Raw genomic sequence first — 132,251 nt, forward strand, 5'->3', positions numbered from 1 at the left:
GGTATTATTGCTAGACTATGTTCTGGGGACCCCCCCGTGTTTGAATCCCGCCACGGCAGCTGGTGGAATTTGAATTCAATAAAAATGATCTGGAATTAAGATCATGAAAAACATTGTCGATTGTCGGAAAAACCCATCTAATTCACTAATGTCCTTTAGGGAAGGAGATCTGTCGTCCTTACCTGGTCTGACCTACATGTGACTCCAGAGCCACAGCAATGTGGTTGACTCTTAACTGCCCTCTGAAATGGCCTAGCAAGCCACTCAATTGTATCAGCTCACTACCATTTCTCAAGGGCAACTAGGGATGGGCAATAAATGCTGGCCAGCCAGCGATGACAATGTCCATGAATGAATGAATAAAGTTATTTGTAATGACAACTCTGGTTGCTCAAGAATTTATAATGGGAAAATATAAAATAAGCTCAATATAGGGCAGATGTATTGCTATCAGAAACCGCAATGTATTGTGCCTGTTTTTCAACAACGCATAGAGGACAGGCAGGCCGATAACACAGTGGCATTTCAGAAATGGAGTTGTGTGGAGAAGAGGGAAAACTGGGTGCCTGCTCAATATTATCAGAAGATGATTCCAGGTCTATGGATGGCATTGGTGTGCTGCTGCATGGAGATGAGAAAGAGCAGGTAGATAAGAACATAAGAACTAGGGGGCTATCTGACCCCTCGAGCCTGCTCCGTCACTCAATAAGATCATGGCTGATCTTTTCATGGACTCAGCTCCACTTACCCGTCCGCTCACCATAACCCTTAATTCTTTTACTGTTCAAAAATTAATCTATCCGTGTCTTAAAAACATTCAATGCGGTAGCCTCAACTGCTTCACCAGACAGGGAATTCCACAGATTCACAACGGTTTGGGTGAAGAAGTTCCTCCTCAACTCAGTCCTAAATTTCCCCCCCTTTATTTTGAGGCCATGCCCCCGAGTCTTAGTTTCACCCGCCAGTGGAAAGAACCTCCCTGCTTCTATCTTATCTATTCCCTTCATAATTATATATGTTTCTATAAGATCAGCCCTCATTCTTCTGAATTCCAATGAGTATAAGAACATAAGAACATAAGAAATAGGAGCAGGAGTAGGCCATCTAGCCCCTCGAGCCTGCCCTGCCATTCAATAAGATCATGGCTGATCTGAAGTGGATCAGTTCCACTTACCCGCCTGATCCCTATAACCCCTAATTCCCTTACCGATCAGGAATCCATCTATCCGTGATTTAAACATATTCAACGAGGTAGCCTCCACCACTTCAGTGGGCAGAGAATTCCAGAGATTCACCACCCTCTGAGAGAAGAAGTTCCTCCTCAACTCTGTCCTAAACTGACCCCCCTTTATTTTGAGGCTGTGCCCTCTAGTTCTAGCTTCCTTTCTAAGTGGAAAGAATCTCTCCACCTCTACCCTATCCAGCCCCTTCATTATCTGATAGGTCTCTATAAGATCCCCCCTCAGCCTTCTAAATTCCAACGAGTACAAACCCAATCTGCTCAGTCTCTCCTCATAATCAACACCCCTCATCTCTGGTATCAACCTGGTGAACCTTCTCTGCATTCCCTCCAAGGCCAATATATCCTTCTGCAAATAAGGGGACCAATACTGCACACAGTATTCCAGCTGCGGTCTCACCAATGCCCTGTACAGATGCAGCAAGACATCTCTGCTTTTATATTCTATCCCCCTTGCGATATAGGCCAACATCCCATTTGCCTTCTTGATCACCTGTTGCACCTGCAGACTGGGTTTTTGCGTCTCATGCACAAGGACCCCCAGATCCCTTTGCACAGTAGCATGTTGTAGTTTTTTTCCATTTAGATAATAATCCAATTTGCTATTATTTCCTCCAAAGTGAATAACCTCGCATTTGTCAACGTTATACTCCATCTGCCAGATCCTCGCCCACTCACTCAGCCTGTCCAAATCTCTCTGCAGATCTTCTCCGTCCTCCACACGATTCACTTTTCCACTTATCTTTGTGTCATCTGCAAACTTTGTTACCCTACACTCAGTCCCCTCCTCCAGATCATCTATATAAATGGTAAATAGTTGAGGCCCCAGTATACTCCCAGTCTACTCAGTCTCTCCTCATAAGCCAACTCTCTCAACTCCGGAAGCAACCTAGTGAATCTCCTCTGCACCCCCTCCAATGCCAGTATATCCTTTCTCAAGTAAGTGGAACTCATGACGTTGGAAGCACGGAAACAGCAGCAACATTTTCATTGACATAGCATCATTAACACAGCAAAAAGTCACAAGGTGCTTCACAGGAGCATTACAAAGCAAAGCATTCTTACAAAATAGCACATATGGGATTCTGAGGAGACATGATAGGGTGGATAATGTAAGGATGTTTTTTCTTATGTGATAAACTAGAGCAAGGGGCACAACTTAAAAATAAAGCACCTTAAAGACAGAGACAAGCAGAACTTATTTCTCATGAATCTTTGAAACTCACTTCCCCAGAGAGTAGTGAATGCAGGATTTTATTGAGACATGCAGCAGATTTAAGGGGCCAAATAGTCTATTCTGCTCCTAGTTTACATATTTGCTATGATTTTATGTATGCACATTGCGCTGCCAAGTAGGGTGGTGGAGGCAGACACGCTGACATCGTTTAAGACTTACCTGGATAGTCACATGAGCAGCCTGGGAATGGAGGGATACAAACGAATGGTCTAGTTGGACCAAGGAGCAGCACAGGCTTGGAGGGCCGAAGGGCCTGTTTCCTGCGCTGTACTGTTCTTTGTTATTTGTTATTTGTTCTTTGTTCTATTGCAGAGGTTTGAACACACTTGGGAATTGAACATTTCAGGGTACTTAAGCTTGAGTTTTAAGTTTAAGTTTATTTATTGGTGTCACATTAACACCGCAATGAAGTTACTGTGAAAATCCCCTTGTCGCCACACTCTGGTGCCTGTTCGGGTACACTGAGGGAGAATTTAGCATGACCAATGCATGACCAATGCTAACCACTGTGCCATCGTGTTGCCCTTTAGAACAGATAGGCAAAATGGGACAGGAAGAGATGTCGCCCTGAACCACCGTTTACTCTAGGCCTGCTCTTGCCTCGAGACTCACTACGTTCTGTTTCTAAGGCCATGCTACACTCTAACATTCACAGCCATATCTGAGGTAGAGCGAATGCCAGATCAAGTGATGGTGATTCTTCATCGGATGTCCAGTAAAGATTAAACCCTTCTTCACGAAGGGGTTGACCTTTACTTACGACTCTGAGCAATAGAGGGGCTAACGATAAGTCAAGGGAAAATACAGTGGCCAATGAGAGCAAGTTTATTAGTTAGGATAGCCAGGGACACAGTAAAGGGAGAAAAAAGATGTTTGGTTACATTTATTTTAGTGCATGAGGCTTAACAGATAAGGTGGATGAGCTCAGAGCAAGATTGGCTCTGGGGACTGGGATATTATCGCCATAACACAGTAGCACAGTGGTTAGCACTGCTGCTTCACAGCTCCTGGGTCCGATTCCCGGCTTGGGTCACTATCTGTGTGGAGTTTGCACATTCTCCTCGTGTCTGCGTGGGTTTCCTCCGGGTGCTCCGGTTTCCTCCCACAGTCCAAAGATGTGCGGGTTAGGTTGATTGGCCATGCTAAAATTGCCCTTAGTGTCCTGAGATGTGTAGATTAGTGGGTAAATATGTAGGGATATGGGGGTAGGGCCTGGGTGGGATTGTGGTCGGTGCAGACTCGATGGGCAGAATGGCCTCTTTCTGTGCTGTAGGGTTTCTATGATTCTATGTTTCTAGGATTCTATGAACAGAAACATGGCTGAGAGAAGGGCAGGCCTGGCAGCTCAATATTCCAGCATACAGATGCTACAGGCGTTACAGCAGTACAGATAAGCGAGGAGGGGGGCGTTGCCATTTTGATAAAGGAGGGCATAAGTACAGTCCTTAGAGACGATTCTTGGGGGTTCATCAAATGAGGCCATTTTGATAGAACGTAGAAACAAGAAAGGGATGACCACTCTGATGGGACTGTATAATAGACCCCCTAATAGCCAACGGGAACTAGAGCAACAGATGGGTAGGGAGATTGCAGATAGTTGTAAGATTAATAGGGTAGTATGAGTGGGAAATTTTAATTTGTCCAGTATTGACTGGGCCACCCTGAGTGCAAAGGGCCTGGATGAGGTAACATTTGTTAAATGTGTCCAAGAAAGTTTCCTGAATCAATACATAGAGGGCGCTACTTGGGAGGGTGCAACACTGGACCTTCACTTAGGAAACGAGGTAGGGCAAGTGACTGAAGTGTCAGTCAGGGAGCACTTTGGGTCCAGTGACCAGAACACTAATAGTTTTATAATAGTCATGGAAAAAGATAGGACGGGTCCACAGGTTAAGGTCCTAAACTGGAACAGGGCCAATTTTGGGGGCATTAGGCAGGATCTAGTGGAGGTCGATTGGCTGAGTCTGTTTGCAGGGAAAGGAATGACTGGCAATTGGGAGTTTTTAGAAGTGTGGTATCAGGAGTCCAGGGGCAATATATTTCTGTTAGGATGAAGGGAAAGGTTGGCAAGTTTAGGGATCCCTGGCTGACGAGGGACATTGAGGCTCTGGTCAGGAAAAAAGAAGGAAGCATACATTGGGTTTCGGCAATTGGGGACAAGTGAATCCCTCGATGAGTCTAAAAAGTGTAAGAATACACTTATGAGGGAAATCAGGAGGGCAAAAAGAGGATATGAGATGGATCTGATATGTAAGGTTAAAGAAAATCCCAAGAGGTTCTATACCGATATTAAGAGTAAAAGGGTGGCTAGAGAGAGAATAGGTCCCCTTAAAGAGCAGCATGGCCGTCTGTGGGTGGAGCCACAGGAGATGGGTGAGATTTTTAATGAATATTTCTCCTCGGTGTTTACTGCAGAGAACATCATGGGTGGTAAAGAATTAAGGGAAACAAGTGGTGATTCTTGGGCCACATGCATATTACTAGGGAGGAGGTATCTGCAGCCTTAAAGCACATTAAGGTGGATAAAACCCCTCGGCCTGATCAAATGCATCCTCGGATCTTGTGGGAGGCTAGGGAAGAAATTGCAAAGGCCCTTACAGAGATATTTACTTCATCTCATTCCACTAGCGAAGTTCCGGAAGACTGGAGGGTGGCTAATGTTGTTCCATTGTTTAAAAAGGGTAGCAAAGACAAGCCAGGGAATTATAGGCCGTTGAGCCTGACATCAGTGGTGAATAAGTTATTGGAGGGGATTCTGAGGAATAGGATCTACCAACATTTGGATAGTCAAGGTCTGATTAGGGATAGTCAGCATGGCTTTGTGCGTGGATAGCTTTTTGAAGGGGTAACCAAGAGGATGGATGAGAGTAGGGCAATAGATGTTGTTTATATGGACTTTAGCAAGGCCTTTGACAAGATCCCTCATGGCAGGCTAGTCTGGAAGGTTAGGTTGCATGGGATCCAGGGAAAGCTAGGAAATTGGATTCAAAATTGGCTCCGTGGAAGGAAGCAGATGTCCAAAGGTCAAAGGTTGTTTCTCAGACCGGAGGCCTGTGACTAGTGGTTTGCCTCATGGGTCAGTGTTGGAACCCTTGTTATTTGTTATTTACATAAATGATTTGGATGTGAATGTACAAGGCATGTTTATTAATTTGCGGATGATACTAAGTTAGGAGGTATTGTTGATAGCAAAGAAGGTTATCAAAAATTACAGGGGATCTTGATCAGTTAGGGAAGTGAGCCAAGGGTTGACAAATGGATTTCAATACAGATAAATGTGAGGTGTTGCATTTTGGAAAGTCAAACCATGTTAGGACTTTGACAGTGAATTGTAGGACCCTGGGGAGTGTTGAGGAACGGAGGGACTTAGGAGTACAAGTACATAGTTCATTGAAAGTGGTGTCACAGATAGACAGAGTGGTGAAGAAGGTGTTTAACATACTGGCCTTCACCAGTCAGGGTATTGAGTATAGGACTTGGGACATTATGTTATAGTTGTATAAGCCGTTGGTGAGGCCCCATTTGGGAGTATTGTGTACAGTTTTAGTCACCCTGTCATAGAAAAGACATTGATAAACTGAAAAGCGTGCAGAGAAGATTAATGAGGATGTTGCCAGGACTAGTGGGCCTGAGTTATTGGGAGCGGTTGGCCAGGCAAGGCCTTAACAAGGCTTTATTCCTTGGAATGTAGGAGAATGAGGGGTGATCTTATTGTGGTGTATAAAATCATGAGGGGCATAGATAGGATGAACGCACATAGTCTTTTTTCCCAAGGAAGGGGAATTGAAAACTAGACGGCATGGATTTGAGGTGAAAGGGGAAAGGTTTAAAAGGGACCCAAGGGACAACTTCTTCATGCAGAGGGTGGTGTGTAGATGGAATGAGGTGCCAGAGAAAGTGGTTGAGGCAGGTTCAATAGCAACTTTTAAAAAGCATTTGGGTAAGTACATGGATGGGAAAAGAATAGAAGGAAGTGGGCCAAACGTGAGCAATTGGGACTAGCTGGGAGAGTACATGGTTGGCATGGACCAGTTGGGCCGAAGGCGCTGTTTCTGTGCTGGATTGCTCTGTGACTCTATGACTCTATGGGACTGCACTGGCCCGCCAGATGGCAGTTCTTGGGTATGTGAAAGTGGAAAGGTGCTCAGATGTGAGGATTTCCATATCCTCCAAACTGCAACAAGACTGCTGGGGCATCCAAGGCCTTAACAAGGACATCCATCTTGGTAAATATCACTGGCGGGGCGGGAGTTGGCCCTTCAGTATCTAATTATGGATCACCTACCAGCCCTCTCATAGGCAGGGGGTGGGGTAAAAGTTCTCCCCATGGCAACAGTATGCACTGTACATGTTTGAGATCAATCAAGGGAGAAGATCCCACATCTGGTGAGGTATTGGATACTCTGACTGGAGGAATATATCAGTAATATATCAGAAAATGTGTTTTCAGATTAGTCAACTGTTCGAGAAGCGTTTCATAACCTCTCGAAGAGAGGCTGGATCTCATTATCCTTTAACCAGTAACCAGTGTCGTGTGAGAGAAGAATGCTGAATGCGTAAGCAGCTTTTATGACTTTCCATTGAGGGGAATTTGACCGCGACTTGATCAGCAGTAATAAAGCAATAAGGGAATGAAGCAAAGGTTGGGGCAACAAGGTGACGAGTGCTGACACCCACTTCCCTCCCAACATTCAGATTCAGGTTGCGTCCAAGGCGATAACAGTAACAGGCGGTCGAGGCTGAGGATTTGGGTTCAGTGACCGGGGGGGGGGCGGTTGATTCTTCAGCCACGGAGCTGCAGGGAGAACCTTCGGTGCTGGCGAGGCAATGGATTCACGCCTCACGTTTTCTGTCCCTCACAAGGTGCTGTTCTTTCTGTTGACAGTCCTCCAGTTAAGTGGTGCTGCCGGGGAATGGTGCTCCATGAGTCGAGGTGAGCTGTACTTTTCACATAGTGCGCACAGCTGTTCTGTTTGTGAGTTATTTGTACTAAAAGGTTATGTCTCTCTCTCTCCCTTTAGTTTGCTGTGTTTCAGAAAGACATCTACGTGTGGAGGAGAATAACCCAGTGAATTTTGTCATCAGTAATATAACGATAAGCGAACCTCCTGTTCGAATACAGAACCCGGCTGCTACGCCTGATGTTGCTGTTGTCGGAAAGACACTGCAGCTCACAAAATCAATTGATTTTGAGGTAATTATCTGACAAAAAAATAATTTGTTTAGTTGCAACTGTTCCTGACCCTGAGTGCAAAGATGCAGAGCTCAAACCCCAATCCAGACATCCCAGTCAGACAAAAGCTCCAGACAGTCCCATAGAGTCAGGGGTCCAAACAGTCTGAGAGAGACAGCAGCTCCAGACAGTCTCGGGGAGTCAGGAGCTCCAGACAGTCCCCGGAGAGACGGAGGTTCCAGACAGTCCCAGGGAGACGGGGGCTTCAGGCAATAACTGGGGAGACGGGGTCTCCAGACAACCCCCGGAGAGACGGAGACTTCAGACAATCCTGGGGAGATGGGGTATCCAGACAATCTTGGGGAGTCGGGGTCTCCAGACAGTCCCCGGGGAGATGGGGGCTCGAGACAGTCCCAAAGATATGGGGGCTCGAGACAGTCCCTGGGGAAACAGGAGCTCCAGACTGTCCCCGCGGAGACGGGAGCTCCAGACAGGTCCCCGGGGAGATAGGGGTTCCAGCCAGTCCCGGGGAGACGGGAACTCCAGACAGTCCCCGGGCAGATGGGGGCTCCAGACAGTGCTGGTGAGTGAATTCTGGACTGGTACTCAAAGGGCTACCTATATCACCTGACGACTGACCCCCCCCTCCCCCACCCAACCCCCCCCCCCCCCCCCCCCCGCCCCCCGGCCCCCCCTGGGTATGGTTCCACCAGTACTGATGTGGAGGTGCCGGCGTTGGACTGGGGAAAGCACAGTAAGAAGTCTCACAACACCAGATTAAAGTCCCACAGGTTTATTTGGTAGCACAAGCTTTCAGAGAGCTGCTGGCAGGAGTGTTCCCTTCCTGTTGGGGAACACTTCAGCGGTCACGGGCATTCAGCCTCTGATCTTCGGGTAAGCGTTCTCCAAGGCGGCCTTCACGACACACGACAGCGCAGAGTCACTGAGCAGAAACTGATAGCCAAGTTCCGCACACATGAGGACGGCCTCAACCGGGATCTTGGGTTCATGTCACACTATCAGTAACCCCCACGACTTGCCTGGGCTTGCAAAATCTCACTAACTGTCCTGGCTGGAGACAATACACATCTCTTTAACCTGTGCTTAACCCTCTCTCCGCTCACATTGTCTGTACCTTTAAGACTTGATTACCTGTAAAGACTCGCATTCCAACCATTATCTTGTAAATTGAGTCTGTATCTATACATGCCCTGTTTGTGAACAGAACTCCCACTCACCTGATGAAGGAGCAGTGCTCCGAAAGCTTGTGCTACCAAATAAAGCTGTTGGATTTTAACCTGGTGTTGTGAGACTTCTTACTCCACCAGCACTGCCAGACGTTCCCGATGGCATTGCATATCAATAATGTGAAGGCGACGGCTAGTTGAATGTCACAGTTATGGGGCAGAATTCTCCCGAGCCTCTGCTGGCGGGTTCGATCACAGGCCTCGGGGGAAAACATGGCGGGAGGCCCCGAAATGTTGGCATGAATTTACAGCGGATTTACCATCGGTATCCATCATGGTGGGTCGGAAAACCTGCCAGCAGCCGGCCGAAAACTAATTTGCATCCGGTTAATAGGATGCAGGTGAAGGCCCAACTGGAATCTTCCAAGTATGCCTGATTTTCATAGAAACGTAGAAAATAGGAGGAGGCCATTTGGCCCTTCGTGCTCACTCTGCCATTCATTATGGTCATGGCTGATCATGCAACTCAATAGCTTGATTCCGCCTTCCCCCCCCATATCCTTTGATCCCCTTCATCTCAAATGCCATATCTAACTGCTTCCTGAAAACATTCAATGTTTTGACCTCAACTACTATCTGTGGTAGCGAATTCCACAGGCTGACCACTCTCTGGGTGAAGAAATCTCTGCTCAACTTTGTCCTAAACAGTCTATCCTGTATCCTCAGACTGTGACCCCTGATTCTGGACAGCCCTACCATCAGGAACATCGTTTTTGCACCAACCCTGTCGAGTCCCTTTAGAATTTTTAAAGGATTCTATGAGATCCCCCTCATTTTTCTGAACTTCATGACACAGACAAGAAAACATGACAACGTGAAACATGTTTGGAGCAAATTGGCATTCAGATGTTGGGACTCTCCTGAGCAATGCCCAGGGTTTGCCTCCTGAGTTCAGGATGGAGGCAGATGGAAATCCCAGACCCTGGAAAACCATAGCAGTAGGTTAGGGAATGGGTGGATCTTCCAGATTCCGAAGGGAATCCACCCACCAGCATCAGAATGCTCCTTGAAGATCCATCTTCATTTTTAGGAGGTCCATCTTCTTTCTCCAATATGGATCAGTGATATTGAGCATCTTTGCAATATGGCTTCCAGATATGGGGCGGATTACACGTCATCAGGCTTGCCCTGCCATGGAATATGGCACAAAACACCCAGGTGCTTAATTAATGAGGTTGATGCCGGAAGGATTGGCGTGTTTTCCCAACAGCCTCAGCGGAGGGAAACACCTCTGCTCCTGCCAAGGGACTTATAGAATCATAGAATCCCAACAGTGCAGAAGGAAGTCATTCAGCCCATTGAATCTGCACTGACAACAATCCCATCCAGGTCCTATCCCCATAACTCCACATATTTACTCTGCTAACCCCTGACACTAAGGGGCAATTTAGCATGGCCAATCCACCTAACCCACACATCTTTGGACCGTGGGAGGAAACCGGAGCACCCGGAGGAAACCCACGCAGACACGGGAAGAACATGCAAACTCCATACAGACAGTCATCCAAAGCCGGAATTGAACCCGAGTCCCTGATGCTATGAGGCAGCAGTGCTAACCACTGTGCCACCATGCCACCCATGGTCTTAGCCCCCATGGATTATAGCCAGATGTGACCTGAGATTCAGATCCTTTTAATTAAAAGTATCACAAGGAGGAAAATTGAACTCCAAGTCTCTCAACTAATGTCTAGGTTTAAGAGTACATTGTTCACGCATAGGGCCCAATGAGCTGCCCGTCTCTGCCAGTGGTCAGTGGTTGATGCCAAGGAATTTGAGGATGTTTCTGTTGGAACAGGAGGAGATTGGGGTGGTGTGACAGAGAAATTTAAAATAGTACTGAGATAGAACGGAGTCGAGAGAAACAGATTCTTTCCAGCGATTGAGAGCTCTACAATGGATAGACATAAGTATGAAATTCAATGCAAGACATTTAAGGAAATATGCTGCCCAGGAAATGTTGACCCCTTGATGTTTCCCAATCTCCCAATGTGGCAGCCAGTGAACACATCCCTTCCTCAGTATTGGATATGTTGGATGCGAGAGTGCAGAAACATTTAATAACATGAACAACAGGAGGAGGTGGAGGCCATATAGTCCCTCAAGACAGCGATGCCATTCACTAAGATCATGGTTGTTCTTCTACCTCGACTTTACTCCTGCCCTATCGCCATGTTCCTTCGTTCCCTTAGTGCCCAAAAATCTATCAACCTCTTTCATATACTCATGACTGAGAATCCACATCTCTCTGGATAGCGAATGCCAAAGATTCATAAATCTCAGTAAAGAAATCTTTCCTCCGCTCAGTCCCATATTTAGTGAATGGGCAAAACTGTGGCAACTGGATTTCAATGCTGGCAAATTAGTCATCCACTTTGGACCTAAAAAGGATAAAACAGAGTACTTCATAAATGGTGAAAAGCTAGGTACAATGGAGGTCCAGAGACTTGGTACATATAGATCATTAAATTGTCATGAACATACTCGAAAGCACTAATGGAATGTTGCCCGCTATATTGAGGGGACTGGAATAGAAGTGGGGAGATATCCTGCTTCAACAATACAAAGCCCTGATTGGACCACACCTCCAGAACTGTGAGCACATTAGGAAGGATATGTTGGCTTTGGAAGGGTTTCAATGTAGATTTAAGACCATGATAGTGGACTCTAGGGCTTTAATTAGAAGGAAACATTACAAAACCTTTGCTGATTTAGAAGGCTCAGGGATGATTTTATCAAGATAGACTAATGAGAAACTATGTCCAAAGATGTGCGCGTTAGGTTGATTGGCCATGCTAAATTGCCCCTTGGTGTCAGGGGGATTAGCTAGGGTCTGGGTGGTTGGTGCAGACTTGATGGGCCAAGTGGCTCCTTCTGCACTGTAGGATTCGATGGTTCTTTGATAACGGCAAAACATTGGAATCTGAAACAAAAACAGAAAATGCTATAAAAGCTGAACATGCCCGGCAGCATCTGTGGAGAGAGAATAGAGCCAACGTTTTGAGTCTGGATGACGCTTTGTCAGAGCTGAAGACAAGGAAATTAGGGTGGGATTTATACAGTGAGGGTGGAGGGGGCATTGTAATTGAAAGGGATGGCATAGACAAAAGGACAAAGGGAGTGTAAATGCTGATGATAAAGGCTAGGAATGGTGTTGATAGCATCCATTAAGAGATTGGAATGTGTAAATGGCAGAACAAAGGTGTAGTATGTAGGAATGTGACAGATGGCCCTAGTGGGGTGGGGAGGGGGGGTGGGGGGTGGAGGGGTTGGTGAAACAAGATGGAAAGTGAGATTTTTAGAAGCGGAAAAATAAAAATAAGAATATAAAATAATAAAAATGGCTTAACGAGATGAAAAGAAGAATTGGAATAAAATAAGACAAATAGAAATGGAGTGGAGGTGAAGGAGAGGGTTCATGCTCTGAAATTCTTGAACTCAATGTTCAGTCCGGAAGGTTGTAAAGTGCCCAATCGGAAGATGAGCTTCTGTTCCTCCAGTTTGCGTTGGGTTTCACTGCAACATTGCAAGTGTCCAAGGACAGACACGTGGACAGGAGAGCAGGGGGGTGCGTTGAAATGGCAAGCGACAGGAAGGGTCTGGGCCCTGCTTGCGGACAGACCCAAAGTATTCTGCAAAGCAGGTCACCCAGTCTGCGTTTGGTCTCTCCGAAGTCGAGTAGACTGCATTGGGAGCAGCGAATGCAATAGACCAGATTAAAGAAGGTGCACATATAGTGTTGCTTGACCTGAAAAGAGTGTTTGGGCCCTGGGATGGTGAGCAGGGAGGAGATGAAGGGGCAAATGTTGCACCTTCTGTGATTGCACAGGATGAGGTGTTGGGTGTGATTGAGAAGTGGACCAAATTGTCCCGAGGGGACAGTCCCTGTGGAAAGCTCACAGGGGGAGTGAGGGGAAGATGTGTTTGGTGCTGACATCATGCTGGAGTTGGTGGAAATGGCGGACAATGATCCTTTGAATGTGGAGGCTGGTGGGGTGAAAGCTGAGGACAAGGGCGGGCCCTATCCTGGTTCTGGGAGGGAGGGCAGGGGGTGAGAGCAGTGGCCCGAGGGTTGGGTTGGATGCGGTGAAGACCCCTATCATCCACGATTAAGGAAGAAGGAAGACATATCAGCAGTGCCACTTAGGAAAGTGGCATCACTGGAACAGATGCAGAAGAGGCGAAGGAACTGAGAGAAAAGGATGGGACCCTTACAGGATGTAGGCTGTGAAGAGCTGTGGTCAAGGTAGCTGTGGGAGCCGGTGGGCTTGTGATGGATACTGGTGGATAGTCTATCACCAGAAATGGAGACAAAGAGGTCAAGGAAGGGAAAAGAAGTTTCAGGATCTTATTAATTAATTTTTATGACTTGATAATCTTATTTATATTTTTCCACTTCTAAAAATCTTGATTTCCGTCTTGTTTCACCCCCTCCCTCCCCCCACCAAACTAGGGCCGTCTGCCACATGCCTGCACTCTGCACCCTTGATCTGCTATTTGCACATTCCAATCTCTTAATAGACGCTATCAACACTCCAGGTGTTGTTATACCAAGGCTGTGTCATAGCAGCCAAACTTCCTTACTCTTTTACACCAATGACCTTGTAATAAGGGCTAACATTCTCTTAACTTTCTTAGCGGACAATTTTTTAACAAGAAAATTAAGGTTTGGCACATTCTCGACCAGCATCAAACTTGCTCAATACAGCAGGGGATGGGGGTTTTGACTGGCCACAAGGACACCTTTGAATTACCCTTTCCCACGTAGCAACCTTTTCTGATGCCTTCCTGAGATGCCCCCACCCTCCCGACTCCCCCAATGCCTCATCACTCTTCCACTGAAAATGGTTACCTTTCGAAGGTCTAGGCAACATGTTTCAGAATGTGAGGTGTTGAACTAGCCATGCTGGGCCTTGTATTTCAGTATCAGACACAAGTAGACCAATGAGCATTGGGAAGGATTTGCACAATGTTACAGAGCGAGTACTGATGGTAGCATGGTTCCCTCTACTTCCGCTTCTTGGTTGACCAAAGACAGGTGTGCTTTTGAAAGGAAAGATGTATTTTAATCCCGAGTAACGTTCTTTTTCTTCACGTCCTTGCCCATAGCCAGCACCCACCCCCCTCACACACACACATAAAGATGATGATTACCAAAGAGGTAATATTCTCTTAGATCTTAATATTCACTGCTGTGCTTCAGCTGAGATGAAGTCGTACGTCACAGGCCTTTTGGGTTTTGGGAAATAGAATCTGGAGGTTGATGAAGATGGATTTGCAGTGATTTACTGCTTCATCCAGTCAAGTTGCAGTCAAAAACCTGAAAACTTGGCTTGATTTTTCAAATGCATAGATAACCTGAATTCTGATGGATCTTAGGCTAACTCTTGTTCCTTTGTTGGTCGATATCTTTCTGCCCTCTGCTCTCAAAAATACATTATATTGAATATCCTCATCTGAAAACCTGTTCCGCGATTCTCCCATCCCGACCCGCAACTTTTCTGGCGGGTCGGGGTGGGGTATGTGTGTCGCCGGCCTTGTTCCGGGATTTGCCCGTGCGCCAGGAACGCATGCGCATTGTCCCAGAGCCAGAGAACAGTCACAGGCCAGACCACGCTGGAAATCGACGGGTTGGCAGGTAAGTACTTTGAATCGGTTTTTAATATGTTTTAAATGTATTTTACATTTCATCATCGGGAACTTACCGGTCCCGATTGAATCTCCCACCCCGCCAGGAGTACTTCATTCCAATGGTGTTTAGAGTAGCTCCCCACGTTCAGGGAACCAGTGGGAGACCCCGCCGGAATGAAGGGGGGGGGCATTCGGGGCCCCCAAGGGGTTGGGCGGTGGGGTGTGGTGCCCCCTGGGCATGGGCACCCTGGCAGTGTCAGCCTGTGCCCTCTGGCACTGCCCAAGGGGCAAAGTGCCCATGCCCGGTGGCAACTTGGCATTGCCCATTGGGCATTGGGTATTGCCAAGGGGGCGGGGCCTATTGTGGGCTGGGCCTAGGGGTGATCAGTGGGGGTGGGGGGGTCCTGCTGCCGCTCTGCATGGGGATTGGTCTGGGCTGGAGGGAGGGCAGCGATTTGGGCAGGCTGGGGGGGGGGGGGGGGGGGGCCGGGGGCAGGTGGTGGTCTGCCAGGGAGGGCCTGCCTCCCAGGGGGGTCAACACGGTGTTGGGGGGGAGCTCTGCTGGGGTGAGGGTGTGGAGGGATCGCCACTGCTGGGAGGGTGGGTGGATATCGGGGCGCTCCAGGGCTGGAAGAGTCGGGGCTGGCCCGGGAATTGTTGTGGGGGCTGTGAGTGGACCATGGGGGGGCTGGAGGGGCAGCGCTGCGGGGGTCCCGGGCTGGCCAGCGATCGAGCTGGCCAGCAAATGGGGAGCCTGGCAGATCGGGGCCACTGCACATGCGCAGAGTTCCAGAACTGTCAGACTCCGGCGTGAATAGGCCCCGCCCACCGGGGCTTTTAATGATATTCACGACTGGGACCTCTGCAGTGCACAGAGTGCGGAGATTTGAGTGAGAAGTTGAACTGAAAAAACAGTCGGGATTTAGACCAGTTTTCCCGCCAATTCAGTGCTTTTGCGAGAATCCATAGTATCTGTTTTCCATTGTCCTCACAAATAACCACTGACAACTTGCCTATTGTCAAACAACACACTCCCAGTTTCACCTATTGACATATCGGTTTGTCAGAATAGGGTTTACTCACATTTATTCTTGGGAATTCCACTCCAAAGCTGCAACGTCTTCGAGGAGTATTGTGAACTCGCTTAGTTAATTATTTGGATAAGGGCAGTCGTTAACCATGGGAAAGTGTTTGTGCATTTTAGAGACTTCTCAATGAGATGTCCCAAGCATTCATTTGCATTTTAATGTCATGTCCAGACATGGGAGCTAGTTCCAGGTCCTTTTGTGGTTTCATGCATGTTATCAGAAAAGAAAAGATCACCTGACCTCACAACCTGATTTTTTTTTGAAGTGACTATTCTCCAATTTGTTTTAAGGTAAAATATTAATTTGTAATTTATGCTCCATAAGTCTATGCTGAGTGGCCGAATTTTTGCAAATATTCCAAAGCTATGCTCTTGAATTTACACTCTCTCTGTGAAAACAATCCTCTCAAAATGCCATCCAGTGTGTTAGTAACCACTTTCTTTTGTAATTATATATAAAGTTAAGAATGATAGAATAATGCTATTTGTAGTTTGACATTGATGTGTGCCATGTTGTCTAACAGACTGTGCCAAGTCCTGTGATGATAGTCACATTAGAATGTGGAAGTGCACGGGTAAGTGAATCGATTTCATCAGCTATTGAAACTCTGCTTGAATTGTGTACAAAATTAAAACACTCTGCGGTCACCCAGACCAATAATCAATAATCAATATTGGTGCTTGTGCCAGCTCTTTGAATGAGTTATCCAATATGACCCTCTCCTGCTCTTTACCCACAGCCTGGCAAGTATTTATCCTTCTCAAGTATGTATTTAATTCTCTGACATAGAAACTAGAAGCAGGAGTAGGCCATTTGGCTCTTCGAGTCTGCTCCATCGTTCATTTTGATCATGTCTGATCATCCAAAGATGTGCGGGTTAGGTTGATTGGCTATGCTAAAATTGCCCCTTAGTGTCCTGAGATGCGTAGGTTAGAGGGATTAGCGGTAAATATGTAGGGATATGGGGGTAGGGCCTGGGTGGGATTGTGGTCGGTGCAGACTCGATGGGCCAAAATGGCCTCTTTCTGCACTGTAGGGTTTCTATGATTCTATGATCTAATTCAGTACTCTGATCCCGCTATTCCCCATATCCCTCAATCCCTATAGCCCCAAGAGCTATATCTAATTTCTTGAAATCAGGCAACATTTTGGCCTCAACCACTTTCTGTGGTAGTGAATTCCACACATTCACCCCCACTCTGGGCGAAGAAATTTATCCTCACCTCAGTTCGAAAAGATTTACCTTTTATCCTCAAACTAGTTCTGGGCCCCCCCACCATTGGGAATATTCTTTCTGAATCTACTGAGTCTAATCCTGTCAGAATTTCTTAAGTTCCTATGAGATCCCCTCTCACTCTTCTAAACTCCAGTGAATATAATCCTAGGCGAATAGTCTCTCCTCATATGACAGACCTGCCATCCCAGGAATCAGCCTGGTAAACCTTCGCTATATTCCCTCGATAGCAAGAACATCCTTCCTCAGATAAGGACACCAGAACTGCACACAATACTCCAGGTGTGGCCTCACCAACGCCCTACACAACTGCAGCAAAACATCCCTATCCCTATACTCAAATCCTCTCGCCATGAAGGCCAACATACCATTTGCCTTCTGTACTGCCTGCTGTACCTGCGCGCTTACTTTCAGCGACTGATGCACGAGGACACCAAGGCCTCGCTGTGTATCCACCTCTCTCAATTTACATCCATTCAGATAATAATCTATCTTCCTATTATTGCTACCAAAGTGGATAACCTCACATTTATCCACATTATACTGCATCTGCCATGCATATGCCCACATACTCAGCCTGTCCAGATCACACTGAGCATCTCTGCATCCTCCTCACAGCTCACCCTCCCACCCAACTTTGTATCATCTGAAAATTTGGAGATAATATATTCAGTTCCCTCTTCCAAATCATTAATATATGTGAACAGTTGGGGTCCTAGCACAGATCCCTGCGGTACCCCACTAGTCACTGACTGCCAATCAGAAAAAGACCCATTTATGCCAACTCTTTGCTTCCTACCTGTTAACCAGCTTTCTATCCATCTCAAGACATCGCCTACAAGCCCATGTGGGATTGTCTGTCAATAGTTACAATCGAATCTGCTTCCATTGCCCTTTCAGGCAACGTGTTCCAGCTCACTGTGTAAGAATGTTCCCTCATGCTGCATCTGGTTCATCTTAATTCTGTGCCGTCTGGTTACAGCCAGTTTTGCCACCGGACCTAATTTCTCCATATTTATCTGATCTAGATAGCTCATAATTTTGAACAGCTCTGCGATGTTCCTCTTATTTAGTTTCTCCAATCTCTACACATAACGAAAGCTTCTCATCCACGTTAAATCTTAGAGTCATAGAGGTTTACAGCATGGAAACAGGCCCTTCGGCCCAACTTGTCCATGCCGCCCTTTTTTTAAACCCCTAAGCTAGTCCCAATTGTCCTCATTTGGCCCATATCCCTCTATACCCATCTTACCCATGTAATTGTCTAAATGCTTTTTAAAAGACAAAATTGTACCCACCTCAACTACTACCTCTGGCAGCTTGTTCCAGACACTCGCCATCCTCTGTGTGAAACAATTGCCCCTCTGGACCTTTTTGTATCTCTCCTCTCTCACCTTAAACCTATGCCCTCTAGTTTTAGACTCCCTTACCATTGGGAAAAGATATTGACTGTCTCGCTGATCTGTGCCCCTCATTATTTTATAGACATCTATAAGATCACCCCTCAGCCTTCTACGCTCCAGAGAAAAAGTCCCAGTCTATCCAGCCTCTCCATCAAGTCCCAGTAGCATCCTAGTAAATCTCTTCTGCACTCTTTCCAGTTTAATAATATCCTTCCTATAATAGGGTGACCAGAACTGTATACAGTATTCCAAGTGTGGCCGTACCAATGTCTTGTACAACTTCAACAAGACGTCCTAATTCAATGTTCTGACCAATGAAACCAAGCATGCCAAATGTCTTCTTCACCACTCTGTCCACCTGTGACTCCGCTTTCAACGAGCTATGAACCTGGACCCCTAGATCTCTTTGTTCTGCAATTCTCCCCAACGCCCTACCATTAACTGAGTAAGTCCTGCCCTGGTTCAATCTACCAAAATGCATCACCTCGCATTTATCTAAATTAAACTCCATTTGTCATTTGTCAGCCCACTGGCCCAATTGATCAAGATCCTGTTGCAATCCGAGATAACCTTCTTCACTGTCCACTATGCCACCAATCTTGGTGTCATCTGTAAACTTACTAACCATGCCTCCTATATTCTCATCCAAATCATTAATATAAATGACAAATAACAGTGGATCCAGCACTGAACCCTGAGGCACACCACTGGTTACAGGCCTCCAGTTTGAAAAACAACCTTCTCCAGCCACCCTCTGGTTCTGTCATCAAGCCAATTTTGTATCCATTTAGCTACCCTGGATCCCGTGAGATTTAACCTTGTGCAACAACCTACCATGCGGTACCTTATCAAAGTCCATGTAGACAACATCAACTGCACTGCCTTTATCTACCTTCTTGGTTATCCCTTCAAAAAACTCAATCAAATTTGTGAGACATGATTTTCCACTCACAAAGCCATGCTGACTGTCCCTAATCAGTTCTTGCATCTCTAAATGCTTGTAGATCCTATCTCTCAAAATACCTCTAAATGCCTGTAGATCCTGTCTCTCAAAGTCTTCTCTGCATCCTCTTCCAGTCTTGATGTGGAAATGCCAGCGTTGGACTGGGGTGGGCACAGTAAGAAGTCTCACAACACCAGGTTAAAGTCCGACAGGTTTATTTGGTATCACGAGCTTTCAGAGCACTGCTCCTTCATCATCCTTCACCTGATGAAGGAGCAGCGCTCCAAAAGCTCGTGATACCAAATAAACCTGTCGGACTTTAACCTGGTGTTGTGAGACTACTTACTGTTTTCAAGTCTTGTCATCCTTCCCAAAACGTGCTATCCAGAACTGAACACATAACTCCAGCTCAGGGTGAACCAGAGATTTCTAAAGTTCAGCACCTTTTCCTTGTTTTTGTGCTCTAAGCCCCTCTTTACAAAGCCAAAGGTCCCGCCCTTTTTTTTACTAGCCTTCTTTACTTGTCTTGCCCCTTGTATGATTTATGTAAATATCTCCTCAGCCTCTCTTCTTCTTTAAGGCCAATCCGGAATGATGTACGTTGCACATGAACATCTGGGTTACAAACTTTAATTATCCAGTTAATGCCAATCATTTCAAAGATTATTATTGACAAGACACATATTGATTGCCAAAGCGTTTGTTTGACTGATGAGATTTTATAATCCGTTCTCATTTATAGGAAACTCTGGACCTAACTATCGAGATCGTCAACGTTAATGACAATCTTGCCACGTTCCCAGACAAAGTATTGAATTTAAACATTGGTGAGGTAAGATGAATATTTCCTTGTTCTTCCTATCAAGATGTATCACTTCACACTTCTTTGCATTAAATCAAATCTCCCATGTGTCTGTTCCACCGGTCTTTCACTAGCCTTCCAACAGGTCACTATACTCCCAAGATTTGTGTCAAATTTTGAAATTGAGCCTTGCACAGTCTAGTTAATTAATATATACATAAGAAATGGTGGCCTAATACTGCTTCTAGAGATCCCCACTGCATATATTCCTCCAGTCCAGATAACATCCAATTCACCACGACTCTGATTCCGATCGCTAAGATTCCGACTCGGATTCTGATCGATTTCATAGCTTTGCTGCCACTGTACCTGTTATTCCATGGGCTTCAACTTCGCTGACAAGACTTTTATAAAGCACTTTAACAAACACTTATGAAAGTTCATGTACACTACATCAACTGCCTTAGCCATAGTGACTGCCACCAGTTTGTATGGCAGGACACTAGGGAAAGGTCCAGTCCCATGGGGAACCACGGGAAGGGTCCAGTCCCACGGGGAACCACAGGAAGGGTCCAGTCCCATGGGGAACCACGGGAAGGGTCGAGCCCCATGGGGAACCAGGGGAAGGTTCAGTCCCACAAGGAACCAAGGGAAGGTTCAGTTCCACAGGGAACCAGGGGTAGGCCCAGACCCACAGGGAAGCAGGGGAAGGGCCCAGTCCCACGGGGAACCACAAGAAGGGCCCAGACCCACGGGGAACCACAGGAAGGGCCCAGTCCGACAGGACACCTGAACAAGGGGCCCCAGGGAAACAGGGGGACCTATAGATCCACAGTGCATCTGTGGATGCATTTCCAGTCCAGATAACATCTGGGGGGAAGGTCCCATTATCCCAGGACACCAGAGGGGAGGGTTCAATTCCATGAGAAAGAGGGGAATGGCCCAGTCCCTCAGGGCCACACCCCAGATCCTCAGGACTGGCAGTCACATTGAGGAACGCAATGAATCCAAAAGTCTGACCAGGCGATTCAAACCTGAATTTGAAAAGCCTGCAGGTTTTGGGAAGCTTAAAAGCTGAGGATGGAGGAATGACGGCTGGAAATTTCCCATCCCGCCTGCCAGGGGAATCTTAGTGGGCAGGGCTGAAAACTGAGCGGACCACTTAAAGGTACGATGAGCTCAGGTGGGAATTTCTGGTCTTCAGGTGCGCGCGGCCAAAAAATCCTGTCACAGTTTAGTTTTTAAGGAAATGAATGAATTTGTGTGAGTGATTGTGTGGTATGTCTCGATTTTATCACAATGAGTGAGCATGGCTCCAGGAACATGTGGAAAGCTCTAAGATCACCATATTGTGTAAGGCATGGGAAAAGAGGACTGAATATATCACCCATGATCAAGCTGAATGGCAGAACTGACCCGATGGGCAGAATGGCCTCCTCCCGTTCCCATGTGGCAGACTTGAGCTGTTGAATGGTCTCTTCCTGTTCCTGTGTTCATAGAATCATAGAATCCCTACAGTACAGAAGGAGGCCATTCAGCCCACCGAGTCTGGACCGACCACAATCATATCCAGGCCCTATTCCCATAACCCCACACATTTACTCTGCTAATCCCCCTGACGCTAGGGTCGATGTAGCACGGCCAATCAACCTAACCCAGACATCTTTGGACTGTGGGAGGAAACCGAAGCACCCGGAGGAAACCCACGCAGACACGGGGAGAATGTGCAAACTCCACACAGACCAGTGACCCAAGCTGGGTCTCTGGCGCTGTGAGGTTCCACAGTGAACTTACCAGAGGGGATTACTTTTACTCGAGGTAAATTATCTCTTTGTTATTTATGCATCAACTTATTACTCCTTGTTTTCTCTTTTTCCTGAAGTTATTCCCTGTGAATAAAACGTGGAGAACAGAGAAGGCAAATGATCCTGATGGGGGCCAAATCTATTACAGTCTGGATCCAAACACAGTAAGTGTTGAATCCCAGCTCAGAGGACACCTCTGTTCACCACAATATAGCACTGTACCCATCTCTGAACTACATTAATCGATATAATACTGTGCTTTCTGCAGAATGGAGCAGACTACTTCCGCTTAAAGACCAGAAATACACCAGAGATTATTCTCAATAAGACAATCGATTATGAAATGACCAAGAAATTGCAGCTGATTTTATATGCCACGGTGAGATTCTGATGCACACCTCTGTTTATGGAGGATTTGTGAGATCTGAAGTAGCCTATACGATTGGAATTTGTGCATTACAATGTCTCAGTGTCCAGCCCTATCACCACTAAGTCAAAGGTTCGCAACTTCAAGCACCACTCCAGAGGTTTGAGCACACAATCCATTGATGCTCCCCATACATCCGAGTGCAAAAATGTGAGAGGGCAGTACTGAGGGAGTGCTGCACTGTCAGAGGGTCAGTGATGAGGGAGTGCTGCACTGTCAGAGGGTCAGTGATGAGGGAGTGCTGCACTGTCAGAGGGTCAGTGCTGATGGAGTGCTGCACTGTCAGAGGGTCAGTGATGAGGGAGTGCTGCACTGTCAGAGGGTCAGTGATGAGGGAGTGCTGCACTGTCAGAGGGTCAGTGATGAGGGAGTGCTGCACTGTCAGAGGGTCAGTACTGAGGGAGTGCTGCACTGTCAGAGGGTCAGTGTTGAGGGAGTGTTGCACTGTCAGAGGGGCAGTACTGAGGGAGCGCTGCACTGTCAGAGGGTCAGTACTGAGGGAGCGCTGCACTGTCAGAGGGGCAGTACTAAGGGAGTGTTGCACTGTCAGAGGGGCAGTACTGAGGGAGCGCTGCACTGTCAGAGGGGCAGTACTGAGGGAGTGCTGCACTGTGAGAGGGTCAGTACTGAGGGAGTGCTGCACTGTGAGAGGGTCAGTGCTGAGGGAGCACTGCACTGTCAGAGAGGCAGCAATGAGGGAGTGCTGCACTGTCAGAGGGTCAGTACTGAAGGAGCGCTGCACTGTCAGAGAGGCAGCAATGAGGGAGTGCTGCACTGTCAGAGGGTCAGTACTGAAGGAGCGCTGCACTGTCAGAGGGTCAGTACTGAGGGAGTGCTGCACTGTCAGCAGGTCAGCGCTGCATGATCAGAGGGTCAGTACTGAGGGAGTGCTGCACTGTCAAAGAGGCAGTATTGAGGGAGCGCTGCACTGTCAGAGGGTCAGTATTGAGGGAGCGCTGCACTGTCAGAGGGTCAGTGCTGAGGGAGTGCTGCACTGTCAGAGGGTCAGTATTGAGGGAGCGCTGCACTGTCAGAGGGTCAGTGCTGAGGGAGTGCTGCACTGTCAGAGGGTCAGTGCTGAGGGAGTGCTGCACTGTCAGAGGGTCAGTATTGAGGGAGCGCTGCACTGTCAGAGGGTCAGTGCTGAGGGAGCGCTGCACTGTCAGAGGGTCAGTGCTGAGGGAGTGCTGCACTGTCAGAGGGTCAGTACTGAGGGAGTGCTGCACTGTCAGAGGGTCAGTGCTGAGGGAGTGCTGCACTGTCAGAGGGTCAGTACTGAGGGAGTGCTGCACTGTCAGAGGGACAGTGCTGAGGGAGTGCTGCACTGTCAGAGGGTCAGTGCTGCACCAATCAAGGTGGGACAGTACAGAAGGAATGCTGCATTGCAGGAGGGTCCGTGAAGCATGCAAACTATCCCGTCACAATTCCACACATTATAACAGCGGTTACAATTCAGAAGTATTTCATTGGTTGTTAGGTAATAAATGTTGTAAAATTCCTTGAAGATTCTCTCTGTCCACACGCTGTATGTACATGTTTCTCTCAATTTTCCTGATCTCCCCTCATTCCCTCCCTCAGCTCACCTTTTCCGGGAGACCCGCTTCCTGTTCATTCGATCCTATTCCTCGTAAACTGCTGATCACCCAGCTCCCCCTCCCCGGCCCCCATGGTAACCAATATTGTAAATAATCCTCTTCCTTTGGGGAGTGTCCATCTCTCTTTCAAATCTGTCATCATCACCCATCTCCTTAGAAAAACAGATATTCCACTGACAACCTCTCAAAAATCCTTGAATGTATTTTTGTCTCTAAAATCCAATCCCATCTTTCCCCCCAACTCCATGTTTAGACCCCCATGATCATGTTTCTGCCCTGCCTCATTGCCAAAACAGTTCTTACCAAAGTCACAGCTGGCATTCCAGGTGACTGTGACAAAGGTAAACTCTTCCTCCTTCTCACTCTTGACCTCTCTGCAGCCAGAAAATTGTCCTCCAACGCCTCTTCGATATCATCCAGCTGGCCGGCATTCCTCTCACCTGGTTCCATTCTTATATATTTAATTGTAACCGGCGAATCACTCGTAATTCCTCTGACGTTCCCAGGGATCTTATTCTGGGCCCCCTTCTATTTCTCATTCGCCTTCTGCTCCTTATTGACATTGTTCAAAAGCAAGGCGTTAGTTTTCACATACACACACACTGACCTCACACAGCTCTCTCCCTCAGCCAGCTTTTTATTTATTCTTTCATGGGATGCGGGCATCTCCAGGTGGGCCAGCATTTGTTCCCCATCCCTGAGGGCATTTAAGAGTCAACCACAGTTCTGTGGGACTGGAGTCACAAGTAGGCCAGACCAGGTAAGGACGGCAGATTTCCTTCCCTCAAGAACATTAGTGAGCCAGATGGGTTTTTACAACAATCAACAAAAATTTCATGGTTACCAGTCGACTTTTAATTCCAGGCTTTTACTGAATTCTAATTTCACCATCTGCTGTGGTGGGACTCGAACCTGGGTCCCCAGAGGATTACCCTGAGCCCCTGGATTAGTAGCCCAGTGATAATACTACTATTCCACTGTCTCCTGCTCTAAACTTTTTCACCATTCCGAATTTATCAGACTGTTTATCCGATGTTCTGTGGGAGAGTCGGTGCAGACTCGATGGGCCAAATGGCCTCCTTCTGCACTGTCGGGATCCTATGATTCTAAATAAATCCCGTTCTTCCATCACTCCTACGCTCACGCACCTGACTTCATGTTAAAATTCTCACCCTCGTTTTCAGATATCTCCATCACCTCCCTTCTCCATAATTTTGTAGAATCTTCCAAGCCCAAAACCCTCCAAATATCATAAGAACATAAGAACTAGGAGCAGGAGTAGGCCATCTGGCCCCTCGAGCCTGCTCCGCCATTCAATAAGATCACGGCTGATCTTTTTGTGGACTCAGCTCCACTTACCCACCCACTCACCATAACCCTTAATTCCTTTACTGTTCAAAAGTCTATCTATCTTTGCCTTAAAAACATTCAATGAGGTAGCCTCAACTGCTTCACTGGGCAGGGAATTCCACAGATTCACAACCTTTTGGGTGAAGAAGTTCCTCCTCAACTCAGTCCTAAATCTCCTCCCCCTTATTTTGAGGCCATGCCCCCTAGTTCTAGTTTCACTTGCCAGTGGAAATAACTTTCTTGCTTCTATCTTATATATTCCCTTCATAATCTTATATGTTTCTATAAGATCTCCCCTCATTCTTCTGAATTCCAATGAGTATAGCCCCAGTCTACTCAGTCTCTCCTCATAAGCCAACCCTCTCAACTCCGGAATCAACCTAGTGAATCGCCTCTGCACCCCCTCCAGTGCCAGTATATCCTTTTTCAAGTAAAGAGACCAAAGCTGTACACAGTACTCCAGGTGTGGCCTCACCAGCACCTTATACAGCTGCAACATAACCTCACTGTTTTTAAACTCCATCCCTTTAGCAATGAAGGACAAAATTCCATTTGCCTTCTTAATTACCTGCTGCACCTGCAAACCAACTTTTTGCGATTCATGCACAAGGACACCCAGGTCCCTCTGTACAGCAGCATGCTGCAATTTTTTACCATTTAAATTATAGTCCATTTTGCTGTTGTTGCTACCAAAATGGATGACCTCACATTTACCAACATTGTACTCCATCTGCCAGACTCTTGCCCATTCACCTAAACTATCTATATCCCTTTGCAGACGTTCAGTGTCCTCTGCACATTTTGCTGTACCACTCATCTTAGTGTCATCTGTGAACTTGGACACACTACGCTCGGTCCCCAACTCCAAATCATCTATGTTAAACAGTCACCTAATTCTGGCCTTTTGAATATCCCTGATTTGAATTGCTCAACTATTGGTGTCCATGCCTTCAGTTGCCTTGACAACTGAATACCCTCCCCTCTCTAACTGGCTTTCTCCCTTTAAGACATTCGTTAAAACATATTCCTTTCATAAAGCTCCTGCCTTGGGATGTTTCGTTATGTGAAAGGGGCTGCATAAATGCAAGTTGTTGTTGATGTTGCAAAGCGGTAGTTGTAAAATGCAGGTCTCTCTATCTTCTCACTCCGCAAGGATATTCCAAATGATCCCAGTCGGACCGATAACCTGACCATTAACATCAGTGTCCAGGATGAAGATAACAAGCCTCCGGTGTTTGAACCCTGCTCTCCCTTCATCAACCCCAATGCAAGCATCTGCCTCGACGCAGCCTACCTGGGAAATATCATCCAACACAAGATTGAGGTAGCATTCTGTCACTCGGGACTTTCTGAGCTGCAATCTCTAGCTCACCCTTTTCACAACTCATTAATTTCCCTTTACTTTTGCAGACTGGCCCATTGCAACTGAGTCCTCAGCAGGTTCATGCTGTTGATGGTGATAAAGGGATCAATGCAGAGATTCGATACACGATAATAGGTGGTGAGTTCGCTGGAAGGGTCCCATCATCATTTGTGTTATGGATTTAGAATCATAGAATCCCTACAGTGCACAAGAGGCCATTCGGCCCATCGAGTCTGCACCGGCCACAATCCCACCCAGGCCCTATCCCCATAACCCCATGCATTTACCCTAGCTAGTCCCCCTGACACTAAGGAGCAATTTAGCACTGCCAATCCACCTAACCCGCACATCTTTGGACTGTGGGAGGAAACCGGAGCACCCGGAGGAAACCCACGCAAACATGGGGAGAATGTGCAAACTCCACACAGACAGTGACCCGAGGCGGGAATCGAACCCGGGTCCCTGACACTATGAGGCAACAGTGCTGACCGCTGTGCCGCTGCAGGAAAAGGGAGACCAAGGGGTGTGTGGACACAAATATTTAGAGAGAACAGGGCAAGTTGACAAGGCTTTTTAAAAAGGATATGGAATTCTTGGAGGCGATTCTCCCATCGTGACCCGCAACCTTTCTGGCGGGTCAGGCTGGGAGATGCGCGTCGCCGGCCTTTTTTCGGGGTTTGTGCATGCACTGGGAGGGCATGTGCATCTCCCAGAGCTGGAGAACAGTCAGAGGCCAGACCACGCTGGAAACCGGCGGGAAGACAAGGAAATAATTTGAATCTTTTTTTAATGTAGTTTAAATATGTTTAGCAGTTCATTATCGGGAACTTGCTGCTCCCGATTGAATCTCCCACTCCGCCAGGCGTACTTCATTCCAGCGGGGTTTAGAGTAGCTCCCCACATTCGAGGAACTAGCGGGAGACCCCGCTGGAATGAAGGGGGGGCAATCAGGGCCGCTCAGGGGGTCGGGCAGTGGAGGGTGCCCCCTGGGCATGGGCACTGTGGTGGACCTCAGTTGTGCCTTTGTCCTATATGGACCACCGTTGTGTGTGTTTGTCATACCTGGACACACCCCCTTCCAGTTTGGTTCCTCCCCTCAGCACCTAGTTTAAAGGTGGCTGTCTCCTCCCCCTTGTTCAGTCCAGGTCGGTTATTTGTTGGGATCTGCTCCTGATTCTGTTGTGAATAAAAGCCTACACTTGTATTGGCACACCGGTAGTCTTTCGCCTCATTGATAGCGCATCAGGCACCCTGGCAGTGCCAGCCTATGCCCTCTGGCATTGCCCAAGGGGCAAAGTGCCCATGTCCAGGGGCACCTTGGCACTGGCCAATGGGCATCGGGCAGTGCCAAAGGGGCAGGGCCTATTGTGGGCAGGGCCTAGGGGCAATCGGTGGGGGTGGGGGGTCCCGCTGCCACTCTGCAGACAGGATCGGTCTGGGGTGGAGGGACGGCAGCGATCGGGGCAGGCTGGGGGGGGGGGGGGGGGGGGGGTCTGCCGGAGGGGGGCCTGCCTCCCAGGGGTGGGGGGGGGGGGGGAGGTCTGACCTCGGTGGGGTGGGGGGGGGGGGACGGGGGGGAAGGGAGGGGCTGTCGGGATGAGGTGGGTGGGGGAATCGCCACTGCTGGATGCAGTGGGCTGGTCATCGGGACGCTCCAGAGCGGGAGGGGTGGGGATCCGGGTTGGCCTGTGAATTGTTGTGGGGGCCAGGATCGGGCCGTGGGGGTTGCTGGAGGGGCAGCACTGCGGGAGCCCCAGGCTGGCCAGCGAACGAGTGGGCCAGCAAGCGGGGAGACTGACAGATCGGGGCCGCTGTGCATGCGCAGAGTTCCTGAACTGTCAGACTCCAGCTCGAATAGGCCCCACCCCCTGGGGTTTAATGAGATTCACCTCTGCAGTGCACAGAGTGCGGAGATTCGAGTGTGAAGTTGAAGTGAGAAAACAGTCGTGATCTAGAACAGTTTTCACACCAATTCAGCAGTTTTGGGAGAATCGCTCCCCCTTATCTTTATTCATACAATGTACCTTCTCTTCACCTACGCTAGCTATGACTGTAACACTACATTCTGCACCATCTCCTTTCCTTCTCTATATACAGTATGCTTTGTCTGCTTTATCGCGTGGAAGAAACAATACTTTTCATTGTATATAAATACATGGGACAATAATAAATCGAATCAAATCAAAATCAAGGATAAGATGGCAAACCTTTGCAAAACATTGGTGAGACCTCAGCTGGAGTATTGGAATCTAATACCCTCCTCCCGAGGGGTGTTTGTAGGTGGCGAGGGGTCACCATTGGGTGGGCAGGTGGCAGGTGGGGTCCCCAATGCCGTCCTGCCTCTGCCACAATAAGTCAGTTGGCGAAGGCATGTGGTCAGTCCACCGCTGATTGAGACCCTTGACTGGGCCATTAATGCCCGCTTTTAAGAGTCTCATTCTGCCACTGCAGTTCTTCTGTGCCAACCTGCAGTAACCCAAAATGTTAACCCTGTCATATATATGGGGGGATCTCTCATTGTCAGGCACTCAGTGCCTGATGGGGGGGGGTCCCGATATCAGAAAGGTGGTGGTGGTGGGGGAGTGAGAGCCACCTCCCCTTCCCCAACCCCATCCGCCCCACCCACGCCTTTGCTCTTGCCTTTGCTGCTGAACCCTGTCCTCCCTCTCCTGTGACCCCCACACTACGACCCTGGCCATCCACATTGAATACCAGCCATTTTGTGTCCAATTCTGGACACCACACTATAAAAAAGATATTAAGGCCTTTGAAAGGGAGCAGAGGAAATTTACTGGAATGTTCCAGGAATGAACTGTTTGTTTTTTTTGGACGGCACAGAAAATGCCATCCAGGATTCTATTCTATTCTATTCTATTCTATTCTATTCTATTCTATTCTATTCTATTCTATTCTATTCTTTTCTAATCTAATCAATTCCATTCTATTCTATTCTAGGTTTCAGTTACATGAAGAGACACGAGTCATTGAGTCAAAGAATCATAGATGTTAATACATCACAATGTTACGACCCCTGTAGAGACCGATAATGTGTAAAAAGAACTTAAAACTTCCAGATAATTCCTTAAAAAGTCAAGACAATAAATTTTCATGTTTTAAGAATTTTACTGTAACAAATGACTAAAAGCTCTAGTAACTAAACACCATTTTTATGTAGGCAATGTATATTTTAAACTACAGAAAGAAACATTCCCTTTTTATACTTATTACACATCCAGTCCAGTAACGGGCAACTGCAGTATCTTCTCTCTGCGGATTACGTGAACCATGTTATTTCTCTCCCTCGCTTTCTTCTGCCCAAAAACTTAGAATCCACAAGTATATTTATTGTTAATGCAGCTGCCCTTGCTTTTTGTTTCCAGGTATGAGAGCTTCACACCTTATCAACAATCCCTTGATGAGCGGGACTTCTGAATAGCCCCATGACTCCCTTTTATTTTTACCTAAAATTAAATCCAACTCAATAGCCTGAAACCCACCTTTCCCCTATATCCTTTGATTCTCTTCGTCCCAAGAATTGTGTCTAACTCCTTCTTGAAAACATACAATACTTTGACTTCAATCGCTTCCTGTGGTAGCAAATTCCATAGGCTCACCACTTTCTGGGTGAAGAGATTTGTCCTAATCTCAGTCCTAAAAGGTTTTTCTGTATCCTTTGACTATGATCCCTGGTTCTGGACACCCCGACCATTGGGAACATCCTTCCTCCATCTACTCTGTCTAGTCCTGTTAGAATTTTATAAGTTTCTATGAGATGTAGGATTCTATGAGATCCCCTCATCATTCTTCTAAACTCCAGCGAATATAATCCTTACCGATTCAATGTCTCCTCATACATCAGTCTTCCAATCCCAGGAATCAATCTGATAAACTTCCTCTGCACTCCCTGCATTTCCCTCTTTGGAATGGAGGAAGCCAAGGAAATGAAAGGATGAGTAACTGCTTTGAAGAACTGGCAATGAATTTCCTGAACCCTGCCTTTGCTACTTCTAGTTACTACTTTGCTAACCCAATGCACTCTCGCTGACCTTTCATTTTCCACTCTCTGTAAACTTGAGGCTATCCAAACATCTGCTCCCCATATTTTAACTCTCACCAAGTCCCGTTCACTCATCACCCTTGCAGCCACTGACCTAAATTTGTTCCTGGTTCCAGTGCCGTGCATTCATTAAAAAATTTATGTCCTTGTTTTCAAATCCTACTATGGCTCCCTATCTCTGTAACCCTTCCTAACCCTACAACCCTCTGAAATCTTTACACTCCCCTAATTCTGGCCTCTTGAAATTCCCTAGTTTTAACCTCCCCACATTGGTGACCATACCTTCAGCTGCCTGGGTCTTAAGCTCAGAAATTCCCTCCATTGATCTCTCAACCTCATCTTTCTCTTCCTTTAAGATTCTCTTCTAAGTCTACCACTTTGATCACCTCTCCAAATATCTCTTTACATGGCTTAGTATCATATAATTTGCTCTGTAATGCCCCTGTGAAGTGCCTTGGGAATTTCATTATGTTACAGGCACCACATAAATGTAAGTTGCTGTTCTGGGACCTCTTCTAACTTTCATTAAGGAAAAGAGCCCCAGTTTCATTTGTCTCTCCTCATAACTAACTCCTATCATCTCTGGGTCATCTGGACTAACTTCTTTCACAGCCTCACCAAGCCTTTGTACCTTTCCTAAAGTACAGTGCCAGAAACTGACAATATTCTTTATGTGGCCTAACCAGTGGTTTAACTGTTGCTGCTGCATTCTGTTCCCATCTTTATATAAACTTAGCATCCCATCCACTTTGTCTTCTGGGCCTTGTCACTTTTAAAGGTTTGTTGACCAGTTTTGCCCAGTGGTGTTTATTCTTTTGCTATTCTCCCAGCTTTCCATAGGTCGGTTATGGTTGGACATTTTGTTTGCCATGTCTGTTCCTCTCTGCCAAACAGGACTTCAATTCCAGAAGTTCTGTGCCCTTGGACTTGGTGTTGTCTAATATTGGATGACAAAGTGTTGTTGAACAAATTGTCTGTAAACTTCGATTTCACTTGCTCATTTTCATTTTATAGGGGATCCCGAGAAAGCTTTTAAAATTGATACAAACACTGGAGTTATAACGATGGTTAAAGCTGTAACAAGCTCAAATACAATTGTACTAATAGTCATGGTATGTAAACCACCTCTTATGTTTTCAAGTTCAAAGAGCATTTTTCTCTGATTACTAAATTTGCAATACTATCACTCATGAAGTCATTTTCACAATTTATGAAGACACACTCTATACTTTCACAGAATCATAAAATTCATACAGTGCAGAAAGAGGCCATTCCAGCAAGAATCCCACCCATGCCCTATGCCCATAACACCAACTATTTATCCTGCTAGTCTCCCTGAAACTAAGGGTCAATTTTAGCATGGTCAATCAACCTAACCCCCACATCTTTGGACTGTGGGAGGAAACCGGAGCATCCGGAGGAAACCCACGCAGACACAGGCAGAACGTGCAGACTACACACAGACAGTGACCCGAGGCCGGATTTGAACCCGGGTCCCTGGAGCTGTGAGGCAGCAGTGCTAACCACTGTGCCTTTGATAGGAATGTTCAGAACCTTAGACTAACTTTCCCAGCTGCTCTTTTGCTATGAGAATTGCATTTTAGTCTATTTATTGGATGCGAAGGATTCACGGCATGATATTGACAAACACAGTAGTTGTGGTGTCGTGGTAATCTGGTGAAATTCCACTCGTGGTAATCAACCAATCCCCCTCGAATTGAAAACATGGAATTCTGACTGCTTCCCTGGATTTTCCAGCTGATGGGCGTATATGAGCCATGGTACATTTCGGGAAGCCCTATTCCCACCACTGAGCCTTGCTTAATGGGACAAATTGGGTATCCCTTTTCAAGGGCAGTTAGGGATGGGCAATAAATACTGACCTAATCAGTGATGCTCATTTTGCCAAAATTGAAAAAAAGTTCAATGGACCTAAAATCGGGAAGTGTCAATCTCTACACCCAGTTCTTGATCTTCATTCCTATTGAGCACTGGATGCAAAACTGTCCCTAATATCTCTTTGAAATAGCAAATATGAACAACTGTGCTGGAGAAGAAAATACCTACTGGTCTATCCAGCCAGATATTTGTGATGTCTTGGTTATTAGGATTCAAATACTCCCGACCTAACAGATCCACTTGAGAAAGGTGAAGAAAAGGGGAAAATATGCTGGCCAATTACTGGAGAAAAATCCAGAAAACCCTTCTTCAACCCCTGGATGAAACTCATCTTGGCAATCACAATAAACCTGAAGAGTGCCATCAGCCTGAAGAGACCTAACTGACATGGGAGGCCACTCAAACCCCAAGAAACCCCCACTGATTCCATGAGAACCCATTAACCCTAAGAGGCTGCACTGGCCCTGAGAGACCTCACCGACCCTGAAAGATCGCACTGACCCCAAGACACCCCATTTACCCCAAGAAACTGCACTGACCCCAACAGACCACACTGACATCGAGACACTCCATTTATCTCAAGAGATCCCACTGACCCTTAGAGATCCCACTGACCCTAAGCGATCCCACTGACCCTAAGCAATCCCATTGATTCTAAGAGATCCCGTTGATCCATAGGGATCCCATTGACCATAAGAGATCTCATTGACCCCAAGAAATTCCACTGACCTTCTGAAACCTCACTGACCCTGGCAGAATACAATGCTGAGTGTAACTGTCTATGATTATAATCACCTGATTTTATTCCATAGGCTCACCAGGAAAATGATCACTATAAATTCAGCACCACCACTGTCACTCTCAAAGTTTTGGGTAGAAGCAAATATCCACCAAAATTTACAAAGGAAATCTATAATGGAATTATACAAGAACACTCGGAACCTAAAAGTATTGTCTTAGGACAAAGTACCAGTACAAGACCTCTAGAAATTCAGGCTGAGGATAATGACTTTCCTGATGTAAGTAAAATTAAGCAGTGGGTTTGTTTGGGGAACACACATAAAATTCTTCATGTAATTAATCAGCACAATCTAACACAGTGAATCTCAGAAATACTGACCATTCCTGTGATACAACTCTCTGTTCATTAATACTCCTCCCAGTTCATTACCCCAATCTGTTCATTCAACACTCCCTCTCTGTTCATTCCCGCTCTATGTTCATCAAAACTCATCCTTGTTCATCAATACCCCCTCTATGTTGATCAAACTCTTCCAGTTCATCAATACCCCTCTCTGTTCATAATACCCACCCCAGTTCATTCAATACCCTTCTCTGTTCATCAATATCCCTCTCTGTTCATCAAAACTCCCTCTCTGTTCATCAATATTAAAGATGTGGAGATGCCGGCGTTGGACTGGGGTGAACACAGTAAGAGTTTTAACAATACCAGGTTAAAGTCCAACAGGTTTATTTGGTAGCAAACACCATTAGCTTTCGGAGTGCTGCTCCTTCGTCAGATGGAGTGGAAATGTGCTCTCAAACAGGGCACAGAGACACAGAAATCAAGTTACAGAATACTGATTAGAATGCGAATCCCTACAACCAGCCAGATCTTAAAGATACAGACAATGTGGGTGGAGGGAGCATTAAGCACAGGTTAAAGAGATGTGTATTGTCTCCAGACAGGACAGCCTGCAAGTCCAGGAGGCAAGCTGTGGGGGTTACTGATAATGACATAAATCCAACATCCCAGTTTAGGCCGTCCTCATGTGTGCGGAACTTGGCTATCAGTTTCTGCTCAGCGACTGTGCGCTGTCGTGTGTCGTGAAGGCCGCCTTGGAGAACGCTTACCTGAAGATCAGAGACTGAATGCCCGTGACTGCTGAAGTGCTCCCCCACACGAAGAGGTCTTGCCTGGTGATTGTCGAGCAGTGTTCATTCATCCGTTGTCGTAGTGTCTGCTTGGTTTCCCCAATGTACCATGCCTTGGGACATCCTTTCCTGCAGCGTATCAGGGAGACAACGTTGGCCGAGTTGCAAGAGTAGGTACTGTGTACCTGGTAGATGGTGTTCTCACGTGAGATGATGGCATCCGTGTCGATGATCCGGCACGTCTTGCAGAGGTTGCTGTGGCAGGGTTGTGTGGTGTCGTGGTCACTGTTCTCCTGAAGGCTGGGTAGTTTGCTGCGGACAATGGTCTGTTTGAGATTGCGCGGTTGTTTGAAGGCAAGAAGTGGGGGTGTGGGGATGGCCTTGACGAGATGTTCGTCTTCATCAATGAGCGTCGATGACTCGACTCATCGATCAACAGTTCCAACGCGCCACAGCTAAAAACCGCACCGACCTCCTCAGAAGAAAAACACGGGACACGGTGGACAGAGTACCCTTCGTCGACCAGTACTTCCCCGGAGCGGAGAAGCTATGGCATCTCCTCCAGAGCCTTCAACATGTCATTGATGAAGACGAACATCTCGTCAAGGCCATCCCCACACCCCCACTTCTTCCCTTCAAACAACCGCGCAACCTCAAACAGACCATTGTCCGCAGCAAACTACCCAGCCTTCAGGAGAACAGTGACCATGACACCACACAACCCTGCCACAGCAACCTCTGCAAGACGTGCCGGATCATCGACACGGATGCCATCATCTCACGTGAGAACACCATCCACCAGGTACACGGTACCTACTCTTGCAACTCGGCCAACGTTGTCTACCTGATACGCTGCAGGAAAGGATGTCCCGAGGCATGGTACATTGGGGAAACCATGCAGACGCTACGACAACGGATCAATGAACACCGCTCGACAATCACCGGGTAAGACTGTTCTCTTCGTGTGGGGGATCACTTCAGCAGTCACGGGCATTCAGCCTCTGATCTTCAGGTAAGCGTTCTCCAAGGCGGCCTTCACGACACACGACAGCGCAGAGTCGCTGAGCAGAAACTGATAGCCAAGTTCCGCACACATGAGGTCTGCCTAAACTGGGATGTTGGACTTATGTCACATTATCAGTAACCCCCACAGCTTGCCTCCTGGACTTGCAGGCTGTCCTGTCTGGAGGCAATACACATCTCTTTAACCTGTGCTTAACGCTCCCTCCACCCACATTGTCTGTATCTTTAAGATCTGGCTGGTTGTAGGGATTCGCATTCTAATCAGTATTCTGTAACTTGATTTCTGTGTCTCTGTGCCCTGTTTGAGAGCACATTTCCACTCCATCTGACAAAGGAGCAGCGCTCCGAAAGCTAATGGTGTTTGCTACCAAATAAACCTGTTGGACTTTAACCTGGTGTTGTTAAAACTCTTACTGCCATCAATACTCAACCCAGTTCATAAATACCTCACTGTTAATCAATGCCCCCTCACTGTTCATTAATACTCATCCCCAGTTCAATACCCCTCTCTGTTCATTCAATGCCCCTATTTGCTAATCAATACCCCCTCTCTGTTCATCAATACTCATCCCAGTTCTTCAATACCCATTCTCTGTTCATCAGTACCCTTTTCCATTAATCAGTATCCTCTCTCAGTTTATCAATGCACCTCTCTGTTCATCAATATCTCCTTTCTGTTCATCAATACCCCCACCCTGTTTTTATATTCTCTTGTTGTTCATCAACACTCCCTCTCTACTAATTCAAACCTCTCTCTAATATCAATACCCCCTCTGTTTTGTTGTTGCTTTCTGTTCCAGGGTATCATTGTTTTTTCCATTGATCCTTATCTTCTTCACACTCCTAATCCTGACACTATTCCCAATAATATTCCTAATCCTATATCCCCCATTGGCAAGTAAAGTTGATAATTAATCAGGGATGGATTATGATTGGCTATGTACGTTGACTTGTGGAAGTTTCGAATCTGAAATAACTTACATTATTTATCTTGTTTAATAATCATTTCTATTTTTCAGAAAATTAACCCTTCAATAGAATATAAAATTATTCCAAGTGATCGTTTCACTATAAACAGGGATGGATTTATCTTTAATAAGATTGAACTCCCAATTGGGGTCAGGATGTATGAGCTAACGGTAAGTCTGATAACCCTCCATTTAAAGTCATACTGCAGTACATAATTGTTGGCCATTAATCTAGCCAAGATCTTTGATCAGTGCAGAAACCAATAGGTGACTGAAGGTGGCTCATCTTTCCATTCCCAGTGTGGATTGGGGCAGGTGTGGATCACACTATTGGCCGGGGGAGGGGGGGTGGGGGGGTGGGAGGGGGGGGGGGCTGAAATAGCAGCCAGCAGGGTCCCTACTGGAGATCGCCCATGTTTGATTTTGAGTGAAGACCACTTCAGCTGAGATGCTTTGCCTGGTTATGGGGAATCAATGTTTAATTTTTAGACTCACACTTCCCCGCATTGAACAAACGATAGATGCAACTGCTCCTGATGCCATACGACACCTCAGGACAGAGTGGGCAAAGGAAACACTTAGTCAAGGCCCAACTTTGTTTCCATTCACTTAGAAAAACATTTCACTCAAAGTCCACAGCGCAGGCTGGAGAGTGGAACAAAGATGAGGGAGATTTGTGTGGGTAGCGGGGGGGAGGGTAGACTGAGGGAGTCTGCTAGTCTTTAGTGCAATGAAAGAGTTGGAAGTAGGAGACAGTATGATGGTTGTACAAGGGTTACTGGCAACTTGGACAGATGCCTTCAAACAGGCAACTCGGTCTTCTGGCAGCATTATAACCTGCCAATCACACAGTGCTGTGTAATGTTTGCAGACTGGGAGTGGGGTGGTTCCAAGTAATCTGCTGGCATTGTCATTAGTTAGGCAGTGATTGCTGGGAGTCTGATTGCCCTTGAGATAAAGGAGATTCCATCAACACAAAATGGAGTTTGTCATCTTTCACTTGCTGTAGACTTCAGCGAGAGGCACAGGGCACAGGGCACCCTCTCAGGCAACCTGAAAGCTCCCCTCTTTCTCCTCATCTCTGCACCACCTCCTCCATCCCCTTCCTGCCACCTCCTCCTTCCTCCTACTCTTACCCGTACCACATCCTCCTTACCTCTTCCCCTCCTCCCCCTTCTCTCTTTGCCTCCGTGCTCCCTCCCCCTCCTCCACCTCAACAAAATTAGATTCAAACTTTATCACTGTTTAGGCTTCAGCTGAAGCTGTGTTCTGGGTTAGACACCACACAGTCAAGGCCTTGGGAAAAACACAAAGGAGATTTACCAGGAATGTGGGATTTCGGTTATGTGGACAGAATATAGGAGTTGGGATCATTCTTCAGAGTAAAATCGCAGGGAGCATAGAAACCGACCATAAAAGCTTCTATAAGTATGTGAAGAGAAAAAGATTAGTAAAGACAGTGGCTGGGGAAATTATAATGGGGAACAAAGAAATGGGAAAATAATTGAACACGTACTTTGGTTCTGTCTTCACAATGCAGGGCACAGATAACCTTCCAGAAATGGTAGGGAACCAAGGGCCTAGTGAGAGGATGGAGTTGAAGGAAGTCAGAATTAGTAAGAAAATGGTGCTGGGGAAATTAATAGTGTTAAAAACTGACAAATAAACAGGGCCTGATAATCTACATCACAGAGTATTAAGTGGTCCTGGAAATATCAGATGCATTAGTGGTCATCTTCCAAAATTCTATACACTCTGGAGCAGTTCCTACAGATTGGAGCGTGGCAAATGTAACCCCACTATTTTTTTTATTAATTCATGGGACATGGGTGTCACTGGCTGGCCAGCATTTATTGCCCATCCCTAGTTGCCTGAGGGCAGTTGAAAGTCAACCACATTGCTGTGGCTCTGGAGTCACATGTAGGCCAGACCAGGTAAGGACAGCAGATTTCCTTCTTGAAATTACATTAGTGAACCAGAAGGGTTTTTCCGACAATCGACAATGGTTTCATGGTCATCAGTGGATTCTTAATACTAGATTTTTTTTATTGAGTTCAAATTCCACCATCTGCCATGGCGGGATTCGAACCTGGAGGAAGAGGAAAAAGGGAAAATTACAGACCAGATAACCTGACATCAGTAGAGGGGAAGATGCTAGAGTCTATTATAAAAGACGTGGTAACAGAACATTTGGAAAACATTTATAGGATTGGACAAAGCCAGCATGGGTTCTGGAAAGGCAAACCATGCTTAACAAATCTACTGGAGTTTTATGAGGATGTAATTACTGGAGCTGATGAGGAAGAGCCAGGGCTTGTGATGTATTTAGACTTTCAGAAGGCTTTTGATAAGGTTCCTCATAAGAGGTTAGTGGGCAAAATTAAAGCACATATGATAGAGAGTGATGTACTGGCATGGATCGAGAATTAGTTCATGGACAAGAAACAGAGAATGGGAATAAATGGATCTTTTTCTGAGTGGCAGGCAGTGACTAATGGGAAACCACAGGCATCAGTGCTTGGGCCCCACCTGTTCACGATATATATAAATGACCTGGATGAGGGAACCAAATGTAACATTTCCAAATTTGCTGACAACACAAAACTGAGCGGAATTGAGAGTTGTGAGGAGGATGCAAAGCGCCATCATGGTGATTTTGACAAGTTGAGTTAATGGGCAAACACATGGCGGATGCAGTTTAATGCGGCTAAATGTGAAGTTATACTTCAGTGTGAAAAATAGACAGGAAGAGTATTATGTAAATGGTGATATATTGAGAAATGTGGGTGTACAGAGGGATCTGGCGTCCTTGTACACCAATCAGTGAAAGTGGAGAGGCAGGTATAGCAAGCAATCAGGAAAGTATATTGTATATGTTGGCCTTCATTGCAAGAGGGTTTGAGTTCAGCAGTCAAGGTGTCTTACTGCAGTTATACAGAGCCTTGGTGAGACCACACCTGGAGTATTGCGTGCAGTTCAGGTTTCCCTATCTAAGAAAGGATCTGCTTACCATAGAGGGAGTGTAGCAGAGGTTTACTAGGCTGATATTGGGGTTGGCAAGACTATCCTATGAGGAGAGTTTGATTCAACTGGACCTGTATTCACTGGAGTTTAGAAAGGTGAGAGGAGATCTGATTGAAACGTATAAAATTCCAACAGGGCTGGACAGACTAGGTGCTGGGAGGATATTTTCCCTGGTTGGGGAATCTAGAACCAGGGGACACAGTCTTAGCATACGCCACGGGGTAAACAATTTAGAACTGAAATGAGGAACATTTTTCTTCATTCCAAGGGTAATAAACCTATGAAATTCTCTACCACAGAAGACTGCGGAGGTGAAGTCATTGAATATATTCAAGAAAGAGATAGGTTTTTTTAGACTATAATTGCATCAAAGAGCTTAGGGAGAAAATGGGAATATGGCATTGAGGTCAAGAACCAGCTGTGATCATATTGAATGGCAAAGCAAGTTCAAAGGGCCGAATGGCCTACTCCTGCTCCGAGTTTCTTAGACTTTGTTCAGGGCATTATTTCAAAATTTGCAGATGATACAAAGATTGGAAATGTAAACTTTGATGAGGATAGTCTTGAACTTCAAAAGGATGAAGACATATTGGTGGATTAGGCAGACAAGTGAGGTTCAATGCAGAGAAGTGTGTTGGCAGACAGAATATGGAGAGACACTCTAAAATAAAAGGAGAAACTCTTAAGGAGGTGCAGGAACAGAGGGACCTTTGTGTATGTGTACATCAGTCATTGAAAATGGCAAGGCATGTTGAGAGAGGAGATAATAAAGCAATGGTATCTTAGACTTTATTAATAGGGGCAAGAGTAAGGAGGGTCATGTTGACCTTGTATAACTCACTACTTAGGCCTCATCTGGAGTACTGCATCCAGTTCCGGACAACATATTTGAGGAAGGATGTGAAGGCATTGAGAAAAGCATAGGGGAGATTCACAAGAATAATTCCAGAGATATAAAACTATAGTTATGAGGATATATTAGAGCGGTTGAGACTGTTTTCCTTGGAGAAAAGAAGGCTGAGGCGAGCCTTGATAGAGCTATTCATGATCAGAAGGACGTATTTTACACAGAGGGTGGTGGGGGCCTGGAATGCACTACCAGGCAAGGTAGTGGAGGCGGTCACACTGGGAACGTTTAAGACTTATCTAGATAGCCACATGAATGGAGTGGGAATGGAGGGATACAAAAGAATGGTCTAGTTTGGACCAGGGAGCGGCGCGGGCTTGGAGGGCCAAAGGGCCTGTTCCTGTGCTGTAATGTTCTTTGTTCTTTTGTATCCTGAGAGATATGGTCAGGGCAAATGGTGCGAAACTGTCTCCACTCAAGAGAGCATCAAGAACCAGGGGGCACAGATTCAAATTAATTGGCAACATGAATAAAAACGATGTGAGAAATTTATTTTCATCCAGAGGGTGTTTGGAGTCTGGAATGAACTTCCTGAGAGGGTGGTGGAGGCAGGTTCGTTCGAGGTATTCAAAAGGAATTGGATTGTTATTTGGAGATAAGGTTGGGAATGGGACTAGGTGGATTGTTCTTTCAGAGAGCCAGTGCAGAACTCAATGGGCCAAGTGGTCTCCTTCTGTAGAGTTTCAATGAATAATATAGATGTTCACTATTATGCTCACATCACTTGAAAAAAATATTAGAAACTATGAACTCCAATGTTAAAAAAATGTCATTAGATCACCTGTTAATCTTAGATTCAAACAAATATAAGTCTAGTCTCTGAAAACTGTCCTCATATTTTAACCCTTTTAACTCCTGCAATACTGGTAAACCTGCCCTGCAACCCCTCCAAGGCCATTATATCCTTCCTGAAGTGTGCTGTCCAGAATTGAACACAGTTAGAGATGGGGATCAAACCAGAACAATGCACAATTGTAGAATCAGTTCCACCCCTTTGTATTCCATCCCTTCGAGATGAAGGGTAAGAATCCATTTTCGTTTTCAATTATTTTTTGGACTTGTCCACTAATTTTTATTGATTCCTGTACACAGATCCTCCAATCCCTCTGCTCCTCCCTAGTTCTTATCTTTACACCATTTAGAAAGTACTCCAATCAATCTTTCCTGCACCCAGATTGGATGACTTCCCATTTCCCCACATTTGAACTCCATCTGCCACAGTTTCACCAGTCACATATATATCCCTCTGCAACATCCTGATCCCACCTACACCAGTTACTGCACCTTCTAAATTAGTGTCATGATCATGTATCATGTTATACTGTTCAGTGAAGTTGAGTTTATTTCCTGATTAGTTGCAGTTTATCACAGCAAAAACATTATCCATTTCACCTGATAAGTAGAAGGATAACCTCTCTCTTTATAGTGCTAATGTGTGATCTCTACCTGCTGTATTTGGACAGGTAACAGCGACAGACGTCAAAACTGGAGAATCTGCAAACACAAAAGTCAAAGTGCGAGTGGTCAGCAGTAACGGTAAAAGTGTTTTGTTATATATAGATAGCTGGTGTATTATATTGAAGTGGATTCATCTGAAAGGGCTGTACAATTGTGTAATGGGACTGCTTTCACCCTCAGTTTTCCCTGCGACATTAGTTACAGATATGATTTGAACATTTAAAATCTTTAATACTTCTTCAGCAGGCTGCCGCTGTGACAGGACACACCTATTACTGAGGGTGACTTAATGAGTTTATATTCCTGGGGAGGATCCTCATCTGCTGGGTGTGACCATAAGACGATCAGACGTAGGGGCAGAAGTAAGCCATTTGGCCCTTCGAGTCTGCTCCCCTTCTCAATGGCTTCTCTTTTATTCATTTGTGGGACATGGGCGCTGCTGGCTGCCCAGCATTTATTGCCCATCCCTAGCTGCCCTTGGAAGGCAGTTGAGAGTCAACCACATTGCTGTGGACCTGGGCTCACGTGTAGACCAGACCAAGTAAGAACGGCAGATTTCCTTCCCCTAAAGGACATTACTGAACCAGATGGGTTTTTCCGACAATCGTTTCGCGGTCATCAGTAGATTCCTAACTCCAGATATTTTTTATTGAATTCAAATTCCAATATCTGCCACGGCGGGATTCGAACCCAGGTCCCCAGAACATTAGCTGAGTTTCTAGATTAATAGTCTTGTGATAACACCACTAGGCCAATCGCCTCCCCTGATCTGATATGATAATCCTCAACTCCAATTTCCCACTTTAGCCCCAAAAACCTTGATTCCCTTACGGATTAAAAATCTCTGTACCTCAGCTTTGAACATCAATGATATGAGTGAGTACAGGGAATTGTAGCCCAGTGAGCATCGATATTAGGAAAAGAATAGTGGAATTACTACGAAAGGAGAGAATAGAAGAACAGCTAAAAACAAAAATATGCAATAATAAATATTTAACATGGATTTCAAAATTGAAAATATTATGTGAACAACCTTATTGAATTCTTTTAAGGAGGTAATAGATGCAATGATAATACGGTAGATCTAATTTATCTGATAGAAGGTGGGAAGTAGTGTTCAACAAGGATCAGTGCTGGGACACTGCTGCTCCCAATTTACATTAATAATTTGGACTTTAGAATGAAAAACACAATTCCTAAATTTACAGATGACAACAAATTGGGGTGGATTGTTGGTGGATAGTCAATACTGTGAAGTACTGCAACAGATTACAGGAGGACATTAATAAACCTGCAGAATGGGCAAATAACTGGCAAATGAAGTTTGCTCGAGATACGTCGCGGGAGTACATTTTGTTAGGGAGAATAGGGAAGTCACTGTTCCATGGAAGGTGGGGTAAAGGTACAAAGAAATCTTGAAATTCAAATACACCAATCACTAAAGGTTCAGCCACAGGTTAGCGAGATCATAAAATAGGTCAAATCATGGGATAGAATTGAAAAATAGCAAAGTTATGCACAACCTGAATTGGGCTTGGCTTAGACCACACTTTGTGTAGTTCTAGTCACCATATTATACAAAGGCAGTGGGAGAGATAAGATTTACAAGAATCATGCAAGGACATCTCCAAAGATGTGCGGGTTAGGTTGATTGGTCATGCTAAATTGACCCTAGTGTCAGGGGGATTAGCAGAGTAAACATGTGGGGTTACAAGAATAGGGCTTGGGTGGAATTATGATCGGTACAGACTCGATTCTATATATATTCCAGGAAAGGATGAACAGATTGGGTCTCTTCCCTCTCACAAAATGAAAGCTGAGGACTGATCTAATAGAGGGTTTGAAAATCCTGAAATCTTTTAATCGAGTGGATACAGAGCTTGAGCTTTCACTTCCGGATCAGGAATGCAGAGTCGGGAGAATTCCCAGCTCCACAAACCAAATTTCTGAAAAACAGCTCCAGAAGTTCACATTTTCATTCTGGGGCAAGGATGTAATGGGAGCCATGCCCTCTGACCCCAGAAACATTTAAGAGGCCTCACAGGGGCTATCGGGTTCTTGGCAAACTGTTGGCCGAGGTAATCTGGCACTTTGTCCCAGCTGCACAAACATCCCAAAATCAGCCCTCCAGCCCTCACCCCCTCATCACCCATGCGCTCCCCATGCCCCATTCATTCAGACCCATGCCACCTCATGAGTCCACCCACATCCTATGACCCCCTCATACCCTCCACATCGATCTATGTCCTCCATCCAGCCCCATGGCCCCTCATACTTTCCATGACAATCTTTGCCCCCACACTCTCTACTGGCTCTTCAAAGATCCTTTGCCAACCTGTGCCCATAAACTACCCCATGGACCTTTATTCCAACCTATGCCCCTCCACGCATCCTCCTCTTTGTAGCTGCATTCCAACCTATGCCCTATCCACCTTCTCTCCTATGGCCCTTCATAACTCCTATACTAGCATGACAACTCATGCCCTCCACCTGCCATCCTTTGCCCTTACATCCTCCATGTCAACTCACCCAGTGTCAAACATTGGCAGACCTCAGAACCCAAGCTGAGAAGAAATAAAATAAAGTTCCAAGTGTCTATTAATGAATTCACTATTTAGGGAGTGCAGAGGAGATTCACTGGATTGATTCCGGAGTTGAGAGGGTTGGCTTATGAGGAGAGACTGAGTAGACTCATTGGAATTCAGAAGAATGGTGGGGTGGAGGGGGGTGAGGGGTGGGAGGGGAATGATCTTATAGAAACATGTAAGATTATGAAGGGAATAGATAATATAGAAGCAGGGAGGTTGGGTGGGTAAAACTAGAACTAGGAGGCATGGCCTCAAAATAAGGGAGCAGATTTAGGACTAAGTTGAGGAAGAACTTCTGCACCCAAAGCATTGTGAATCTGTGGAATTCCCTGCCCAGTAAAGCAATTGAGGCTACCTCATTGAATGTTTTTAAGGCAAAGTTAGATAGATTTTTGAACAGTAATGAAATTAAGGGTTATGGTGATTGGGTGGGTAAGTGGAGCTGGGTCCATGAAAAGATCAGCCATGATCTTAGTGAATGACGAAGCAGCCTCGAGGGGCCAGCTGGCCTCCTCCTGCTCCTAGTTCTTATGTTCTTATGTTATGTTCTTATTAAAAAGATACACTTCCATTGATAAAAGAAACTAATTCACTACAGTTAAATTCCTTCAACTACCTACTCCTTTTCACAACAAGCATTTTTATTCTTAATTCCAGTTCAAAGACTTTATAAAGAGTTGGAGCTGTCAATCAAACAGAACCGACTGGCACCCTACTGTGATCACAATAGTTTGTGAAAACAGTCATGCAGTACTAATCCTATAATGATAATCCCCAAGTCTATGTCAGAAAGTGAAATAGCAAGCACTTTTTAACAAGAACTAGGAGCAGGAGTAGGCCAGCTGGCCCCTCGAGCCTGCTCTGCCATTCAATAAGATCATGGCTGATCTTTTCGTGGACTCAGCTCCACTTTCCCGCCCACTCACCATAACCCTTAATTCCTTTACTGTTCAAAAATATATCTATCCTTGCCTTAAAAACATTCAATGAGGTAGCCTCAACTGCTTCACTGGGCAGGGAATTCCACAGATTCACAACCCTTTGTGTGAAGAAGTTCCTCCTCAACTCAGTCCTAAATCTGCTTCCCCTTATTTTGAGGCTATGCCCCCTAGTTCTAGTTTCACCCGCCAGTGGAAACAACTTCCCTACTTCTCTCTTATCTATTCCCTTCATAATCCTATATGTTTCTATAAAATCTCCCCTCATTCTTCTGAATTCCAATGCGTATAGCCCCAGTCTACTCAGTCTCTCCTTATGAGCCAACCCTCTCAACTCCGGAATCAACCTAGTGAATCTCCTCTGTACCCCCTCCAGTGCCAGTATATCCTTTCTCAAATAAGGAGACCAAAACTGTACACAGTACTCTAGGTGTGACCTCACCAGCACCTTATACAGCTGCAACATAACCTCGCTGTTTTTAAACTCCATCCCTCTAGCAATGAGGCAATTTTCTCAAATACTTAAAGGGAAAGAGATTTAAATGCCTTGAAAGTATGACTGCTCCCTTGACAGTATCCTTGACAGTTCCAATGAGATTATCTACTTTTTACAACATTCATGTATATTTTTAACTGTTCCAAAGGGCACTTGAGCTCTCCCAAAGATGCTCTGGAACCATATCCAAAAGACCATACCTCTCCAAAAGGGTACCCTACCTCCCTGAAGAACTCAGCTAACTTTATACTTTTTGCTGATACGTCTAAGATGCGCAAGTTGTGTTTTAGATATCCCACTAATGGAAATGGCACAGTGGTTAGCACTGCTGTCTCACAGCACCAGGGACCCAGGTTCAATTCCTGCCTTTGGTGATTATCTATGTGGGGTTTGCACGTTCTCCCCGTGTCTGCGTGGGTTTCCTTCGGGTGCTCTGGTTTCCTCCCACAGTCCAAAAATTAGGTGGATTGGCCAGGCTAAAATTGTCCCTTCGTGTCCAAAAATGCATAGGTTAGGGGGCAAATGCATGGGGTTGCAGGATAGGGCCTGGGTAAGATGCACGATCGGAGAATCGATGCAGACTTGATGGACCGAATGGTCTCCTTCTGCACTGTAGGGATTTTATAATATCAGAAATGACAGAAGGCTACACTTTACCATGTGCAGTTGTTTCTGTCAGCTACAGATGTGCAAAATACAACCTGCCCTGTTTCTAGGTAACTTGGTTAAAGTCCAACAGGTTTATTTGGTAGCAAATGCAATTAGCTTTCGGAGCGCTGCTCCTTCGTCAGATGGAGTGGATATCTGCAGATATCCACTCCATCTGACGAAAGAGCAGCGCTCCGAAAGCTAATGACATTTGCTACCAAATAAACCTGTTGGACTTTAACCTGGTGTTGTTAAAACTCTTACTGTGTTTATCCCAATCCAACGCCGGCATCTCCACATCATAGGTAACTGGGAACAGTGGATGCATGGGAACATTATCACAACTTCCCCACACCACTGCAACTTGAAAATATATTTACAGAGGTTACATCAAAATCAGGTGTGGAAAGAAATTGTCCAGACAAGGTACACTGTCCATTGCCTTCAGAAATGTTATTGTGCATCTAGAGTTAGTTAAAGGATACTCAGTGATCTTCCAGTCATGAGGTGAGACTAGTGGCTAGTTGTCTCATTTGCAAAGTTTTAAAGTTTATTTATTAGTCACAAGTAGGCTTTCATTAATACTGCAATGAAGTTACTGTGAAAATCCCCTAGTCGCCACACTCCAGCCCCTGTTCGGGTACACTGAGGGAGAATTTAGCATGGCACATGGCACCAGCACATCTTTCAGACTGTGGGAGGAAACCGGAGCATCCGGAGGAAACCCACGCAGACATGGGAGAATGTGCAGACTCCACATAGTGACCCATGCCGGGAATTGAACCTGGGTCCCTGGCGCTGTGAGGCAGCAGTGCTAACCACTGTGCCACAGTGTCACCCTAGTGATGTCATGCTGCTGTACCTTAAAGGTGTCTTACTTCGATGGCTGTGAAGTACTTTGATACATCTGGTGCTCATGAAAGGTGCTATTTAAATGCAAGTCTTTCTTTTTGCACTCTTGAAAGGTTTTTCTGCCTGTCAGCTTTGTTGGCCTTGTTGCCCTGCTGTGTCCTCGCCTTGTTGATCCCGGTGTGTTTCACATAGCTCAGGAAGACTGTCCACGGGCTTTTTGGGGGGAATTCCTGGGTTATTTCAATGAATTGCCTGACAGCTTTGCGGGTTTTCCCCATTCACCCCCTAACCAGGAGAGTCTTGGTGAGGGGAGACCGGAACTCAAGCTCAGAATCCCAGGCTGGCGCTCAGTGGGATTCTTGTACTTTCCTCTCACACCCCCCGCCCCCCCACCGCCTACCCCCACCCCCTCCCCCTCCCCCCCGACTTCCCCCTCCCACCCTTTCCATCCAGTCCCACCTCCATCAGCTTATTGATTACGGAGGCCCATAAAATTCTGCACCTATAGAACTAAATCCTCACTTCCAGCTGGGAGAAAGGTGGTGACGGCCTAGAAAATGGAATTCACACCCACCCTGTCAAACAGTTCAGCTATCTGAGAATCCATCCATTTTTTTCCTCTGAGGGAAGGACACAAAGTTATGAAAAAAACAATCTCCCTGTTTCCTTGTGAAACTTCTAGGGAATGAACATCATAATGCAACCAAGCAGTAGAACGAAAAGAGGCTTTAAACATCGTCCCTGAGCTCAGAATGCACGAAGAAAGAAAGCTGTTTCAGATCATTTAAATGATAATCCATAAATTTTCAGATAATTTGATATTTTTTGATGTGTACAATGTCAAACCCTGTTTAACGTCATCAGGATTATGGAGAGACTTGCCCCATCTATCTTCTTCATTCTACTGTGATTAATCAAATATTGAACACTGAGGGAGGTACACCATGGTGACACAGTGGTTAGCACTGCTGCCTCAGAGCGCCAGGGACCCGGGTTCGATTCCCAGCCTTGGGTCACTGTCAGTGCAGAGTTTGCACATTCTCCCCATGACTGCATGAGTTTCCTCCGGGTGCTCCGGTTTCCTCCCATAGTCCAAAAGACGTGCTGGTTAGGTGCATTGGCCATGCTAGATTCTCCCTCAGTGTTACCCGAACAGGCGCCGGAGTGTGGCGACAAGGGGATTTTCACAGCAACTTCACTGCAGTGTTAATGTAAGACTACTTGTGACACTAAAAAATAAACTTAAACTAGGTGGGAAGTGTGTCATGCGTTCCAGTTTTAGCTTCAGAAGACAGAACAGTTCTGATGTCTTTAGGCTTCCTATCCATGTATATCTATTCTCAAGTGCCTAATCTTAATATTTGAACCCATAACATGCATGTCCAGTCCTTGAAGAGTGATTGGAGTTTATATCATTACAACACAAAATGATGGTCAAACAGCTTGGCAGCAAGATTATGCAGAGGTACTGCATGGTGAACAGCCTTAGGTTGTGCTCCATGGCATTCTGTTTAGACCTCAGCGAAACTGCAGCTTCAAGGAGTGTTGGGAACTGTGCTGTACCGACTGCACAGTGAAGCTCTCAATGCTCACTGCTGGGATTGTGTTTGTTCAAATAAAGAGCTGGCAAGCGGACAGATCCCTCGTGTTGAGGTTGCAATGCAGAGCCTGTCAATTCAGTCTGAGAATGGATTAGCTCCATCAGGAAAGGCGGGCGACCCAGTGTGAACGAGAGTCAATCAAAAAAAACCCAAATATGAACTTCCGAAAAATCGGGCCAGAGAAGGTTGTGATGGAAGGAGCTTTGGAAAAGCGCGCAAAAAGCAGCTACAGCGACACCCATCCCGGGTATCAAATGAGAAGGAAGGTCAATGGGATCTTGTCAGAATGTGCACAAATCTTCCCACTTTGAATTGGGATGCCAGCTGACCTACTATTCGATTTTGAAATGTTTACACGGCACACGGCCTGATGGTTTCCTGATTCAGGAATGTCTGAACCTGACAAGCAAGCCATAAAGATTCACCAAACAATTGAGGACGAAGGACTACACAGACTGAACACACCAGGATTAACAGCAGAGGAGCTAAAAGATCCCAGAATATATGGACTACCTTGGAAGAGTGGTTCAGAATCAGGTTAAACTTCCATATTGATCGCTTTTATCGCAAGGGGATTGGTGTGCAGGAATAAGGAAGCCTTGCAGATGTTGTATAGAGCCTGCTGGAATGAAACTTCCTTTGCTGTGAACTGGTGGACGCACATTGCCAGTGGCCGCAAAGGTGGCTATTAATTGAGGGCCAGTCCTGGTTCTCTTTCCCTCCAAGGAGCTCTTTCTCTTCTGCAAGGAGAGAAAGCAGAGAGTGGATTGTGACGCTGGACTATGAAGCACGGTATTAGGTGATTAAATTGAGGGTGGGTGTATGTGTTGTCTGCTCAGATGGGGATGGGAGGAGGTGACTAGACAGAGAGAGACAGAGGAATAAGTGGAGCTGTAAGGTCTGCAGTTCTGAGGAGCACCATGCAGGAGAATGCTGGGAAAGTCAGAGTGTGGTGTTGGTGTTCTGCTGCTCACATATCCACCCTTCTGAGTTCCCATCTCCGGGTTGGAGGGAACACAATCTCGGTGCTGAGTCCCTCAGATCTGCTTGGTCTGTGAGACTGTCCTCTTCCACCTGTCCTTGGAAAACAACATTTCACTGCAGTTCCTTGAAGCAGTAGCTCCAGTTAAAGAGAGAGAGAGATGGAGAGAACGATCTGGGGCAAGGGGTGGAGAAACAACCCTCTCTTTTCCATTCCCATGGTTGCTCCACCTCCGGAATCAACGGATGGTTGAGCCATTCCGACCCCTTTAATTAGAAATCCTTTCATTGACAGGTCTATGTTATCGGCTCTTCCTTGCAGTTCTGATGAGGAATAAGCAACACCAACACTGAAAACTCCAGAAAAAGCCAACTTCAATGACAGTTCCCGACTCACTATCACTACCAACCTCATCCGCAACAAACGGCTCTCTTTAAATAAAATTCTATCCCTAGTGTGGGACTGGAGTCACATGTAGTTCAGGCTGGTTCGAAGAGCGACAGCATTCCCTCCCCTTGAAGGGTATTGGTGAACCATTTGGGTTTTTGCAATAGTCCAACATATTTCATGGTGACTTTTGCCAGCGCACAAATCACCAGGGATTTATTACATTCGTTTTTACCTGTTGCTCTGGTTGGTCTTTGAACTCCCCAACCTTTGTAGCAGCCAACGTTAACCCTCCAATAATTTGCTGTGTTATGCTTTTGCTGGATGTGGTTTTAATTCGCTTGGGATTAATGATTTACAAAGGAAACAAGGCACAACGTGACAAGTAGAATGATGATCATTGTCTTCACTGCAGCAGTGAGACAGGTTGGAGCCCATCCAAAAAGCGGAGAGGAAGAGTAGGTGGAGATTTGAAATCTCTCTACTTCTCTATCTGCCAAGCAAATAAACCATTGTTAATTTTTAATCTCCGATTGACATTCATTTGTTCACCAGTCTAAACCGCTCTGGGGAAAGGCCAAGTTTATGAAGCTAAGTTGGAGATCAGCCATGGTTGGAGTGTTCTGTTCTGGAGACTAAGACGGGAAGGGAAGCCGGGATGACTCCAGTAGGAGAGCAGGGTGGCTGAACACATGAGATCTTGTTATGTTCAGCTCATTAATGATGCAAATATGAGGAGAATGATGAATCTTGTGGCAGCGTGGGCACGAAGTTGCTGACCCCATCATTACCTCATAGATTCCAATGCCTGGGTGCCATATTTAAGTGGCAACCAGTCACTCTTCCACCCTTCTCCTCAACTCTGCAATGCCACCGAGTCCTGCCTCGGGTTATCCCTTCCCTGTGCCCAGTCTTGGCACAGCATGTGCTACAGGAAGCTGATATCTCTGTGACTGTGTGAAAGGAAAGTGTCTGCTGACCTCAGAGTCCAGGAAGAAGCTTACCTTGCCCAGTGCATACCATTTATGTACAAGTCATTCACCGCTGTGACCTGGAATTATATCACCGTTCATTCATTTGTCGCTGGGTCAAAATCCTAGCATTCCCTCCCTGACAGCACTGTGGGTGTACCTGCACCACAGGGACTGTAGCGATTCAAGAAGTGGATGGTAGACTGTAGCGATTCAAGAAGGCAGCTCACCACCACCTGCTGAAGGGCAACTAGGGATGGACAATAAATGCTGGCCCAGCCAGCGACATCCACATCCCGTAAATTAATCATAAAAAACAAGGTCAGGTTCCCAGTAATCATGGAATCTCGTGCATGCATCCACATTGGGGAGTTGGGGTAGGATAGTTTCCCAGAATTCCCCTGCTCTGATCTACCTCTGAAATAGTACCAGTGGGTGGATGGTGGGGGGCCAGTGACAGGGGGGTCTATACCAGGCTTAAGTCTCAGCATTGGGGTTCATATCATAGAATCATACAATGCAGCAGAGGCCCTTCAGCCCATCAAGTCCTCACTGACACACTAGAAACACCTGAACTTCCACCTAATCCCATCTGCCAGCACTTGGCCCATAGCCCTGAATGTTATGATGTGCCAAGTGCTCACCCAGATACTATTTAAAGGATGTGAGGCAACCCGCCTCTACCACCCTCCCAGGCAGTGCATTCCAGACCGTCACCACTCTCTGGGTAAGAAAGTTTTTCCTCACATCCCCCCTAAACCTCCTGCCCCTAACCTTGAACCTATGTCCCCTCGTGACAGACTCTTCAAGTAAGGCAAACAGCTGCTCCTTATCCACTCTGTCATGTCCCTCGTGATCTGGTACACCTCGATCAGGTCACCACCTCAGTCTTCTCTGATCCAATGAAAACAACCCAAGCCTACCAACCTCTCTTCATAACTTAAATATTCCATCCCAGATAGCATTCTGGTGAATCTCCTCTGCAGTGCAATCACATCCTTCCTATAATGTGGCGACCAGAACTGCATGCAGTACTCTAGCTGTGGCCTCACCAAAGTTCTATACAACTCCAACATGACTTCCCTGCTTTTGTAATCTATGCCTCAATTGATAAAGGCAAAGTGTCGCATATGCCTTTTTCATAACCCTATTAACATGCCCTTCCACCTTCAGAGTTCTGTGGACAAATATGCCAAGGTCCCTTTGTTCCACAGAACTTCCTAGTGTCCTACCATTCAATGAGTACTTTCTTGTCAAATTACTACTTCCAATGTATATCACCTCACACATTTCAGGGTTAAATTCCACCTGCCACTTATCTGTCCATTTGACTATTCCGTCTATATCTTCTTCTAGCCCAAGACGGGCGGCACGGTAGCACAGTGGTTAGCACTGATGCTTCACAGTTCCAGGGACCTGGGTTTGATTCCCAGCTTGGGTCACTGTCTGTGTGGAGTTTGCACATTCTCTTCGTGTCTGCGTGGGTTTCCTCCAGGTGCTCCGGTTTCCTCCCACAGTCCAAAGATGTGTGGGTTAGGTTGATTGGCCATGCTAAAAATTGCCCTTAGTGTCCTGAGATGCGTAGGTTAGAGGGATTAGTGGGTAGATATGTAGGGATATGGGCGTAGGGCCTGGGTGGGATTGTGGTCGGTGCAGGCTCGATGGGCCAAATGGCCTCTTTCTGTACTGTAGGGTTCCTATGATTCTATGATTTCTAAGACACTCTGCCTCACTGTTAACCACCCATCCAATCTTTGTGTCATCCACGAACTTACTAATTCTACCCCCCACATTGTCATCTATGTCATTGACATAAATGATGAATAAAAGGGTGCCCAACACAGATCCCGATGGGACCCCACTGGACACTGGCTTCCAGTCACTAAAGCGGCTTTCTGTCTTCACCCTCTGTCTCCCACAATTGAGCCAATTTTGAATCCACTTTATCAAATCATCCTGTATCCCATGTGGAGACTCCTACAGTCCAGTATGTTTCAAATTACCGGGCACATCATCAACATTACCTGGATCCCCTTTCTAGGATCAAGACAAAGAGTCCCCAGATCAGACAGTCCCCTTATTATGCACGTCATGTGGATGGAATAAAAGTTTCACCCTTATAAAGGCAGTTCAGAAATTCCAAGGAATAGCAGAATTCCAAAGTGACAATTCTGTTGTTCCTTCTTGTGGTCCTCCCTGGTACAGTTACAGTGAGAGCTGGTTAGGGTCCCTCATGGTCATTATAAATTGCAAACTATTATCCATACTTTCACTGTTCTAACTGACTAATTTTTAATTCAGCACCGACCACTACAACAACCACAACACTAAGAACTGGACCAACTAAACCATCGACTAAGCCTGCAGGGACAGGGTCAACCACCACTGAGGCAAAGACTCCAACAAAGACAGGTAGGTACTGCAACAGGTACACAAACTGGCATCAGCCACTAACCTGGACATTAACAAAGGAAGAATGCCCTCATTGTTTAAAAAAACAGTTCACCTCTTGCCAGCGATTTCATCATCTCTGTAATCTCCTCCTGTCCAACCACCCGGGCGGCACGGTAGCACAGTGGTTAGGGCGGCACGGTAGCACAGTGGTTAGCACTGCTGCTTCACAGCTCCAGGGTCCCAGGTTCGATTCCCGGCTCGGGTCACTGTCTGTGTGGAGTTTGCACACTCTCCTCGTGTCTGCGTGGGTTTCCTCCGGGCGCTCCGGTTTCCTCCCACAGTCCAAAGATGTGCGGGTTAGGTTGATTGGCCAGGTTAAAAAAAAAAATTGCCCCTTAGAGTCCTGGGATGCGTAGGTTAGAGGGATTAGCGGGTAAAACATGTGGGGGTAGGGCCTGGGTGGGATTGTGGTCGGTGCAGACTCGATGGGCCGAATGGCCTCCTTCTGCTCTGTAGGGTTTCGATGGTTTGTTTCTATGGAGATCTCAGCACTCCTCCAATATTGCCCTCCTTAAATCTCTCCACCTCTATTTTTCTCTCCTCCTTGAAGACACACATTAAGATTTACCTCTTTGACAACCTATTCCTGTCCTACCAGCCCCTTATGTGGCTCAGCATCAATTGCTGTTTTTCTCCAGTGAGATGTTGCATTACTTTAAATGTGCTATATAAATGCAAGTTGTTGTTGTTATTTTGAGATTGACGTCAAGGTTTTGTGTGACGTTGAGTTTGGATTTTGTGTAATATTTTGACATTTACCATGCTCTGGGCTGTTGGAGCAAGACAAACACCTGCTCTGATACAGAGAGAGAGGTCATTAGCAGGGTCTTGAGTAGAAACCATCCTTCAAATGGCTAGACATCAGTGGATTATTGATTGGTCTGATAGCTTTCTGTTCAATGACGTTTTTTTTCCTGACTGTTAAATATGAGCTCATTTTTAAATCAGCGCCAACAACAGTGAAAACAAAACAATCCATGGGATAGGAACACCAAAGCCACCGACTAAACCTCCCGGGACTGGGCCAGCCATCACTGGGGCATCAACCCCATCAAAAGCTCCTCCAGGGCCCTCAGGATCCACAACAGCAAAGGCTCCCATGCCTGGGAATGGGCACACTGCACGTAGGTTGGTAGGGCCTAACAATGCAACCATCCACACAACTAAACTCTCCAATAGTCACAGCTAACCAGCCACCAAACCTCGCTTACTGAATTAATGACTAGGTGGTCTTTAATTGGCCACTTAAGGGCCCCAATTATCGGTGGCGTGGCTTTCCAGAACTTCCTTCAAGTGAAGGTGGGAAGGCATCTGGCATCGATCTCAATGCCAGCACGCCAGATTCTCAAGCCCAACCCCCTCCTTCCTTGCCTCCTGTGGGGGCAGAGTATTTCAGCTGTTGTTGCGACTGTGACGACTCTCTGCAAGAATAATTCACTTAGTATCACTCCCCTGCCGAGTCGCCTGTAGTCCTGCAAATATTTTCCCTTCAGATAATGTCTCTTTTAAAAGCCATGATTGACTCTGTCTCCACCACAATCTCAGGCAATGCATTCTACATCCTAACCACTGGCTGCATTAAAAGTGCTTCCTTGTGTGGCCATTACAGTCATTTGTCAATCATCTTAAATCAGTTGTCCTCAGGTTCATAGAGTCATAGAATCCCTGCGGTGCAGAAGGAGGCCATTCAGCCCATTGAGGCTGCACCGACAACAATCCCACCCAGGCCCTATCCCCGTAACCCCATGTATTTACCCTAGCTAATCCCCCGACACTAAGGGTCAATTGAGCATGGCAAATCAACCTAACCTGTACATTTTTGGACTGTGGGAGGAAACCGGAGCACCCAGAGGAAGCCCACGCAGACACAGGGAGAATGTGCAAACTCCACACAGACAGTGACCCGAGGCCGGAATCTAACCCGGGTCCCTGGCGCTGTGGGGCAGCAGTGCTAGCCACTGTGCCACCGTGCCATCCAATGACAATGGAAACAGTTTCTCTCTATCCAATCTGTCTGGGCCCCTCATGATCCTTCCAACACACGCCAGTGGCAGGTGGTAAGAGCTGGAGAGACTCCAGGTCAGCCACGCCCTCAAGATGTTGCCTCGGCAACAGGCTCGTAACCTGTTCCAGGAAAAATCTAGCTATGCAAACAGATGTATATTTGCCTTGTGCACCACTAGGTGTGGGAAGTGAAAAGAACTATCCTAACTTCCTTGCTTTTGCATTCTATGTCCCTACTTATATAAAGTCCAGGACCTGTATGTTTTTAAGTGTCTTCTCAACCTTCCCTGCCATACTCAATTATTTGTACACAAAACCCCTGGGTCAGTCTGCACTCTCTTTAGAATTATATCCTCTATTTAATATTGTCTCTCCCCATTCTTCCCACCAACACCAATCATTTCATACTTCCCTGCATTAAATTTCATCTACCACTTCTCTGTCCCCTCCACGAACCTATCCATGTCCTTTTGAAGGTTAACACAATCCGCTCACAGTTTACAATACTTCCTTTGTGTAGCTAAACCAACAGAGATGATAATTGTTCATTTTAAATGCAATATTGATAGACTTTGTTCTCCAAAGATTGAAGGGATTGGGGCAAAGTGGGTATACATGGAGTCAGGTCACAAATCAGCCATGCTCTCGTTGAGTGGCAGAACAAGCTGAAAGGCCTTCCCTGGTATCAATGTTGCGATGACGGGTAATGCTGAGAATATGGACAGCTTTGCACAAGGCGGTGGTTGATGAAATGACCACTGCATCTTTGAAACAAATACTGAATAGGTTTTTGAAATAGAGAAAGGGGTAAAGCAGGGCAGTGGAGTTAGTTTGGAATTGATGCAGAGCTTTGGTGAAAAGGGATTGATGTAAGGGGATGGTGTGAAGATGCGGCAGTGGGGTTAGTTTGGGATTGATACAGGGGAATGGTGTGAAGGTGGGACAGTGGGGATAGTTTGGGATTGATACAGGGGAATGGTGTGAATGTTGGGACAGTGGGGTTAGTTTGGGATTGATACAAGGGAATGGTGTGAAGGTGTGGCAGTGAGGTTAGTTTGGGATTGATACAGGGGAATGGTGTGAAGGTGTGGCTGTGAGGTTAGTTTGGGATTGATACAGGGGAATAGTTTGAAGGTGCGACAGTGGGGTTAGTTTGGGATTGATACAGGGGAATGGTGTGAAGGTGTGGCAGTGAGGTTAGTTTGGGATTGATACAGGGGAATGGTGTGAAGGTGGGACAGCGGGGTTAGTTTGGGATTGATACAGGGGAATAGTTTGAAGGTGCGACAGTGGGGTTAGTTTGGGATTGATACAGGGGAATGGTGTGAAGGTGGGACAGCGGGGTTAGTTTGGGATTGATACAGGGGAATAGTTTGAAGGTGCGACAGTGGGGTTAGTTTGGGATTGATACAGGGGAATAGTTTGAAGGTGCGACAGTGGGGTTAGTTTGGGATTGATACAGGGGAATAGTTTGAAGGTGCGACAGTGGGGTTAGTTTGGGATTGATACAGGGGAATGGTGTGAAGGTGGGACAGCGGGGTTAGTTTGGGATTGATACAGGGGAATAGTTTGAAGGTGCGACAGTGGGGTTAGTTTGGGATTGATACAGGGGAATGGTGTGAAGGTGGGACAGCGGGGTTAGTTTGGGATTGATACAGGGGAATGGTGTGAAGGTGGGACAGCGGGGTTAGTTTGGGATTGATACAGGGGAATAGTTTGAAGGTGCGACAGTGGGGTTAGTTTGGGATTGATACAGGGGGATGGTGTGAAGTTGGGACAGTGGGGTTAGTTTGGGATTGATACAAGGGAATGGTGTGAAGGTGGGACAGCAGGGATAGTTTGGGATTGATACAGGGGAATAGTTTGAAGGTGGGACAGTGGGGTTAGTTTGGGATTGATACAGGGGAATAGTTTGAAGGTGCGACAGTGGGGTTAGTTTGGGATTGATACAGGGGAATGGTGTGAAGGTGGGACAGCGGGGTTAGTTTGGGATTGATACAGGGGAATAGTTTGAAGGTGGGACAGCGGGGTTAGTTTGGGATTGATACAAGGGAATGGTGTGAAGGTGGGACAGCGGGGTTAGTTTGGGATTGATACAGGGGAATAGTTTGAAGGTGCGACAGTGGGGTTAGTTTGGGATTGATACAGGGGAATGGTGTGAAGGTGGGACAGCGGGGTTAGTTTGGGATTGATACAGGGGAATAGTTTGAAGGTGCGACAGTGGGGTTAGTTTGGGATTGATACAGGGGAATGGTGTGAAGGTGTGGCAGTGAGGTTAGTTTGGGATTGATACAGGGGAATAGTTTGAAGGTGCGACAGTGGGGTTAGTTTGGGATTGATACAGGGGAATAGTTTGAAGGTGCGACAGTGGGCTTAGTTTGGGATTGATACAGGGGAATGGTGTGAAGGTGGGACAGCGGGGTTAGTTTGGGATTGATACAGGGGAATAGTTTGAAGGTGCGACAGTGGGGTTAGTTTGGGATTGATACAGGGGAATGGTGTGAAGGTGGGACAGCGGGGTTAGTTTGGGTTTGATACAGGGGAATGGTGTGAAGGTGGGACAGCGGGGTTAGTTTGGGATTGATACAGGGGAATAGTTTGAAGGTGCGACAGTGGGGTTAGTTTGGGATTGATACAGGGGGATGGTGTGAAGTTGGGACAGTGGGGTTAGTTTGGGATTGATACAAGGGAATGGTGTGAAGGTGGGACAGCAGGGTTAGTTTGGGATTGATACAGGGGAATAGTTTGAAGGTGGGACAGTGGGGTTAGTTTGGGATTGATACAGGGGAATAGTTTGAAGGTGTGACAGTGGGGTTAGTTTGGGATTGATACAGGGGAATGGTGTGAAGGTGGGACAGCGGGGTTAGTTTGGGATTGATACAAGGGAATGGTGTGAAGGTGGGACAGCGGGGTTAGTTTGGGATTGATACAGGGGAATAGTTTGAAGGTGCGACAGTGGGGTTAGTTTGGGATTGATACAGGGGGATGGTGTGAAGTTGGGACAGTGGGGTTAGTTTGGGATTGATACAAGGGAATGGTGTGAAGGTGGGACAGCAGGGTTAGTTTGGGATTGATACAAGGGAATGGTGTGAAGGTGGGACAGCGGGGTTAGTTTGGGATTGATACAGGGAAATGGTGCGAAGGTGGGACACAGCGGGGTTAGTTTAGGATTGTTTTGGCAATGTGTAGGCAATCACAATGGATTGAATGGCCTGCCCTTTGCTCTAATCATTCATGGTTCTATGGAGAGTCAGGGCTTCAGAGTAGATTGGGTGGAGAAGATTTGGAAAGAGCCCCTGCAATAATGGTACTGATCTTGAAGGTGAATCTATGGGTGAAATCTCTGTTTCGAAGTGGAGGTGAGTGTAGACTGGATGACGATGGGTTTGTGGAGATAATTGATTATGGAAAGATTGAGCCTAGAATTTGTGCCAATCCATAGGATATTGCTGGAATTGGTGGATTTGAGTGTGGAGAGTGAAACATGGTGATGTTTGATGTGTCCAGATGCCCCAATTAATGCTTTGTGCCAATTACCTTGAGTCTGCCCCACCATTTCTTCTCAGGGCAGCTTGAGCAACTAACTATTTTGACCTTGCCCTTTGCCAGCATTGCCAAGCTCCTGCGATAATAAACACATCAAATGTAGCACACTCCCGAAACCTGAACCCTAGTCACACCGCTCCAGCTGAAGAGCGAACTCTGGCAGAATGGACTGAATGAGCTTCCTTGGTGCAATCGTTGCTTCATAACTTCATCAAATTACTAGCAGTAAACAGACAATCAGAGGACAGTAAAAATCCACCCGTGTGTCTATGGTTACAGAATGCAATCATGCGATAGACTTGCTTATCATATTTGCGTGTGCTGGGCAAATTGCAGGCACATTATGAACGCCAAGATAATAAAGTTTGTACCATCTGACCTGGTAGCTCCTCAGTATTGGATCCTGTCAGACCTTCTGCCCATTGCTGAGACTGAAGTCCATTTGTGATTTGATTTGATTTATTATGAGTCACATGTATTAACACACAGTGAAAAGTATTATTTTCTGCGCACTATGCAAAGCATACCGTTCATAGAGAAGGAAAGGAGAGAGTGCAGAATGTGGTGTTACAGTCATAGCTAGGGTGCAGAGAAAGATCAACTTAATGCGAGGTAGGTCCATTCAAAAGTCTGGCGGCAGCAGGGAAGAAGCTGTTCTTGAGCCGGTTGGTACGTGACCTCAGACTTTTGTATCTTTTTCCTGAAGAAGGAAGGTGGGAGAGAGAATGTCCAGGGTGCGTGAGGTCCTTAATTATGCTGGCTGATTTTCCGAGGCAGTGGAAAGTGCAACACTTTCTCACAGCTCCACCTGTCAATAAAGAAGTATTCCCATTTCTGTTACACCTTTCTCAATCCCAATCTCACAAAGCATTTTGCACCACCTGTGACTACAGGAGTTTCAAAGTTATTTCTGATCTAAAAGGCATCCTCAGTGCTGACCTTCTGACAGTGCAGAGCTCCCTCAGTACTGACCCTCTGACAGTGCAGCATTCCCTCTGTACTGACCCTCTGACAGTGCAGAGCTCCCTCAGTACTAACCCTCTGACAGTGCAGCGCTTCCCCAGTACTGACCCTCTGACAGTGCAGCACTCCCTCAGTACTGACCCTCTGACAGTGCAATGATCCCTCAGTACTGACCCTCCAACAGTGCAATGTTCCCTCAGGGCTGACCCTCTGACATTGCAGCACTCCCTCAGTACTGACCCTCTGACAGTGCAATGATCCCTCAGTACTGACCCTCTGACAGTGCAGCACTCCCTCAGTACTGACCCTCCAACAGTGCAATGTTCCCTCAGTACTGACCCTCTGACAGTGCAATGATCCCTCAGTACTGACCCTCTGACAGTGCAGCACTCCCTCAGTCCTGAAAAGCTCAATACTCAAAACCTGGAATTTTTACGCAAGTCTCTGGAATGGTTTTGAACTCTTACTTAGAGGCAAACGTGACCCTCATCACATCACAACTGACAATCATAATGGTGTAAATGAAATGAAGCCATTGTGAATGCCATCACTTCCAACATCCCCTGCTGGTCACTCACCATCCTGACTTGGAAATATATTGCTGTTCCTTCACTATCATTGGGTTAAAACCTGGACCTCCCTCCCTAACAGCACTGCGGGTGTACCTGCAGAGTGATTTGGGATGGGTAATAAACATTGCCCTTGCCACAGACTCCCATTTCCTGAGGATAATCCTGTCGATTAAAGATCTTTCCACTTATCCCTGTGTATTTGACAATATCTAGCCCTCTCAGAATCATGAGGAGTGTCTCCATATGAAAGGACAGTAGTGTTCTCCTCCTGACTGATCTCCAACTTGTGATGGACGGGGCACTTCATTCTCATATCTTATTCTCCCTCGTGTTTTCTCCAATATTCATCAGCTTCGACTTGGAAATTTGAATCTCTATTAATAACCACCCCCTCCGCCACCACCCCACGGCCGGTGGCACGGTGGTTAGCACTGCTGCCTCACAGCGCCAGGGACCCGGGTTCAATTCCCACCTTGGGTCACTGTCTGTGCGGAGTTTGCACATTCTCCTCCGATTTGTGTGGGTTTCCTTCGGGTGCTCCGGTTTCCTCCCACAGTCTGGAAGATGTGCTGGTTAGGGTGCGCTGGACATGCTAAATTTCCCCTCAGTGTTACCCGAACAGGTGCCGGAGTGTGGCGACTGGGGGATTTTCACAGTAACTTCATTGCAATGTTAATGTGAGCCTACTTGTGACACTAATAAATAAATACTTCACAGAAACGTCACACTCTCTCGTGTCTGCAAATACTAAGCAGTCTACGCACTGGCTGTATTTTGAACACAGATTAGATGAATCTTGTTAAGAAGAAGTTCCACTGTTTTGTTTGAAATGTTTCTTTGTTGGCCGCTCATAAAACTGTGAGTAACTTGTGAGAAACGCAGGCAGCAACGCCTGTTGGACATTGACCTCAATGTAAACCTCCTGATAAATTGTCAACGATCAACATTTGCTGAAATCGTTCAGCTATAAAAGTTACTTCCTTGTTTTACATTAACTGTGAGTGGTTCAAGTAACTGAGGCATCTGATATATAGCAAAAGTACTAAACGTTTTCAGAAGAATGTACTCCCAGAAACATGGAGAAAATCTGGTGGAAAGGTTAGAAAAGGTGAACTTTCCCCAGCTTTAATTCTAGCCTCAGGTGTGTCTGTGCGGAGTCTGCACGTTCTCCCCGTGTCTGCGTGGGTTTCCTCCCGCACTCCAAAGATGTGTGAGTTAGGTTGATTGGCCATGCTCAATTGCCCCTTAGTGTCAGAGGGATTAGAGGGTAAATAGATGGGGGTAGAGCCTGGGTGGGATTGTTGTCGATGCAGGCTCGATGGGCCGAATGGCCTCCTTCTGCACTGGAGGGATTCTATGATTCCATGATTCGGAGTGAATTGGACCCTTATGCTGAGTGACACCCCCTAATCTGAGTTTCGAGGCTGTTGTTAACTCTGGTGGCGAGGCCAGGAGTCTGCATCGGGGCTCCAGCCCCACTTCCCAATTTTATTTTGAACTCTTCCCCCTGCCACGTGTGTCACAAATCACTTTGGAAAGCAAACCTATGACCAGCTGCCCAGCGAGTGAGGGAACGAACCTGGGGTACGAGTGACTAAAAAGAGGAAATGAGAAGGAGAAGTAAAGCGGATCTCTGAGCCTGAAGTTCATAAGTTCATAAGATATAGGAGCAGAATTAGGCCATTCGGCCCATCGAGTCTGTTCCGCCATTCGATCATAGCTGATATGCCCCTCGTCCCCATTTTCCTGCCTTCTCCCCATAACCCTACAACCCATTACTAATTAAAAATCTGTCCAACTCCTCCTTAAATTTACTCACTGTCCCAGCATCCACCGCACTTTGGGAGACTGATGTTCCATTAACGTACCAATCACACATCCTGGGCCTGGTCAAGGCGGCCATTAATAGGTCCTGATAGCGGATGGTCAAGGGGCTTGTCCAATCCCATTGTCTGCCCCTCTTCTGCGGCTACATTCACGGCCGGTTGGCCTTGGAGAGGGACCCAAGTTCAATTCCGGCCTCGAGTGGCTGTCTATGTGGAGTCTGCACATTCTCCTGTGCCTGCGTGGGTTTCCTCCGGGTGCTCCAGTTTCCTCCCACAGTCCAAAAATGAGCGGATTAGATTGATTGGCCATGTTCAATTGCCCCTTAGTGTCAGGGAGATTAGCACAGTAAATACATGGGGTTACAGGGATAGAGCCTGGATGGGTTTGTGGTTGGTGCAGGCTCAATAGGCCAAATGGCCTCCTTCTGCATTGTAGGAATTCTATGAATCTAGCCAACAGAAGCACAGTGAACTCACTTGGGATGTTGCTTCCTGTTTAGATGTCAATGGTCATCTGTTTTGAAATGGAAAGTAGCCATTAGTGATGTCCTAATTGCAACACCAATGCTTAATAATCTGCCGATCTATTAATTAATTGCAGAATGTCAAGTTTACCCCGCATCTATTCAATTATTCTTTGAGTAATTAAGTGCGGGACTTCAGTTATGTGGAGGGACGGAAGAAGTTGGTGTTCTTCATCTTGGTAGGGAAGTTCACACTGGATTGAATAATGTTTAAAACTGTGAAGGATTTTGATTGAGTGAATAAGGCGAAATGGTTTTTACTGACAGGATGGTCTGTCGCCAGAGGAAACAGGTAGGGACTCATTGACATTCAAAAATAAAACAGGGGAGACGAGAATTCTTTTTACACAGCGAGTTGTTGTGAACTGCAATATGTTGTCCAGAAAGGGTACAGGAAGGAGATCCAATGGTAACTTTTAAAAGGGTATTAGATAAATACTTCAAAAGGAAAAATGCACAGGGTTATGGGGAAAGAGCAGGAGAGTGGGACAATTTAATAGCTCTTTCAAAGAATCAGCTAAACCCTCAAAGGAAAAAGAATTTGCAAGAGTATGGAGAAACAATAGGTTGGCTGGAGGGAGGTGGTAGGCATTGTGGGGGCAAGGGGGCAGCTAAGCTATTTCAAAGAGCCACTGCAGACACGATGGGCTGAATGGCCTCCTTCTATGAGATTCTATGATTCTGTGGTTTCCTGACTGCTAAAATGAGCTAATTTTTAATCCAGCGCCAACAACTGTGAAAACAACAACAGCTCATGGAACGGGAACACCAAAACCACCGATTAAACCTCCTGGAACTGGGCCAACGACCACTGGGACATCGACTCCTTCAAAGGCCCCTCCTGGACCCCCAGGATCTACCACAGCAAAGCCCCCCGGATCCGGGCCTACAACCATCAAACCTCACGTCACTGGATCAATAGCTACAAATAATCCTGGGCCTCCAGGGCCGATAACCCCATCCGGAAACCCACCTGATGGATCAGGAACTGGAGCGACAACAAGTAAGCCAGCTGGCCTCAGACCGTGCCAAGTCCCACACCATCACCGTCACTGATCGCACTGAAAAACATCTGCATTGATTTTAATTCTTGTCGACTCTCTCATCTTACCCGGCCTCACTCTTCTCTGGTCACAGAGAATTTACCAAAACCATACCGGGAATGAGAGATTTTAGCCACAAGGTTAGGTTGGAGAAGCTGGGCTTGTTCTCCTTACAGCATAGGAGATTGAGGGGAAATTTGATAGAGGTGTACATGATTAAGACAGGTTTAGTAAAGGTAGACAAAGAAAGGTATTTCCCGTTAGTTAGTGAGTACAAGGACCAGGAAGGCCCAGTTTTAAAATTTTGGGCAAATGCTACAGTAGGAAAGTGAGGAGTAACTTTCTTATACAGCGAGAGGGAATGACCTGGATCTTGCTGCCTATAAGGGTGGTGGACGCGGAGATGGTGAATGAGTTCAAAAGAAATTGGATGAGTATTTGAGGGTGATGGAGTGGGAGAATGGGACTGACTGGACTGCTCTACAGAGAGCTAGCATGGCATTACTGGGCTAAATGGTCACCATTCTGTGACATAATGATTCTAGGTCTCTATGATAAATGTTTTTTGACCAAAGGTAATAAGGGATATGGGGCAAAGGTGGCAATGTTAGGTCACAGTTCAGCTATGAAGTTGTTATTGACTGGTAGGTCAGGCTTGAGGAGATAAATAATCTATTCCTTCTATACTCTCTTCATCTTCTTATCCATCAGCAATATGTTTTCCACTTGAGCTTTGATAACTTTTAACATTTACATGTTTTTCATTCTACATTGATATTTAAATGCTGTGGGTGCATGTCTGGTTTACAACACAAATTAATCATTTTTGCTGATACAGCTGCTGAGTGTCTTGTTCCAATTTTATCTAACACTAAGAATGACTGAGAAAGTTATTCAATATTTGCCCCCCATCCAGGACAAGGGTGGCACGGCGGCACACTGGTTAGCACTGCTGCCTCACAGCGCCAGGGTCCCAGGCTCAATTCTGGCCTCGAGTGACTGTCTGTGTGGAGTTTGCACGTTCTCCCTGTGTCTGCATGGGTTTCCTCCGGGTGCTCCGGTTTCCTCCTGTTGTCCAAAGGTGTGCAGGTTAGGTGGATTGGTCACGCTAAATTGTCCCTTAGTGTCCCAAGATGGAAGTTAGGTGAATTAGTAGCGTGGGATTACAGGGATAGGGCCTGGGTAAGATGCTCTGTTGGAGAGTCTTTGCCGACTTGATGAGCCAAATGGCCTCCTTCTGCACGGTAGGGATTCTATGATTTAATTAGCAACCCATCCACCGCCCTAAACATCCTATCCCTCCACCCTTGGTGAACAGGAGCTGCAGTGTGTCCATCCACGCAACCTCCTTCATCAGACCTTTAATCACCTGTTCTAATATCTCCTTCTTTGGCTTGTGATAAATATTTGACTGATTATAGTCCATGGGAGGTTTTATTTTGTTAAAGGCTCCATAGAAATGGAAGTTGTTGTTATTTCCCTCAGTTTACACCACCGATCCCTAATTCCAAGTTCTCACTCATGTGGGATTAATTGGAAAGCTCTCTCAAAGAGACAGCACAGGCACAGAGGGCCAAATGGCCTCTTAAAGCATTGTATAATGCGATTGATGCAACAAATGGTTCCCCCTCATAACATGCTACAGACGGGATTACTGAAGGCTGTTGGAAGTGACTGATTGAAGAGCTCAGGACAAGGAGACCTCAGAAGGAGAGAGTTTGGGCTAAACTGGATCACAATGTATAGCAATGGAGGAGGAAGGCCATTCAGCCCATCTTATACCATCATTTTGATGGATTCTGGTCTCCCAGTTGCAGCAACCAGTTGCTTTTTGAATGATTCTAGGATCTCTGTCTTTAGTTCTTTACACACAAGGATCACTCTCTGTCTCTCTTACTAAAATCAGTATTAAAATTCCTTTTTGCCAGTTGAACTTCTGCCATACTTTAAAGTAAAGTAAAATTCTGGCTCAGTTTTTACTTTATCCTTAACAATGATATGTCCCTCTGTCAGATCACCTTTCTGACTTCATCCCACTTTCCAATCTTTCCAGCCCGTGGGCAGGATTTTCCCACCGCGCTCGCCCCAAAACTCAAAAATCCCGCCCGAGGTCAACGGACGTTTCCACGGTCCTCCCCTCGCTCCCTACAACTCCCGTGGCGGGCGGGACAGGAAAATTCACCTCAATGTCTTTCCTCAATCGACTTCTGACACTGAAAATTAGGCACATCGCTCCTCTCGGCACTGGCTCCAGCAGTGGCATATTCCTCTCGGTTTCACGGTGAAATGGTCGCCGAGCTGTTGTCTGATCAGAGAGCCCTGTTTAATCATTATCACTCTCGACATTAGTACCACCACCCTGACTGTACTTTAACCTCTGACTGGCTTTGTTTGTTGCTAAGGAAACGTTTTTCAGTGTGAGGTGAAGCTCTGTGAGTTCAGTTTGGATTGCGGAGATTGTCACTGTTTCCTGCCATTTTGACTTTCGTCCCTTCTCATAAGCAGGATGTGCCAACGTGAGGATCATCCTGATTGGAAAACGAGTACATGACCTGGCACCATGGGCCGGAATTTTACCGGCACGCCTGCCCCAGAATCAGGGCCGGCGAGGCTCGCAGAACAGGATTCTCTGTTGGCCCTGGGCGGGATCTTACGAGCCTCGGGCCGGCGAGGCGGTAAAATTCCAGCACAAACCTCTGGAATATTTCCTGTCTCTTCCTAAATCTGCTCTCCAGCCCGCCAGTCTACTAGCAGCACTCCATCGATTGCCTGGATGAATTCACTGTGAGACTATTGCCAGCCTCTCTAATAGTCTATCGATAGAAATGCACTTGAAGTGTCCACAAGTCCTTCTTGCTGATTGGACTGTTAGGGCTTGTGTGACCGTCGTTACAACTGCGTTCTCTCTTCTCTGGGACACAAGGAACTGTGCTGGTTCCCCTCTCTAACCAGACCACCATGGGATGAGTCAACCATCCTGCCACCCCCCACTACCACCACCACCCCACCCCACCCCCCCCACCCCAGGAATCAATATCCTTCCACTCAAGGGTGTCAGCTACAGTGAGCCTCCAGAATAGTGACTAAAAACTTCTTTCAAATGCTAGCCTCCAGCTAGAATGAAAATAACAGTTTTTAGACTACATTCGCACTTCTGTTATTTTCAGATCTCTTCTTGTGGCATGGCAGAGAAAGAATACAACTTGCATTCAGAATAGCTCCTTTCATAATCTCAAGACATTTTGTAGTCACTGTCGTAATGTAGAAAACACAGCTTGGCCAACTTACACACAGCTAGCTCCAATAAACAGTAAAATGACAAATGATCAACTGATAAGCTATCTTTAAATGTTGGGTCGGGGGATAAATATTAGTCCCAGGATGCCTGGGAGGTCTCTCCTGGGGACAATGGGATCTTTTGCAACCACCTGGGAGGACAGACAGGGCTTTGGGTTAATGTCATATCGGAAAGATATCTGTGGTAATTTGCAGTGATATCAGATGATAGGACAGAGAGCTTTGATTGCATTCTTCCAGAATCCCAGCCTGTCACTCTCATAAATGTGCCCAATATCCAGGCCTCAATGACCTGCCTGGCGAAAAGGAATTTTAATACTGATTTTAGTAAGAGAGACAGAGAGTGATCAATGTGTATATTAAACTCTCATAAAGAACTAAAGACAGGTAATGTCCAGCTAAGTCCTCAAATGTAAATGAAGTTGGATGGCTATGGGGAAAGAGCAGGGTAGGTAGTGGGTGGTGTGTCAACAGGGGGGCAACTAAGCTCCTTCCAAGAGCCACTGCAGACACGATGGGCTGAATGGCCTCCTTCTATGCGATCCTATTATTTTGTGTGATTTCCTGACTGTTGAAATGAGCTCATTTTTAATCCAGCGCCAACAACTGTGAAAACAACAACTCATGGAACAGGAACACCAAAACCACCGATTAAACCTCCTGGAACTGGGCCAACCACCCCAGGATCTACCACAGCAAAGCCCCCCGGATCCGGGCCTTCAACCATCAAACCTCACGTCACTGGATCAATGGCTACAAATAATCCTGGGCCTCCAGGATCAATAACCTCATCCGGAAACCCACCTGATGGATCAGGAACCGGAGCAACAACAAGTAAGCCAGCTGGCCTCAGACCGTGCCACGTCCGCAGCATCACCGTCACTTACTGATCACCGCTGGTCGCACCGAATGAATGCGCTGTTGTTTTAGGACCACGTGAACTGAGCTTGGGTCAATGCCTGGCGTAACTGCGGTACTAGATGGAGTTTTAAACTAAAGAAAGGAGGCAGGGCTTTCAAACTGAGGATAAAGTTATAAATCTAAAGGGAAATGTGAATGTCACAGAGCTGTGTAACAATTCGTCTAAATATATGCAGAATATGACAAGAAAGAATAAAAGTTATAATAGTAATAATTGCCAGAATTCTACCACCCCACTCGCCACGGAATCGGAGCAGGTGAGGGTTGGACAATGGAAATGTCCTTTGACCTCGGGCGGGGTTTCCCGGTCTCGCCCGAGCGAGGGCGTAAAATCCCGTCTAATGTGTCATTGAATAAGGTCAAATCAGGTGTAAATCGTAAAAAGTTAAATTAAAGGCACATCATCAAGTGAAGAAGCTCTTGTAACAAGATAGACAAAATTAATAGCACAAGTGGAGATCAATGGCTTCAATCTAACAGCCATTACAAAAACATGGGACTTCATTTAATGCAACCAGTTGCAGAGTGAACCATGATCGTAGGGCCCACTGAATTTTTAAAAAATTCATTTTTGGGACATGGGCGTCCCTGGCTGGCCAGCCTTCATTGCCCATCCCTAGTTGTCTGAGGGCAGCTGAGAGTCAACCATGTTGCTGAGGCTCTGGAGTCACACGTAGGACAGACCAGTTAAGAATGGAAGATTTCCGTCCCTAAAGGACATTAGTGAACCTGTGCCAGTCTCCAGGTGGCGGCAGGGCAGGCCACTTAAGTTGGGCAGCTTTTGCTGGGGGACCTTGGCCCATTATATTCCCCTATTTTGCTCTTTCAGTCTGCAATGCCACAGGACATCCTTGGCCCACAATTGTGCCCATAGATTGGAGAAAGTCAGAGTTTACTCTCCATTTCACTTCCTTCTCAGCATCTATGGATGTGAACCAAGCAAAGGGACCTTTTGTAGGGATCCCTAGCGACTGAACCATACCAACAACAACAACTTGCATTTAGATAGCCATATCATACAGTGAAATGTCCTCTAGTATTAAAAGCCAAAAATGGACAAGGAATGACATGAGGTATTCGGACAGGTAATCAAAGCTTGGTTAAAGAGACAGATTTTATGGAGCATCATAATAGATGGTGGAAAGGCAGAGTAGAGGCGAGATATAGGAAGAGAATTCCAGAGCTTGGGACCCAGGTAACTGAAGACATGGCTGCCGATGGTGGAGCAACTAAAATTGAGATGCTAAAGAGAGCAAAATTAGGTAAGTGCAGAAATCTCAGAGAGTTGATTTTAAAATTCTCATTCTCTCCATGGCTTTGTCTCTTTCTATCTCTATAATCTGCTCCAGCTCCATAACTCTCCGACATATCAATACTCCTCTGACTTTGGCCTTCGCAGCATCTCAAAATGTAATAAATCCACGATAGCTGTCCATCCCTTCAGTTGCCTGTGCCCCAAGTTCTGGAATTCCCTCCCTGAATCTCGCCACCTCTCTAACTCTTCCTCCTCCTTTAAGATGCTCCTTAAACCCCCTTTTTAATCAAGCTTGTGGTCATCTGACCTCAGACATGGAGTCTTGTGCCCTCCTCCATGGTGAGCTTGGTGGCGAGGAATTGGGCAGGAAGGTGGTGGGTGAGACCCTGCCACCTTTTCACCTCCACCCTGCTTAAATCCATGGCAGCAAGTTTTGTTGGCAGTCCTTCTGTCCCACCGCCAATTGACGCCCTTAAATGGGCAATTAATCCCCACTGAAGGGTCTCATGTCACCATCACTGGTATCACCAAAGCAATGGGTGGGAAGTTGCTATGTGGGGAGCTTGCATGTTCCCCGGGAGGGGAGATGGTGAGGATTGGAGGAGGGTTCCGCGGTCCTGCGTTCAAAGGGGCTCAGTGGCTGATCGACAAGCGGGAGAGGAAAGGATGCTTCCCAATGACTTCCAATTACTTCCCAATGACTCCCTTCCCACCATCACTCACCTGTGCCTGGATCCCTCCTCAATCTGAGGCCTTGGGTGGATGTAGTACTGGAAGCAGCCACTGTCACTCCTGTGGCACTGCTGAGCACATGAGAGCTACTCGTCTCTTATTGGCTGGCAACTCTCCACAGATGGGATTTCTGTCTCCAGGGTCTTTAATCTCAGAATGAAGTCCTGTTGAATGGCACGGGGCATAATGGCCTTCTCGAAAAGAGGCATCGAGGGGGGCTTTTGCTGGCTCTCTAGCCTGCAGCTAATGCCCCCATCGCTTCTACAAGACTTTACCCATTAAGTATCTCCTTGGTGTCCAAATTTGATTTAGTATGCTCCCGAGCAGTGGGTTGGGATGTTTATTACAGATGTTATCTATATACAAGTTGTTGTTGTTGGTTGTGGGGCTGGAGGAGATTGCGGTGAAGTGGGATTTGAACACAAGGGTGAGAACGGTTCAGTTAGACAGGTTGTTGGATTGGAGGCCAGTGTAGGTCAGCAGACACAGGGAGTGAGCGATGTGCTACCTCTGTGGGCACACAGAGAAGAGGAAACTAATTAATGTTTTTAGATAAGTAACGTCACGGAGATTCAATAAACCCTCTGTTCAAATAAAATTTTGTTTTCCAGGTTTACCAGTGGTAAACCCAAGGCTGATGTACGAAGCCAAGGAGATGGCAGCCGTTGGAGTCCCGTTAAGCATTCTGCTCATTATTTGTATCATTGCCATTGGAATTCTTCTCCGAAAAATCCACCAGGAAAAAATGGAATGGGAAAAAATAAATGACGGATCAGCGACGAACATAAAAAATGTGAGTAACTATAGGGTTCATGGTGGGAGATATAGGAAGGATATCAGAGGTAGGTTCTTCACGCAGAGAGTGGTTGGGGTGTGGAATGGACTGCCTGCAGTGATAGTGGAGTCAGACACTTTAGGAACATTTAAGCGGTTATTGGATAGGCACATGGAGCACACCAGGATGGTAGGGAGTGGGATAGCTTGATCTTGGTTTCAGATGAAGGTCGGCACAACATCGTGGGCCGAAGGGCCTGTTCTGTGCTGTACTGTTCTATGTTCTATGTTCTATGACCGAATCATGTGCTCCTTGAACAGACAACCCCATTTGTTTGGACAAAGCTTTAAATATGGCAGTTCTGGAGAAGTTATGATGGGATTTGATAGGATTCAAGATCAAGCTATCCCACTCCCTATCATCCTGGTGTGCTCTATGTGCCTGTCCAATAACCGCTTAAATGTTCCTAAAGTGTCTGACTCCACTATCACTGCAGGCAGTCCATTCCACACCCCAACCACTCTCTGAGTAAAGAACCTACCTCGGACATCCTTCCTATATCTCCCACCATGAACCCTATAGTTATGCCCCCTTGTGATAGCTCCATCCACCCGAGAAAATAGTCTTTGAACGTTCACTCTATCTATCCCCTTCATTATTTTATAAACCTCTATTAAGACTCCCCTCAACCTCCTCCGCTCCAGAGAGAACAGCCCTAGCTCCCTCAACCTTTCCTCATAAGACCTACCCTCCAAACCAGGCAGCATCCTGGTAAATCTCCTTTGCACTCTTTCCAGCGCTTCCACATCCTTCTTATAGTGAGGTGACCAGAACTTCACACAATATTCCAAATGTGGTCTCACCAAGGTCCTGTACAGTTGCAGCATAACCCCACGGCTCTTAAACTCCAACCCCCTGTTAATAAAAGCTAACACACTATAGGCCTTCTTCACAGCTCTATCCACTTGAGTGGCAACCTTCAGAGATCTGTGGATATGGACCCCAAGATCTCTCTGTTCCTCCACAGTCTTCAGAACCCTACCTTTGACCCTGTAATCCACATTTAAATTTGTCCTACCAAAATGAATCACCTCACATTTATCAGGGTTAAACTCCATCTGCCATTTTTCAGCCCAGCTTTGCATTCTATGTCTCTTTGCAGTCTACAACAGCCCTCCACCTCATCCACTACTCGACCAATCTTGGTGTCATCAGCAAATTTACTGATCCACCCTTCAGCCCCCTCCTCTAGGTCATTAATAAAAATCACAAATAGCAGAGGACCAAGCACTGATCCCTGTGGCACTCCGCTAGCAACCTGCCTCCAGTCCGAAAGTTTTCCATCCACCGCAACCCTCTGTCTTCGATCAGATAGCCAGTTACCTATCCATTCGGCCAACTTTCCCTCTATCCCACACCTCCTTACTTTCATCATAAGCCGACCATGGGGGACCATGTCAAATGCCTTACTAAAATCCATGTATATGACATCAACTGCACTACCTTCATCTACACACTTAGTTACCTCCTCAAAAAATTCTATCAAATTTGTGAGGCATGACTTGCCCTTCACGAATCCGTGCTGACTATCCCGTATTAATCCGCATCATTCTAAATGGTCGTAAATCCCATCCCTAAGGACCTTTTCCATCAACTTAACAACCACCGAAGTAAGACTAACCAGCCTATAATTACCAGGGTCATTTCTATTCCCTTTCTTAAACAGAGGAACAACATTTGCCACTCTCCAGTCCTCTGGCACCATCCCCGTGGACAGTGAGGACCCAAAGACCAAAGCCAAAGGCTCTGCAATCTCATCCCTTGCCTCCCAAAGAATCCTGGGATATATTTCATCAGGCCGAGGGGACTTGTCGACCTTCAGTTTATTCAAAACTGCTAGTACATCCTCCCTCCGAACGTCTACTTCCTCCAGCCTATTAGCCTGTAACACCTTCTCTTCCTCAAAAACATGGCCCCTCTCCTTGGTGAACACTGAAGAAAAGTATTCATTCATCACCTCTCCTATCTCTACTGACTCCATACACAAGTTCCCACTACTGTCCTTGACCGGCCCTAACCTCACCCTGGTCATTCTTTTATTCCTCACATAAGAGTAAAAAGCCTTGGGGTTTTCCTTGATCCGTCCCGCCAAGGACTTCTCATGCCCCCTCCCAGCTCTCCTAAGCCCCTTTTTCAGCTCATTCCTTGCTAACTTGTAACCCTCAATCGAGCCATCTGAACCTTGTTTCCTCATCCCTACATAAGCTTCCCTCTTCCTTTTTGCAAGATGGGATTCAATGGGATATGATGGGATTCAATGGGATATGATGGGATTCAATGGGAAATGATGGGATTCAATGGGATATTATGGGATTCAATGGGATATTATGGGATTCAATGGATTATGATGGGATTCAATGGGATATTATGGGATTCAATGGATTATGATGGGATTTGATGAGATGTGGTGGGATATGATGGGATTCGATGGAATATTATGGGATTCAATGGGATATGATGGGATATTATGGGATTCAATGGGATATGATGGGATTTGATGGGATATGATGGGATATGGTGGGATATAATGGGATTTGATGAGATGTGATGGGATTTGATGGGATTTGATGGGACTTGGTGGGACTTGGTGGGACTTGATGGAACTTGGTGGGACTTGGCGGGACTTGGCGGGACTTGGTGGGAATTGAGGATTGATATAAATGGGACCTTTTCAGAGTGGAAAGATGCACCTAGTGGCATATGGCAGGCCTCAGTTCTTGGCCCCCAATTGTTCACTATTACATTAATAACCTGCAGGAAGGAACAGAATTACAACTGAAAGGGAATGTTGTGATGAAGATATGGTGATTCTGCAATGTGATATAGATAAATTCAGTGACTGGGTGAAAACCTCACAAATGGAATTTAATATAGGGAAGTGTGAGTTCATACACTTTGGTAGGAGGAATCAAAAAGCAGATTATTATCGAACTGGAGAGAGTCTGCAGGTGAGTGACGTACAGAGGGATCTAGGTGTTCCAGTGCATCAATCAGAAAAAGCTAGCAGGCAGGTCCAACAAGTAGTTAAGAAGGGGGAAATGGCATTTTGGCCTTTATTGCAAAGGGGTTGGAGTTTAAAAATAGGGAGATTTTGTTGCAATTATACAGGGTGTTGATGAGGCCTGGAATACTGTGTACAATTATGGTCCCCTTATCTAAAGGATACAGTGTCATTGGAGGCAGTCCAAAGGAGATTCACCAGGTTAATTCCTGCGATGAGAGTGTTGTCCTATCAAGAAAGACTAAATAGTTTGCACCTACATTCCTTAGAGTTTAGAAGAGTGAGGGGTGACATTATTCAAACATCTAAGATCCTGAGGGGACTTGACAGGGTAGGTGGTGAGATGTTTTCACAAGTGGGAGAGTATCAAACAAGGGAACATAGCTACAAGATAAAGAGCCGGTCATTTAAAACTGAGGTGCATAAAAAGTTATTCTTGCAAAGGATGGTGAATCTCTGGAATTCTCTGCCCCAAAGGGTGGTGGAGGTTGGATCATTAGAAGTATTTAAAGTGGAGGTGGATAAATATTTGACAGACCGAGGATTAGCGGGCTATGGAGAAATGGCACAGAAAAAGAGTTGAGGCCGACATAGATCAGCCATGATCGTATTGACTGGCAGGTCAGGCTCGAAGAGCCTGGTGGCCACTCCTACTTCTATTTCTTGTATTCTTGTGTGTGTGTGTTCAAAGTCATGGACAGTTGTGATGGAGTAAATAGGGAGCAACTGTATCCACTGGCAGGGGGAGACAGATTTAAGGTGATTAGCAAGAGAAGCAGAGATGACATGAGGAAACATTTAGTTTACACGGTGAATGGCAGCAGAGCGGGGCGACTTCTTGTGGGCTGTCCCCAGCAAACCCTCTTATTCAATCTTTTACTCTCGTTCTTTGCTTTTAAAACTGTACTCTAACTCTTTTACTTTCCTTATATTAAGTTGATCTTTCTCTACACCCTAGCCTATGACTGTAACACTACATTCTGCACCCTCTCCTTTCCTTCTCCCCTATCTATTCTACATACAGTATGCTTTGTCTGTATAGCGCACAAGAAACAATACTTTTCACTGTGCACTAATACGTCTGACGATAATGAAATCAAATTGTTGTGAAATGGCAGAGGAAGCAGATTCAGTATCAACATTCAAAAGTGAGTTTGATAAATATTTGAAGGAAAATTATTTACAGGGCCATGTGTCCTGGAGTGCACCTATTTGGATAGCCCCCTCAAAAGAAAGCTACACAGGCATGATGGGTAAAATGGCTTCCTTCTGTGACTCTACGTGAGGCAGTCTCTAGAGGAAGATGGGATGTAATTCCCATCACAGTTTCATCCTCTTAATTCTCATCTACATGTGCTCCTTAGTGACATCATCTGAAGTCATGACATCTGCTTCTACAAGCATGCCAGCTCCACCCAGTTCTACCTTACCACTACCTCTCACATGTTGAGCCTCTCAGTTGCAGCCCAGTAATAAAAAGTGATGCAAGTCTAGCTTCTTCACAAACTCACTTTATTCTCTTTTACAACTCCACCCACACGCACCCAACACCCAGTGCCACCTGTAACCCCTTTATATATCCCGGCGAGTACTATTAAACAATTAACATGCAAATTAGATCTAAAGTGGAAGACTGCAGTTAAGCCATCCCTAACATGGCAAAGGAACAGGATGAGGTCATTCAGCTCCTTGAGTTAGTTCCACTATTCTATAAGATTACGGCTGATTTGAACCTCAGCTCCATTTACCTATCTTTTCTCCATACTGCGTCATTCCCTTACCCACATCCCCACAAAAAAAAATTAGCAATCTCAAACTTGAAAATTCCAGTTGACTCCACAGCCCTTTCGGGGGAGAGTTCCAGGTTTGCTCTGCCTATGGGTGGTGTTTCTGTCTGTCTGTAAGATTTATAGAGCAATACTTTCCTTCCCACCTTTATCTCTTCTGCTAATCACAATGAGAATAATTTGTAATAGAGACTTATAAAATTCTAACAGGACTAGACAGAGTAGATCCAGGGAGGATATTCCCAATGGTGGGGGAGTCCAGAACCAGGGATCACAGTCTGAAGATTCAGGGTAGACCATTCAGGACGGAGGTGAGGAGACATTTCTTCACCCAAAGAGTGGTGAGGCTGTGGAATTCATTACCACAGGAAGTAGTTGATGCCAAAACATTGAATGTATTCAAGAGGCGGCTGGATATAGCACTTGGGGCGAATGGGATCAAAGGTTATGGGGAGAAAGCAGGATCAGGCTATTGAGTTGGATGATCAGCCATGATCGTAATGAATGGCGGAGCAGGCTCGAAGGGCCAAATGGCCTCATCCTGCTCCTATCTTACATGTTTCTATGTAATATTCATAAAGATCTAACACTACGACACCATTAAAGTATTTTTTATGCGCTAGTGGTATTGATGTGAGTAACTGATAGTTCTCTCACGCTTTACTAATAAATGGGATTAAGTAATTTTAGGAAACCTTTTGTCTCCATTGCAGTTGTCCAAAGATTTATTTTCACCGTCAAGTGACAAGTTGCAATTTGCAAATGAAGCCTTTGGGGAGGAAGCGACGTCTGTAAGTGGCCAGAAATCCAGCGGGCCATCGTGGGCTGGTCTTCCTGCTATAGAACCTGCTGCTCTGGTTGCTGTCCTCACACCAGAACACCAAACGGACCCCAAATCCCAAAGGAGCAACAGTGCTCCAACAACCGAGGAGGATCACAAAAACTTCTTCGGGGAGACGGATACTGACGCTGAGGTGAAATCCATCCTCACCAAAGAGAGAAAGTCTGACGAAGGCTACAAATCTGTGTGGTTTAAGGAAGATATTGAGCCAGAAGCGAATGAAGAGCATGTTATAGAGAGACGCAATGATGAAGAAAATATCCATGATGACAGTGACAGAAGCGAATCTTTTTTACAGTTGAAATCAGATGACGGAGGTTCTGTTAGCCTTTAGGTCCACAGAAAGCTGACCCTCCAAAGCAAAAAATAATGAATCATAATTATTTTTGTAAATCAATGCCTCATATGAGCTGAATTTTCCAAGATGTTTGGAAATGCCCAGAGCTGGTATCTGTGGCACATCTTAAAGAACATGCTGCCCACAGCAAGTTGCTGTGCATTGTACAATCCAAGTGCCCACAGATACCCATGGCTATTAACTCTAACTCTCTTCACTCAATGTCTCAATGACTCTTGTCATTGTTGTGTCCATCATCTAAACTCACAGGAACAATGATTATCTTCCATTTGTGTTAAATCCAAATTTCAAAAAGTTCTTATACGTTGATTAATTAGGCAGTAATTTTCACACTTGAAAGTTTAATGCCTGCTGATCAATTGCCAGAGAAATCCCAAACTAATCTCACTGCCCCAAAGCACCCCATTAACCGTGTATCAATCCCAAACTAAACCCACTCCCTCAAAACACCCCATAGCTCTGTATCAATCCCAAACTAAACCCACTCCCCCAAAACACCCCATAGCCCTGTATCAATCTCAAACTAATCCCACTGCTCCAAGACACCCATTAGCCCTGTACCAATCTCAGCTAATCCCAATGCCCCGAGACACCCCATAGCCCTGTATCAATCCCAAATTAATCCCACAGCCCCCAAACACCCCATAGCCCAGTATCAATCCTAAACTAATCCCACAGCCCCCAAACACCCCATAGCAATGGAAACAATCCCAAACTAATCCAACAGCCCCAAGACATCCCATAGCCCTGTATCAATCCCAAATTAATCCTACTGCCCCATCCTCTTCCTGTAGCCGGTGGCATGGTGGTTAGCACCGCTGTCTCAGCGCCAGGGACATGAGTTCGAGTCCCGCTTTGGTCACTGCCTGTGTGGAGTCTGCACGTTCTCCCTGTGTCTGCGTGGGTTTCCTCCGGGTGCTCTGGTTTCCTCCCACAGTCTGAAAGACGTGCTGGTTAGGTGCATTGGCCATGCTAAATTCTCCCTCAGTGTACCCGAACAGGTGCCGGAGTGTGGCAACTGGGGGATTTTCACAGTAACTTCATTGCAGTGTTAACATAAGCCTACTTGTGACACTAATAAATAAACTTAGACTTAGCCTTGCTTCAAAGATTTATCCCATTTTTCCCTTGAAAGATATCATAGAAATCATAGAAACCCTACAGTACAGAAAGAGGCCATTCGGCCCATCGAGTCTGCACCGACCACAATCCCACCCAGGCCCTACCCCCATATCCCTACAGATATAGTGGTGTCAAGGAACATAGGGATGGGCAATAAACACGGGCCTTGCCAGAGGATTGGCATCGCAAGAATGAATAAATAATGGTTTGTGTCTCAATCGCTCTCTGTGATAAAGAGTTCAGTGCTCCAACAAGTCTTTGTGTTCAGACATTTCTCCTCATCTGTCTCCTCATTCTTTTACTGGCAATCGACACACCCTCATCCCTGATTTCCCAGCCAGAAGAGATCCAAACACATGTACCCCTCCTCCATTTTGAACAACACCCAATCACCCCATCTCTCAGCTCCCTCTCTGTCACTCATATCCCATGTTTAAAAGAAGGGCTTCCATTTTTATGGCACCTTTTATGACTGTGCAGCCAATGAAGTACTTTTGAGGGACTAATGAAATGGAAAAAAGTGCAGCAACCAATTTCCACGCAGCAAATTCCCAGATAAATGACCAGATAATCCGTTTCTTAAGATTTGGCTGAGGGATAAATATTAGACAGGATGCAAGGGAGAGCGCCCTATTCTTCTTCAAGATAATACCATTGGATTCTTTGAGGGAAGTTGGGGCCTAACTTTTTATTTGAAAGACAGCACCTTCAACAGTGCAGCACTCCCTCGGCACTGGAGGGTGAACCGAGAGTTTTGCATTCAGATCCTGGGGTAAGTAGGCATAATTCTTAATTTTAACTTGGTCTGTGGGAGGGAGAGGAGGGTAGTGGAAGGACTGGGGTGAGTGACAAACTCATATTGAGGCCCAGAGAGATTCTGACCCAACGGGTTATCGTTTCCAGATTCTGGCTCTGGGTCCCCCCCAAGTTCTCATGGCAACAGATCCTGGTGGCCAGATGACAGGAGGTGGGTTCAGAGGCGATTGCGATTCGGGTGGGGAAGGGGGAGGAATGTAGTTTGAGGGATCTTGCTGTGCATAAGTTGGCTGCAGCATCTCCTACATTACAACAGTAACTATTCAAAAGGTTACATTGGCAGTAAAACGTTTTGGGACGTCCTGAGACAGTGAAGGGTGTGAGAGGAACACAAGTTCGCAGATACTTGGAGAGATATTAATGCCTCCCTCCAGGGGAACAATAAGGAAGTAATCTATCAGTGAACTCCAATGACCTTGTGAACTATGAAATTAAACCCTGTGGAATTTAGGTGCGTCATCTACTTGCTTGAGATTAAATTAGAAACTGTTGTTGTTTTTCCAATGAAATCTTTTAGCTCGGGATAAAGAATTGATGTGGGCGGTGTATCTGAAACTTTGTTTTACTGGAAACCTTAATAGACATGATGTCATAACCACAAGAAAGTCTTTAGTAAATTCTCTGGGGATGTCCAGACTCTGAAGTCACTGTGAGGTAGATTTTGTGCCTCTCGGTTGCAGTCCAGTAATAAAAGGCGACGCAAGTCCGGCTTCTTCACAAACTCACTTTCATCTCTTTAACAACTTCACATACACACACCCAGCACCCAGTGCCATCTGTAACCCCTTTATCTAACTCGGTATTATTAAACAATCAACATGCAAATCAGGTCTAAAGTGGAAGGTTGCAGTTAACCCATCCCTAACAGTAGGGAAGGTAGAATACACCGATCAGAGCTTGTTTAGTCCATCTAAAAGTTTATTTATTAGTCACAAGTGGACATACATTAACACTGCAATGAAATTAGTCAGAAAATCCCCCAGTCACCACACTCCAGCACCTGTTTGGGTACACTGAGGGGGTATTTAGCATGGCCAAAGCACCTAACCAGCACATCTTTCGGACTGAGGGAGGAAACCGGAGCACCCAGAGGAAACCCACGCAGACACGGGGAGAATGTGCAGGCAGTGACCGAAGATCCAGGTCCCTGGCACTGTGAGACAGCAGTGCTAACCACTGTGCCACGTTGCCACCCCATCTCACCTCAGTTCTGGGCCATATGTCTAAGATACTAAAGTACTGTTCAGTCACTGGAGGGACTGAACTGCTGGCCTCAAAACACTCACCTCATTGACAGAAAAGAGTTAAAAGAAATTTTGTAAAAATCCAGAAAAAGGTACAAAGGATACGAGGGAAAGAGTGTGGTATCTCTCAGCTCCTCTCCAATTATCCATTTGATGAGATGATCTCATGAATCCCCACCCTGTTCCTATGGACCAAGAACCCTAATTCCAAGTTAGGGAAAAACAGGGAAGAGCCCAGGCCTATTCCAAGAAATATTCTCTCGGAAAATTCCAGCTGGTTCCCCAACGCAGGACACATGAGACAGCAGTAATCCAAATTTCAGCAAGACATTTGTTAGGGAATCAATGCTTCCTGGGCATATGATTTCCATCATATCAGGATTCCCAAGTACGCTGTGTCAGGAGTATTCCCAATGTGCAGCACTGGGCTTGAGCCTGGAGTAGACAGGATCAAAGAGGATGATTCTAGCCTTCAGTCTCAACTATTGACCCAGTGAGGAAGGAACCTGGAATCACTGGTCCATCCGGACAAATCCCCAAGTCTACCTAGACAGCAACAAAATATTCTTTATTATCATCCTTCTGCCATTAACCCCTCGGGTTGCCAAATCGCCTGGAATCTCTGGGAACTGAAAAATCATCTCCGAGTAAAACGCAGGAGGTAAGCCATAGCGGTGTGAAAGAAATTCTCATTTACTTGAGCACTTTCACTTATTGGTTATAAAAATATCAGGAACGCTGCCAAACACCCCCCTGATAGAGGTGAGTGATCATAAGAGAAAATGCTGGAAAATCTCAGCAGGTCTGGCAGCATCTGTAAGGACAGAAAAGTGCTGACGTTTCAAGTCCAGGTGACCCTTTGTCAAAGCTAAAAGGTATAGAAAGTTGGAGATATTTAGGAGGTGAGCGATCATGTGACAGAATCTCCCGGAATATGGCCGCCCAGAGTAGGAAACTTTAGTCAGTTCCAATGTGACCCCTGAGGCCTTGGGTCTTATTCTTCTCAATCAACATCCAGAAACCACCTCTCTCCCAACCCATCCACCTTCCCTAACACATCACTGCCTTGCCAATTTCCTCTCCACCTTCCCACCAACACCCCCCCCCCCCACTCCCACTTCACCTCAACTCCCACCCCTCTCTACCTCCTATCCTCTCCCTCCCGCCTCCCCCCACACACACACTCCCTCAACAATGCCAGATGCCGTGTGTGTTGCCGGTTCCCGTACCGCAGCTTAGTCTCCGGAGCAAAGTGAATGTGGGTGCACAAGTGGCTCAGAATGGTGATAAATCACCATCTCCCATTCCTTTGTAGAACCAGCACTCCTCAAATACGCTGTTTGGAAAAATAAAACATGCTCTGGCAGATCTGGTAGTTTAACTATTGTTCCCAATGGTGAGGGAGTCCAGAACTAGTTTGAGGATCAGGGGTAAACCTTTTAGAACTAAGATGAGGAGAAATTTCTTCACCCAGAGGGTGGTGAATGCGTGGAATTCACTACTACAGAATGTAGTTGAGGCCAAAACGTTGTCCGATTTCAAGAAGAAATTAGATATAGCTCTTGGGGCTAAAGGGATCAAGGGATATGGAGGAAAGGGGGATCAGGATATTGAATTTGATGATCAGCCATGATTGGTGGAGCAGGCTCGAAGGGCCGAATGGCCTACTCCTGCTTCTAGTTTCTATGTTTCCATATTAACTGCTGAACAGTTGTGCTTATGGTGCTCTGGAACTCTGTTGATGACCTATCAACATCATTAGTGATGGAGCCAGGAGAGGAAGCTAGATCCTGCCATTAAACTCCAACCAGTGCCACAAATGCTAAGCTCTTCCTTGCCAAACAGAGAGCAGAAACCTTTCCAGTGCTTTTAGTTGTCCCTACACATACTAAAGGATCCTGGACCTTGACTATTCCTAATCTGCGCAGCCCAGGTCTCCTGCTAAATGGGATCCGTTCTTACAGGAGATAGTAAACTATTGGAACTGTCGTGATGTGGGGTTTTCAGCACCCCTATTCAGTTTGGGAACAAGAGATGGCAAACAATTTTTTATTTTACTCTGTAAATAACAGGAATGTGCAAGACGATTTTCTGTATTTAATATAGATTGCTTTGTGAATATTGTATTCTTAATTTGCACTCAAATATGTATCTACTTCTTTAATACGTGTTTCCAATGAATATTGGTGTAAGAACATTAAAGATTGGTTCAAATCACGTTCCAGTTTGTGGGAGCTTGCTGTGCACAAATTGACTGCCATGTTTTCTACTTGTAACAGAGATAACACTTGTACATCTCATTGGCTGTGCAGCACTGGGGAATACCCTGAACTTGCAAAAGGGACAACAGAGTCTTTCCATCTCTCTATATTGGTGGATGTCATAAACACAGAAATATTGAATTGGTTGAACTCACAGGGCGGAATTTTACTGGGTCACCCAACCCCACCCATCGATGTAAAATCACACGAGAGTCAAGACACCAGGATCGCGCCCAATTTCTCGGCTCTCGCGATCTTACCAGAATCGGATTTCCAGTGAGGTCAGTCTCTCGCCCATTTCCGGCAAGAGGCTGAATAATTTATTCAAATATATTTGAATGTTCATTACCATGTGTCTCGCAAGCCCAGCGCTCAATCGTCCTGGCTCACTTGTCTTTATGGCTTCGCCAGGAGAACTTCTCTCCAGCGAGGAAAACACCTGGTTCCCACGAACGGGGAGCTCTCATGTTGGCCTTGCCGGTAGAACCGGAGGGCATTGAATCCCCCAGGGAGGTCGAGAGCAAGGGGGGTGCCTCTTGGCCAGTGCCAGCCTGGTAGTGCCAGCCTGACACCTGTGCAATGCCAGCCTGGCACCTTGGCACTGCCCACTGGACAGTGATGGGTATAGGACCTATGCAGGTGGGACCTGAAGGGGTTCCCTCTGACACTCAGGTTAGGTAGATTGGCCATGCTAAATTGCCCCTTCGAATCCCAAGATGTGTAGGTTAGGGGGATTAGCGAGGTATTTGTGTGGGGTTATGGAGATAGGGCGGTGGTGGTCCTGGGTAAGATATTCAGTCAGTGTAGACTCGATGGGCTGAAAGACCTCCTTTTGCACTGTAGGGTTTCTATGAAATCTCCACTGCACACTGAACCTTAACTGAGGAGGGATTTTGCAGCATTTTCCCTGCCTTCCTGTTTCTATTCTTACTGAATCTCCACCTCTTTGCGAGGAGTATGAATTACGACACCCAAAAACTTCTTCCCAACAGAATGTCACCAGCCCTTAGGAGATGGGCTGGCGGGAGGAGGTGGGAGCCTATAAAATAATGAGGGAAGCTGGGGGAGGGGAAGGGGGGTGGGGGGAGCTACCCACCACCTTTCCATCTTGCCATTATTCAAATGAGCCATCTGAGGGGCAAGTCTCTATCCACCACCACAGGCATTTTACCAGCAGTGGGTGGAACCTCAGCCTTTCAGTGAGACTAGCTGGAGAACCCTAGTCACCTCCCAGCAGGTTCAGGCAGGACGTGACTGTTATGTGTGGCACTGAGTAAGACTATCACGTACTTAAATTGAGCCCAAACCATCACGCAAACCAGTCTCCCATCCATTGACTCTGTCTACACTTCCCACTGCCTCAGAAAAGCAGCCAGCATAATTAAGGACCCCACGCACCCCGGAGATTCTCTCTCCCACCTTCTTCCTTCGGGAAAAAAAATATAAAAGTCTGAGATCATGGATCAACCAACTCAAGAACAGCTTCGTCCCTGCCGCCATCAGACTTTTGAATGGACCTACCTTATATTAAGTTGATCTTTCTCTACACCCTAGCTATGACTGTAACATTACATTCTGCACTCTCTCGTTTCCTTCTCCCCTATGTACTCTATGAACGGTATGTATTGCGCGCGAGAAACAATACTTATCACTGTATACCAATACATGTGACAATAATAAATCAAATCAAGTCAACTGCAGGCAGCCACTATTGAGCAATTGTATTTACACCTCCCCAACAGAGAGGGCAGCAGAGACGGCTCCACACTACAGGGCCCATTCTATTCAGATACTCTTTGGCTCATGGAGGGGGCATCCCTGATGGTGAATGGCCCCACCGGGATAACAGTGTCACCTGCCCTCACCAGTTCAGCTCCCATCTTATACGGCCTTTCTAACTATGCCGCAGTTCCCCGCAGGCCCCCAGCTCATGCTCAATCTGTAAAGCCTGTGACCCCTCTCTTGTCCACATGACCCCGTGTGCTGTTTACCCCTCTGACAATGCTGGAATCCTTCTGCACAAACTCTAAACTGTGCACCCTCCTTCTGACTCTGGCCTCTTGGGCATCCCATTCATTCTTCGCTCCACCATTGGCGTTCATGTCTATTTCCCAATCTTTGGGATTCCCACCCCAGCCTCCTCCACCTCATTCTCTTCTCGTACACAAGAAGTAGAAGCAGGAATGGCCACCAGGCCCTTCAAGCCTCCCCCGCCATTCAATACAATCATGGATGATGGATGTCCTTTTCCGTTGGGGCCGACATCCTCTATTCCTCGACCTATCAAACATTTATCCATCTCATCTGTAAGTTTGGCTCTGACCCCCTTGGTAAACCATAAACCAAACTTCTTGTAGCTTTTACTTTAACATTAATCAGAGCCAAAGCAAATCAAAAAGAATTGCAAGCAAATAATGCTTCATGTGAATCATTGAATCCCTACAGTACAGAAGAAGGCGATTTGGCCCATTGAGTCTGCACCGACCACAATCCCACCCAGGCCCTTCTCCCGTAGCCCTCATTTACCATGCTAATCCCCCTGATATTAGGGTCAATTTAGCATGGCCAATCAACCTAACCGACACATCTTTGGACTGTGGGAGGAAACCGGAGCACCCAGAGGAAACCCACGTAGAGAAGGGGAGAAGGTGCAAACTCCACACAGACAGTGACCCGAGTCGGAATTGAACCTGGGTCCCTGGCGCTGTGAGGCAGCAGTGCTGACCACTGTGCCACCGTGCCGCTGTGGAAAGGTAAATTTGATTTTAAATAGTCAGTACAACAATGATATGTCTCACACAACCACAAGCACCAACATTGCTCCCCGCAGCCATGTGGTACTGCTACACGCTTCCACTATATGCTGTTCTTTATTCACAGTAAGAAGTCTCACAATGCCAGGTTAAAGTCCAACAGGTTTATTTGGTAGCACAAGCCACAAGCTTTCAGAGCGCTGCTCCTTCATCAGGTGAGTGGGAGTCGTGTTCACAAACAGAGCATATAAAGACACAAACTCAATTTACAAGATAATGGTTGGAATGCGCGTCTTTACAGGTAATCAAGTCTTAAAGGTACAGACAATGTGAGTGGAGAGAGGGTTAAGCACAGGTTAAAGAGGTGTGTATTGTCTCCAGCCAGGACAGTTAGTGAGATTTTGCAAGCCCAGGCAAGTCGTGGGGGTTACAGATCGTGTGACATGAACCCAAGATCCCGGTTGAGGCCGTCCTCATGTGTGCGGAACTTGGCTATCAGTCTCTGCTCAGCGACTCTGCGTTGTCGTGTGTCGTGAAGGCCGCCTTGGAGAACGCTTACCCGAAGATCAGAGGCTGAATGCCCGTGACCACTGAAGTGTTCCCCAGAGAACACTCCTGCCTGGTGATTGTCGAGTGGTGTTCATTCATCTGTTGTCGTAACGTCTGCATGGTCTCCCCAATGTACCATGCCTTGGAACATCCTTTCCTGCAGCGTATCAGATAGACAACGTTGGCCGAGTTGCAAGAGTATGTACCGTGTACCTGGTAGATGGTGTTCTCACGTGAGATGATGGCATCCGTGTCGATGATCCGACACGTCTTGCAGAGGCTGCTGTGGCAGGGTTATGTGATGTCGTGGTCACTGTTCTCCTGAAGGCTGGGTAGTTTGCTGCGGACAATGGTCTGTTTGAGGTTGTGTGGTTGTTTGAAGGCAAGAAGTGTGGGTGTGGGGATGAACTTGGCGAGATGTTCGTCTTCATCAATGACATGTTGAAGGCTCCAGAGAAGATATTGTAGCTTCTCTGCTCCAGGGAAGTACTGGACGACGAAGGGTACTCTGTCCGCCATGTCCGGTGTTTGTCTTCTGAGGAGGTTGGTGCGGTTTTTCGCTGTGGCGCATCAGAACTGTCGATCGATGAGTTGAGCACCATATCCTGTTCTTATGAGGGCATCTTTCAGCGACTGGAAGTGTCTGTTGCGATCCTCCTCATCCGAGCAGATCCTGTGTATACGGAGGGCTTGACGGAGGGGATGGCTTCTTTAACATGTTTAGGGTGGAAGCTGGAGAAGTGGAGCATCGTGAGGTTATCCGTGGGCTTGCGGTACAGTGAAGTGCTGAGGTGACCGTCCTTGATGGAGATGCGCGTGTCCAAGAATGCAACTGATTCCAGAGAGTAGTCCATGGTGAGTCTGATGGTGGAATGGAACTTATTGATGTCATCATATAGTTGTTTCAGTGATTGCTCACCATGAGTCCAAAGGAAGAAAATGTCATCAATGTATCTAGTGTATAGCATCGGTTGAAGGTCCTGTGCGGTGAAGAGGTCTTGTTCGAACCTGTGCATGAAGATGTTGGCATATTGAGGTGCGAATTTGGTCCCCATGGCTGTTCCGTGTGTCTGGATGAAGAACTGGTTGTTGAAGGTGAAGACTTTGTGGTCCAGGATGAAGCGGATGAGTTGTAAAATTGCATCTGGAGGTTGGCAGGGAGTGCTGCACTGTCCGAGAGTCAGTACTGCGGGAGTGCTGCACAGTCAGAGGGTCAGTACTGAAGGAGTGCTGCACTGTTAGAGGGTCAGCACTGAGGGAGTGCTGTACTGTCAGAGGGTAAGTAGTCAGCGAGTGCTGCACTGTTGGAGGGTCAATACTGAGGAGTGTTGTACTATTGAAGGGTCAGTACTGAGGAAGTGCTGCATTATCAGAGGGTTGGTACCCTCGTTGAGTACTGAGGCAGTTGCAGCAATGCCATCGTCATGGGGGATGTTGGTGTAGAGTGCCGAGACATCCATTGTGACGAGGAATGCTCCTGGCTCAACTGCTCCATGTGTGCTGAGTTTCTGTAGGAAGTCTGTAGTGTTGCAACAAAAGCTGGGGGTTCTTTGTACAATGGGTTTCAGGATGCTCTCGACGTAGCCGGGGAGTTCTCACACTGGGTCCCATTGCCTGATACGATGGGACGGCCGGGTGTGTTAGCCTTGTGTATCTTTAGGAGGCAGAGAGATCGCCAACGCGGGATGAGAGCATGGAGGATGCTCTGAAGGTCCAGATCAAAGGTCTTGATCAGTCTATTGAGTTGACGGGTGTGTTCTTTGGTCGGATCTGCGGGTAACTGTCTGAAGTATTCCTCGTTGTTCAGTTGTCAGTACATTCTTTGCAGTAATCCGTTCTGTTCAGTATGACGGTGGCCCCTCCTTTGTCTGCTGGTTTGATGACAATGTTGCAGTTGGTCTTGAGAGCGTGGATGGCATTGTGTTGTGCTTGGGTGACGTTCGGGGCTGTCTTGTGAGTGCGGCTGATGAATCTGGCATTGACGCACCTACTGACGGCTTGGGCATACATGTCGAGTCGAGGGCAGCGGCCTTCCGGAGGAGTCCAATTCGACTCTTTCCTCTTCGGTTGCTGCACCGCGGATCTCTCTGTCAGCTGTTCCGGTTCATTGGTTGTCTCATTGTGTTCGCTGTTGGCCTCGTGTTTGTCTCCTCAGAAGACAAATACGGGACACCCTTCATTGTCCAGTACTTCCCTGGACAGCGAAGCTACGACATCTTCTCCAGAGCCTTCAACATGTCATCGATGAAGACGAACATCTCACCAAGGCCGTCCCCACACCCCCACTTCTTGCCTTCAAACAACCGCACAACCTCAAACAGACCATTGTCCGCAGCAAACTACCCAGCCTTCAGGAGAACAGTGACCACGACACCACACAACCCTGCCACAGCAACCTCTGCAAGACATGCCGGATCATTGACATGGATGCCATCATCTCACGTGAGAACACCATCCACCAGGTACACAGTACATACTCTTGCAACTCAGCCAACATTATCTACCTGATACGCTGCAGGAAAGGATGTCCCGAGGCATGGTACATTGGGGAGACCATGCAGACGTTACGACAATGGATGAATGAACACCACTCGACAATCACCAGGCAGGAGTGTTCTCTTCCTGTTGGGGAACACTTCAGCAGTCACGGGCATTCAGCCTCTGATCTTCGGGTAAGCGTTCTCCAAGGCGGCCTTCACGACACATGACAACGCAGGACAGCTGAGCAGAAACTGATAGCCAAGTTCCGCACACATGAGGACGGCCTCAACCGGGATATTGGGTTCATGTCACACTATCTGTAACCCCCACGACTTGCCTGGGCTTGCAAAATCTCACTAACTGTCCCGGCTGGAGACAATACACATCTCTTTAACCTGTGCTTAACCCTCTCTCCACTCACATTGTCTGTACCTTTAAGACTTGATTACCTGTAAAGACGCGCATTCCAACCATTATCTTGTAAATTGAGTTTGTGCCTTTATATGCCCTGTTTGTGAACACGACTCCCACTCACCTGATGAAGGAGCAGCGCTCTGAAAGCTTGTGGCTTGTGCTACCAAATGAACCTGTTGGACTTTAACCTGGTGTTGTGTGACTTCTTACCGTGCTTACCCCAGTCCAACGCCGGCATCTCCACAAGATGTTCTTTATTCACACTGGGTAAGTCAGGAATCAAATCCAACATTAGGAAGAGAGGAGCAGGAAAAGGCCTTTCAGATTTCACATTCAAGGTTCACAGGTATCATTAGCATAAGCAAGGCACGCTTCCATAAATTTCCTTTGTGTTGGCTCTCTGGCAGTACAGCACTCCCTCAATATCCCCCCTCTAACATTTCAGCACACTCTGAAATGGCCCCTGACATTGTATAGCATCCTCAATGTTGCCCCTTTAACAGTGCAGCATCCCCATAGTATCGTCCCTCCAATAGTGTTTGTCTGCCTCAGTACTGACCTCTGACAATGCAGCACTCACTCCTTCTGCGCCGTCTCTTTAAACCATGCACCCTCCCTCAGTACTCCTGCTCTATCTATGTTGTATTCCCTCTGTACTGACCCTCCAACCGTTCAGCACTCATTCAATACTGACCATCTAATAGTTCACCCGCCCTCAGTCCTGACATTTGGTCATTGCACCCTCGCTCAGTACAGACCCTCCAATAGGGTACTGCTCCTTCAATACTGCTGCGCTGACAATGCAGCACTCCCATATACTGCCCCCTGCACAGTGCAGCGCTCCCTTAGAACTGTCCCTCTGCCAGTGCAGCACCACTTCAATATTGGTCTTCCAGCAGTACCTCAGAACTGACCCTCTGATGGTGCAGCATTCTCTCATTAATGCCCCCCCCCCACCTGACCAGTGCAGAGTGACCTCAGTACTGACTCTCTGAAAATGTAGTGCTCCTTGGTACTCCCCAGACAGTGCAGCACTCCCCAAGTACTACCACCCCAACAGTGCAGCGTTCCCTTAGCAATGCTTCTCCGACAGTCCAGTGCTACTGCAAAACTGACCCTCCAGCAGTGCAGCGCTCCCACAATACTACGTCTTTGACAGTGCCGCACTCCCTCAGTACTGACCCTCCAACAGTGCAGCACTCCCTCAGTACCAACACCCTGACAGTGCAGCGCTCCCTCAGTATTGACCCTCTTACAGCGCAGCTTTCCCTCAGTACTGACCCTCTGACAGTGCAGCTTTCCCTCAGTACTGACCCTCTGACAGTGCAGCGCTCCCTCAGTACTGACCCTCTGACAGTGCAGCTTTCCCTCAGTACTGACCCTCTGACAGTGCAGCGCTCCCTCAGTACTGACCCTCTGACAGTGCAGCACTCCCTCAGTACTGACCCTCTGACAGTGCAGCACTCCCTCAGTACTGCCCCTCTGACAGTGCAGTGCTCCCTCAGTACCAACTCTGATAATGCAGCATTCCCTCAGTACTGACCCTTCAACAGTACAACACTCCCTCAGTACTGACCCTCTGACAGTGCAGCACTCCTTCAGTACTGACCCTCTGACAATGCAGCACTCCCTCAGCATTGACTCTCGGACAGTGCAGCAGTCCCTCAGTACTGACCCTCTGACAGTGCAGCACTCCTTCAGTACTGACCCTCTGACAGTGCAGCACTCCCTCAGTACTGACTCTCGGACAGTGCAGCACTCCCTCAGTACTGACCCTCTGACAGTGCAGCGCTCCCTCAGTACTGACTCTCGGACAGTGCAGCACTCCCTCAGTACTGACCCTCTGACAGTGCAGCGCTCCCTCAGTACTGACCCTCTGACAGTGCAGTGCTCCCTCAGTACTGACCCTCTGACAGTGCAGTGCTCCCTCAGTACTGACCCTCTGACAGTGCAGCGCTCCCTCAGTACTGACCCTCTGACAGTGCAGCACTCCCTCAGCACTGACCCTCTGACAGTGCAGCACTCCCTCAGTACTGACCCTCTGACAGTGTAGCGCTCCCTCAGTACTGACTCTCTGACAGTGCAGCACTCCCTCAGTACTGACTCTCGGACAGTGCAGTGCTCCTTCAGTATTGTGTTGGGAATATCACCCTGGATTATGTGCTCAGATCTCTTGTGTGGGATTTAAATCCACGACTTTCTCACTCAGAAACAATAATGCATTGAATTCAGAGTCCACCACATTGATAGTCTTCACACATTGGCTCAGTCCCAAGAAGGAAGTCAGGCTTCCTTCCATCAAGAACATTAGCGACCAGTTGAGTGTTTTTTACAACAATCTAATAGTTTGATGGACACTTTTCCTGAGACCGGCTTCCCCCTTCCCTCCAGGTTTATTAAATTGAACTGAAATCCTTAAAATTTCACAATGGGATTGGAACCCAGATTCTCTGGGTCATTAGTTGAGTAACCCAAAGAATCCACTTTACCTGTTAACAGATTGAAGCACAGACCGTCCCTCCAGTGCCGATTCCTTTACACAATGGCCCAGATCTGATTGTCAAGGAGGGGGTGAAATCAGGGACCTCTCAGCTGCTGTGAGATTTGAATTACTTTGTGGACTGACTGTGACATTAACGCCAGGAGCAAAGAAACTAATAAACACATGATGATTCCACTAAAATAACATGCCTTGTGGTAGAATGTTAAAAATCTGATGGATAACCCCCCCAGAAATCAACAACACTGAACAGCGGAGTGGAGCTGCTGGAGAGTAATTGTTTAGCCTTACATAAGGGGGCAGTCTTGTGCATATTATAAACTGCAAGCAGAGTGTGCGTGCAGGCACAAAGCTCTCTGCAGGACACAGCAGTCTGTTTAGCCAAGATTAACCCCCCCTCAGTGGTTGTGAGCGAGGGGTGGAGCACTGTCTGGGTGGGGAGTGCTTTTAGCAGGATAAATGAACTAGATAATGACTAAATACCAATGATACAGTATTAGTTATATCTAAAGGCACCAAACTCACAATATTTCAGCAGTTCAGACTGCCCATTTCAGCCCGATCCCAAATATAAACGCACACACATTCTGAGTCAGTCATGTGGTACTTTATATTAAAGGTATTTTAGGTTCTTTTCCCAGAATTAATAGATAGTTTGCCACAAATATTTGCCTTTAAATTGAAATCATGTCATTTATTTTCCAGTGTATGTACCGAGAAGGATCAGAAACTTGGGCAGTACTGAGGAAGCGCTGCACTGTCAGAGGGTCGGTACTGAGGGAGCGCTGCACTGTCAGAGGGTCAGTACTGAGAGAGTGCTGCATTGTCAGAGAGTCGGTACTGAGGGAGTGCTGCACTGTCAGAGGGTCAGTACTGAGAGAGTGCTGCACTGTCAGAGAGTCAGTACTGAGGGAGTGCTGCACTGTCAGAGGGTCAGTACTGAGGGAGCGCTGCACTGTCAGAGGGTCAGTGCTGAGGGAGTGGTGCACTGTCAGAGGGTCAGTGTTGAGGGAGCGCTGCACTGTCAGAGGGTCAGTACTGAGAGAGTGCTGCACTGTCAGAGGGTCAGTACTGAGGGAGCGCTGCACTGTCAGAGGGTCAGTGCTGAGGGAGTGGTGCACTGTCAGAGGGTCAGCGTTGAGGGAGCGCTGCACTGTCAGAGGGTCAGTACTGAGGGAGCGCTGCACTGTCAGAGGATCAGTACTGAGGGAGTGCTGCACTGTCAGAGGGTCAGTGCTGAGAGAGTGGTGCACTGTCAGAGGGTCAGTACTGAGGGAGTGCTGCACTGTCAGAGGGTCAGTGCTGAGGGAGCGCTGCACTGTCAGAGGGTCAGTAATGAGGGAGTGCTGCACTGTCAGAGAGTCAGTGCTGAGGGAATGCTGCAGTCAGAGGGTGAGTACTGAGGGAGTGCTGCACTGTCAGAGGGTCAGTACTGAGGGAGTGCTGCATTGTCAGAGAGTCGGTACTGAGGGAGCGCTGCACTGTCAGAGGGTCAGTACTGAGAGAGTGCTGCATTGTCAGAGAGTCGGTACTGAGGGAGTGCTACACTGTCAGAGGGTCAGTAATGAGGGAGTGCTGCACTGTCAGAGGGTCAGTACTGAGGGAGTGCTGCACTGTCAGAGGGTAAGTACTGAGGGAGTGCTGCATTGTCAGAGAGTCGGTACTGAGGGAGCGCTGCACTGTCAGAGGGTCAGTACTGAGAGAGTGCTGCATTGTCAGAGAGTCGGTACTGAGGGAGTGCTACACTGTCAGAGGGTCAGTACTGAGGGAGCGCTGCACTGTCAGAGGGTCAGTACTGAGAGAGTGCTGCATTGTCAGAGAGTCGGTACTGAGGGAGTGCTACACTGTCAGAGGGTCAGTAATGAGGGAGCGCTGCCCTGTCAGAGGGTCAGTACTGAGGGAGCACAGCACTGTCAGAGGGTCAGTGCTGAGGCAGTGCTGCACTGTCAGAGGGTCAGTACTGAGGGAGCACAGCACTGTCAGAGGGTCAGTGCTGAGGGAGTGCTGCACTGTCAGAGGGTCAGTACTGAGGGAGCGCTGCACTGTCAGAGGGTCAGTACTGAGGGAGCGCTGCACTGTCGGAGGGTCAGTACTGAGGGAGCACAGCACTGTCAGAGGGTCAGTACTGAGGGAGGGCTGCACTGTCAGAGGGTCAGTACTGAGGGAGCGCTGCACTGTCGGAGGGTCAGTACTGAGGGAGCACAGCACTGTCGGAGGGTCAGTACTGAGGGAGTGCTGCACTGTCACAGGGGCAGAACTGAGGGAGCGCTGCACTATCAGGGAGTCAGTACTAAGGGAATGCTGCATTGTCAGAGGGTCAGTACTGAGGGAGTGCTGCACTGTCAGAGGGTCAGTACTGAGGGAGTGCTGCACTATCAGGGAGTCAGTACTAAGGGAATGCTGCATTGTCAGAGGGTCAGTACTGAGGGAGTGCTGCACTGTCAGAGGGTCAGTACTGAGGGAGTGCTGCACTATCAGGGAGTCAGTACTAAGGGAATGCTGCACTGTCAGAGGGTCAGTACTGAGGGAGTGCTGCACTGTCAGAGGGTCAGTACTGAGGGAGTGCTGCACTATCAGGGAGTCAGTACTAAGGGAATGCTGCATTGTCAGAGGGTCAGTACTGAGGGAGTGCTGCATTGTCAGAGGGTCAGTACTGAGGGAGTACCGCACAATCAGAGGTGTTAGTATGAGGGAATGCTGCACAGTCGGAGGGTCAGTACTGAGGAAGTGCTGCACTGATGGAGGGGCAGTACTGAGGTTGTGCTGCACATTCAGAGGGTCAGTACTGAAGGAGTGCTGCACAGTCGGATGTATCAGTACAGAGGAAGTGCCACATTGTCCGTGGTGTCAGTACTGAAGGAGGGCTGCACTGTCGGAGGTGTCTGTACTGAGAGAATACCATTGGCGTTGTCAGTACAAAGGGAATGCTAGACTGTTGGAAGTGTCAGTACTGAGGCAGCGCTGCACTGTCAGAGAATCAGTACTGAGTGAGTGCTGCACTGTCAGAGGGTCAGTACTGAGTGAGCGCTGCACTGTCAGAGAATCAGTACTGAGGGAGTGCTGCACTGTCAGAGGGTCAGTACTGAGTGAGCGCTGCACTGTCAGAGAATCAGTACTGAGTGAGTGCTGCACTGTCAGAGAATCAGTACTGAGGGAGTGCTGCACTGTCAGAGGGTCAGTACTGAGTGAGCGCTGCACTGTCAGAGAATCAGTACTGAGTGAGTGCTGCACTGTCAGAGAATCAGTACTGAGGGAGTGCTGCACTGTCAGAGGGTCAGTGCTGAGGGAGTGCTGCACTGTCAGAGGGTCAGTGCTGAGGGAGTGCTGCACTGTCAGAGGGTCAGTACTGAGTGAGCGCTGCACTGTCAGAGAATCAGTACTGAGGGAGCGCTGCACTGTCAGAGGGTCAGTACTGAGTGAGCGCTGCACTGTCAGAGAATCAGTACTGAGGGAGTGCTGCACTGTCAGAGGGTCAGTACTGAGTGAGCGCTGCACTGTCAGAGAATCAGTACTGAGGGAGTGCTGCACTGTCAGAGGGGCAGTACTGAGGGAGTACTGCACTGTCAGAGTGTCAGTACTGAGGGAGTGCTGCACTGTCAGAGGGTCAGTACTGAGGGAGCGCTGCACTGTCAGAGAATCAGTACTGAGGGAGTGCTGCACTGTCAGAGGGGCAGTACTGAGGGAGTGCTGCACTGTTGGAGGGTCAGTACTGAGGGAGTGCTGCACTGTCAGAGGGTCAGTACTGAGGGAGCGCTGCACTGTCAGAGAATCAGTACTGAGGGAGCGCTGCACTGTCAGAGAATCAGTACTGAGGGAGTGCTGCACTGTCAGAGAATCAGTACTGAGGGAGCGCTGCACTGTCAGAGGGTCAGTACTGAGGGAGTGCTGCACTGTCAGAGAATCAGTACTGAGAGAGCGCTGCACTGTCAGAGAATCAGTACTGAGGGAGCGCTGCACTGTCAGAGGGTCAGTACTGAGGGAGTGCTGCACTGTCAGAGAATCAGTACTGAGAGAGCGCTGCACTGTCAGAGAATCAGTACTGAGGGAGTGCTGCACTGTCAGAGAATCAGTACTGAGAGAGCGCTGCACTGTCAGAGAATCAGTACTGAGGGAGTGCTGCACTGTCAGAGGGTCAGTACTGAGTGAGCGCTGCACTGTCAGAGAATCAGTACTGAGGGAGTGCTGCACTGTCAGAGGGGCAGTACTGAGGGAGTACTGCACTGTCAGAGTGTCAGTACTGAGGGAGTGCTGCACTGTCAGAGAATCAGTACTGAGGGAGTGCTGCACTGTCAGAGAATCAGTACTGAGAGAGTGCTGCACTGTCAGAGAATCAGTACTGAGGGAGTGCTGCACTGTCAGAGAATCAGTACTGAGAGAGCGCTGCACTGTCAGAGAATCAGTACTGAGAGAGCGCTGCACTGTCAGAGAATCAGTACTGAGGGAGTGCTGCACTGTCAGAGAATCAGTACTGAGGGAGCGCTGCACTGTCAGAAATGTCATTTTTTCAATGTGACTTTAAACTGAGGATCTGTCTGCCCTCACAGGTGAATGAAATTGATTCCTTGGTACTATATTGATGAATAGCAGGGAAGTTCTCGCCAGCGCCCTGGACAAATGTATCCTTCAACCAACATCAATAAAAAGATTGGGCCTGATTTTAACTCACCCAATACCCAATCACTTAGAGTTAAATTGGGCAGAATATTCTGTGGCTATCGTATTAATGTTGGTGGGACCTTGCTGTTTACAAACTGGCAAAAACACATTCCCTGCATTAAAACAGTAACTACACTTTAAAAAGTACCTCTTTGACTTTGGCCTGGCTTTGTGAAAAGTGTTATAGAAAGGCAAGTTCTTTATTGACAGGGACTTTAGGAAAGTGCTCTTTCTGTGAATCCGTTTTGTAGCAGTGTTTGGGAGTCATGGTGTAAATCAGGAGTTAGTGTCCAGGTGACCTGTACATCCCCCCACCCCCCAGGGGAACCCATTTCTTCTTCTTTATTCTCAAGATGTGTGTGTCATTGGCAAAGCGAGGAATTAAATCCCTCATTGTCCTGGGCTGCGTGCCTCGCTTGACCCACTCCAGAGAGCAGCTGATGGAGATACCTATCAGCCAGACCAGCTAAGGGTGGTAGGTTTCCTTTCCTAAAAGGCAGTAATGAACCAGCTGGGTTTATCTCAAGTTAACTCCAGAAGTTAGAACCAATGCAGAAGTTACAGCGGAGCAAGCCAGACCCCAGCGTGAGGTCTGATTCACTGATCATAAACTGTTCTCTTTTTGTGAAAATGAGGATGAATTAATGATCTTAACAGCACTCAACCCCAGTCACACCTTTAGAATTTTATAAAATTAAAAGGTTTATTAGAATAAGGCAATTAAAGTTAAGCGCACAAGATTACACTTAAAATAGTCTTACAGTGCAACTCCAAAAAACTTGCTTGATCAAAATTCCCGATAGTGCCAAAGGAGGCCATTCAGCCCATCAAGTCTGCACTGCCTCTTTGACAGGATATCTTATTCAGGTCCTCTCCCCCACCCTATCCCCGTAAACCCCACACATTTACCACGGCTAATCCGTTTAATCTGCACATCTTTGGAGTGTGGGAGGAAACCGGAGCACCCAGAGGAAACCCACGCAGACACGGGGAGAATGTGCAAAATCCACACAGTGACCCGAGGCTGGAATTGAACCCGGGTCCCTGACGCTGTGGGGCAGCAGTACTAACCACTGCATCTCTGCGCTACCCCTGAGTAAGTAAACTACCTTCTTGGCAACAACCCCCTTATAGAGATAAGCAAAAAAAACAGTAATATTATCCAAGTCAAGGAACCATTGTGACTTTAATAAAGGTATATCACAAGACTTCTCAAACACTTGTACTCTGACGTGGAATACTGAAGGAGAGGTTCAGAAACAAACTGTTTTTTGAAAACAAAGACTCTTCTGCTTAACACTGGGTGCCTGCCTCCCATTCAAAACTTTCACAGCAACTCTCACACAGAAGAGCTTGCCTTCAGGGCTTTCCCCAACGGCCACACCAACTCACTTCAACATCCTTCCTCAAATTTGAAAATCATTCAAGTTTTTCTATTTTGCCTTTACTTTCATGTCAGTAGAATTTAATATACCTCCCCCTGTTTACCCATGAAAACTTTGTAAGATAAAAAAGTTCCTTGTCATCTCTGAACTCCCTTTTTGAAATTCAAACCAAGTTTCCCATTTATTTCACAATGCAACTTTCAGATCTAACCGATCCCATTCATTGATTTTGTCTACACTTCCCACTGCCTCAGCAAAGCAGCCAGCATAATTAAGGACCTCACGCACCCCAGACATTCTCTCATCCACCTTCTTCCGGCGGCAAAAAGATACAAAAGCCTGAGGTCATGTAACAACCAACTCAAGAACAGCTTCTTCCCTGCTGCTGTCAGACTTTTGAATGGACCTACCTCGCATTAAGTTAATCTTCCTCTACATCCTGGCTACGACTGTAACACTACATTCTGCACTCTCTCCTTTCCTTCTCTATGAACGGCATGCTTTGTCTGTGTGGCACACAAGATGTGGAGATGCCGGCGTTGGACTGGGGTAAACACAGTAAGAAGTTTAACAACACCAGGTTAAAGTCCAACAGGTTCATTTGGTAGCAAAAGCCACACAAGCTTTCGGAGCTTTCGGAGCTTTCGGAGAAGAAGGGGCTAAGAGCTCCGAAAGCTTGTGTGGCTTTTGCTACCAAATAAACCTGTTGGACTTTAACCTGGTGTTGTTAGACTTCTTACTGTGGCACACAAGAAGCATTACTTTTCACTGTATGTAGTCACTAAACACATGTGACAATAATAAATCAAATCAAATCAAAAATTTACTTGTAGGTCAACCTAACCATAATGTCTCACAACAAATGCATCAACCTAACTACCTTCATCTTAGCCCTCACAGACAACCTGTCCTTAGTAACCTTCTTCCTGTTTAAATAACCCTGGACCCACAACTTTCTTTACCAATATAATTCCCCCCGAATTCCCGGAAAAGATACATCTCTTATCGCATCAGGTTTACTCTACAAGTTGGTAATGTCAGGGTGAAATGAAGCCTGTTGTGTTAACCTGCCGATTAGTGAGCTGATCAGTGAGATGGGGGTTACTGTTATCCAGGTTTAAGTCAGCGATCTACCTTCCACAACCCAATGTAGCAGCAATATAAATCACAGTGACATATTAACTTCTGTGAACCCAGAAGGAGTACAGAAGGAAATGAACTAACATAAATCTCTGGAAATTGCCATTTCCTTAATTTAGTTTTACTTCACATTACAAGCTTATTGAAACTTAAACTGATTAAGTCTGTGCTGTTGGTTCAAGGGGATTTTATTTGCGCTGAATTTGACTCAAGGGCTTTCTGTCTTCAATTCCGCAGTGCTCCGAGGGTGGGCTGTTGGATAGCCAGGGTGAACTTTATCTTCATGCGAGTGATTCCAGCTCGAATGCTCCTGGAAATGCTAGGCCGGCATTTATTACCCATCCCTAATTGCCCTTGAGAAGGTGGTGGTGAGCTGCCTCCTTGAATTTCTGCAGTCCTTGTATTGTGGGTAAACTTCCAGTGCCGTTAGGAAGGCAGTTCCAGGATATTGATCCTGCGTCATTGAAGGAATAGTAATATTTCCAAGTCAGGTTGGTGTGTAGAATCATAGAATCATAGAAACCCTACAGTGCAGAAGGAGGCCATTCAGCCCATCGAGTCTGCACCGACCACAATCCCACCCAGGCCCTATCCCCATAATCCCATGTGTGGTTTGAGGGGAACTTGCAAGTGGTGGTGTTCCCATGCACCTGCTGCCCTTGTCCTTCTAAACATAGAAACTAGGAGCAGCAGTAGGCCATTCGGCCCTTTGAACCTGCCATGCCATTCAATATCACAGTTATCTATCTCAACGCCATACTCCATAAGACCATAAGACATAGGAACAGAATTAGGCCACCCGGCCATTGAGTCTGCTGCACCATTCAATCATGGCCGATATTTTTCTCATCCCCATCACCCCTGATCCCCTTATTAATCAAGAACCTATCTATCTCTGTCTTAAAGACACTCAATGACTTGGCCTCCACAGCCTTCTACAGCAAAGAGTTCCACAGATTCACCACTCTCTGGCTGAAAAGATTCCTCCTCATCCCTGTTTTAAAGGATCGTCCCTTTAGCCTGAGGTTGTACCCTCTGGTTCTAGTTTTTCCGACTAGTGGAAACATCCTCTCCACATCCACTCTACCCAGGCCTCGCAGTATCCTGCAAGTTTCAATAAGATCCCCCCTCATCTTTCTAAACTCCAACGAGTACAGACCCAGAGTCCTCAACCGTTCCTCATATGACAAGATCTTCATTCTAGGGATATTCTTGTGAATCTCCTCTGGGCCCTTTCCCAGGCCAGCACATCCTTCCTTAGATACGAGGCCCCAAACTGCTCACAATACTCCAAATGGTATCTGACCAGAGCCTTATACAGCTTCAGAAGTATATCCCTGCTCTTGTATTCTAGCCCTCTCGACATGAATGCTAACATTGCGTTCACCCCCCCTAACTGCCGACTGAACCTGCACATTAACCTTAAGAGAATCTTGAACAAGGACTCCCAAGTCCTTTTGTGCTTCTGATTTCCTAAGCATTTCCCCATTTAGAAAATAGTCAATGCCTCCATTCCTCTTTCCAAAGTGCATAACCTCACACTTTTCCACATTGTATTCCATCTGCCACTTCTTTGCTCACTCTCCTAACCTGTCCAAGTCCTTCTGCAGCCCCCTGCTTCCTCAATACTGCCTGTCCCTCTACATATCTTTGTATCGTCTGCAAACTTAGCAACAGTGCCTTCAGTTCCTTCTTCCAAATCATTAATGTATATTGTGAAAAGTTGTGGTCCCAGCATCGACCCCTGAGGCACACCACTAGTCACTGGCTGCCATCCTGAAAAAGACCCCTTTATCCTCACTCTCTGCCTTCTGCCAGTCAGCCAATCCTCTATTCATGCCAGGATCTTACCCTTAACACCATGGGCTCTTAACTTATTTAACAGTCTCCTCTGCGGCACCTTGTCAAAGGCCTTCTGGAAATCTAAATAAATCACGTCTACTGGTTCTCCTTTATCTAACTAGAGGGATGGAGTTTAAAAACAGCGAGGTTATGTTGCAACTGTATAAGGTGCTGGTGTGGCCACACCCGGAGTACTCTGTACAGTTTTGGTCTCCTTACATGAGAGAGGATACACTGGCACTGGAGGGGGTACAGAGGAGATTCACTAGGTGATTCTGAAAGATCACCATCAATGCCTCCACAATTTCCTCAGCTATCTCTTTTAGAACCCTGGGGTGTAGTCCATCCGTTCCAGGTGACTTATCCACGTTCAGACCTTTCAGTTTCCCCAGAACCTTCTCCTCAGTGATGGCCACTGCACTCACCTGTGCCCCCTGATTCTTCTGGAGCTCTGGCATCCCACTGGTGTCTTCCACCGTGAAGACTGATGCAAAGTAACTATTCAGTTCGTCTGCCATTGCTTTGTTTCCTATTATTACTTCCCCAGCCTCATTTTCCAGTGGTCCAGTGGCTAATTTTGCCTCTCTCTTACCTTTTATATATTGAAAAAAACTCTTCCTATCTTCTTTTATATTACTAGCTAGCTTACACTCATATTTCATCTTCTCCCCCTTACTGCTTTTTTAGTTGCCCTCTGCTCGCTTTTAAAGGCTTCCCAATCCTCTGCCTTCCTGCTAATCCTCGCCACTTTGTATGCTTTTTCTTTTGCTTTTATGCTGTGCTTGACTTCCCTCGTCAGCCATGGATGCCTCATCCTCCCCTTAGCATGTTTCCTCCTCCTTGGGATGAATTTCTGTTGTGCCTCCTGAATAACTCTCAAAAACTCCTGCCATTGCTGTTCCACTGTCTTCCCTGCTAGGCTCCCTTTCCAATCAACTCTGGCCAGCTCCTCCCTCATGTCTTTGTAGTTACTTATATTTAATTATAATACCGTTACATCTGATTCCAGCTTCTCCCTCTCAAACTGCAGGGTAAATTCTGTTGTATTGTGGTCACTGCTCCCTGAAGGTTACTTCACCTTAAGTTCCCTAATCAAGTCTGCCTCGTTACACATCACCAAATCCAGAATTGCCTGTTCCCGAATAGGCTCTGTCACAAGCTGCTCCAAAAAAACCATCTCTTAGACATTCCACAAATTCCTTTTCTTGGGATCTACTACCTACCTGATTTTCCCAGTCCACCTGCATATTGAAGTCCCCCATGATTATTGTAATATTGTCTTTTTTATATGCTTCTTCTATCTCCTGATTTATTTTCTGCCCCACATCCTGACTGCTGCTAGGGGGCCTGTACATAACTCCCATCAGGGTCTCTTTACCTTTGCGATTCCTCAACTCTACCCACAGAGATTCTATGCCTTCTGATCCTATATCACTTCTTGCTATCGATTTAACTTCATTCCTTACTAACAATGCAACCCCGCCTCCCCTTGTGCTCTACCCATACCCCTTGACATCAATTTAGAGTCCAGAAATCTATCTATTTCATCCTTAAATGTATTCAGTGATTTGGCCCACACAGCTTTCTGTGGCAGAGAATTCCACTGGCTCACCACCCTCTGAGTGAAGAAGCTTTTCCTCATCTCAGCCCAATACGGCCTACCCCATATCCTGAGACTGTAACCCCTTGTTCTAGACCTCCGCCATCCCCTAGCTAGAGGAACTAATATCCCGGCATCCTATCCAACCCTTCCAGAATTTTATACCTAGCAATAAGATCTCCTCTCAATCTTCTAAACTCCAGTGAATACAGGCCTAGTTGATCCAATCTCTTCTCATATGACAATCCTGACATCCCAGGCATCAGTCTGGAACCTTCGCTGCACTCTCTCAATGGTAAATATATCCTTTCTTAGATAAAGAGACCGAAGCTGCCCACAATCATAGAATCATAGAATCCCTACAGTACAGAAGGAGGCCATTCGGCCCATCGAGTCTGTACCAACCACAATCCCACCCAGGCTCTATTACAGTAACCCCACACATTTATCCTGCTATTCCTCGGAGCCCTGCGAGTGCGGGAGATGCTTTTCTCAGCGGATGAGAGTCAGTGGGGTGGAGGGAGGAATGGAACCGGGAGCCGTCGTGTGGGGAGAGAGCGGAGGCTTCACAAACACCCGCTGTAGGCCGCGAGGCCCGAATAACAGCCTGCGGGTCCCGGGTTTGCAGCTGTGGGGATTTTATCCGGGGTCAGGCCCTGCGCCGCGGCCGCCACCTCTGTGTCCCAGGATGTGTAGGTTGGGGGGATTAGTGGGGTCAGTCTGTCAGGGTACAGGGATAGGGCCTGGGTAAAGGTGCTCTGATGTAAACCTGGTGCAGACTCGATGGGCTGAATGGCCTCCTTCTGCACTGTAGGAAACCTATGATTTTGGAATCTCCTTTTACAGGGGGCTAGAAGGAGAGGATTTTCACACAGCAATCTCAAACCAAGAAAAAGGTTTATCTCATAATTTCTAACAACACTTAATCCATGGCTCTTGTAATCTCCTTTTACACAGAGTTAGAAGGTTTGAAGATTGCGATTGTTCTCTGACTCCAGTGCTTCTCATATCTTTCCACCTGTAGGCTCCAGAAGGAAGTTTTACCTTTGAAAACAAACATCAAAAGATGTGCGGGTTAGATGGATTGGCCGTGCTAAATTGCTCCTTCGCGTCAGGGGGACTAGCTAGGGTAAATGCAAGGGGATAGGGGCTGGGTGGCATTGTAGTCGGTGCAGACTCGATGGGCCGAATGGCCTCCTTCTGCACTGTAGGATTCTATCTATTCTATCTATCTATTCCCGCTGACACTGGGGTCAATTTAACTTGGGCAATCGACCTAACCTGCACATCTTTGGACTATGGGAGGAAACCGGAGCACCCGGAGGAAACCCACGCAGACACGGGGAGAAACTGCAAACTCCGCACAGACAGTGACCCGAGGCCAGAATTGAACCTGGGTCCCTGGCGCTGTGAGGCAGCAGTGCTAACCACTGTGCCACCTTGCCGCCCTCGATATTCCAGGTATGGTTTGACCAAAGCCCTGTACAGCCACAGTAAGACATCCTTGACCCTGTACTCAAGTCCTCTTGCAATGAAGGCCAACATACCATTTACCTCCCTAACTGCTTGCTGTACCGGCATGTTTACTTTCAGTGACTAGTTCACAAAGACCCTTTGCATGTCAACATTTCCAAATCTATCACCGATTAAATAATGCCCTGCCATTCTGTTTTTCCTAGGTGGCAGAGATTGTGGGTTTGGAAGGCGCTGTTGGCATGTTACCGTTCCTTGTAGATGGTACATGCAGCTACCACTGTGTGCCAATGGCAAAGGGAGTGAATGCCAATGAACCAAACACACTGAGGAAAATTTTATCCACATTCATCCTCTCACTGGAATTCCAATTGGGATTTTGCCCGTGACTTTCCGCCCTTTTCTCCTACATTGAATGTGTGAGCAATGAAAACATGAGCAAGTTTCCTGTAGCCTGCAAATTAGGCTTCTTCCCAGGAAATCACCCTCATAACTGAATAGCCTTGCCCCGTCACTGGGATAGCTCGCTGGAAAAGATTTTAAAAGTTCAAGTCATATCTGGAACTAGCGGTCAGGGGGAAAACTGGGGACTGGAGTGGTCCTGTCACGTTGCCTACAGCCCTGTCAGATTATCGGTCTTCAGTCTGCTATGTTGGCCTCCTAGGTGGTGGAGAATGCGCATTCTGCTGGTGCTGGTTCCAACACAGCATCCTGCCTGTGAAATCAGCTGGTGAATCATTTCTTCCGCGCCATTACATAACCACTGTCAACAATCAGCGGCTTATGTAACCCAAGACTTTTGGACGTGAGTTGTTTGAGAACAAAGACCCAAATTCTCTCTCTGAACTCTGATTTCCTGGAAAGGAACTTCAGATTTTGTTCACGGACTATAATTAGCGAGCCGTGCTCTCATTCGTCTGAAAGAGGAACCAATAGTTTTCAAACCCTGACTGATTATTCCAAGACTGAGGGAGGGGCAGGGGGAGGTGGGGAGGTGGGGAGTGGGTTGCAGTGTAGGGGAGGGGTTGTGAGTCATGTTTATCACAGGCGAACGTTTTAAAAGGTACAGCAGAGACTGCTGTGAATTTTCTTTCTTTGTATAACAGATGACGCCAGAGGGATAATTGCTTCGAGACTCCAGGCCAATCTTACTGGCTGAATAAATATCACTGCCCTGCCTGCCTCTGTCAGCTCCCAGACTCTGTCTCTGTGTCTTGGTACCTTTATTGTTTCCACAGTTTACTAACAGCAGGTCGAATCAGACTGGTAAACTTTTCAGCCAGTTGTCACTCACGTCAGGTTTTTGTGATTCGCTGAATGGGAACAAGCTTTCTTCAAATGTAATATCTCTCACAATCCCTCACGCGATTCTTTTTTTATTCTTTTTTATGGAATGTGGGCATCGCTGGCTGGGCCAGCATTTATTGCCCATCCCTAACTGCCCTTGAACTGAGTGGCTTCCTCAGCCATTTCAGAGGGCAGTTGAGAGTCAACCACATTGCTGTGGCTCTGGAGTCACATGTGGGCCAGACCGGGTAAGAACAGCAAGATTTCCTCCCCGAAAGGACGTTAGTGAAGCAGATGGGTTTTTCTGACAATCGACAGTGGTTTCATGGTCATCAGCAGATTCTTAATTCCAGATTGTTTTTATTGAATTCAAATTCCACCATCTGCCGTGGCAGGATTTGAACCCGGGTCCTCAGTAGATTACCCTGGGTCTCTGGATCACTAGTCCAGTGAGAATAACACTGTGCCGCTGCCTCCCCTATTATTCTGAGCAAGTTTCTGTTCCTGGGGCCCATTCTATGTGCTAAAGCTGCATGACAGGGCTGATCTGCTTTGTGGTAAAGATATTTGAGCTTACGTCAATGTGATCACCTGCAACTCCTGTATTGCGTGTATTTTTGTCTATGCTTGCATTTTTTACTGAACTTTTTTCGTTGCTAGGCAATGCCAACCAGAAGTCAGAGCAGTAGAATCAGGGACTCATTTAGCATTGCAGGAGGCCATTCAGCCCATCAGGCCTTTCACAGCCCGCCAATTTGTCTCGCTCTCCCTGTTCTTTCCCCATAGTAAGAGTTTTAACACCAGGTTAAAGTCCAACAGGTTTATTTGGTAGCAAACGCCATTAGCTTTCGGAGCGCTGCTCCTTCGTCAGATGGAGTGGAAATGTGTTCACCCCAGTCCAACGCCGGCATCTCCACATCATGATTTACCCCATAGTCCAGCAAATGTTTCCAAGCATTTCTCCAATTCCCTTCTGAAAGCCTACTATTGAATCTGCTTCTGTCTCCCTTTCAGGCAGAACATTCCAGATCACAACAACTCACTGCGTGGGATAAAGCTCTCCACCCTTGGAACTCCCTGGGGGTCACTGCCTGTGCGGAGTCTGCACGTTCTCCCCGTGTCTGCGTGGGTTTCCTCCGGGTGCTCCGGTTTCCTCCCACAGTCCAAAGATGCGCAGGTTAGGTTGATTGGCCATGCTAAAATTGCCCCTTCGTGTACCCGAACATGCGCCGGAGTGTGGGCGACGAGGGGAAATTTCACAGTAACTTCATTGCAGTGTTAATGTAAGCCTACTTGTGACTAATAAATAAACTTAAACTTTAACTTTAATTTTAACTTTCCCTCCCTCACAGCACTGTGGGTGTACCGACATCCACAGGTTACTGCAGCGGTTCAGGGACTCAGCTCACCACCACCTTCTCAAGGTGGGCAACAAAAATACTAGTGTAGCCAGCAACAGCCGCATCCCATGAAAGGATAAAAGGAAGTGGCAACAGTAGGAGTGGGACCAGCGCGTCAGCTCCACAACAGAATTATTTTGTCTGCTTTGAATTCCAAAAACATTACGACAGAACCGATTGCAAATTATGCAGGGATTTGATTTGTGAGTCAGTACTGCTTGCCAGTAATTCTGGCAAAGTTAAAATCAGTTTGGAAAACTAGAATACAAAACAAAGATGCAGGATTATTAGTGATAGCATTGAGTTACTGTTACTGTTTCAGTCATTCCCTGGGACAAAGTTCTTGCTTCTTTTCATTCGTGGGGTGTGAACGTCTCTGACGAGACTAGCATTTATTTCTCATTCCTAATTGCTCTTGAGAAAGCGCAAGGGAAGAAAGATTTGCATCTCCAAGAGCAGCCAACTTGTACAAAACCATTTCCCCCAAACTGCAACGTCAACATGACCAGATTATCTGTTTCAGGGATACTGGTCCACGGACATTGCGGCGAACTGCTTTTTCTTCTTCAAAATAGTGCCATGCATTCTTTTGACCCACCTGAGAGGATAGCTAGGCCCTTGGTTTAATGTCTCACCTTTGCCAGTGCTGCACTCCCTCGTTACTGCCCCTTCGACAGCGCAGCACTCCCTCAGCATTGTTCCTCCAATAGTGTTGAACTCTCTCAGTACTGCCTCTCCAACAATGCAGCACTCCTTCAGCGCTGCCCCTCCAACAGTGCAGCATTCCCTCAGTGCTGCTCCTTCAACAATGTGGCACTCCCTCAGCATTGTTCCTCCGACAGGATCAAATTCCCTTAGTACTGCCCCTCTGACAATGCAGCACTCCCTCAGCATTGCTCCTCTGACAATGCAGCACTCTCTCAGTACTGATCCTTTGACAGTGCAGCACTCCCTCAGTACTGATCCTCTGACAGTGCAGCGCTCCCTCAGCACTGCCCCTGTGACAGTGCAGCACTCCCTCAGCACTGTTCCTCTGTCAGTGCAGCACTCCCTCAGTACTGACCCTCTGACAGTGCAGCACTCCCTCAGTACTGATCCTCTGACAGTGCAGCACTCCCTCAGTACTGATCCTCTGTCAGTGCAGCACTCCCTCAGTACTGATCCTTTGGCAGTGCAGCACTCCCCAGCACTGCTCCTCTGACAGTGCTGCACTCCCTCAGCGCTGTTCCTCTGACAGTGCAGCACTCCCTCAGTACTGACCCTCTGACAGTGCTACACTCCCTCAGCATTGTTCCTCTGACAGTGCAGCGCTCCCTCAGTACTGCCCCTCTGACAGTGCAGCACTCCCTCAGTACTGACCCTCTGACAGTGCTACACTCCCTCAGCATTGTTCCTCTGATAGTGCAGCACTCCCTCAGTACTGACCCTCTGACAGTGCAGCACTCCCTCAGCATTGTTCCTCTGACAGTGCTGCACTCTCTCAGCGCTGTTCCTCTGACAGTGCAGCACTCCCTCAGTACTGACCCTCTGACAGTGCAGCACTCCCTCAGCACTGTTCCTCTGACAGTGCGGCACGGTAGCACAGTGGTTAGCACTGCTGCTTCACAGCTCCAGGGACCCGGGTTCGATTCCCGGCTTGGGTCACTGTCTGTGTGGAGTTTGCACATTCTCCTCGTGTCTGCGTGGGTTTCCTCCGGGTGCTCCGGTTTCCTCCCACAGTCCAAAGATGTGCGGGTTAGGTTGATTGGCCATGCTAAAATTGCCCCTTAGTGTCTTGAGATGGGTAGGTTAGAGGTATTAGTGGGTAAATGTGTAGGGATATGGGGGTGGGGCCTGGGTGGGATTGTGGTCGGTGTAGACTCGATGGGCCAAATGGCCTCTTTCTACACTGTAGGGTTTCTATGATTTCTATGATTCTATGACTCCCTCAGTACAGGTCCTCTGACAGTGCAGCACTCCCTCAGCACTGTTCCTCTGGCAGTGCAGCATTTCTTTAGTGTAGACCCTCTGACAGTGCAACTCTGCTTCAATACTGTCCCTCCAATGGCGCAGTGCTCCCTCAGTGTCGGTCGAGGTCATTGATCCCTTAAATGTCAGTTGGTTTTCACTTTTGGCAGGAAGAGTTCTTTTAACATTATTGGTGACTTATTTGTGGCAAATGCTGATCTATTTTGTTAATCATCTGTTCTATGTGTTCCAACTGCAGTCTCCTTATCTGTGCAATCACAGAGGAATTTAGCTGAGGTATTGTAAAAATTAATTTCACGCATGATTCCTTTTCATCAGTAGCCTTAGCATTGCAGCAAATAGCTAGAGGCTTAGCAATTGTCAGAACATTTTCCGATAAACTCCTTATACACTGTGTGGCCAAATTCCCCTCCAACTCAATTTTCAAGTTTGCTGACGACACCACTGTAATGGGTCGGATCTCAAACAATGATGAGACAGAGTACAGGAATGAGATAGAGAATCTGGTGAACTGGTGCGGCAACAATAATCTCTCTCTCAATGTCAACAAAATGAAGGAGTTTGTCATCAACTTCAGATAGTGTAGTGGAGGGCATGCCCCTGTCTAAATCAATGGGGACAAAATAAAAATGGTCGAGATCTTTAAGTTTTTTAAGTGTCCAGATCACCAACAACCTGTCCTGGTCCCCCCATGCCGACACTATAGTTAAGAAAGCCCACCAACGCCTCTACTTTCTCAGAAGACGAAGGAAATTTGGCACGTCAGCTATGACTCTCACCAACTTTTACAGATGCACCATGGAAAGCATTCTTTCTGGTTGTATCACAGCTTGGTATGGCTCCTGCTCTGTCGAAGTCTGCAATAAACTACTGATGCGCGATTAAATCACTCGGGAGGCTAGAATGTACCCGGGAAATAAAGGCTTTTATTACTGACAAGAATGGAGCACACTATATACAATACAATCCCAGACTAAAGGGTCTCCAGGCAGTGCAGTGACCTTTATACTTCCCCTGGTAGGCGGAGCCAACTGGAGTGTACCACGGAACAATATCAACAGGTAGAACAGCCCAACCCTAACACCAACAGTAATTACAGTAACATATCTACAAACCCCATAGTGCTGATCATCCATGGCTCAGCACTCATAGTGGTAACCAACTATGGTTCACCACATTCACCCCTCCTTTAAAAACAAAGGCCGGTGGGGCAAAAAAAACCAGAACAACTGTTCATATAATCACAAGTTCAGTCGTATTGGAGGACCGCACCGTCTCTGCGACCTCCTCAACACTGGCGGTAACGCCGGTTTTGGTGACCGTGGTGACCTTCTCTCCAAGGTGGTGTCCAGTGACTCCTCCAGTTCCTCACGGACAGGTGGACCACGAGGTAGCGACTATCTGCTGGACTCGAGCACGCCTCGAGGTGGTGACAATCTCCTGGACTCAGGCAAGCTGTACACGGGAGTAAGAGGATTAAGTGGTGGTCCCGATACTGCCCGCACCGTGTCAGCAGGGGAGATAAGGGTCGGGGGGTCCCTAACTAGGGGTGTGGGAGCGACTGGGGTGACCAAGTCCCCTGCTGGCGCCAGATCTCTAATAGAGACCATGTCCTCTCGCCCGTCAGGATATGCCACATAGGCATATTGAGGGTTGGCGTGGAGGAGATGGACCTGTTCAACCAAAGGGTCGGACTTGCGGGTCCTAACATGCTGCCGCAGGAGGACAGGTCCTGAGTGCGTCAACCAAGACGGTAATGAGGTCCCAGAGGAAGACTTCCTAGGGAAGGAAAACATCCTCTCATGTGGAGTAGCGTTGGTTGCCGTACACAGGAGTGAGCGGATAGAATGGAGCGCATCAGAGAGTACCTCTTGCCAACGGGAGACTGGAAGACCTTTAGACCTCAACGCCAGTAAGACAGCCTTCCAGACTGTAGCATTTTCTCGTTCAACCTGTCCGTTACCCCTAGGGTTGTAACTCGTAGTTCTACTTGACACAATCCCTTTTGAGAGCAGGTATTGCCTCAAGTCGTCACTCATGAATGACGAGCCCCTATCACTGTGGATATAGCTGGGGTAACCGAACAGGGTGAAAAGATCCCGTAATGCTTTAATGACCGTGGCAGTGGTCGTATCAGAACAGGGAATGACAAAAGGGAATCGTGAGTACTCGTCAATCACATTGAGGAAGTACACATTCCGATCTGTCGAAGGAAGGGGGCCCTTAAAGTCCACACTCAGTCTTTCGAAAGGGCGAGTGGCTTTAATGAGGTGTGCCCAGTCAGGTCGGTAGAAGTGCGGTTTGTATTCAGCACATACCTGGCAGCTTCGGGTTATGGACCTGACATCCTCCACTGAGTAGGGTAGATTCCGGGCCTTTACGAAATGGAAGAGCCGAGTGACCCCCGGATGGCAGAGATCATTGTGGAGGGCCTGTAATCGATTCTCCTGCACACTTGCACATGTTCCACGCGACAGGGCGTCTGAAGGCTCATTGAGCTTCCCTGGACGGTACATGATATCATAATTGTAGGTGGAGAGTTCGATTCTCCACCTCAAGATTTTATCATTTTTGATCTTACCCCGTAACGTGTTGTTGAACATGAACGCCACGGACCGCTGGTCCGTGAGCAGGGTGAATCGTTTTCCCGCCAAGTAATGGCGCCAATGCCGAACGGCCTCCACAATGGCCTGGGCCTCCTTTTCCACCGCAGAGTGTCGAATTTCGGGGCCTTGGAGGGTGCGAGAGAAAAAGGCGACGGGCCTGCCCGCCTGGTTAAGTGTGGCGGCCAAGGCGAAATCCGATGCATCACTCTCCACCTGAAAGGGGATGGACTCATCAACAGCGTGCATCGTGGCTTTCGCGATGTCGGCTTTTATCCCTTCAAAGGCTAAGCGAGCCTCTGTTGCTAGGGGAAAGGAGGTAGACTTGATGAGCGGACGGGTTTTGTCCGCATAATTGGGAACCCACTGTGCATAGTATGAGAAGAAGCCTAAGCACCTTCTCAGTGCTTTGATGCTAGTGGGCAGGGGAAGTTCCAGTAGGGGACGCATACGGTCTGGATCAGGGCCAAGGACCCCGTTTTCCACCACGTATCCAAGAATTGCTAAACGGCGCTTGCAAAATACACACTTCTCCCTGTTGTAGGTCAGATTCAGGCGAGATGCAGTGCGTAAAAATCTAAGGAGGTTGGCATCGTGGTCCTGCTGGTCATGGCCGCAGATAGTGACGTTATCCAGGTACAGGAAGGTAGCCCGCAGCCCATTTTGGTCCACCATTCGGTCCATTGCACGCTGGAAGACCGAGACCCCATTCGTGACGCCAAAGGGAACCCTTAAAAAGTGATAAAGGCGACCATCCGCCTCAAAGGCCGTGTATTTTCGGTCCTCTGGGCGAATGGGGAGCTGGTGGTAAGCTGACTTCAAGTCAATGGTGGAGAACACCCGGTACTGCGCAATCTGGTTGACCATGTCAGATATGCGCGGGAGAGGATACGCATCCAGCTGCGTGTATCTATTAATGGTCTGACTATAGTCTATGACCATCCGGGGTTTGTGTCCAGTTTTAACCACCACTACTTGCGCTCTCCATGGACGAGAGCTAGGTTGGATGATCCCTTCCTTGAGGAGCCACTGAACCTCAGATCGAATAAAGATCCGATCCTCAGCGCTGTAACGCCTGCTCTTGGTTGCGATGGGCTTGCAGCCTGGCACTAGATTCTCGAATAAGGATGGTGGGGTGATTCTGAGTGTCGAGAGGCTACACATGGAACGCGCTGGGCAATTTGGAGGCTGCTGTGCTCCCACTGAAAGTGGAGGGAGCGGCCCATCGTACTCCAGGGTTACACTCCTCAGGTGGACCATAAAGTCTAGTCCCAAGAGCATCGGGGCGCAAAGGTGCGGTAACACAAGGAGCCTGAAGTTCTCGTAAACTGTGCCCCGCACCGTCAGGTTGACCACGCAGCTCCCTAGCATGGTAACAGACCGGGACCTCGACGCCATCGAAATTATCTGTCTGACAGTCCGTACTCGGAGACCGCACCGTTTCACGGTGTCAGGGTGAATGAAACTCTCCGTGCTCCCGCTGTCAAACAAACAATGAATTTGGCGTCCGTTTACCTCTATGTCCATCATGGACTTGTTGAGTCTGTGAGGCTTGGCCTGGTCCAGGATGATTGACGCCACCGTTGGATCTTGGGTGCCGCTGCAGGCAGCTGAGATGGTTGATGATGATGACCCCTGCTGGTCGTCCACGGTCGGTGCCGACCAAAATGGCTGCGCCCATGGATCGCACGTGGTTGGTGCCGCTAAAAGTGGCGGCCCCTGCAGGTCGCACATGTCTTGCGTCTCTGTCGTCAGGAATGGCGGCGCTCTGGAATCGCACGTGGTGGAGGACCTCGAAGACGCTGGAGACAAGGAGACAGGCTCAGGAGAATCACACGCCGCGCTGCTATGCTTGGAGGGTGGTTTGGTCCTGCAGACTTTGGCATAATGCCCTTTCTTCCCACACGCGGAGCACAATACCGTTCTGGCTGGACATCGCTGCCGAGGGTGTTTTGCCAATCCACAGAAGTAACACCGCGGGCCTCCTGGAGCTGCCGCCGTCGTCAGGTCCGAGGTTGGGAACACAATCGCGCAGTTTTTCGGAGCCGCTGAATAAAGTAGAGTCGGTGGCTGTACTTGCCACGATGTTCCCACGTGGTCAGTGGGGTACGTTTCTAGGCTTCTGGAGGCCGTCTCCATAGCGTCAGCCAATTCTACTGTCTTAGCGAGGTCTAGGTTACCTTGCTCTAACAGCCGGAGGCGAATGTACGACGAGCCGATTCCCGCCACGAACGCATCGCGGATCAAGTCACTCGTATACTGGGCCGCCGACACTGACTTGCAGTTGCAGGCTCTGGCTAGCTGCTGGAGTTCACACAGGTACTGTTCTGTCGTTTCGCCGGGCTGCCGCCGTCGAGTGGCTAGAAGGTGTCGAGCATGGATCTCATTTGGCGGTTTGTTGTACCGCTTCTTAAGTAGTTCGATGGCCCCTATGTAGTCTTGGGCATCGTGGATTGCTAAGTATACGGTGTCGCTTACCCTCGCGTGGAGGACCCGCAGTCTATCGTCGTCGTTTTGAATGGCTGTTGAGGCATCGATGTAGTCTTGAAAACACTTTAACCAATGGTCGAAAGTGTTCGACGCTCCTGCCGCACGTGGATCTAGTGTAAGCCGATCGGATTTCAACATTTGCTCCATGGTTTTCAAAATTTTGTCAGTAATAAAATTGATGCGCGATTAAATCACTCGGGAGGCTAGAATGTACCCGGGAAATAAAGGCTTTTATTACTGACAAGAATGGAGCACACTATATACAATACAATCCCAGACTAAAGGGTCTCCAGGCAGTGCAGTGACCTTTATACTTCCCCAGGTAGGCGGAGACAACTGGAGTGTACCACAGAACAATATCAACAGGTAGAACAGCCCAACCCTAACACCAACAGTAATTACAGTAACATATCTACAAACCCCATCGTGCTGACCATCCATGGCTCAGCACTCATAGTGGTAACCAACTATGGTTCACCACAACTACAAAGGGTCATGAATGAAGCCCAGTCCATCACTCAAACCAGCCTCCCATCCATTGACTCTGTCTACACTCCCTGCTGCCTCAGAAAGGCAGCCAGCATAATCAAAGACTGCACGCACCCTGGACATTCTCACTTCCACCTTCTTGCGTCAGGAAAAAGATACAAAAGTCTGAGGTCACACACCAACCGACTCAAGAACAGCTTCTTCCCTGCTGCCATCAGACTTTTGAATGGACTTACCTCGCATTAAGTTGATCTTTCTCTACCCCCTAGCTATGACTGTAACACTACATTCTGCACACTCTCCTTTCTTTCTCTATGTACGGTATACTTTGTCTGTATAGTGCACAGGAAACAATACTTTTCACTGTATGCTAACACATGTGACAATAATAAATCAAATTCAAATTCGATATGGAACAGCTCATTTGGATTCTGAGAATTGTTTTACATAATTATCTTCATGCATACAAGCGGAGGAGGTTATTTCTGAAACAAAAACACAGAAATCAGGAGCAGGGGGGCAGAGTTCAAACAAACACTTGCTGGAGAAAATGGCAATGCCAGTTCTTGTTCCACAACAACAATTGAAACATCAAAAGCAGCACAGGAAGAGGGCAAGGCCTGGTCCGCCATTGGATGAGATCATGACTGATCTGTGTCTCAACTCCATTTTGCTGCCACTGTTTTAGGGTATCCCTCGATACCCTCACCCTCCAAAAGCTATCCATTTCAGTCCTGAAATCTCCAACTGGAACCCCAGTCTCCACAGCCTTTAGGGGTGCAGAGATCTACATTTCCAATGCCCTGTCTGTAACACATTTCCTCCTTGAATTTTACCCACAGAGAAAATAATTTATTTCCATTTAACCTTTTATCATTTTAAACAGCTAAATAATAGCTGTTTAATAGCGGGCGGCACAGTGGTTAGCACTGCTGCCTCACACTGCCAGGGACCTGGGTTCAATTCCCAACTTGGGTCACCGTCTGTGTGGAGTTTGCATATTGCATTGTTCCCCTATGCCGACACTATAGTTAAGAAAGCTCACCAACGCCTCTACTTTCTCAGAAGACTAAGGAAATTTGGCATGTCAGCTACGACTCTCACCAGCTTTTACAGATGCACCATGGAAAGCATTCTTTCTGGTTGTATCACAGCTTGGTATGGCTCCTGCTCTGCCCAAGACCGCAAGGATCTACAAAAGGTCGTGAAGGCAGCCTAATCCATCACGCAAACCAGCCTCCCATCCATTGACTCTGTCTGCACTTCCCGCTGCCTCGGCAAAGCAGCCAGCATAATTAAGGACCCCACACACCACGGACACTCTCTCTTCCACCTTCTTCCTTTGGGAAAAAGATACAAAAGTCTGAGGTCACGTACCAACCAACTCAAGAACAGCTTCTTCCCTGCTGCTGTCGGACTTTTGAATGGATTTACCTTGCATTAAGTTGATCTTTCTCTACACCCTAGCTATGGCTGTAACTCTACATTCTGCACTCTCTTGTTTCCTTCTCTATGAACGGTATGTTTTGTCTGTATAGCGCGCAAGAAACAATACTTTTCACTTTATGTTGATACATGTGACAATAATAAATAAATCAAATCTCCCCGTGTCTGCGTGGGTTTCCTCCGGGTGCTCCAGTTTCCTCCCACACTCCAAAGACGTGCTGGTTAGGTGAATTGGCCATGCTAGATTCTCCCTCAGTGTGGTGACTAAGGGATTTTCACAGTAACTTCATTGCAGTGTTAATATAAGTCTACTTGTGACTAATAAATAAACTTTAACTTTACTTTTATAATGTCACTCTAAATAACGTGGAGCTAAAGGACTTTAGCTCCACATCTCAGGACCTCACACATTCTCACATTGAACTCAATCTGTCATAGTTTTGTCAACTCACTCATTCTTCTTGCTGCCATCTGCTTTTACAGTTTATTCTCACGATACTGGCATCGCTGTCAAGGCTGCCCCTTACGCTGGTGGCGATGGGCTGTGTTCTTGAACCGTTGCAGTCTGTGTGGTGAGGTTTCAGACAGGGTCAGGATGAGATGCCGCAGTTGGTCTGAATCTGGTGTTTTGTAATCCTGGGGAGTTCCTTAATATTGTTATTACACAGTCAGGAAGTGCAGGAGGTACCATCTTTAGTTTTTTACCAGCGAATCTTCACTGGCACTGTTTCCTGCTGAGTTGGAGAATGTGTTAGAAACGTAAGAAACATAGAAAATAGAAGCAGGGTTAGGCCATTCGGCCCTTTGAGATGTTTCATAATAATCAAGTTTACCAAAGAGTTGTGACAAGAGAAAGTGTCACTGGAAGAGTTATCACTCCTGCAGGAAATGCAAGATGCATAATATAGTTGGACGATCGATTTATTTGTGGGGCGGCACAGTGACACAGTGGTTAGCACTGCCGCCTCACAGCGCAAGGGATCCAAGTTCGATTCCTGACTTGGGTCAATGCCTGTGTGGAGTCTGCACGTTCTCCCCGTGTCTGCGTGGGTTTCTCCCGGGTGCTCCTGTTTCCTCCCACATTCTAAAGATGTGCAGGTTAGATGGGTTGGCCATGCTAAACTGCTTCTTAGTGGCCAAAGATGTGTAGATTAAGTGGATTAGCCATGGTAAGTGCGCACCTTAGGGGATATGGTGGACAGAGAGGAGGGCCTGACTGGGATGCTCTTTCGGAGAATCGGTGCAGACTCAATGGGCTGTGTGGTGGACCTCAGTTGTGCCTTTGTCCTATATGGACCACCGTTGTGTGTGTTTGTCATACCTGGACACATCCCCTTCCAGTTTGGTTCCTCCCCTCAGCACCTAGTATAAAGGTGGCTGTCTCCTCCCCCTTGTTCAGTCCAGGTCGGTTAATTGTTGGGATCTGCTCCTGATTCTGTTGTGAATAAAAGCCTACACTTATATTGGCATATCGGTAGTCTTTCGCCTTATTGATAGCGCATCAGGCTGAATGACCTCCTTCTGCACTGCGGGGATTCTATTTTAAAATTTTCATCAAACTGGGATGAGGCATTTCGAGCCGTTTAACTTCCCGCTGACATACGCGATCATTTAATTCTGTTGATAATGCTTTGTCACACTCTGAATTCAGCAAGGCGTCTGGTGGTTCTTCGCAAACTTTGTGACAGAGAATGAGGCATCTTACTCACGAGTTTGGATCTCGGAGGTATGAAATGTCCTTCACATGTGCAGCAAACATTAGATTTCAGCTGAGCTAGTGGCTCATTCTTAAACTAAGGACAGAAAGAAGTCTCACAACACCAGGTTAAAGTCCAACAGGTTTCACCTGATGAAGGAGCAGCGCTCTGAAAGTTTGTTGGACTTTAATCTGGTGTTGTGAGACTTCTTACTGTGTCCACCCCAGTCCAACGCTGGCATCTCCACATCATTTAAAATAAGAAGTCCATGGAGTAAGGCCCACAGGACAGATACTGAGAATATAATTTTCCCGAAACAGTGATTGACAATCCTTTAGTTTTAGAACATTAGGAAACCAATATTGAAGAAAAATGACAATGATGGTATTTATTCAGTTAAACCAGAACAAGCCTGTCATTCAATGTCCCCACCAGAAAAACTTTTACCAAAGACCCACGTGCAAATCATCAAAATCTCTGGCATGTAGACAGCCTACAAACAACATTAACTCAACCTCAAAAGATGTCAATAGATTTAAGGACACAAGAGAAAACTAATTGAGCATCTGCTTGTAATGTGGAATGTCAGTTAATATCTTTAGATAAGCAGCATGAGGAGGTTCAGAGGCTGGGAATAGTGAGAGGAATGTAATGAGGATTGATAACTGGGAATAGCAATGTGAAGAATGTAATGAGGATCAGTGATTGGGAATAGCAATGTGAAGATTGTAATGAGGATCAGTGACTGGGAATAGCAATGTGAGGACTGTAATGAGGATCAGAGACTGGGAATAGTAATGTGAGGACTGTAATGATAATCAGTGACTGGGAATAGCGATGTGAGGACTGTAATGAGGATCAGTGATTGAGAATATCAATGTGAGGATTGTAATGAGGATCAGAGACTGGGAACAGCAATGTGAAGACTGTAATGATAATCAGTGACTGGGAAAGCAATGTGAGGACTGTAATGAGGATCAGTGATTGGGAATAGCAATGTGAAGATTATAATGAGGATTGATAACTGGGAATAGCCATGTGAGGTTTGTAATGAGGATCATTGACTGGGAATAGCAATGTGAAGATTATAATGAGGATTGATAACTGGGAATAGCCATGTGAGGTTTGTAATGAGGATCATTGACTGGGAATAGCAATGTGAGGACTGTAATGAGGATCAGTGATTGGATGATGTCTGCAGATTTCCTTCTCTTTGGAGATAGAAACATAGAAACATAGAAAACTACAGCACAAAACAGGCCCTTCGGCCCCACAAGTTGTGCCGAACATATCCCTACCTTTTAGGCCTACCTATAAACCTCCATCCTATTAAGTCCCATGTATTCATCCAGGAGTCTCTTAAAAGACCCTATTGAGTTTGCTTCCACCACCACTGACGGCAGCCGATTCCACTCGCCCACCACCCTCTGTGTGAAAAACATCCCCCTAACATTTCCCCTGTACCTACCCCCCAGCACCTTAAACCTGTGTCCTCTCGTAGCAGCCATTTCCACACTGGGAAAAAGCCTCTGAGAGTCCACCCGATCTATGCCTCTCAACATCTTATATACCTCTATTAGGTCTCCTCTCATCCTATGTCTCTCCAAGGAGAAAAGACCGAGCTCCCTCAGCCTATCCTCATAAGGCATGCCACTCAATCCAGGCAACATCCTTGTAAATCGCCTCTGCACCCTTTCAATCTTTTCCACATCCTTCCTGTAATGAGGCGACCAGAATTGAGCACAGTACTCCAAGTGGGGTCTGACGAGGGTCTTATATAGCTGCATCATTATCCCCGGATTCCTAAACTCAACCCCTCGATTGATAAAGGCCAGCACACCATACACCTTCTTAACCACCTCTTCCACCTGCGGGGCCGATTTTAGAGTCCTATGGACCCGGACCCCAAGGTCCTTCTGATCCTCCACAGTACTAAGAGTCTTTCCCTTAATATTGTACTCCTTCATCCCATTTGACCTGCCAAAATGGACCACTACGCATTTATCTGGGTTGAAGTCCATCTGCCACTTCTCCGCCCAGTCTTGCATCCTATCTATGTCCCTCTGTAACTTCTGACATCCCTCCAGACTATCCACAACCCCACCAACCTTTGTGTCGTCGGCAAACTTACCAACCCATCCCTCCACTTCCTCATCCAGGTCATTTATGAAAATGACAAACAGCAAGGGTCCCAGAACAGATCCCTGGGGCACTCCACTGGTGACCGACCTCCAATTAGAAAAAGACCCATCATTTCTCCTCATTTGGTATTTAAATTGGTTTCCTGTAACGACAGCTAATTGTGACATTACCCTGATCATATTGAGGTTCCTCTTATTTACATTCTGCAATAATGTCAAGGTTTACATGAAGCTAAAAATCAGATTAATGTGAAGAAATTAATTGCAAACAGCTCGCTGTGAGATTAGCGGATATTGGACCCACATCCTGCTGTACCGGACAACAATATTAATCTAGCACTCTGTGCCTTCAATGTAAGACACATGAGTCAGTGAGAGGATGTGGGCAGCATCTGCACAGATGCAAACAGAGTTAAACTATCTGGTCTATGGCTTTTCAACAGATCTGGGGGAAGTTTGCAATGCAACAGGTTTTGAGCAGATGCAGAAGGGAATGTCTGAGAGAGGGCGAAGACAGGAGAGGTTAAATGTCAAAAGGGATGATGGTGAAGGGTAACAAAACCCCAAAGACTTGCATTTATACCTTACCCAGCCTTGGCATGGCACGGTAGCACAGTGGTTAGCACAGCGCTAGGGACTTGGGTTCAATTCCCGGCTCGGGTCACTGTCTGTGAGGAGTCTGCACGTTCTCCCCATGTCTGTGTGGGTTTCCTCCGGGTGCTCCGGTTTCATCCCACAGTCCAAAAGACTGCTGGTTAGGTGCATTGGCCGTGCTAAATTCTCCCTCAGTGAACCCGAACAGGCGCCGGAGTGTGGCGACTAGGGGATTTTCACAGTAACTTCATTGCCGTGTAAATATAGGCCGACTTGTGACATTAACGAATAAACTTGAACTTTAGGGTATAATAACAGATGGTTTAGTACTTTTAGTATATTTTACTAAGTAGCCTTCATTCCATCGCATTTGCTTGATCTGTCGCTACTCTTTCAGGTAACACTCTGTGACTAATGTTCATTTGTAATGATGACGTAATTCTGCTGAAAATAAAGTCAAGGCCAGAATAAATATTACCCAAATGACTGGGGGAGTCCGATTGGAGAGGACCACGCACGCACTTTTGAAAAAGGCTGAAATTGCACAGGGACTTTTGGTAATTCTTTTTAAAAGATATATTCAGATGTTAAAAGAAAGCCTGTAATTTTCCCTCATTAGAAGATTGTCCCAGTGCCTCCAAAGACAGCAAATGGTCAGGCGTTCGATTCTGATCACCAGAGGATAACAAGAGGAGGATTGAGTCGCCATGAGATCTTGGGGTACTGATTCCCTGAAGTCGGCAGACCTGGTGAATAGGATAGTTAAGAAGGCATGTGGGACACTTGCTTTCATCAGTCGTGGTATAGAATATGAGAGCAAGGAGGTAGTGTTGGAGTTGTACAGAACATTGGTTAGGCCACAGCTGGAGTACTGTGTGCAGTTCTGGTCACCTCACTACAGGCAGGATGTGATAGAGGGGATTACAGAGGAGATTCACCAGGATGTTGCCTGGGACGGAGCATTTGATTTATAAGGAGAGACTGGGTAGACTTGGATTGATTTCTTTAGAGCAGAGAAGGCTGAGGGAGGACATGATTGAGGTGTATAAGATTATGAAGGGTATGGACAGGGTGAATAGAAAGCAGCTGTTCCCCTTGGTTGAGGGGTCAATCATGAGGGGGTATAGTTTTAGGGTAAGGGGCAGGAGATTCAGGGGAGATTTGAGAAAATAATTTTCACTCAGAGAGTTGTGTGGATCTGGAATGCACTGCCTGGGAGGTTGGTGGAGGCCGGAAGCCTTACAACCTTCAAAAAATATTTGGATGAGCATTTGAAATATCATAATATTCAAGGATATGGGACAAGTGCAGGAAAATGAGATGAGCGCGCCTTTAGTGGTAGTTATTGTCAGTGCAGACTCGATGGGCCAAAGGGCCTTTTCTGCGCTGTATGACTCTATGGGTCCGATTTTACCATTTTGATTCTAAGTGCTGGGTGGACTTGAAACTGGAAGAGTTTCAGATCTTTTAGACCCGTTCTGAGGCGCCCCCATACGCACTCTGCCTGAAGAGATATCAGCGATTCCGAATTGCGCTGCAGAAACCTGTGGGCGGGGCTTAACGTGCCCGAAACCCTGCAACTCGAATCGGCGCCTCCAACTGCGCTTGCGCAAAAAGGAATGATAGAATGTGGCTGCCTCCCCCTGGCCCCCACAGACATTGCCCCAGCCCCCCAACGTTACTGACCTTCTTATCCCTCCACCCCTTCCGCCGCCCAGACTGATTGCGGGCCCCTCCCCCCCTTCCCCCTCACTGATCTCAGGCAGAGTGGCAGTGGACCCTCCTTCCCTCTCACTGATCTCAGGCAGAGTGGCAGTGGACCCTCCTTCCCCCTCACTGATCTCAGACAGAGTGGCAGTGGAACCCCCCCTTCCCCCTCACTGATCTCAGACAGAGTGGCAGTGGAACCCCCTTCCCCCTCACTGATCTCAGACAGAGTGGCAGCGGACCCCCTTCCCCCTCACTGATCTCAGACAGAGTGGCAGTGGACACCCCCTTCCCCCTCACTGATCTCAGGCAGAGTGGCAGCGGACCCCCCCCTTACCCCCTCACTGATCTCAGGCAGAGGGGCAGCGGACCCATCCCTTACCCCTTACTGATCTCAGACAGAGTGGCAGTGGACCCCCTTCCCCCTCACTGATCTCAGGCAGAGTGGCAGCGGACCCCCTCCCCTTACCCCCTCACTGATCTCAGGCAGAGTGGCAGCAGACCCCCCTTCCCCCTCACTGATCTCAGGCAGAGTGGCAGCGGACCCATCCCTTACCCCTTACTGATCTCAGACAGAGTGGCAGTGGACCCCCCTTCCCCCTCACTGATCTCAGGCAGAGTGGCAGCGGACCACCCTTTCCATCCCCCCACCAATCTCATGCAGCGAGCCATCAGACACTAGGCACTTAGCTCAGCACTAACTGGAGCATCCAAATCAGACTTCTAGGGAGCATGTCTGTTTCGTGCCGATTCTGGATGGGCAAACGTGGTGGTAAAGGGGGAAGTGCTGATAAAGTTGGGCGTGCAGCCCATTAAGTCAATTTAAATGCATGCATTTCGGCGATCGTGGCCATTTTCAGGCCTTGATAAAGGGGGAGCTGGTACGGAGGCCGGCGCAGATCGGTCCACTCGCCCCACACCCAACTTTACCAAGTTTTCGTGCCCGAAAATGGGCGCAGCACGATGGTAAAATTGGGCCTGTGACTCTATGTTCCTGCTACTGGCCACTCTCTGGGTGGACATTGTTGTGCTGCGTGAGGACCGAAATGGTTGCAATGTTTCCATGATTAGGAAGAAGGAAAGACTTGCGTTTATTTAGCCCTTTTCACATCCACCAATTGTTTTGGTGCTTCCCAGCATCGAATTACCTTTTGAGGTGTAGTCGTAGTTGTGATATAGGAACTCAGCAGCCAGTATGTGCTCAGCAGCCTTCCAGCTACAGCAATGTGATACCTAACAGACATTCTGTATGTTCTGATCGATCCTCCGTCGATCGCCACCTTGATGTGGTGGAGAGGGGATGTGTGCTCTGATGATGGCCTGAGAAGTGTCATCAGGTTCTTCTTTCTCCTGGTAGGAGATGCCATGCTGGCAAAGTCATTGAAGATCCCTAGACAAAGTGCGGTCCAAAACATCTTCAATGACAAAACAAAGGAAGCACGTCGCACAGTGCTCCGAAGAAGAGTCATACAGACTTGAAACGTTGACCAGAATTTTACCAGCACACCCGCCCCGATTCCGTGGGCGGGTGAGGGTCGGAGAACGGCATTCTCCATTGGCCTCGGGCGGGATCGAAAGAACCTCGGGCGGATGTGCCGGTAAAATTCCGGCGGTTAACTCTGTTTCACTCTCCACAAATGCTACCAGGCCCGCAAGATTTTCCAGCATCTTCTGTTTTAAATGTGGATCTCACTCGCTGCAGAGGCAAGGTGGTCCTGGAAATCGTGGCATAGCACTCACCAAATCTGACTGCCAACCCATTCCATTCATGTGGACAATGACCGTACCCCAGGATCCCCTTGGTGAATTATAATTATCTTCAAGATTGGAGGTAAATCATGCTGTGGAAAATCTCGAGGCAGTTTCCTCTTGTCACAGCCACTCACACACTGTTTATTTTTTATTACTTCTTCTTTATTGGAAACTTAACCATTTATTGTTCCTGCATTTCCTTAATTTTGCTGAGAAATAGTTTCTTTTCTTAAAACCCCCAATGTTTCTTGAAATTCATTTTATTGTTCCGCCAAACTTTATCTTTCCAAATTGGGTGCCAATTAAAGTGAGGATAATTTTTTTTATTCATTCATGGGACATGGGCATCGCTGGCTGGCCAGCATTTATTGCCCATCCCTAGTTGCCCTTGAGAAGGTGGTGGTGAGCTGCCTTCTGGAATCGCTGCAGTCCACGTGCTGTGGGTTGACCCACAATGGTGTTAGGGAGGGAATTCCAGGATTTTGACCCAGCGACTGTGAAGGAACGGCGATATATTTCCAAGTCAGGACGGTGAGTGGCTTGGAGGGGAACTTGCAGGTGGTGGTGTTCCCATTTATCTGCTGCCCTTGTCCTTCTAGATAGAAGTGGTCGTGGGTTTGGAAGGTGCTGTCTAAGGACCTTTGGTGAATTGCTGCAGTGCATCTTGTAGATAGTACACACTGCTGCTACTGAGTGTCGGTGATGGAGGGATTGAATGTTTGTAGATGTGGTGCCAATCAAGCGGGCTGCTTTGTCCTGGATGGTGTCGAGCTTCTTGAGTGTTGTTGTAGCTGCACCCATCCAGGCAAGTGGGGAGTGTTCCATCACACTCCTGACTTGTGCCTCGTAGATAGTGGATAAGTTTTGGGGAGTCAGGAGGTGTGTTACTCACCCCAGTATTCCTCGCCTCTGACCTGCTCTTGTAGCCACTGTGTTTATGTGACGAGTCCAGTTGAGTTTCTGGTCAGTGGTAACCCCAAGGATGTTGACAGTGGGGGATTCAGTGATGGTTACATGAATGTCAAGGGGCGGTGGTTAGAGTATCTCTCATTGGTGATGGTCATTGTCTGGCATTTGTGTGGCACGAATGTTACTTGCCACTTGTCAGCCGAAGCCTGGATATTGTCCAGATATTGTTGCATTTGAACATGGACTGCTTCAGTATCTGAGGAGTCACAAATGGTGCTGAACATTGTGCAATCATTGGCGAACATCCCCACTTCTGACCTTATGATGGAGGGAAAGTCATTGATGAAGCAGCTGAAGATTGTTGGGCCTAGGACACTGCCCTGAGGGGCTCCTGCAGGGATGTCCTGGAGCTGAAATGACTGACCCTCCACAACCTCAACCATCTTCCTATGTACCAGGTATGACTCAAAGCAGCGGAGCGTTTGCCTCCTAATACCCATTGATTCCAGTTTCACTAAGGCTCCTTAATGCCACACGTGGTCGAATGTGGCCTTGATGTCAAGGGCTGTCACTCTCACCTCACCTCTGGAATTCAGCTCTTTTGTCCATGTTTGAACCAAGGCTGTAATGAGGTCAGGAGCTGAGTGACCCTGGCGAAACCCAAATTGGGCGTCACTGAGCAGGTTATGGCTGAGCAGGTGCTGCTTGATAGCACTGTTGATGACCCCTTCCATCACTTTATTAATGATCGAGAGTAGACTGATTGGATGGTAATTGGCCGGGTTGGATTTGTAATATGCAAATATAGCCCACTGAACAAAAGGGTTAGATGAGCCAGCACTAGTGTATCCTCTCTCTCTCCTGCCTATCTCTGTCCTGCATATCTCCCTTTTGCATATTCTCCCTTCTGCATATCTTCCCTCCTGCATATCCATCTCCTCCCTCCTGTGCATCCTCCCACCTGCGTATCTCCCTCCTGCGTATCTCCCTCCTGCGTTTCTCCCTCCTGCATATCTCCGTTATGCGTATCCCCTTCCTGCATCTATCCCTCCTGTGTATCTCCTTCCTGTGTATATCTGTCCTGCATATCTCCCTCCTGCATATCCTCAGTCCAATGTATCCTCACTCCCAAATACCATCCCTCCAGTGTATCTTCCCTCCCAATATGTCTCCTCCTACATAACCTCCCTGCAACACATTCTTCCCCAGGTATATCTTCACTCCAGTGTGTACTCGATCCTGCATATACTCTCTTTTGTCTATCCTCTCACCTGTGTATCCCCCAATCCTGGCAGATTGCTCCCTTATATCCTCCAGTTGCTTATCCTCTCTCCCATGTATCCTCCTTCCCATGCATCACTCTCCCTTCTGAGAATCCTCCTCCTGTCTATCCTCCTCCTTGTATGTATACCCCATTCTGGGTGTCCTCCTGCGGTGAATCTTTAGACACGGTCACAGCCTGTGGGAGAGAATGGTGAAAGCCATGAAATAAAGGTGGTCTGAGATACTAGTCATGTGATAAGGTGAAGTTTTGACAAATGCTTGGTCAGTTTATATTTTTGACTCTCTTTCCTTTTGCAAGCACAGTCTATGCCTTGTGGAGGAAGTCACATTGTAGAATTTAAATTTAGATCTTTCTACAATGGCATCGCACCAAGTAGATTGACACTCTCAACCTCAACCGTTCCCTGTGGCAGTAAGTTCCACATTCTTACCACTCTCAGTGGAAACTAATTTCTCCTAATCCGTTATTTGCTCTATTGGTGATGAGTTTCTATTTCTGTCCCCCTAGTTCTGAACTCACGGAGAAGAGGAAACGTTCTCTCGACATTCACCCTATCAAATTATTTCCGAATTTTAAAGTCCTCCCCTCAGCCTTCTCTCTCCCACAGCAAAAAATCTCAGCCTGTTCAATCATAGACTCATTTATGGAGCAGAAGAAAGGCCATTTGCTCCATCGAGTCCATGCTAGCTCTCTACAGCAGTCCCATCAATCCCAGTCTCCTGCTCTGTCTCTGTCAACCTGCACATTCATTCATTTCAACTGGTCTTCAATGTCCTTTTGAAATTGTCTCTGCTTCCAAACACCTGGCTCTGCAACAGGTTCAGCTCCCTGATGGTTTTCACCAAAATGTCTTCCAGCCACCGCTCCCCACTCTGGGTGCCCCACCAGCAACGTTGTTTTTTTCATTCATTCGTGGGACATGGGCATCGCTGGCTGACCAGCATTTATTGCCCACCCCTAATTGTTCAGAGGGTAGTTGAGAGTCAACCACATTGCTGTGGCTCAGGGGTCACATGTAGGATCCCTACAGTGCAGAAAGAGGCTATTTGGCCCAGCGAGCCTGCACTGACAACAATCCCACCCAGACTCTATCCCCATAACCCCACGTGTTTACCCTGCAAATCCCACTGAAACAAAGGAGCAATGTAGCATGGCCAATCAACCTAAACTGCATGTCTTTGGAGTGTAGGAGGAAACTGGAGCACCTGGAGGAAACTCATACAGACATGGGGAGAATGTGCAAATTCCACATAGACAGTGACCCAAGGCAGGAATTGAACCCAGGTCCCTGATGCTGTGCCACTGTGCCGCCACCATGTAGGCCAGACCAGGTAAGGACGGCAGACTTTCTTCGCTAAAGGACATGTCAGCTACAACTCCCACCAACATTTACAGATACACATAGAAAGCATTCTTTCTGGTTGTATCACAGCTTGGTATGGGCTCCTGCTCTGCCCAAGACCACAAGGAACTACAAAAGGTCGTGAATGGAGCCCAATCCATCACGCAAACCAGCCTCCCATCCATTGACTCTGTCTACACTACCCACTGCCTCGGCAAAGCAGCCAGCATAATTAAGGACCCCACGCACCCCGGACATTCTCTCTTCCACCTTCTTCCGTCGGGAAAAAGATACAAAAGTCTGAGGACACGTACCAGCCGACCCAAGAACAGCTTCTTCCCTGCTGCTGTCAGACTTTTGAATGGACTTACCTTGCATTAAGTTGATCTTTCTCTACACCCTAGCTATGACTGTGACACTACATTCTGCACTCTCTCATTTCCTTCTTTATGAACAGTATGCTTTGTTTGCATAGCGCGCAAGAAACAAGACTTTTCACCGTATGTTAATACATGTGACAATAATAAATCAAATAAATGGGGGGTTTCTGACAATTATTTCATGGTCATCAGTAGATTCTTAATTCCAGATTTTTTTTATTGAATTCAAATTCCACCATCTGCAGGATTCAAACCCAGGTCCCCGGAACATTAACTGAGTTTCTGGATTAGTCATCTAGCGATAATACCACCAGGCCATCACTTCCCCTTGATTTTTCAAATTGTTCCAAATGTTATCTGTAATTTCTGTTTAATGCACGGTCAGAACATTCCATAGAACCATAGAAAATTACAGCTCAGAAACAGGCCTTTTGGCCCTTCTTGTCTGTGCCGAACCATTTTATGCCTAGTCCCACTGACCTGCACTTGGACCATATCCCTCCACACCCCTCTCATCCATGAACCCGTCCAAGTTTTTCTTAAATGTTAAAAGTGACCCCGCATTTACCACTTTATCCGGCAGCTCATTCCACACTCCCACCACTCTCTGCGTGAAGAAGCCCCCCCTAATATTCCCTTTAAACTTTTCTCCTTTCACCCTTAACCCATGCCCTCTGGTTTTTTTCTCCCCTAGATAAATTCAGATCCCATTCAGATAAATGAACCTGTCGCCTCTTTGCCACTCTACCTCCTGCTTCATTTATTCTGACCCTTTCTAACATAGCCATTTCCTCCTCTCACCTGCTTTATCTTCAACACTCTGCATGAAGCCCTGCTCAATTAACCATCTCTCCAAGTCACTATTCACTTCCTGTTATTCTGGACCCAGGCCGGGCTCCCGCTGAGGTTGAGTGACTGCCATTGTGATACTGGCTGTGCCGGGAGACCAGGTTTCAGTGTCTCTACACAGCTATTAACCAACTTTCTCATCTCACACATCACCTCACTGGCAATCCTTGCCACCTCATGTTTCCATTTCCTGCAGAACGTTTGTTCTTTTGTATTGGGTGTTTCTCTCCATCCTTTCAGCCTGCTGCCTTTTCAGTGTCCTGGCTCACCGGGTGATTGGGAGTTTGAACCAGAGTTAAATGGGTAAAGGTTCACTAATCTCCCTTAGGGAAGGAAATCTGCTGTCCTTACCTGGTCTGGCCTACATGTGACTCCAGAGCCACAGCAATGTGGTTGACTCTCAACTGCCCTAAGGCAACAAGGGATGGGCAATAAATTCTGGGCCAGCCAGCGATGCCCATGTCCCACGAATGAATAAAAATAAATGTCACATCTGCAGCTGTTTCCACATGCCTCCAGATCGATGTTACTGGGAATGAGAGGGTGGAATGGGCAGCTGAATCAATACTGCCTGCTTTATAATAACCCTCCCCCCCAAGATTGAAGACGCCCCTCACTGAGTGCCAGTTAGAGCCTTCAGACTGGCAATAACAGAATATTCCTCCACAACTGCCCAATAAAGTGCCATCAGCAATTCCAGGCTTCAGAGTCTGAAAGAGACAATTCAGGTTTAAAACTGACCGGTGCACGGCAGGCCAGGTAGCATCTGGGAGGAGGTTAATGATTCGGGTACTCCTTCTTAAAAATTGGAGGATATTGCAAGTAAAAACATAGGAAGAGGAGGAGGCCATTCAGCCCTCGAGCCTGGTTGCCCCCTTCAATTGTATCTTGTATCTTGATTCCATTTCTTGCCTTGGTTCCATTTTCCCCAATGGCATTAGCCAACAAAAATCTATCAATCCCAACGTCGATATTTTCAGTTGAGCTCCAGCCTCATCAGCTTTCCGAATTCCATGATCGTTTGTGATGAAGTGTTAAAGTATGTCCTCTTGTTCTGGACTCCCCATCAGAGGAAATAGTTTCCTTCTTAGTTTAAATGTCCAGTCTGAATATGATTTGATTTGATTTATTATGAGTCACATGTATTAGTATAAAGCGAAAAGTATTGTTTCTTGCGCGCTATACAGATAAAGCATACCGTTCATAGAGAAGGAAAGGAGAGAGTGCAGAATGTAGTGTTACAGTCATAGCTAGGGTTGTCGAGAGAGATCAACTTAATGCGAGGTAGGTCCATTCAAACGTCTGATGGCAGCAGGGAAGAAGCTGCTCTTGAGTCGGTTGGTACGTGACTTTTGTATCTTTTTCCTGAAAGGAGAAGGTGGAAGAGAGAATTATCGGGGGTGCGTTGGGTCCTTAATTATGCTGGCTGTTTTTCCGAGGTAGTGGGAAGTGTAGACAGAGTCAATGGATGGGAGGCTGGTTTGAGCGATGGACTGGGCTTCATCCATGACCCTTTGTAGTTTCTTGCGATCTTGGGCAGTACATGAGCCATACCAAGCTGTGATAAAACAGAAAGAATGCTTTCTATGCATCTGTAAAAGTTGGTTAGAGTCGTAGCTGACATGCCAAATTTCCTTATAAGTGAATATAGGTGAATGGGTAATTGAGTGAATAGATAGGTGGATGAGGTGGTGAGGTGCATAACTAGGTAGGTTGTGAGGTGACCAGGTAGGTAGGAGATTAAGGTGGGTAGATGGAGTTTGGGTAAGGATTTAAGGTGGGTAGGCGAGTGAGGTGATAGGTGGGTGAGGGTTGGGGTTAGCTAGGTCTGGTTGCAGGGTAGTTGATTCAGGTCTGGGGTTGCCAAGTCAGATCGGGTCAATGTGGTAATTGGGTCAGGCTGGGGAGCAGGGGCGGTCGGGGGGTGGGGGGGGGGTGGGGGGTGGGGGGGGGTCAGAGGGGACGGGCTGATCAGGTCAGGTCGGAGCAGTGGTCAGGCAGTTGGAAGTTGAGGGGTAGTCTGGTGTTTTCGGGGGTTATTGAGAGTGTCATGGGATAGTCAGGGAGCCAGGCAGTGGGGTGGAGTTAGGAGGATTGATTTACCGGGTCAGTTGTGTACTAGGTTTAACCTATCTAACACCTCCTGGGTTTGTCCCACAGAAATATCTGAAGTCTCTGAATTTAGCTCAGAGTTGAAGACCTTCGTGGAGGGTCCCACGGAGCAGTTTAAATGAATGAATTAATCTAAAAAGGCTGGAATGATAGCTAATTATTGACCACAAAACCTTCATTTTAAAATATATGCTCCTGCATTCAGATTATTGATAGACAAGGGTGTCAAGAGTTATGGGGGGATAGATGGCAAAGTGGAGTTGAGACCAGTGAATAGCAGAGCAGACAGAAAGGGCTGAATGGCCTACTCTTGCCCTGAAGCGTGTGTTCCTGTATCCGAAGGCATTTCACCGGAGGGTTATCACATAAATGGGATATTAGGACGGGTGACCCAAAGCTTAGTCAAAGTGGTAGAGTTGATCATAGAAATCCTACAGCACAGAAAGAGCCCATTCGGCCCATCGAGTCTGCACCGACCACAATCCCACCCAGGCCCTATCCCCATATCCCTACATATTTTACCAACTAATCCCTCTAATCTACACATCCCAGGACACTAAGGGGCAATTTTAGCATGACCAATCAACCTAACCCGCACATCTTTGGACTGTGGGAGGAAACCGGAGCACCCGGAGGAAACCCACGCAGACATGAGGAGAATGTGCAAACTCCACACAGACAGTGACCCAAGTCGGGAATCGAACCCAGGTCCCTGGAGCTGTGAAGCAGCAGTGCTAACCACTGTGCTACCGTGCCGTTGATGGAGTATTTTAAAGTAAGAGAGAGGAGGGGAGATTTGGAGTGGGAATTCCCGAATTTCGACTGGACATTCACAGAGTGTGCCAGTAATTGCTGCTTATGAGTCCATCCACCTCCCTTCTTGTGAGGGAGAATGAACTCAGAAGAATCATTCAACACTCAAGTCTGATTCAATCGACAAACAGTTTATTGAGTTACGCCAGCAGAGAGAAGCCACAGGGACTGACCATGTGCAACTCCATGCAGCAAAGAAAATCATCAATTCCTATACCGTTACTCAGCCCATCCCGGCTGGACACAATTCAATCATTATAGAACATAGAACATAGAAAGCCACAGCACAAACAGGCCCTTCGGCCCACAGGTTGCGCCGATCACATCCCCACCTCTAGGCCTATCTATAGCCCTCAATCCCATTAAATCCCATGTACTCATCCAGAAGTCTCTTAAAAGACCCCAACGAGTTTGCCTCCACCACCACCGACGTCAGCCGATTCCACTCACCCACCACCCTCTGAGTGAAAAACTTACCCCTGACATCTCCTCTGTACCTACCCCCCAGCACCTTAAACCTGTGTCCTCTCGTAGCAACCATTTCAGCCCTTGGAAATAGCCTCTGAGAGTCTACCCTATCCAGACCTCTCAACATCTTGTAAACCTCTATCAGGTCACCTCTCATCCTTCGTCTCTCCAGGGAGAAGAGACCAAGCTCCCTCAACCTATCCTCATAAGGCATGCCCCCCAATCCAGGCAACATCCTTGTAAATCTCCTCTGCACCCTTTCAATGGCTTCAACATCTTTCCTGTAATGAGGTGACCAGAACTGCGCGCAGTACTCCAAGTGGGGTCTAACCAGGGTCCTATAAAGCTGCAGCATTATCTCCCGACTCCTAAACTCAATCCCTCGATTAATGAAGGCCAGTACGCCTTCTTGACCGCATCCTCCACCTGCGAGGCCGATTTAAGAGTCCTATGGATCCGGACCCCAAGGTCCTTCTGATCCTCTACACTGCTAAGAATGGTACCCTTCATATTATATTGCTGCTTCATCCCATTGGATCTGCCAAAATGGATCACCACACACTTATCCGGGTTGAAGTCCATCTGCCACTTCTCCGCCCAGTCTTGCATTCTATCTATGTCTCGCTGCAACTTCTGACATCCCTCCAAACTATCCACAACACCACCTACCTTGGTGTCGTCAGCAAACTTACCAACCCATCCCTCCACTTCCTCATCCAGGTCATTTATGAAAATGACAAACAGCAAGGGTCCCAGAACAGATCCCTGGGGCACTCCACTGGTCACTGACCGCCATGCAGAGAAAGACCCCTCCACAGCCACTCTCTGCCTTCTGCAGGCAAGCCAGTTCTGGATCCACAAGGCAACAGCCCCTTGGATCCCATGCCCTCTCACTTTCTCAAGAAGTCTTGCATGGGGGACCTTATCGAACGCCTTGCTGAAGTCCATATAGACCACATCCACCGCTCTTCCTTCGTCAATGTGTTTGGTCACATTTTCAAAGAACTCAACCAGGCTCGTAAGGCACGACCTGCCCTTGACAAAGCCGTGCTGACTACTTTTGATCATACTAAACTTCTCTAGATGATCATAAATCCTGTCTCTCAGGATCCTCT

General features: G+C 47.1%; 1 protein-coding gene across 4 annotated transcripts; it reads left to right on the top strand.

Annotated features, from left to right (window-relative positions):
* The first annotated feature begins 7,138 nt into the window (after positions 1–7,138).
* Positions 7,139–82,560, top strand: LOC144498922 (cadherin-related family member 5-like). 4 transcript variants are annotated; one of them, XM_078220832.1, is made up of 17 exons: positions 7,139–7,410; positions 7,499–7,671; positions 16,137–16,187; positions 19,936–20,025; positions 21,878–21,964; positions 22,069–22,179; positions 26,326–26,496; positions 26,583–26,673; positions 31,607–31,704; positions 33,304–33,510; positions 36,409–36,528; positions 41,752–41,824; positions 63,823–64,101; positions 68,036–68,095; positions 68,141–68,272; positions 70,958–71,139; positions 76,683–82,560. In XM_078220832.1, exons 1-17 carry the CDS (start codon positions 7,305–7,307, stop codon positions 77,142–77,144), a joined length of 2,493 nt encoding a protein of 830 aa, XP_078076958.1. In that variant the 5' UTR covers positions 7,139–7,304; the 3' UTR covers positions 77,145–82,560. The 4 variants fall into 4 exon arrangements, with proteins under 4 accessions (XP_078076958.1, XP_078076957.1, XP_078076959.1 ...); XM_078220831.1 differs by having other exon boundaries at positions 68,036–68,272; XM_078220833.1 differs by lacking the exons at positions 68,036–68,095; positions 68,141–68,272.
* The last annotated feature ends 49,691 nt before the right edge of the window (positions 82,561–132,251 follow it).

The sequence above is a fragment of the Mustelus asterias genome, chromosome 9 (assembly GCF_964213995.1).
Source record: "Mustelus asterias chromosome 9, sMusAst1.hap1.1, whole genome shotgun sequence".
Taxonomy (NCBI): Eukaryota; Metazoa; Chordata; class Chondrichthyes; order Carcharhiniformes; family Triakidae; genus Mustelus; species Mustelus asterias.

Coding starts and splice junctions, on each gene's coding strand:
- LOC144498922 (XM_078220831.1), top strand. CDS start 7,305: ATGGATTCACGCCTCACGTTTTCTGTCCCTCACAAGGTGCTGTTCTTT. Junction 20,026..21,877: donor TGAATTTAAACATTGGTGAG/GTAAGATGAATA, acceptor TTTTTCCTGAAG/TTATTCCCTGTGAATAAAAC. Junction 71,140..76,682: donor CAGCGACGAACATAAAAAAT/GTGAGTAACTAT, acceptor TCTCCATTGCAG/TTGTCCAAAGATTTATTTTC.